The sequence below is a fragment of the Pinus tabuliformis genome, chromosome 8 (genome assembly GCF_031772625.1).
Source record: "Pinus tabuliformis cultivar Carrire ecotype Pingquan chromosome 8, CPIR1, whole genome shotgun sequence".
Lineage (NCBI taxonomy): Eukaryota > Viridiplantae > Streptophyta > Pinopsida > Pinales > Pinaceae > Pinus > Pinus tabuliformis.
In genome coordinates, this window is record NC_142294.1 from 235,568,532 (window position 1) to 235,712,710 (window position 144,179).

At 37.8% G+C, this 144,179-nt stretch overlaps 1 protein-coding gene and 6 pseudogenes across 2 annotated transcripts; 2 read left to right on the forward strand and 5 right to left on the reverse strand.

The window, feature by feature from the left end:
* Positions 1–24,501: 24,501 nt before the first annotated feature.
* Positions 24,502–44,101, reverse strand: LOC149234997 (uncharacterized; annotated as a pseudogene).
* A 1,983-nt stretch (positions 44,102–46,084) lies between these two features.
* LOC149234998 (protein STAY-GREEN, chloroplastic-like) lies at positions 46,085–47,408 on the reverse strand (annotated as a pseudogene).
* Positions 47,407–50,617, forward strand: LOC149234999 (putative metal-nicotianamine transporter YSL12). The gene is made up of 7 exons (XM_089368428.1): positions 47,407–47,510; positions 47,883–48,057; positions 48,162–48,330; positions 48,622–48,794; positions 48,927–49,024; positions 49,178–49,312; positions 49,849–50,617. The coding sequence occupies exons 1-7, from the start codon at positions 47,407–47,409 to the stop codon at positions 50,522–50,524; spliced, it is 1,530 nt and encodes a 509-aa protein (XP_089224554.1). The 3' UTR covers positions 50,525–50,617.
* An 8,694-nt stretch (positions 50,618–59,311) lies between these two features.
* Positions 59,312–63,232, reverse strand: LOC149235000 (uncharacterized; annotated as a pseudogene).
* A 4,061-nt stretch (positions 63,233–67,293) lies between these two features.
* On the reverse strand, positions 67,294–67,836 carry LOC149235001 (alpha-dioxygenase PIOX pseudogene; annotated as a pseudogene).
* Positions 67,837–68,036: 200 nt separating this feature from the next.
* On the reverse strand, positions 68,037–92,314 carry LOC149235002 (uncharacterized; annotated as a pseudogene).
* LOC149235003 (putative metal-nicotianamine transporter YSL7) lies at positions 92,313–95,555 on the forward strand (annotated as a pseudogene). The gene is made up of 6 exons (XR_016245866.1): positions 92,313–92,372; positions 93,015–93,426; positions 93,505–93,675; positions 93,807–93,904; positions 94,058–94,192; positions 94,720–95,555. The product of XR_016245866.1 is annotated as a putative metal-nicotianamine transporter YSL7 (transcript).
* Positions 95,556–144,179: the final 48,624 nt, after the last annotated feature.

Sequence of the window (144,179 nt, forward strand, 5' to 3'; positions counted from 1 at the left end):
TTTGCTCCTTGTGATTTATGCATTCTCCTCCTTTTAACAGCTATTAGAATGAACACTGTACTTAGAATTAGTCTGACATACTATAGAAATATCTTTTAAAAAACCACAGTAATTCCTCTTTTCTCAGATATATGTCAAATTTGTAGGAAAATTCAGCAAACCAAATACAAGAAAACAGCCCTGCAAGATGTTCTTCTCACTCAATAATTATTAGTATTTGAATAAATATATGAAACACCAAGATGAAATGGCTCATTATTGAATTTCCTGTGAAAACCTACAGAATTGCCAGAAATCAGTCTTTTGCTAATCACAAGTATAGCTACTCCTCTTCTTACCGAGGTTGAAGCTACATATTAAAATGCCAAATGCCATGTGACTAGGCCAATTTCACAAGAACAACAAATATACTTGCAGCACTCTTTGCATCGTGGAATAGGCACCAAAACCAATGTCAATCTTCCATCAAGATCAAAGTCTTTATGAAAAGATGATGTGTGAATATAAATATATAGGCATCTGTAAGGTATGAATATAAATATAAAGGCATCTGTAAGGTATGAATATAAATCTCTGGTAACGTTTTTTCTCCAAAAATTCCGAGGAGCTTCCTCATGTCTATCTGTTTAAAAGGCAATTCTCAGCCTTACAAATCTATTTGAAGCAAGAAATTTAGGTTTTAGAGAGCAGAGGCAAAATTTCATTGTTCCAGTTTTGTGCATCGCGCACTCTGCCCAGTGCACCACGCCTGGGGAGTGCGCCATGCCAGTGTTAAAAATTCACTACGTAAAAGCGCCCAGTGCGCCGCACTCCTTCAGTGTGCCACGCCACCTGTTATATGCGCCGCGCTGCCTCCAAGTCACTCAGAGAACTATTTACTTCACTTAAATTGATTTCTAATTTCCTCAATTCATCCTCACGCTTTTTAGCTTTGGTCCCAAGTTGCTTCAAATCATTCTCCCATTTCGTCATCTCACTCATAAAAGTCTCAATGTACAATCTAACTTCATTCACCATAGTTTTATTACTTATTTGTGATTGACTTGCTATGCACTCATCGTAAGCATGAAAGATTGCTCCATCATCGAAAGTTTGATCTAGAACACTAACAATCTCCAGCCATGGATTTGGAAGAATATCAACCTTAATATGCACAAAGAGCTTGGTATGCCAGGGATGGAAAGCTTTAAATTGAAAGAGTATAATGTCTTTTGGAATCATAATTTTGGGCACCGTACCTTTCCCTTACTGAATTTGTATTGAACAGAACTCAGAGTATACAAATCAACTGTCAACGTATGCTGGAAACCATCCATTTTAGGAGTCACTTTCAAATGTACCGTCATACTTTGACCTCCTTTCAGAGTAGAAGCCTCCCCAGATAAAACCAATGAAGAAGCACCACAATCATATATGTTCCCCTCTTCATCGATGCATATTATTAGATAGTGCAATTTTAGATCCAATTTCTTTTTCTCCATGATGACCAACACCAACGTTCTCTAACATCATTTCAAGAATGAAATCACATATGAGGGAAACTACAGATATATTAATAGGGATATGAAGAGGATTCTTAAACTCAAGCCCCACATTTATAGCCTTTCCAGAAATACAAATATTGCTATCTTTTCCTTTCAAAGATTTGGAAGAAGACCTTGTTGTAGAATCTAACCAGTTACTTGATGTCGGGGATGTCAATGGAACTAATCCTTCCTCCAAATATTGCCATGTCCTTTCTGGTAAAAGAATAGCTCCAGCAAAGGCATATGTGTGATGATCCTCAAATGAATTCTCAGTGATGTCATATTAATGGCAGGAAACTTCAGTTTGAACATTTCATATTTTTTACCAACACTCTCAAAAACACGCAGGAAATCTCCCAGAAACATTTCCTAAGTTACATCTGATTGATGACTACATGCAAGTAACCTCATTAAATGTTGAATGGCCAATTCTGACTTCCTGATAACAGCATATGATCTTCCAAGATTAAAGTGTACATGGTCTCTGATATAATTCCATCCATCGCCTTTCAAATACAGGAAGAACACACATATATGCTCTAATGGCATGTTTCCGCTGTCCACGTACAGTGTAGCGATTTTCTGCAAGGACAAGATGGAATCCAAATTTCCTGAGCATGTGTGGATTTACACACAGATACAATAGGTTGCCTGATCCAGCAATATACCTGCACGTAAGCTTGCTTCCTCAATAGAGATATGGAAGTAGACATTGGCAGCCTCCTTGAATTTCCCCCTAGCTTTGTGCAATTCCAATCACCAAAGTGCACATATTGTGGCATATCACTAACCTGAGGCACCTATTTTCTGATAAGTTGTAAAATCCGTTTCCATGGAATACTCTGCTTCCTTTCTTGATTGATCCAGCATGAATAGTGAAATTCCAATCATTTCCTGAACACCAGCATAACGCTTCCAAGCCTTGTCAATATTGTAGTCACTGGATAACGATCGATAATTTGAAAGAGAAAGTTCATAATCACCCAGCATAAAGGCATAGTCTCCCAAAATTATGATCTGAGACTCTATCGAACTAAATGTGTAGATGGACCCATTCGAAACATCAGCAGTATCATCCTTCCTTTTATGCCACCAAAGGTTGTAAACTGATTTTTCAACCCCTTCCTTGTTGCTAAAACCTGTTGATTCAAGGGCGTATTTTCTGCTCCATGCATGGGATAATATTCTTTACAAAAAATTCTTGCATGAATTCATTATCTTTTCCAAGTCATTTCTGTTGAAACAATGGCCTAGAACATGGTCAGATGATGAATTATCAAATATGATGAAACAAAAGGAGTCAAGATATCTTCTAGTAAGATCTCTTCATTTGATTGTGAAGAATTAATACATAGCAGCCTACAGTCATGTGGTCCAAAAGTTCCCTTCATTTCCAATAGTATTTCATTTGCTTTGTCTGCAGGTCCATCTTCAATAAAGGAAAACCGGTAGTGTATTGAGTAAATGAATTTTCTCGTACTTAATTTTGTCTAGGGGCATTCAGTCATACACTTGTTGATATGAGATATAATTAGATTAGCTTTGAAAAATCCCGCTCCAACCCCTGTAGATCTTGCTTTGTCTCTTTGTGCTGATGATGTTTTATCTGTTTGTGCTTTTGCAGGGACAGGGGCTGCTGAACCTAGCCAGATGGGCAGGGCTACTTGAAGTGCTGTAAATACTTATCAACCATGTATTGAACAAACTTAATAATTTATTCTTTAAAACAGAGTTTTGAAGAAGAATTGCCCTTCAGCATTATTAATAATGTGGATCTTGAAGCGAAACCTTATTGAAGCTTTCTTTGGCCTACAGGCGTTAGTGAACACTTCTGGATACAAAACCCTGGACTTAAGGATTAAAGTGACCCTTTTTGCCCAAACTGGTATTTTATGACTGAAAATGACGAGAAATGAACCTTGGTGAATTCGACTCTGACAGAAGAATGACAAGACTGAGTCTAACATTGGCTCCAATTGGGATGGCCGTTGACGCTCCGTGGAGCTGCCAAGAACATCAGATCTCTGGGAGAGCTAGACATTGCCTTCATCCATTGGGCTATGGAGTCCATTATTCTGACAAACCATCGTGACTCAATTTATTGACTGAAACTTGACTCAATGCAAACTGAAATGACTGAAAAACTTGACTCTAACAAACTAAATCAAAATAGCAAAGACCTGGACATAAAACTTAAAGCTTGGTGGCAGTACATGGCCACCTGTGTTTCTTACAGGGCCATATATGATCAAACTATATCAAAATTCCAATGCAACCAATCAAGAAGATGGCTTCTTGACTGATTCTTCCTATCAGATCTGCTGGTCAACAATACAAATTGATCACTGGGCATCCAAAAACATAGTTGACCATGATCCCCCTCATCACCGAATACTGCAATAAACTCTTTCACAGTTGACTGCAACAAATTGGCTATTGGATCCTGAAAAACATGAAGATTTTCCATTGCCACCTTCTGCTGAGAAAATGAGATGTCTTTTTCTCTTGCTTCTGATTTTTATTCATAAATAAGATCACTTTCCAGGTCTTCAAAAAATTCTGAACAAGTAGATGAGCAGATTTCTTCTACAAAGAACATTTCAAAACACGAAACATATGAAGGAGAATCTGAAATGGAATCCATAATGGTCTGGTCGGCTATAGTCTGAATATATTTCTGATCATCTTGGCATGATATGGACACCAGATTCTCATTACATTCATCAATCATGAGTAAAGCAACTTTAGATGATTCTTGAAACTCAAGCATGACATCTCTATCACCTATCATAAATTCATCCAGAGAAACTTCTTCACCTACTTGAACAAAGATATCCTCTTGATATTTGTGAATTGATTGGATTACCATGGTAGGAAGGCTTTGTTGTGATGAGATGAGGGCAGTTAGGCTTGTAACTTTGCATTCTTCATTTGAGGCAGCCTCAACAATGCAATTCTCTTCTAGGAGATCTGGAACAACATGTTTTTCCTCATCACAATCTGTCTCTCGATATGGTTTATCATCATCATTTTCAGAGATTGGAACATCATTTTCCTATGTATCCTCATTTATTTCAACCAGATCTGAAATAGTACTTCCTTTTTCATCATTTTCAGTCATAGGGAAATCTTTAACCTGATGATTTTGATTCTGCTGCAAAGTTTCCTCTAAGAGTTCTATGGACTGCTGAAATGGATTTTCATATAATTCTTCCATGATTTCTTCATCCATAAAATTATCATCCTCATATTATTTTTCAAGGCTCTCAATAAAACCATAAGAATTCTTGCAACAATCCTGAACTAAATTTAATGACAGATAAGATTCTTTATACTTCTCAAAGAATATTGAATGAAAATCCTTTAGACAATAAATGGAAGTAGGTGGCAAGATTTCATACCAAGATTAGGCTTTGTCTTCCAGAGTAGCCATAAACATTTTCATCAAACAGTCCTCAGGAAAATTGATCTTTAATCTATGCACATGATTTTGAAATTTCACCAGATGAAGAGCAGCATCGTTACCTTCCACATTTCTGAACACAGGCAAATTCTTTGACCAATCTACCTTGGGAATTTTATTTGGAAAACCTGGGATGTGATCTCGGCTCATGGGAGCGTATCTTCTTGCAATCTGATCCATCTTGAAAATCTTACCACTACTGATCTTTCTGCAGTGGAGTCACCATGAAGGATTGATTGCTGGATTCTTCAGTGAATGGAGTCGCCAGGTGAATGATTTCAGTCATCTTATGTCTGATCGTTGTTCACCATCAACAATCATCTCTGAACTTGAGATATGTACTAGGGCAGAACAATCTACAAGTAAACCATTTACATCCCCAGTATGGTCGCCACTATGTTAGCGCTCAAATCTGCCTCAAGCTGAATGAAGGCGAGGTTCAAGGCAACATCAAACCAAGCTCATTCTGGTAGCTAGCCCTACCAGAAAAGGGGAGGGCTCTCTCTAGGTCTATCTCGATAAAACGATCAATAGAGTCCGAGATGACTTAAAATGGGAACTAATTTAGGCCAGTAAAATGAATAGGAAAGCAGTGATTTGATAAATGACTAGGTTTTTTGGGCAGTGTGGGATAGAGAATAGCATGAGCAGGGAGACTAAATCCGAGACACATATTATCTCAGGAGGTAAGACAGGCAATAAATTTAGCATTCAATTTTGAAATTATATGGAATGAAAAGAATGTTGAGAGGTTGAAGAGGGCAATAGATGAATCCTTATCAAACAGAAGAAAACACAAAACATGAATACCTTCCCAAGGCAGAGCAACAAACTGGATTCTGTCTTTATCACTTAAAGTATTCATTTAGAAATGACTATGAAATGAAATGGAAACATAACAAGCTACATATGAAACAAAGGAAACGAAAAATGCTAAATTCACCCCACAAGAATCTCAGGAGTCAGAGCTGTATCTTTTCATTAAATCCCTGTCAAAACTGTACAGTGAAGTTTTCCTTCACAGCTCTCCCACTGTTTGCCAGAACTCAGAACCATTTACACATAGTTTTCATACAATAAATAGATTTCATCTGAGGGAAAACAAATCGATGAAAAGTAGGGAGCTGAAAACCAATCGACGAAGATAGGGAAAGAGTTTTCCATTTGTGTTGGGGATAGAGCAGCGCTACATTATTATGTTTGAAAGTTTTTGATGATCAATAAAAAGACAACAACTGTAGCTGCATATCATAACTGAAGTGAAAAATAGGAAATTGAATCCTGTTTCTCTGCCCTGGTAAATGTCTCTGATTTAAATTTTGGCTTTTCGGTTTCTGACTTTTTGCCTTCCCTGTGCCTTTTTCACCGCTTGGTTTTCTACCTTTTCACCTTTTGATTCTATTCCAGGGATATCTTTTCCATTTGTTAAAGTATGTCATTTTCTTTGCATGGGCAGAAGATGCAACCTTTATAAGTGAATGGTGCCTTGCAGCATGCAGGCCAATCCAAGGCAGAGTCTCATATACATGGTCAAAAGATGCCTTTTAAAAACATCCAAGCAAATTAGGTTTGCATCCTTGTGATTTATGCATTCTCCTCGTTTGAACAACTATTAGAATGAACATTGTACTTACAATTAGTATGACATACTATAGAAATATCTTTTAAAAAACCACAATAATTCCTCTTTTCTCAGATATATGTCAAATTTGTGGGAAAATTCAGCAAACCAAATACAAGAAAACAGCCCTGCCAGATGTTCTTCTCACTCAATAATTATTAGTATTTGAATAAATATATGAAGCACCAAGATGAAATTGCTCATTATTGAATTTCCTGTGAAAACCTACAGAACTGCCAAAAATCAGTCTTTTGGTAATCACATGTACAACTGCTCCTCTTCTTACCGAGGTTGAAGCTACATATTAAAATACCAAATGCCATGTGACCAGGCCAATTTCACAAGAACAACAAATATACTTGCAGCACTCTTTGCATCGCGGAATAGACACCAAAGCCAATGTCAATCTTCCATCAAGTTCAAAGTCTTTATGAAAAGATGATGTGTGAATATAAATATATAGGCATCTGTAAGGTATGAATCCTATAGTTTGGAAAGCCACACCAAACACTTCTGATAGGTTGGGTTCAAACTCAAACCACTAGATTTATCCCTGTCAGATTTTAATTGCACATCTATATCTTTGATGGTAGTTGACCTTTGTTTAGTTTCTTTACTCTTACTAGTACCTGAATTGAGCTGAGAAATTATTAGTGATAAAGATTGCAACCATGGAACCAAAATGGGCTTCCTTACAGCATCATCCGAACCTGTATATCGACCCAAAAAATAAGATGCAGAAGAAGCCCTTACAAATTTTTGGCAGGCTCTGTTTCTCCCTCAACTTCAGAATCATGGCCAATATTAGAAGTGGAATTGGCATTATATAGACCGTGACTCTTTTGCACTAAGCTACTTATGCAAAAAACTATAGTTGGACTTCTTGCAAGAAGGTACCGTACCAAGGCCTGCACTCCCAAACTTAGGCCTTCAAAAGGAGTCAGGCGTGGATATGCCTCTAAAGCTTTTTGTATATAATTTACAACAAGTTGCTCTTTCAATGATATTGTATCATCTTTCTTATTATGCGAGGAATCTTGGCTTTCGTTTTTGGCTTGATAATTTGGAAGTGAACCATGTCGTTGGTAATCACACTCCAAAAGATTACTACGAGCAAAAATGCCTTTGTTTGTGGTATGCCATCATGGAATCGATTTTTGAATAACGCATTGTCACCTGTATAGTGAGCCAGTTGTAGTTACCCCATCACCGCCTCCAGCATTTGATAACTACCCAAATTCCTTGGTAAACTGCCCATTAAATTACTCATCGATAGGTCTATATATTTTAGATTATTACCTTTCCAGATGATTGCCAAATAAGAAACAATAAAACGCCTTAAACTTCAAGAAGCGACACATGTAGCGTAGATCCCATAACTGAAGATAAACATAAGCAATTGAATCAATTTTTTTTTGCCACGGTAGTTATCAACGTGTACATTCATGCGTTTAGTGCTTTGACCATTTCACTTTCCTTTAGTCACTTGACCTGTTCTGTTTCCTTGTTAAAATCACTGGTGAAAAATCGATCTGCTTCCAATCGATGTGTTGCCATGAGCACAGAGATAAAGAAAGCTATTTCGCTGATTGCATAACCTTTAATCTTCTTTTCTGCCATCAGGTCCACCAACAGATCCAAGACTTCAATGTTACTACCATAAACCTCTTGCAGGGTTTGGATAGCTTCCTTGTCATCTGTAAGGTCCTCCCATTTAGCAATGGGAATCATAAGCATATTGCGACGATATTGATTGTATCTTGATACACTCATCTCCATGTCATGATAAATCTCAAGTGCAGGCATGTCTACACGATCAGGTCTATCCTGGCCACTGGGGTCATGAGGAATGAGGTTTCTCATCCCCAAAGGGTAATTCCACAGATCGAGGGCACCACAGGCTTGATGGCCGATTGATACAATTTGAGCTTCATTACCAATCTCTGATAACATGTTTTCTCCAGAAATTCCGAGGAGCTTCCTCATGTCTATCTGTTTAAAAAGCAATTCTCAGCCTTACAAATCTATTTGGAGCAAGAAATTCGAGCTTTAGAGAGCAGAGGCGAAATTTCATTGTTCCAGTTCTGTGCGTCGCGCACTCTGCCCAGTGCGCCGTGCCTGGTGAGTGCGTCGTGCCAGTGTTAAAAATGCATTGTGTAAAAGCGCCCAGTGCGCCGTGCTCCTTCAGTGCGCCACGCCACCTGTATATGCGTCGCGCTGCCTCCAAGTCACTCAGAGAACTATTCACTTCACTTAAATTGGTTTCTAATTTCCTCAATTCATCCTCACGCTTTTTAACTTTGGTCTGAAGTTGCTTCAAATCATTCTCCCATTTCGTCATCTCACTCATAAAAGTCTCAATGTACAATCTAACTTCATTCACCATAGTTTGATTACTTATTTGTGATTGATTTGTTGTGCTCTCATCGTAAGCATGACAGATTGCTCCATCATTGTTATAGCTCCAAATCTCACTCTTATGGTTTGTGATGCTGCACTCATGGCCTAGGGCAACCCCTCCTTCCAGACCTGGTCCAAAAATTTAAAAAACAGTGTTTTATTCCCTATACGCGACATTGCCCTGAGTTAAACGCGTGTACACGCGGGTCTGTCATACCCAACACACGTGTATCTATTAAAACACTTAAAAAAATAATAAATTCCTCTTTTTCAGGTGGAGATCACGGGTTTTACCTGCTGGATCACCTGTTAGTGCCCGTGGCCCAACTGTTCCCAACCAACTCCTAACTAAAAAACTACTTTGGAGAGGGTATAAAAAGACTTCAAAGGGAAGGCCAAGGGGAGAGAGAAGAGAGCAAGATTATTATGCTGAGATTTTTCCCTTAGACCAGGTCTGAAGTACTTGGTGCTTTCTGCACTTCCCCCCATTTTGCATAGGAAACCTTTGTTTCCATGTGTATTGGTGATCATTCATCCTTGATTTCATCATTGAGTAGGACTTGGGAGGAGCTCTTGTTGGAGGCTTGAGGCTGGAACGAATCCGGGAGGAAGCTTTGCTTGGAGCCTGCTGAAGGTGTTCAGGTGATATCTTTCCGATATATGTACTTTATTTGCCTTTATATATAAAGAAACACGTCTTTGTTCCCGAAACAATCTTTCTTTATGCTTATGAGATTCTTCTCTTGAATTCTTATGCAAGTGGTTACTTAAAGATTTTTATAACTAACTTTATAGCATAAAGATGGTTTATACATAAGTATCTGTACATGTACTATTGTGTTCTTTGATTTGTTTGTCTTGCAGGTCAAAGAAAGAAGAAGGGAACTCCAAGAAGGGTTTGGACCCTAAAGGCCTTCTCGAACGTAGGACCTTAGGTACGTACCCTAAACATTAGAATTTGCTTAAAAGTAAAATGATGGTTGTGCGTGTGTGTGTCTTTGAATAAGCAATTTTCAGTCTGGTAGAGTCTTAGCCCAAAGGACCCTAGGGGTACTTTCCCTTCAACCAGAATTGGCGACTCCACTGGGGACAACACTCTTGTTGTTCCTAGTTTGGGTAGTCTTCAAGCCAATCAAGGCTCAGCCCCTCTGTTTGTTGGCTCTGACTGTCTGATCTTTTCTTGAACTCCAAGCTTTTCTAGTTTTTCAGTTTGTGTTTTTTTTTATTCTTCTTGAAAGACTTTAGATACGCTCTTTTCCTGGATTACAGAAGCGTATATACGCAAGTTGCACTAAGTGAACCCGCGTATACGCAGGTTTCCTTAGTTACAGTCGCGTATACACGCATTCTGCACTTAATTGCAGGCGCGTATATTACATAAATTTCAAGATTTATAAATTTTCTTTTTGCTGAATATTTGTCTGGTGGTTTGGGTCAGTGTCAAGCAGTCACTTTTCCAGTAACAGTTCTCTGTTTGACAGGGGGCATCTTGTTCTGAACTCTCTCTAGTCATAAGGAGTATTAGTCTTGTTTTCGTTGATTGCAAGCGTCATTGATTTTTGACACACAAGATTTCTGTTTAAGAATCTTGATTGCTCTGTTTCGGCAGAGTAGGAAGATTGGGTTCAATCTTTGTGTCCATTTTTGCTTTCATGACACTTTTTGTTTGCTTAACGAAATCATTTTTATGACCATTTGCTCCTTCGTTTCGGGAAATTTGTTTGTTACCATTTTCTTGAAACTTGTCTTTTGATATTTTGGACTTTCATTGCTGCTTTTGATTGTCAAAAGCGATTTCAAACACATTTTATTTTTGTTGAGTTTTCATCATTTGAAAGGTGTCAATTCACAAAAGTGTTTGGTTGCTTGTTTATCAATCATTGGTGTCAGTTTTGGAGAGCTTTCCTTTGAAAAAGACTTTTTGGTTTGATTGAAAGAAAATCTTTTGAAAGTTTTTGAGTTTCGCTTTCTTAAACTTGCTTCTCATTTGATTTCCTTTTTTGCGAAGTGAAAGTGCTTTGTTTTTATCTTAGAACTTGTTTTTATTGTTTGGACGAAATTATTGGTAACACATCATCTTCTATCTAAGCATTTTAGTGGCAAGAAAAAATTTGGTAAAGCATCAACTTTCCTTCTTTGTTTTTAGAGTAGTCTTTGAATCTTGCATCCACATATAGTTCTTGCATTAGGGTAAGATTTGCATCTCTTTTTAGGCATATTTAGTTTTGTTAGTTTTTGTGAGTGTGGAGTCTGAAAAGAAAAAGAAAATTTGTTTATATTACAAGTACCTCTGAACCTCATAGAAATTGCTCTTCATCGAAAACAAAAGTGCATGTGCATGTAGCTAAGTTTTATTAATTTCTTTTGCGTCCATAAAAACACCACAAGTTTCACCTCCATTACCTTGTGACTTAAAGAACAGCCTAATAAAATCAAGCGCTTAATTAAAATCCACTAGAACTTTTTGTTTTAGTTATTACACCAACAAGTTTAGGATTTTAGGGCCTTGGATTAGGCGAGTGGAGAGTTAACTCTCCAAGGCCACATAAAACGTCAAACATAAGAGTCTGATTAACGAGAGTAAATCCGATAGCGTTAGGAATACCAGGAAAGCTTTGGATCTGGGAGTTAAGCACAAGGGTCTGTGAAGACAGGGAAGAGAGATACCCCCTCTCCTACTTGTCCGAACTTACCTCACGACTGTTCCGCCTGGCTTCTGCGACGAGTTGGTACCCATAGTTGCCTCTCCTAGGGATCTGCATAGGTGGCTGCGGAGGGGAATCCCGTGGCACCTGAGGTCGACATTGTATCACTCTCGACAGTACTGCTGGAGGGCACCCTTGCGAAGCTTGGGGGCTTGCACCGGCGCAGGCTGTTGTTAGGAGGTCAGCGTAACTTCCTCTGATACCTTCGCTGATAGGATTGGGCCCTCATCATCCCAGACTATCTTCGGAAGGCCCTTTGATTCACTTTCTCGTATTTTGGTGTCCGGTCCTAATCACCCGGAGCGGAAATACTTGAAAGTTGTTTGACTGGCTGTGTCTTTAGGAACTTTATATTGTGTGCTCTGTGCTCCTAGTCGGCTTAGCTTTTAATTTTTTGAGTCTCTAGTTAGATCATAACAAAAATTCAAAGTGGCTAACCGGTCTCCAAGACGGTCTCGAAGACTTCGTGGTCTCTCGCCACCTAGTTTTGAGCCTTCTCCTAGAAGGCGCAGAGGGAATACTACCGGTGGGGTCCATCCCATGCCGGTTGACGCATCGGGGATTGATCCTCCTCTCGGGGATATTAGCGGCCAAGCAAGGCCTGGCACTTCTGAACAAGAGAGGGACACTCCAGTCTTTTCTTGAGTTCGCTTTCAAGCGGAGAATAACGTAGAGGTAGAAGAACTTTCAGAATCATTAGTGATTCCAAATTCTCCACTACCATCTAGTTATCCAGACGTATTGCAATACGTTGGGACTCCGTCACATAGACCAGCGAGTCCAGGTTACGCTACGCGCTTACCATTTATGATCACTACTGGAAGCATGGCTTCTACGAGTGCTGTGACTATGCAAACCCCAACATCGGTGCAAGGGGGAGGAACCATTTCCATCCCCTCTGCTTCCTTGTTTGGATCGTTTGCTAGCACATCTTTGGTGGGGTCTACCTCCATTTCGTCCACGAGTGGAAATGCCCAAACCAATGCTTTTAGTACTGGTTCCTTCCTTTTTGGCACCCAATTACAGGGTATTCCATCGGTTCCGTTCAGTGTCGCTACGTCCATGATGGGCGGATCGGCTTCATTCCAAGGTTTTCCTTTTGGGAGTGGTCATATCCCACATTCCAACCCAACGGTAGGATCCATGCCTTTTTCTTCAATAGGACAAAGCAGCAATCCTTTCCAAGGTTGGAATAACCCTGGGGTTAGTAGCGCAGGAACTGCGAATCCATTTATCGGCCAACAAGGAAGTAGGCCGTATTCCACGGTTAGCATGTTTCAAAGTATTCCTCCCCTTGCTTCGGCTTGGAACCCATATCAGGGGTTATCAACTCCTTACCATTCTTTAGGAGGAAACTTTGCAGGCTATGGAGGTTATACGATAGGAGTTGGTCAAACTCCGAATTTTGATGGACCACAAGGCTTGCCTTTTGGTTCAGCCGGTTCTACTAGTCACTTCGGGCAGCCTGGTGCCTCCCAAATCCCAGGACAATCTTTTCAGAACTTTGGGAGTTCTGCCCAGTCTGGGTGGAATCCCCTAGGTCCTCCTAGGCTTCCGTTTCTGGCAACGTTAAACTTGCCAGATCTCACTAAGCTAACGAACGACCCTATCAGATACAATCCGGCCTGGCCTCCGGTCCCAACCAAACTCCCTTCGGACATTCCAAAATTCGAAGGGAAGAGTGGTGAAGATCCGGGCGATCATGTAACCACATTCCATTTGTGGTGCTCATCCAACTCCCTCATCGAAGATTCGGTTAGGTTGAGACTCTTTCAGTGGTAATGCGGCTAAATGGTATATAGAGTTGCCAGGGGGCAGCTTTACATCGTTTGCAGACTTAGCAAATATCTTCTTGAATCACTTCCAGTTGCCTGTCCGCTATGATGCCGGAACTAAACTTCTGGCTACCTTTCGTCAGGATAAGGCAACCCACATTTCTGATCACATTCAGGAATGGAGGCAGAGAAAAAGGCTCATTAAAGCCGAAATCCCTCCGGAGTACCGTCTAGAGTGGTTTTTGAAGTCTTTGCAACCCGAGATCTCCAAGGATGTCTCCATGTCTGGGGTCTATTCTGAGGAGCAAGCCATTTTCAGGGCCCAGCAGTTAGAACTGATTTACTCTCAGTCTGGGATCCTCCAAAAGTACTTGCCAGATGCTCCTGGATCTAAGGTTGATTTAGCTAAGCCAAAGCCAGGTCCGCAAGCGGATGGTATCGTGCGGTTAGTAGACTCGACTACAGTGAACTTGTTGAATCAATTGCAGCATTTGTCATTACAAACTGCTCCTAACAACCAAGTCACAATGTCTAATCCTCAAGCCTCCCAAAATTCTTCCATTAACGCCGTCCAATCCGATAACCCCAAAGGAAATCAAAATTCCAATGGGAAAAAGAAAGGACGTGGTAAAAAGAAGAACTCGGATGGGAAGCCCGATGCAAATAAATACGGCAACAACGCTGGTGGTGGTAAAGGTGAGTCGAGAAAGAAAGTTAAGTTCCCTTGCAAGTTATGCAGTGGGGACCATCTAACTCATCTTTGCCCTAGAATTGAAGACGCTCAGCGCTTGTTAGGACAGCAAGGGACTTCTAGTTCGCAAGCTGTGTTAACTAACCCGTTTCCCCAAGGGCAGCAACTTCTTGCTGGCGCGAATTTGAATCCTGGGACCTCCTTAGGGGGCAACCAGAAAGGGGAAAAGCATCAAATGTTTTTATGATGGGTTCAAACATTAACGTGACTACTCGGTCACGTGATTATGGTGAAGCCGAAACATCTAAGGATAAAACGGTTCCCGGAAGTAATGACCTTCATATTGAGCGACCTCTTGTTGAGACTATACCTAGGATACCGAAAGGTTCCACCAAACGCGCGACGATTAACCCTAATGCTAGGGCTGCCCAAAATTACTCCATTGTGGAGGATTTGGCTCAAAGCCCGTGTGCTATGTCCGCTTTGGAAGTTCTCCAATCGTGTCCGTCTCAGAGAAGTGCTTTACTTTCCGCCATTGGAGCAGTCGATCCAGCTAACTCTTTAGTGCTCTCTTTTGACATGTCAAATGTCAAAAAGAGACTCCCTCATCATATGGCTTTTCAAGTAAAGTCAACATACCAGAAAATCAATATTTTTCGCACCATTATAGATGAAGGAGCTTCCACATGTGTCATGTCCATGTCATGTTGGAAGGCTATTGGTTCACCTTCGGCCGTTCCTTCACCAACAGTCTTAACTGCATTTGATGGCCATTCTCACAAGCCGCATGGGATTATCCCGGCCTTTCCTATATGTGTTGGAGGGAAGGTCGTTAATATCGAAGTTGAAGTCATAGATGCTAACCTAGACTATAATCTCCTATTAGGAAGGAACTGGGTGTACGAGATGGAAGCCATGGTGTCGACTCTGTTTCGTGTCATTTGCTTTCCTCATGAGGGGAAAATTGTTAAGGTTGATCAATTGGACTATTCTCCAATCGATCCTCAAGCAACCTCCGACTCTACTGCTCCTTTGGTGGATAACCCTCGCCCGCCGACTGAGAATTTAGGAGTAGGGATGTATTCCTCATTGATGGGTACGTTTGATCTTCCCTCTCCTTTTGCAAGAATCAATGCTATTTCATCATCCAAGGAGTCTTCTCGAGAAGAGTTCTTTCGAACTCATTATTTTTCCGACCCTTGGACCTTGCCTTCACCTACCACCACATTAGTTGAAGGACAAGTGAATGGAATGGCGTTTCCTATATCTGCAGCTGAGCTTAGATATCAGTCTATCGTAGACTCTGCAGATAACCATTCTACTCCTTTTTCCGAAGAGGAATTAGATGGTCATGTGGCCCCCGCTTGGAGCTTTGATTCTAACTCTACCTTGGACTGATTAGATTCGGTTCTACCTTCTGAAGAAGCAATCCTCGAAGTAATGATGGGTATAGATCGACCTTGGGAAGACTTACACCATCGTTCATATTTTCTTCCTCCATTGCAGGAAGTGGAATCTAAATTCTCCGAGCTCGTATATAGTGATGTTTGTACGGTGTCGAACCCTTTGGCTCCAACACACGTACGTGCCGAAGGTAATATGTCAGTAATCTCAAAAATGATACCTATAAACATCTCTAAGGATCCTAACATCGTTGAGAATATCTTCATCGGAATTGAGTGTTCCCCTGAAGAAATTCAAATTTATACCGACCTATTCAAGGAATATCGGGATGTATTTGCTTGGTCTTATGAGGAAATGCCCGGCATTGATCCTTCTATAGTCCAACATGAGATCAAGACGTACGAAAACGAAAAACCGATTCGTCAAAGGCTTCGGCCGGTTAACCCTAGGAAAGCAGTGGCTATCAAAGATGAGGTTGAGAAGCTGCTAAGAGCGGGTTTTATATACCCTGTTCCTCTTACGGATTGGATTTCGAATCCAGTCCCTGTGGACAAAAAGCAAGGAACAATCCGTGTATGCATCGATTTTAGGGACTTAAACAAGGCTTGTCCAAAAGACAATTACCCCATGCCATTCATTGATCAGATTATCGACGAGTGTGCGGGTAATGAGATTTTCTCCTTTATGGATGGTTTCTCAGGTTATAATCAAATCTCTATTCGTCCTGAGGATCAACATAAGACTGCCTTCATATGTCCCTGGGGTACCTTTGCATATCGAAAGATGCCCTTTGGTCTTAAAAACGCTAGAGCTACGTTTCAGCGGGCCATGTCCTACGCTTTCCACGACATCAAACATGTCATCGAAGCATACCTAGATGATCTCGCTGCTCGCTCTCAAAAGAGAACAGATCACCCTAGTCATCTTCGATTAGTCTTTGAGCGATGTCGTTTCTATAAAATCTGATTGAATCCAAATAAGTGCGTTTTCGCGGTTACATCCGGTCGGTTGTTAGGGTTTATAGTGTCCAATGAAGGGATTCGGGTTGATCCCTTCAAGGTAGAGGCAATAGTTCAGTTGCCTCCCCCGTCCTCAATCCGTCAACTTCAAAGTCTTCAAGGGAAGGCCAATTTCTTGAGACGGTTTATAGAAAACTACGCCGAGATCACTAAAGGGTTCATGCGTTTGCTACGGAAAGGAGTTCCATTTGTGTGGGACGACTTTGCGCAGCAGTCGTTTGATGCTTTGAAAAAGGCATTAGTCTCTGCCCCGCTTTTGAGTCCACCGGATTATGGTAGAGACTTCCTTTTATATCTCGCTACAGCAGAATCTACCATTGGTATGGTTCTAGTTCAGGAAGACGATACTCTCGTCGAGCACGTGATTTATTATTTGAGCCGAGGCTTAATAGGCCCTGAACTCCGCTATTCTTCGGTTGAGAAGTTGGCCTTGGCAGCGGTCCATGCTGTCCAGAGGCTCCGTCATTATATTTTGCTACGCAAAACTTTTGTCTTAGCGGCGGTCAATCCATTCCAATTTATCCTCAGTAGGCGATTGATTGGGGGCAAATATAATAGATGGATAGTCATTTTACAAGAATTCGACCTCGAGTTCTTGTCCGCCAAGTCTAAGAAATCTATGGTCTTCGCGGAGCTAATTTCTGAGCTTCCTTGTGGAGAGGATATTTTTTATGAGGAAAGTTTACCCGACGAATATATATTCCTCATCTCTTCACAAGACCCTTGGTATGGAGATATCGTTGTTTATCTCCATACTTCGAAGTTTCCCTCTACTTTCTCCAAGGATGAACGTTGCAAATTACGTCACCTGGCTAAGAACTATGTTATCATTGGTGACACATTATACCGTCGAGGGGTTGATTCAATTCTTCGACGTTGTTTAACCTTAGAGGAAGCAGAGTCTGTGCTTAATGATTGCCACAGTGGAGCTTGTGGTGGTCATCTATCTGGGCTTGCTACAGCCCAGCGCATCTTACGTGCCAGCTACTTTTGGCCTTCACTCTTTAAGGACTGTGTGGAAGCGGTCAAACGCTGTCACCCGTGTCAAATTTTTACTCGCAAGATGCGTGCGCATCCAGCTCCCCTTTTTCCCGTTGTCACCGTCGGTCCCTTCACTAAGTGGGGTAATGATTTTACAACTTGTAATCCGCCTTCAGCGGCGAATCACAAGTACATTATCGTGGTTGTAGACTACTTCACGAAGTGGGCGGAGGCCATGCCTACTTATAAGAACGATAGTGACACGGCAGCTTTGTTTCTTTTCAATCAGGTTATCTCAAGGTTCGGTATCCCAAGAGAGATTGTCACTGACCATGGCAATCATTTCCAAAATCAGCTAATGTCTGAATTGACTCTTAAATTAGGTTTCCGTCAGGAACATTCGTCTCCTTACTATCCTCAGGCCAATGGACAGGTCGAGGCGGTCAATAAAACTCTTAAGACGATACTCCAACGGACAATCGATAAAAATCGGTCCAATTGGCACATTATGTTGTATCCGGCTCTTTGGGCATACCGAACCTCCATCAAAATGGCTACTGGTTTTACTCCTTTTCAGTTGGTTTACGGGATGGAATCTATCTTTCTGGTCGAATGTGAAATTCCATCTCTGAAATTGGCTGTCGAGCTTCTTCCTGAGACTTTGAGTCTCGAGGAGCACCTAGTTCACCTAGAACATCTCGATGAGCAGTGTCGAGATGCCGCCACGATGAATGAGGCTCATAAGAAAAGGGTCAAAACTCAGTATGATAAGTCTGTCCGTCCTCGTGTCTTTTCTGAAGGTGACCTTGTCTTGGTCTATGACCAAGATAAGGACGCCTTGGGGGCAATCAAATTCAAGCCTATGTGGTACGGTCCTTTCATTATCAAACGAGTCTTAGAAAAAGGATCGTATGAGTTAATTGATTTCGAAGGAAACAAGCTGGCGGAGCCCTAAAATGGGCTCTATTTAAAGAAGTATTTTGCTTAGTTTTACCAGGCAATGGCTTCTTTGTATTTTATGTGTATTTGTACATATATTGTCGAGCGTTTTCTAATATCAGCACTTTTTGGTCTGCCTTGGCAGGTGTTGATGGATGATTTGGTTTATTTTGGGTTCGCCGATGGTGCTAATTGGCACACTCGGAATCTTGCTTCCGCAGCTTGGGTACTTTATTACCCAACTGGTCAGTTGATGATATCGAGAGGCGTGTGTATCGGTCCTGCCTCAAACAATATGGCCGAGTATACAGCTGTTATCAATTTATTATCCGAGGCAGTCTCTTATGGGATCGACTCGTTGGTAGTATATCTTGATTCTCAATTGATAGTGTCTCAGTTAAATAACATTTATTGGGTTAGAGATCCATTATTATATCGCCAATATTTAAGGGTGAGGTTGTTGCAAAGATCATTTATTTACATTAATTATTTTCACATTCCAACATCTCACAATTGGTTAGCTGATTCTATCGCTAATCAAGCATTAGACTGGCATATCAATCATTCATCATCATAAAATCATACATCAAAATGTCAAACTGTATATATATATATATATATATATCGCAAAGCGTCTCGAGTGTACATATGTGTGTCCAAAAATATACAAAATTGGGACTCAAATGCCCATAATCATGTCAGGCATATCTAATGCCTCGGCTCTGGATGAGCAGCTAAATAAGTAACTATAGCAGTGGCTACGCGCCGAAAGACGCGAACCCAGTCACGTGGCATCCCAACCACATGACGCTGCATATCTGGAGGAAGGTCCTCTATCTCGGCCATCGGTACTTGGTAGCTCAGTCTCGCCAAGTGTCGCTGGACGTTGTTGAGGGTCCTTTCCACATTCACAGCCGCCTCTTCGCCTCCTCGGCCATGCCGTCCATGCCACGGGAATCCATATGGTCGCACGGGCCCAATGTCTAGAACATGATCATCATATTAGTCATTTGAATCTCATCAAAAAATATTTTTCAAAATTTATCATTATATTTGAAAAATCCAAAAAATCATAAAATCATAAAAATCAAAAATCTTACCAATCTCGCCCCATGCTGCATCCGGTGGTAACACTAGATCAGGATCTCCTCGGAAATCCAGCCCAGCATAGGGGTAGTCATCCATGGCGATGATCTGTTGCTCCCACCAAGCAAAAAAGTCATTGTCGAATGCATTCCTAGGCACTTCCCCACCCCCCAGACGTTTCATCAAGTCAGCCCACCGGCCCATGCGTGGATCACGTGGACTACTGATGGGAACTGCTACCCTGGGGCGGAGTGCGGGAACCTTCTCAAAGAAGAAAGTGCATAAAATAGTTCCGTACCCAAAGTTCTTGGTCCGTCCCCTCTTGATAGAAGCAAGTTGTTCCTTCATGTTGGCAAGTAGAGGAGTACACCAGTCAAACACCGTGGTGAGACAGTCCACTGCTACGCTCATGTTTACCCGTGATGCCTGATGTAGTGAGGATGATCCGTTCACTCGAGCTATGGTGAACAAGATTATCCGCAGTGACAAACTCGCCACGTCTGGGATCGAGATCTGGCTCCCGACCTTCCGATGACCTGGGCAGTAAATTTGAACATAGTCGTCTACACTGAGACTATTTCGGGTCCTGCCTCGGGAGTGCACTACCTCTCCCCTTCGGGAAAGGCCCGTGATGAAATATATATCTTCCACTTCTACCCTGAGTGGCATCTGATCAATCACAAAAGCTTCTTCCTCGACATCCCAATAATCAATGAGTCTCTCGAGCAGACGCATGTTTTCTTTCATATTTGGCAACTTGAAGAATTTTAACAATCCACATCCCCGTAGGGCGTCTAATGCCTCATCATTGTTCATAACTTCATTATCTACAGCTGAGTGCTCTCTTTCACGCCATGTGATAGTCATCCTGGAAGAAAAAATCACTTTCATCCATTAGTTTTGTATATAAAATTAGTTTGTTGCGCACATGCAGGTTCCCTTGTATACAGTCGCGTGTAGGGCCATCGTATACGCGATTTCTATACAGCCAACCCGCGTGTACGCCGCAAAGCAATTTTTTGCAAAAGTCTAACGGTGAAACATTAATTAAACTTCCTAAAAACTATCGCAATCAATTGCAAGACAAGTTTAGTGCTTACCTGGAAGTTTTCGGCAAGTTTGAACGGTTGAATAAGTCACGGGGAAGTTTGCTCCTTTTGCTCCACAATTTTTGCTCTCCAAGTCAAACGGTGAAAATGGTAAGTCCAAAATTTCTTTTTATAAGTTTTGAAAATGCAAATTTTTTTCAAAATTTTATTTTGTTTGGTTTCATGTCACTTTTAACTTGAGAGCTTGGAATGTCGAGATTGGTTGTTTTTCAGGACATTTTGGACATTTTTCGACTGTTCGAGACAGTTCCATGACTGCGGACCCGTCATGGCAGGTATCGTGTTCTCACTGGCATATAGGTTAGGGACACCATTTTTCCGTTGCATTATGCATACTAGCCTCCATTTGACCGATACATCTGCCGTAGGGTCGACCCCATCATGTTATGGTTCGTAAGCCATTTTCACTCGCCGATTCTTTAAATCATGACATGATGGTAGAGCCATCCTTTTACATGGGCATCCTAGTTAGCACCTCATTGACATTTGTTGCCCATGCGGCTTCGTTTTGAGTAGGCTCGGGAGTCCTCTGTAGTCCCGCCATGACTTATGCGTTGAAGACTCATTCCTCTTTGCTTCTTCGCTTCGTTCTGGCCTTATACCCTAGAGGCTCCTATGTGTGTCGAGTTGTACTTCTGCATTGCATGTTGACCATTTGCACCTTTTGGCCTATAGCCGGCTTCACTTGGACTCGTGTTTAAGCCAACTTTTGACCATGACGTCTGCAAAATCAACCTTGCATACCTTTGACTTCTGCAGCTTGACATATCCAGATCCGTGGAAGGAACTTACCTCTGAGTGTCACTGACCAGTTTTTCACCTCCCTGCATTGAGCATAGGAACGTTCCTTTCCCAGGAACTAGATCATCTGTTTCACCGACACTCGTTCTTTCCACTGTACCATAGCATTATTTTATTCTTTTTCCGGCTTATCAGAAAAAGAAAAAAAAATTAAATATTCCAAAAAAGAGTGGGAACAGGGACATTATTTCCATTTATTGTTGGCAGCTAGAGTCAGTCGTGTCGCCCTTGAAGAAAGCACTCAAAACAAAGTCTCCTCCGCATGGGTGGGATTTAGCTTGACTTAGGTACGCCATAACCTTGTTATCGAGTCAGTTCTCCCCCGATTGGTTATCTCTTCCAATCATATGGAGGGTTTGTTCATGCCTCCTGCATGACGAACTTATACAGATTCATCATATGCTGCCACATAGTCACATTGAGTCGTGCTTTTGTTCAAGGGAAGTTAGCCTGAGTCGGCCTTTCTGCGGTGTCTCTTGACTCATTTTTCAGTCGGCCATCCCTGGTTGTCAATATCATGTCTATCATCACATCAGTTATATTGGTCCTTTACTCGTGCCGGTTTGAGAAGGTCCCCATTGACTTCTTGCTGGCGGTCTTGTCCATATCGACGATGACACCTTGCTCTGAGGACAGGCCTAGAGCCGCACCCTGGCCCTATTTTCATTATTGATAGGTCACCTTGTGCTCAGCATCGATCAGTATCATGGGTCGTTGACTGAGTGGTTTCCCTTGTGTTCGACATCAGCATACATTATCACACATTGGGATTCGTGCAGTACCTTGGTTTCCATTTGACCCTATTGGTGGATACCTCGCCTCTGTGTCAGCTTTCATTATTGGTTGGTTCAGAGGGTTTCTGCCGTGCGCTAGCCACATCTTGTGTACGCTGGAAACGTACTTCGGTTGGGTTACTACATTTTTTTTTTCGTCCGATTCCTTCCACATTATTGGCCTACAGGTTACACTCGTGCTAGATTGATGGAGGATGCCTTAATGCCTTCCTTCTAGCGGATCTTTCCCTATCGACTCTGACTCATTGCTCTGGGGCAAAGATCTAGAGTCCATTTGGCAGTACCTTGGGGTTTGCAGTCATTAGTGGCAGATTCCTCGCTATCGACAGTGGGAAACCATCATTGTCTCCTGATTGATAGATTATTACAGGTGTTCGACTTCAGCTCATTTATTCACACTTGTTAGATTGTACTGGGTACCTTGACGCTCATTATCATTATCGGTGAGTAGTCTCACATTTGTTAACGGTATACATCAATGACCGGTAATCAAACGATTTCTCACATGGTCGACTTCAGATCATTTATTCCCATGGTGTAGAAATGTACCACGGCGGTCAGTGAAGACCTCAGGTTGTATCAGCATTCATTGGTTCACTTGACAGTTGCTCCTGTTGCTGCTAGTTGATACCACTCCACCTTATATGTTGCAGTTAGTCATGGCGACATTTTATATGCTGGCACCTGAGTTTGCAGTGTAGTACCATCCTATTCCATCATGTTCAGTTGGTACCTTTTTGGGATCAGTCTTTGATAATCAGTGATCCGTTGCATCTTTCAGCATCATTGACAGTCTTATATGTGATATTCAGACATGTACTTACTCATTCTGATCAGATGATCCATTATGTATTTTCCAGTCATTTATACTTGTATACCTAGTGGATCCGCTTGTACTTGATATGCGGACATGCTTTACTTTTCCTGAGCATGGGTATGCCCGCCTCAGACAGTGTTTCTTTCTGATCTCCTTTCGGTGGCTTGGCAGGCTGAATTCTGGTGAAGTCCTCCTTGGTTTTTCGACAGAGTTCCTTTCCTTGTACTTACTTAATATATTTCGGCCATCATGTTTCCCTTCTGACCTCATACATTAGGGGGCATCTGTTATAGCTCCAAATATCACTCTTATGGTTTGTGATGCTGCACTCATGGCCTAGGGCAACCCCTCCTTCCAGACCTGGTCCAAAAATTTAAAAAATAGTGTTTTATTCCCTATACGCGACATTGCCCTGAGTTAAACGTGTGTACACGCGGGTCTGTCATACCCAACCCGCGTGTATCTATTAAAACACTTAAAAAAATAATAAATTCCTCTTTTTCGGGCGGAGATCGCGGGTTTTACCTGCTGGATCACCTGTTAGTGCCCGTGGCCCAACTGTTCCCAACCAACTCCTAACTAAAAAACTACTTTGGAGAGGGTATAAAAAGACATCAAAGGGAAGGCCAAGCGGAGTGAGAAGAGAGCAAGATTATTATGCTGAGATTTTTCCCTTAGACCAGGTCTGAAGTCCTTGGTGCTTTCTGCACTTCCCCCCATTTTGCATAGGAAACCTTTGTTTCCATGTGTATTGGTGATCATTCATCCTTGATATCATCATTGAGTAGGACTTGGAAGGAGCTCTTGTTGGAGGCTTGAGGCTGGAACGAATCCGGGAGGAAGCTTTGCTTGGAGCCTGCTGAAGGTGTTCAGGTGATATCTTTCCGATATATGTACTTTATTTGCCTTTATATATAAAGAAACACGTCTTTGTTCCCGAAACAATCTTTCTTTATGCTTATGAGATTCTTGTCTTGAATTCTTATGCAAGTGGTTACTTAAAGATTTTTATAACTAACTTTATAGCATAAATATGGTTTATACATAAGTATCTGTACATGTACTATTGTGTTCTTTGATTTGTTTGTCTTGCAGGTCAAAGAAAGAAGAAGGGAACTCCAAGAAGGGTTTGGACCCTAAAGGCCTTCTCGAACGTAGGACCTTAGGTACGTAGCCTAAACATTAGAATTTGCTTAAAAGTAAAATGATGGCTGTGTGTGTGTGTTTCTTTGAATAAGCAATTTTCAGTCTGGTAGAGTCTTAGCCTAAAGGACCCTAGGGGTACTTTCCCTTCAACCAATCATCGAAAGTTTCATCTGGAACACTAACAATCTCTAGCTGTGGGTTTGGAAGAATGCCAACCTTAATATTCACAAAGAGCTCGGTATGCCAGGGACGGAAAGCTTTAAATTGCAATATTCTAATGTCTTCTGGAAACATAATTTTAGGCATCGTACCTTTCCCTCACTGAATTTGTATTGAACAGAACTCAGAGTATACAAATCAATTGTCAACGTATGCTGGAAACCATCCATTTTAGGAGTCACTTTCAAATGTACCATCATACTTTGACCTCCTTTCAGACTAGAAGCATCCTCAGATAAAACCAATGAAGAAGCACCATGATCATATATGTTCCCCTCTTCATCGATGCATATGATTAGATAGTGCAATTTCAGATCCAATTTCTTTTTCTCCATGATGACCAACACCAACGTTCTCTGACATCATTTCAGGAATGAAATCACATATGAGGGAAACTGCAGATATATTAATAGGGATATGAAGAGGATTCTTAAACTCAAGACCCACATTTATAGCCTTTCTAGCAATACAAATATTGCTATCTTTTCCTTTCAAAGATTTGGAAGAAGACCTTGCTGCAGAATCTAACCAGTTACTTGATGTCGGGGATGTCAATGGAACTAATCCTTCCTCCAAATATTTCCATGTCTTTTCTGGTAAAAGAATAGCTCCAGCACAGGCATATGTGCGGTGATCCTCAAATGAATTCTCAGTGATGTCATATTAATGGTAGGCAACTTCAGTTTGAACATTTCATCTTTTTTAACAACACTCTCAAAAACACGCATGAAATCTCCCAGAAACATTTCCTGAGTTATAGCTGATTGATGACTACATGCAAGTAACCTTATTAAATGTTGAATTTCCAGTTCTGACTTCCCGATAATAGCATACCATCTTCCAAGATTAAAGTGGACATGGTCTCTGATATAATTCCATTCATCGCCTTTCAAATACAGGAAGAACACACATATATGCTCTAATAGCATGTTTCCGTTGTCCACATACAGTGTAGCGATTTCTGCAAGGACAAGATGGAATCCAAATTTCCTGAGCATGCACGGATTTGCACGCAGATACAATAGGCTGCTTGCTCCAACAATATACCTGCACGTAAGCTTGGTTCCTCAATAGAGATACGGAAGTAGACATTGGCAGCCTCCTTGAATTGCCCCCTAGCTTTGCGCAATTCCGATCACCAAAGTGCACATCTTGTGGCATATCTCTGACCTGAGCACCTATTTTCTGATAAGTTGTAAAAACCTTTTCCATGGAATACTCTGCTTCCTTTCTTGATTGATCCAGCATGAATAGTGAAAGTCCAATCATTTCCTGAACACCAGCATAACGCTTCCAAGCCTTGTCAATCTTGTAGTCATTGTATAACAATCGATAATTTGAAAGAGCAAGTTCATAATCATGCAGCATAAAGGCATAGTCTCCCAAAATTCTGATCTGAGACTCTATCGAACTAAACGTGTAGATGGACCCATTCGAAACATCAGCAGTATCATCCTTCCCTTTATGCCACCAAAGGTTTTAAACTGATTTTTCAACCCCTTCCTTGTGTCTGAAACCTGTTGATTCAAGGAGCGTATTTTCTGCTCCATGCATGGGATAATATTCTTTACTTAAAATTCTTGCATGAATTCATTAATATGTTCCAAGTCATTTCTGTTGAAACAGCGGCCTAGAACATGGTCAGATGATGAATTATCAAAGATGATGAAACAAAAGGAGTCAAGATATCTTCTGGTAAGATCTCTTCATTTGATTGTGAAGAATTAATACATAGCAGCCTACAGTCATGTTGTCCAAAAGTTCCCTTCATTTCAAATAGTATTTCATTTGCTTTGTTTGCAGGTCCATCTTCAATAAAGGAAAACCGGTACTATATTGAGTAAATGAATTTTCTCGTACTTAATGTTGTCTAGGGGCTTCCAGTCATACACTTGTTGATATGAGATATAATTAGATTAACTTTGAAAAATCCCGCTCCAACCCCTGCAGATCTTGATTTGTCTCTTTGTGCTGATGATTTTCTGTCTATTTGTGCTTTTGCAGGGATAGGGGCTACTGAACCTAGCAAGATGGGCAAGGTTGCCTGAAGAGCTGTAAAACCTTATCAACCATGTATTGAACAAACTTAATAATTTCTTCTTTAAAACAGAGTTTTGAAGAAGAACTGTCCTTCAACATTATTAATAATGTGGATCTTGAAGCGAAACCTTATTGAAGCTTTCTTTGGCCTAAAGGAATTAGTGAACACTTCTGGAGACAAAACCCTAGACTTAAGGATTAAAGTGACCCTTTTTGACCAAACTGGTATTTGATGACTACAAATGACGAGAAATGAACCTTGGTGAATTTGACTCTGACAAAAGACTGACAAGAGAGAGTCTAACATGCGGATGTATAGACCATAGTCCAAAGCTCTTGAAGTAGTGACGAATTCATGTTATTATACATTGATAGGGCACTATGACTACTTGAAGAATTTGATCTCTCATAGAGGAAAGGTCACAATAGATCTCATTGTTGTTATAAGGAAGGAATGGTTTGTTGGTATATTAGAAGGCAACAGATATGGTCCAATGTCTAAAGTTTAAGGAACCCAGAAAAAGTAATCAAGAAGGAGGAGGGGGACTTTTTCTTGATAAGGGAGTGGCTAATAAGTCAAGGGTCTTGGTATTGGTATTGGTCAATTGGAATATCTATAATAAGAATTTGTGTGGCTTTTCCTCTCAAAGGATAATATTGTGTCTCTTGTTGATTTATGTTCTTTCATTCGTCATTGTTTGATGAAGAAGAAAATTAATAATCTGACATAAAGAATATCCTAATCTAATCAAGTAAACATAATTCACCAGCAGTCACCAAGAAGAGAGATCAACTAATACTAATGCCCTAGATTTCTCAACAAAAAGAAGTAATCATTTTCCTCCCAACCAATGTAGAACCATGTAAAAATGATTTTTAGGCTTCTTATACATATTTCATTTACACAACCCCTTAGTAGCTTTCAATCTATCATTACTTGAATCTTTTGTAGTGTTTTTCAATAAAAAAATTTAAAACAATCCAAATAGCATAAAAATCAACACTATTATTTGATCCATAACTAGCAACATATTTAAGAGTTTAAACATGTAACAACAATTCATATAAAGAAAGGTCCCAACACCAATTTTACCTAGGGTTCATTGGATTATCCGAGCATAAAATTCATAGGTACTATCATGGTTGATGGAGATATCTTTTATTGCCATTAAAGATTTGGAAATATGAGGCTTCTAAACATTCTCATATGAAATCCTAATTTTGTGAGAATTGATTAATGGAAAGACATTATCCTTTGAAAATCATTTTGGATATGGAAATATAATTATGAGAGTGCAAAGAATGATAAGATTGTAAATAATTTTGTAGTAATGATATATGTCCAAAAAATAATTGTTTCCTACGTTACATGACAATTGATTACATAAGTTTTTCTATGTTCAAGTATGGTTATACAATGATTTTTTTTAATGAGATTGTATGATTGATTACATAGATTATTCTATGTTCATATGTGATTATTCAATGATTTTTGTTGATGAGATGGTATATTCAATAATATTGTTTGATAAGATTATTCAATGTTATTCCATGAACTAGAGATCATGTATGATAATTGATGGGAATATTGAATACATTATTGTGAAATTACTTTGATAATTATAGAATGTCTTTGAATATATCAGCTATTGACTTCTTATTTATTTAAAAATATTTAATGAAAATAGGAAAATATTTGTTGCTCACAGATATTAGACTGTATCACACCTTAGTTTAATGGAGGTATGCATACCCCAACTAGTTGATGGTGTAGGATTTTACCACACTATAAACCCATCAGGAGGTGCATTGATATGAACTTAGGAGGCATTGTAGACCGTGGAAGGTGGAATTTTTAAATTTTTGGGGTACTACAAACTTCCACTACTTAGGTGTTGTAGTACCATGGCCGTAATGGGTAGAGTTATTATGCACATTCTAACCCTCTAGAGAAGTGTATTTGTATGAAGGTCTTTATTTATCACTAGAGGTATTCACTAGTTTGAAAGAAACTATGTCCTACATTAGCCCATTGGAAGTGTTTTGATACCATATCCAAGGGAGTGAATTATTCCTTATGACATTTTTTGACACCTAATCATCAATATTGGGTAAATATAATGTAAATAAATAATAAGTAATATGAACAGTCATCGACAGATGAAATGAACAGTCTCTCCCTCATGTATATAATAAAGACCGACCTGAAATAATGGAATATACGAATGAATTTTGCTTTGAGGAGTTACTGCCTGGTCTGACGTGGTATTAGACCAAGTTCCAAAAAATAGTTGTAACTCCCTTTTGCCTACTGTGCTCTCCGTCCACTGCCCTTGTGTGCTCTGTCTGCCATAAGTGATTTTGACCCATTTTGCACCCACTGCACAATTATATTGCTACATAATTTTTCTACGCCCACTGCATAATTGTATTCTGAGTGGACTGAAGGCCATCTCTGTCGTGTGTCAGGATGGAGTGTTGAACTGTTGCTCATTCCACGCTACTGCATTGAGAGCATTACCGTTACTACGTTGAGTGCATGAATCGTCTCCATGACCAATTTTATTGTGTGAAACGCTGCTGGTGCATGAATCAAAGCCTCTCAAGATCTACGAGGACACATCAAGGAAGGCAGTACAATGACTGTCATGGGTGTTGTTCAACAGCATGAGACTGTTTTGATGAACGGGTATCCATTGATTCTCCTCGTGAACGGGTATCCACTGATTGTCAATTGAGCAAATTCCTCTTGCCAGGGAATGTTGAAGGATTGATTATTGCATGTAATGAGACCACAAAGTTTGATGGAATACCGCTTTGATAATGGAGTGCTAGGAAACATTGCAGTGTTGACTAATACATTGTCTTCTTACCTTTGTAATATTAAAATAGGCATCCATTTTTTGTACTGAAGAATATTATGAGGATTCCTTTTCCATTTATTTAGGTAGAATTAGGTTTGTTATTACATACTTTCGAGGATGCGATGAGTGTGTTAAAATTTTTTGTAAGGCTGCATTGGGTGATCAATGTAAAAATAAACCCATATATATTTTGAATAGTGCATATTACCAAAAAAAAGGCCAATATATATTGAGTATTGACATTTGCTGTCAATTTGAGTTTGTTGTCTAGTCATATCAGAACTATATTTTTTTCCGATTAAGAGTAAAAGTTTTTCAGTAGAATTTTTTTTGTTATAGTATGCATTCAATCATATTCATCATGGGAATAGTTCTCACTGGCAAAGAGAACTATCCTGAGTGGTCCCGGATGATAAAACGCGCGCTCATTTTCAATGAGTTGTGGAAAGGAGTGTGTGTTGGAGACGGAGATAAAGAGCCAGAACAACCTCCCTCAGACAAACAGCTCGTCATTTGGGAAAACAACAACAGCAAAGCTTATGCATTAATCATAGCATCTATAAATGAAGAGGTGAATCACCATATTTCGTCATTTTCAACTGCTTTTGAAGCCCTAAAAAAGCTGAAAGAACTCCATGACTCACATTCTGCACTTGAAGTTGTTCAACTCATGATTAAACTCTTCACTCTTGAACTGCAAAATAATGATTCTCTTACTCTTGCATCTGAAGTAAAGTCTATAATCCATGATATCAAATTCACTAAGGTTGAATTGGATATTCCTCTTATAGCTTTTCTCAAGGCACTTTATCCTACCTACTCCAATTATCTTGATTCATTGTAAGCAAATGGAATTCTCAAAGATATCACCTTTGACTCCCTTGTGAAAAAGTTTGTTGAAAGAGAGAAAGCTTTTGGAAAGAAGACAGCGCCTGAATCTTCTGAAGAGGCTATGTGCCTTGCTCATAAAGAAAATAATCATGCTCAAGATTATTCCAAAGGAAGAGGTGGTCTAAGAGGAAGAGGAAGATATTTCAGAGGTAGGGGGGGTAGACACTCTCAAGGAGAAAAGGCAGATTTTCACTGCATACGCTGCAAGAGAAATGGATCACATGATGCCTCTACATGCAAGTTACCATGGGACAAAATTGAGCAGCAAAGAAACCAACAGAAAGGTAAAACTGATGATACAGACAAAGGTAAAGCACCTGAATCCGCTCACTATGTTGTGGCACAATGTAATATTGGAGTAAATGAATATTAATTTAATGCTTCACTTGCTTCTTGGAAAAATGATTGGTGGCTTGATTTAGGAGCAACCTGCCACATGACGCATAGAAAAGATTTTTTTGAAGAATTTACTGACAATGTTGATGGAGCAGTATACTTCGCAAACCAATAAAAAATCAAGCCATCAGGGCTTGGCACAATCAGGCTTAAACTGCCTGATCTTCTAGACTTTCTTCTACATCATGTTCTATATCTCCCACAACTTAAGAGAAACTTGTTGTCCTTGGTCCACTTCCACCAGCAAGGTCACTCCATTCATATGTTTGATGGCAAGCTTGAGGTAAGAAAATCATCTGACCACTCACTTCTCATGAGGGGAATAGAAGAAGAAAGACTTCTCAAGTTGCAACTAACCTCTGCTCGTGCACAACATTTCTCATAAAATTCTCATTATGAAGAAGGTACACTTCCATCATGTTTATTATGGCATGCTATATTTGGACATTTGGACTATGAAAACCTCTGCTTGTTGAAGGAAAATGGTGTTGCTGGTTTGCCTACAATTCCTAGGAAACTCAAGCAATGTGATACTTGCATTCTAAGAAAGCATAGCGAACAGTCCTTTCATGATTCACATTCAAGAGCACATAGAAAACTTGAACTCATTCATTTAGATTTATGTGGTCCAATTCTCGTTCCTTCTACAAATGGAAACAAATATATGATGACATTTATTGATGACTACACTAGAATGTGTTGGGTTTATTTATTGAAGAACAAATATGATGCTTTTCAAACATTCAAGAACTTTAATAAATGGATTGAAAATGATGCACAATCTCATATTGGATCTATTTGCACTGATAATGGAAAATAATACACATCAAATGAATTTGAAAGCTATCTTTGCCAACATGGGATCAAACATCAAATAACTGTTCCTTATAATCCCGACAGAATGGTGTCACTGAAAGAATGAATAGGATAATCTTAAATATGGTACAATCCATACTCTTCTTCAAAAATGTAAAGATAATGTTTTTGGCTGATGTTGTTATATGTGCTGCATATATAAAGAATAGATGTCCATCTAATGCTATTAGAAACAAGACTCCATATGAAATGTGGTATGGACATGTTCCTTCGGTAAAGCATCTCAAGGTCTTTGGTTCCACCTGTTATTCCTTGATACCAAAGGTACATAGAAACAAACTTGGTGCTAGAAGTCGTAAATGTATCTTCCTGGGGCATTCAAACACCTCCAAAGCATATCGTCTCTATGATGAAGTAAATAAAAAGTTTGTTGTATCTAGAGATGTAATTTTTCTTGAATCATCCAAAACTAACAATGTTGTTTAGCGGAAACTTGATCGCTTGGATAGATTCGCAAAAGAAAAATCATTTCAAGAATTTTATAATTAGATTCCACATCTTGAAGGGGGGATTTGTATACTAGATCAACATGTGGAATCTTCTTCTGAAGAACACTCTCCCCTGCATGAAACTCCAACAACGGATGATGCTTTAAGTGATGTGATTGACATAATTGGGAGACTCAACCCTGATTCAGTCCCAACTCAATCAGCGGAGCAGCTAGGACAATCTGAGAAAGGTCCCCCAAAGTGGCTGACAAAGACACATGAAAGTGTTCATCTTGATGAGGTTGGAAAGACATGAACTAGAAATTCAAACCGGCAAAATGGAGGTGATGTAGATGACTCTAATTCACCTATTGATATGGATGTTTCTTAAGATTGTGAATTGAACTTGTCTACAGATTTTGAACCAACTTACTTCAAAGAAGATTCTTCTCATGATGAATGGAAAGAAGGGATGCAAAAGGAGTATGATGCCCTCATAAATAATGGCACTTGGAAGCTAGTTGATCCTCCATTAGGAACCAAACCAATTGGCTGCAAGTGGGTCTACAAGAACAAGTATAAAGTTGATGGCTCACTTGACAAGCACAAAGCTAGGCTTGTGGAAAAAGGTTTTGCACAGAAGGAGGGGTCGATTATGAGGAGACTTTTTCTCACATAGTAAAATGGGCTACCATCAAGATACTCTTTTCCCTAGCCGCTCAAAATGGTTGGAAAGTCCATCAAATGGATGTAAAAGCTGATTTCTTGAATGGACATCTAAAAGAGAATGTTTTTATGTCCTAACCTGAAGGATTTGTTGTGAAAGGACATGAACATAAAGTATGCAAATTTGTGAAGTCCTTGTATGGCCTCAAACAAGCGCCGCGAGCCTGGTATGAAAAACTAATCATCTTTTGAAACTCAATTTCAAACATTATGATCTTGATGATGCAAATTTATTTGTCAAGAAGGCTGGCAAAACAGTTGTATATCTTGTGGTATATGTAGATGATCTTTTGATGACAGGGAACAATGAAAGCTACATTGCATCCATAAAGAAGGAATTGGGAAAAGTTTTGAAATGATTGATTTGGGCTATGTTCATTACTATCTTGGTATTGAAGTAACCCAACATCCGAAGTCTATATTTATTTCTCAAAAGAAATACATTGGAGATCTGTTGAACAGGTTTGGCATGACAGAATGCAATCCTCTTACTACTCCAATGGAACAAAACTTAAAGCTCACATCTATTGAAGGAAAAGAATTTGAGGATGCAACAAAGTATAGATAGCTTGTAGGAAGTCTCAACTACCTAACTACTACCAAACTAGAAATTTTGTTTGTTATTGGAATCCTCTCCAGGTTTATGCAAAAGCCTTGTGAGGGACATTGGTCTACTGCAAAAAGAGTTCTAAGGTACTTGAAGGGAACTCAAGACTTTGGAATCAAGTATACACAGGTGGACGACTTCAGCTTGATTGGATACTCTGATTCAGACTTCGATGGAGACAAAGAAACTGGGGTATCTACTTCAGGATATGGTATGAGTCTTGGATCAGGAGCTGTCTCCTGGAGATCACGCTAAAAATCAGTTCCAGTAGATTCCACAATAGAAGCAAAATATGTGGCAACAACTGAAGCAAGAAAATAAATTTTGTGGCTCAGGAAAATTCTTAAAGATTTGCAGGTAAAACAAGTACAATCAACTCCACTCATGATTGACAATACCTCTGCAATAAAGTTGGCCAAGAACCCAAAGTTCATTGATCGAATGAAGCACATCAATACCAAATATCATCTGATTCGACATCATGTTGAGGCTAAAACAATCCATCTGTGTCATTGTTCCACTAATGAGCAAATTTTCGGCATCTTCACCAAAGAAATTGGAAGAAAAAAGCTTGAATGATTCAGAATGATGCTTGGAATCACCAACATCCCTTCAAATTAAGGGGGGAAATGTTGACACCTAATCATCAAGATTGGGTGAATATAATGTAAATAAATAATAAGTAATATGAATAGTCATCGGGAGATGAAATGAATAGTCTCTCCCTCATGTATATAATAAATACCAACCTGAAAGAATGGAATATACGAACCAATTTTTCTTCGAGGAGTTACTGCCTGGCCTGACAACATTGTATCCTTTTTGGGAGATGTTGATATTCCATTGGATTTTTTGGTCTTGTACTTATTAAGTAATTATACTTTGGGGCTATGTTGTAACCTAATAGAGGTGATGACCACCACAACTAGAAGAGGGTCAAGCCTTTCTCATGTTATGATATTTCATATGATTCTTGATTGATAAGGAACTAGACCATATTGGACACTGTATTTGATAAATATCATTCTTATACATATTCCTTCTTTCGAAATTTAGAATAGTATGTGTTTAATATGAATACAAAATAAATAAAAAAATCTTAGAGAATTATGAGAAATGTTGGGGTTGATGTCACTTATAGTGAGGAAGGACATAACACCCTTCATGAGCACTACTTATAAATATAGTGCATATTACAACATCTCATTTATGATTATATTTATATAAATCTTTGAAAATGATTATATCAACCTCTCATATTATTAATGGAAAAATATCTGAAAGAATTTGATAAAGAATTAATTTATGTCAATACTAACATTAATTGTGCAATTATGGCTTTGAATATCTACACTAACTTAATCCAAAGGTTGGGAGAAACCTGAAAGGTTATTAATCTTGTTCTAGTTTGACACCTAAAAGGGAGGATTTTAGTACAACATAGATGACTTCTCCTCTATGTTATTAGTTATTTTTTAGGTATAAAATGCAATTCAAGCTTTGGGAAATAATATGTTTGTGATATGTTATTAATATATGTAGCCCAAAGGGGGATGGGATTAGAATAATAATCGAATATCATATGACATATGTAAATTTACCCTAACCATATTTCTCCCTAAATCCCATTTATGACTTCTCATCAACATTTTATGGGGTATTAATTGGATTAGCTTTGAGGCAAAAATATATTTTCTTGATGTGATACGGTGGAAAAGAAGGAAACTACTATTTTAGCAAGTCTTATTTTTCTATACAAATTCATAGAAAAAGTGGTGGTATGTTCACTTCATTGTGGAAAAATTATGATAGACTAAAGACCACTAAAAAACTTTGTGGTGGTATAATATTTTTCCCCAAATGAAATCCCCATCCCTAAAAGTCATGGTGATTAGTTAAATGACTCACTATACAAGTTTCTATAAAAATTTCGAGTAGGTTATCATGGTGATTAGTTAAATGACACAAATCAAGGAAATATGTGATGAAGCAAGTAGGTTTTCTTCTGTTTTTTAACCATCTTTGTACTTGGTGGGCTCTGGACATGAAGCTAAATAGTTTTTCTAGCTACTTTTAGTTCTCTTTTCTATGTATCCAATGGCTAACAAATCTGGATTGAGTGAGGCCATGTCTCTCTGTTTGATGAATTCATCTTAATGTATCATTTTCTTGAATTATCAAAACATGTTATATATATATATATAGAGAGAGAGAGAGAGAGAGAGAGAGAGAGAGAGAGAGAGAGAGAGAATTATACATGTGAAATAAAATCATTGACTTTAAACTCTTATAAGAAATTACGAATTATTTCATGATTTTGATTAAAATATACTTAACATTAATTTCTATAATTGACATTTAAAATTTTTTAAACATTAGGATTTACATTTAAAATACAAATTTTAGAATCATGTCTGTCTCAATATTTTTGGAAAAATGCTTTTAGGCTAATAAATTATCTTAATATTTAACATTATTTTTCATATAAATTTTATAATTTAATGTTTTTTATTACAATATACCTTACATTAATAAAATATATAGGTATTTTAATTAATATATATTTAACATTAACTTTCGTCATCAACATTTTAACATTTTAGTTTAGTTTAGTTAATATTGTATAACATTCCCTTTCAACCTACAACACAGATTCAAATTGTCCTTGCTTATAAAAAACAATTAATTATTTTAGTATTTGTGTAAACTAATATTTTATTATCCAAATACTTTTAGGTTGATTCGATGACATCGAACTACACACCTCAAGAATAGTGGGAGTTGCATGGAACTAATTCCAAAGTATGAGGTGCATGCATGGAAGTAATTTGAATGTATCAGTTGGAATTCGAATATGCATGCATGAAATTAATTCATTCAAAATATGCTCCAAATTAATTCAAAGCATGCTCCGAATAGAAGCTTAATTCCATCCACAGCACGTAGTTCCACATCAGCATAAGTTGGAATTTCTCTCGACTGGAGTTCATTTAGTCTTCATAGCGCATTCATGACATTATCTCAAATTAACTAAAATTATACTCCAAATAGCAGGCAGTAGAGGGAGAGTTAACTGGGGTGCTAAATCAACAACTGCAACTATATATGAAATATCGCAATAAGAAGAGGAGCGTTAGCTTGAGTTAACTGTGCGCAGAATCAACTAAAACTATGAAATATTGCAATAAAAAGAGCGTTGCAACTCCACTAAGCAAGAAAGGCAAGACGTGCATGGGATTGGGAAGCAAAAGTGGGATGGGTGGTAACTCTTGCAGAGAATTTTTGTTTTCCCATAATCTGAAGCCTCATGATCGACAACTGCAATCTGCCCTTGATCACATCTGAAATATTCATTCACTCATTATTATTGTTGAAATTGTAATTTCAACTACCGTAATAGTTGGACAGTGTCGTGTCATTTATTTCCGAAAAACTGCCAGTATAGTTCCCCACACTGCCTTTTGCAATTTGTGGTTTTACCTCTGAGGGCTCTGATCACACCGACTAGTTGACGCGTGTCCACTATACGATTTCAAAACCACCAATCCCCTGGAACGTAAAGTTCGATTAAAAGGGGCTCCTGGGGAATTAATGACAGTCGTTCGATTAAAATGAAGGCTTGAAACCGTTGATTGAAGTCAAAGATGCATACAGGCCTGAACATGATGTGACGTGAAAGTTTTTGTGTTTCGATTGCCAGTTCTATCAGCAAAGAAATTAAATGAAATGTAATTGTGATTGGTAGACAGTAGGTAGAAGTTTTAATTATATTGTTTTTTGTTCTCACGTGAGTATAGCATATGTAAAAAAACATGTCATGTTTGTTTTATTATGTATTGTATATGCAATGTAATATGCACAGAAGTGCGAAGAAGAAAATAGGGGTAGCGCGGAATCATTTTTGTGGAGAATGAAAACCCAATTCACATAGTAGCGTGAGGGTAATGTTGTTTTTTCTAATATGTAATGTATGCAGTATAATACACAGAGGGAAAATGGGCATTTTAATGCAAACACGCAGCAACATATGAATTTTTTTTTGGTTGGTTGAAAGGTAATGTAAAGAAAATGAAACAACATATGTAAGGAATTACATTTACAGCAGTAAATGTAAGAAATTTTTACACAGCTGTGTAAAGAATGAAAGAAAACAGATTTGTTCAGTGATTTTGTTTTGGAATTTACTAGAAAATTCCCAACATGGTATCGGAGCTTGTTCAGGCTCTTTGAAGGTGTCAAAGAAGCTGAAGGAAGGTTCTTTTGCTGCAGCAACTTCTCCAGCAGAGTGAAGACTCAGTCAAGAAAGGATCCAGATATTTCTCAAAGTTTTTTGTGTAGCTGTTGAAGACAGTCATAGTTTTTTTAAATACACAGTCAAATATTTGAAGCATAGTTGAGAGTGCAAGGAATGGCTAGCTCCAGCACTAGCATGGGTATTTTTAATACTCAGCTCCCACAGTTTAATGGGAAAAACTATGACTATTGGGCAATAACCATGAGAGCCATGTTTGCCTCACAAGACTTATGGGAACTTGTTGAATATGGGTTTGAAGAACCAGGAGATGAAGATGCGTTTAATAGATTAACTCGGGCAGAGAAAGATCTGTTGAAGAGAAATGAGAAGAAGGATTCAAAACCCCTCGTATTCTTCTATCAATCAGTGCATGAGAGTGTGTTTCCAAGGATAGCAGCAGCCAAAACATCCAAAGAAGCATGGCAAACTGTTAAGACAACCTATCAAGGCATGGAGAAAGTGAAGACAACAAAACTACAGCTGTTGAGGAGAGATTTTGAGAACCTGTGCATGAAGGAGTCAGACAATATTGACTCATTCTTCACACATGTGATTGGTCTGGTCACACAGATAAGGACTCATGGAGAAGTTCTTGAAGAAAGGAGGATTGTGGAGAAACTGTTGAGGGTCCTACCCTCAAAGTTCGATGTGATTGTCACCACCATAGAAGAGACAAAGGATCTCACAAATTTCTCAGTTGATGAACTACATGCATCACTGATAACACATGAGCAGAGATTGAGTAGAAATGAAAACTCATCTCTAGAGCAAGCCTTCAAGACCCAGATGTCCTTTGGAAGAGGAAGAGGTCAAGGCAGAGGAAGCAAGAGAGGAAGAGGTAGAAGCCAAAACAGAGGTGGAAGGAACAGTCCAGCAAATGCTCAAGGAAGAGGCAGCAATCCAAATCAGAACCAAGGCCAAGGCAGCAGTCAACAAAGTGGACAACATCATGCTCAAGGACAAATATGAAAAATTCAATGTCCAATGTTATTATTTTAAAAATATGGGCATTATGCAAATGAATGTAGGAAGAAGCAGCATGATATGAATAATAGATCTAGTGCAAATATCACTAGAGAAAATATCAGCCAAGATAATGTGCTTTTAGCTTGTAACATGGCTGAAACAAACATTGATGATATATGATTTCTAGACTCCAGTTGCAACAACCATATGACAAGAAACATAGCCCTGTTTTCTGCTTTAGATCAAAATGTGAAATCATAAGTCATACTTGGGACTGATAATAAAATTTCTGTTAGGGAAAAAGGAGAAGTAAAAATATTTACAAAGAAAGGTGAAAATAAAACCATAGCAGATGTCTATTATGTTCCTTGAATGAAGTGTAACCTCTTAAGTATTGGACAGCTTCTTCAAAAGGGTTACAATGTTTTATTTGAGAATGATATATGCACCATCATGGATAGAGCACCCAGCAAAAGATGTATTGTTTAATTGAGACTTCTGTGATCCATAATAGTTATAAGAAGAGCTTCAGCGTAAATCACATAGAAAAAGACGTTTGTCGACGTGTTTTGAGCCAGCAAGTGTGGCTCATCGTCAAGACAAGTTGAAGAAACAGATCCAGCTTTGCATGTTAAATAGTCTGAGCAGGGCCTCCAACAGCTATCTAGATTAACGGCTAGCTATGACTTAGGGATAGTCAAAAAGTCAAATTGATTATTTCAAGGAAGATAGTAATGACCATACCTATATATAAATATATAATTATATAAATGAAATAATTTAAGAAGGGGTTTACTTTAATAATTAGTTAAAATGTATAATTTAATAATTAAAATTTTTTATTAAATGGGAATTAGTTAAATTGAAGACCTAACTTATTTATAAACAAGGCAATAATAATAATACAAATCAACAAATAAATAAATAATAATAATATATATTCGCTAGATAAATAAATAAATAGATAAAAGTTTATATAAAAATAAAGAATAATAATAATATATTAGTTATGAAAGAAATAATAAAGTAAATAATAATAAGAAAATAACAATGATAATAATACTAATATATATCCGTTAATAAATAGATAAATTACCAATACTAACAATATATAAAAATTAGTGACGAAAAAATAATAAAATAATAATAATAATATATATTCTTTAATAGATGAATAAAATTAGTATATAATAAAATAATAATAATATATATAAAAATTAGTTACGAAGAACTAATAAATAAATAAATAATAAAAAAAAAAACATAAGTAAATAAATATTTGTTATAACAATAATAATTAGGGAAAAGGGGACGACTTAACAATAAAAATAAGCATAATAATAATAATAATAATAATAATATATATTCATTAATAGATAAATAAATAATTAATCTATATATATATATATATATATATATATATATATATATATATATATATATATATATATATATATATATATATATATATATATATATATATATATATATTATAAGATTAAAATAATAATAATAATAATAATAAGTAAATAAATAGATACCAATATCAATCCGGGAAAAAGGAGTGACACAAAATAAACAGAAGAAGGCCTGGAAAGAGTCCAGAGCTAAAAAGGATAAACCTTAGGAGATAGGAAGGCTCTAGGGGAATGACGAAAGCGAAAAAGATGAAAGAGGGGGGGGGGGGGGGGGGGGGGAGACTAAGAAGAAAGGGCAGGGATCCAACATCTACTGATCTTCCAGCCGTCATCTCTATTGAGATTGTTAGGCCTTCTTTCGATCTCAATAGCTTCCCTGAGTTTCTGATGATGGAACCAGACAACCTTGGCAATAACCTTATCCTCCTCAATACAAACGTGATGCTTGGTCTTATCCACATGCTCTGCCAACGCTGAAGACTTGGTTCTCCCATGTCTTAGGTCAGCTGCATGTTCGCAAATCCTCTGATGGATGGAGCGCCTTGTTTCCTCGATGTAGGGGGTCCCACAAGAACAAGGGATCAAGTAGACACCCTTCATGTCCTTGGGGTTAACGGGATCTTTAACCGATCGGAGGGAATTACGAATAGTTTTGAGGGGTCTAAATGAAGAGGGAATATTATACCTCTTAAGTATCTGAGCAATCCTGTCCGTGGTTCCTTGGACATATGGAAGATGGACACCTAGTTGGCGTTCCTTAGGTTCTTTCCTAATAACTACATTTCTAGATGCTTTAAGGAACGCCTTCTGACCTAGGCGTCTACTATATCCATTTTCCACAAAGACATCAAGGAGATGGGATCTCTCCTTATCAGAGCTCTCATTATCAGAAATCTTGAGGGCACGAGTAGCGAGGGTGTTAAGGACACCCATCTTCTGAGCAGGGAAAAGATGGGAATCAGCATGAAGATACTGCTCAGTATGCGTTTTCTTCCGGAACACAAAGATGTATTGCTGAAGTGAAGATGACAAGGAACAGGCTGTTCCCTCTCAGAATAAAAGTAGATTTGAAAAATAAAGAAGAAATTGCAGTAGTCACACAAGAGGCTTTCCAAATCGTACCAAAGGATGAAAATTGGTTGTGGCACTTGAGATTTGGACATCTCAACCTTGGAGGCCTTGTTGAGTAGAAAAGGAATGGTAAGAGGAATATCATTGATAGAGAAACCGGACAGCCTTTGTGAAGGTTGTATCTTGGGGAAACAACACAGAGAAAGTTTTCCATCAGGGAAAAGCATAAGGGCAAAAGCACCCTTAGAGATTGTTCACTCAAATGTATGTGGACTGATGCAAACTCCATCACTAGCAGGCAGCCAATATTTTCTAACAGTCATTGATGATTTCACCAGAAAGACTTGGGTTTATTCCTTGAAGAACAAAAGTGAAGTGATTGAAAAATTTTGGAATTTCAAGGCACTTGTGGAAAATCAAAGTGGGATATATATCAAAGTTCTAAGAACTGATAGAGGAGGTGAGTATATCTCCAAAGAATTCTTTTGGTTTTGTAGAGAAAACGGAATACACAAACAGTTTACCACAAGGTACACTCCGCAGCAAAATGGAGTAGCTGAAAGAAAGAATAGGACCATCATGGATATGGCGAGGAGCATGTTAAAGGCAAAGCATTTGTTAAATGATTAGTGGGCTGAAGTTGTACACTGTGTAGTATATATTTTGAATAGGTGTCCTACAAAAGTAGTCATGAACAAAGTGTCGATAGAAGCATGGAGTGGGAGAAAGCAAGGAGTCACACACATGAAAGTTTTTGAGTGTGTGGCTTATGAACACATTCCAGATCAGCTGAGGAAGAAGTTGGACAGCAAAGGGGAGAAATGTATTTTCATTGGATACAATGAGGAATCTAAAGCTTATAGGTTGTATACCCTATCCACCAAGAAGTTTTTTGTGAGCAGAGATGTTCAGTTCATTAAGGAGGAAGCTTGGGATGGAAGCATAGATAAAACAATAAATGTTAAAAATTGTTTGTCTCATGATGAAGATGATGAGGAGATGGCTGAAATACATGCCCAAACAGAAGCACCAACACAAGGACAATAAGGGACACCCTTGAAGAGAAATGAAAGTGCTTCTCCAAGTACATCACAAGGAGGAAATTCAAGTGCGTCTTCAAGCACTTGTACACCAAATGAAAGAGGTAAGAAGTTCAGAAATTTAAGTGACATTTATGATGAAGGTATGAATTCTTTGTTTGCTTTATATTGTCATGTTGATGACCCTATTCATTTTGAAAGATGCAATTAAGGATAAGAAATGGATAGAAGCTATGGATGATGGGATCATTGCCCTAGAAAGAAACAATACATGGGATTTAGTTGAACTACCAAAAGGAAAAGAAGTCATTGGAGTCAAATGGGTCTACAAGACCAAGAGTAATGCTGAAGGAAAAATAGAAAGACACAAGGCAAGGCTTGTTGTCAAATGATATAAGCAGCAGTATGGGAGAGACTATGAAGAAACTTTTGCACCGGTTGCTAGAATGGAAACCGTGAGAGCAGTGTTGTCCATAGCAACACAAAACAAGTGGAAAGTTTACCAAATGGACATGAAGTCAACATTTCTAAATGGAGTGTTAATGGAAGAGGTTTACATTGAACAACCTCTAGGCTATGAAAAGAAAGGCCAAGAGCACAAAGTATGCAGATTGAAAAAAGCTGTTTATGGGCTGAAGCAAGCACCAAAAGCATGGTACAGTAGGATAGATTCCTATGTACTGGAAAATGAATTTGCAAAGTGTGAGGGAGAACCCACCCTCTACATCAAAGAAAAGGATGGTAAAATGCTAATTGTTGTGTTATATGTTGATGATGTTATTTTCACAGGTAATGATGATCATCTCATTGAAAATTTCAAACAGTCATGAAAGAAGAATTTGAAATGACTGACATGTGTTTGCTGAGATACTTCTTAGGAATAGAAGTAGATAAAAATGAAAATGGGATTTTTATCTCACAAGAAAATATTTTAATGAAGTGTTGGAAAGATTTAATATGCAAGACAGCAAGGCAGCAATCACTCCCACAGTGACGGGATTAAAACTCAGCAAAGAGGACAGCATCAAGGATTTTGATCTTAGTTTGTACAAGAGCATAGTTGGCAGCCTCATGTATTTAACTGCAACTAAACTAGATATAATGTTTGATGTTAGTTTAATTTCCAGATTCATGGAGAGGCCAAAAGAAGCACATTGACAAGCAGCGAAAAGAATTATGAGGTATGTCAAAGGCACTAAAAGGTTTGGCATTTTATATACTACTTCAGAATATTCAGATTTAATTGGTTACACTGATAGTGATTGGGTTGGAAGTGTAGATGATCGGAAAAGCACATCCGGTTATGTTTTTCACATGGGTTCAAGAGCCATTTCATGGGCTTCTAAGAAACAGTCTATTGTAGTGTTGTCAAAAGCAGAGGCAGAATATGTGGCAGCTACAGCAGCAGCATGTCAAATAGTTTGGATGAGAATGATATTAAGAAGTTTATGCCAAGAGCAAGCAAAAGGAACTGTGATTTTTTGTGACAATAGCTCAGCTATTGCATTATCCAAGAATTCTGTGTTTCATAAGAGAATGAAGCACATTGACACAAAGTTTCACTACATCAGGGAATTGGTAAACAATGGTGAAATTGTTTTACAACATTGCAGGACTCAGGAGCAGGTTGCAGACATTCTGACCAAGCCATTGGGCCAGAAAAGTTTTGAATTTTTGAGGAAATGTCTGGGTATGACTGATAACCCAGCAGTTGAAATTAAAGTGGAGTGTAGAAATTGTAATTTCAACTGCCGTAATAGTTGGACAATGCCACGTCATTTATTTCTGGAAAACCGCCAGTACAGTTCCCTGCACCGCCTTTTGCAATTTATGGTTTTACCTCCGAGGGCTCCAATCACACCGACCAGTTGACGCATGTCCACTATACGGTTTCGAAACCACCAATCCTCGGAATGTAAAGTTCGATTAAAAGGGGCTCCCAGGGAATTAATGACAGCTGTTCGATTAAAATGAAGGCTTGAAACCATTAATTGAAGTCAAAGATGCATACAAGCCTGAACATGACGTGACGTGAAAGTTTTTGTGTTTTGACCGCTGGTTCTGTCAACAAAGAAATTAAATGAAATGTAATTGTGATTGGTAGATAGTAGGTACAAGTTTTAATTATATTGTTTTTAATTCTCACGTGAGTATAGCATAGGTAAAAACCATGTAATGTTTGTTTTATTATGTATTGTATATGCAATGTAATATGCATAGAAGTGCGAAGAAGAAAACAGGGGCAGCGCAGAATCATTTTTGTGGAGAATGAAAACCCAATTCACAGAGCAGCGTGAGGGTAATGTTGTTTTTTTTTTAATATGTAATGTATGTAGTGTAATACGCAGAGGGAAAATGGGCATTGTAATGCAAATACGCAGCAGCATATGAATTTTTTTTTGGTTGGTTGAAATGCAATGTAAAGAAAATGAAGCAACATATGTAAGGAATTACATTTATAGCAGTAAATGTAAGAAATTCTTACACAACAGTGTAAAGAATGAAAGAAAATAGAGCATTGTTCTCTGTTCAATGATTTTGTTTCGGAATTTACCAAAAAATTCCCAACAATTCATTCACTCATTATTATTATTGAAATGAGTAAATAAATGTTTGAGACTATGATATGGGAGAGATATGAGAGTTGAAAAGTATGACGGGTAATGGGAAATTTGCAGATCGTCGACAGCTGCAATTTGCCCCTGATCACATCTAAAACATTCATTCACTCATTATTATTATTTGAATAAATAAATAAATGTTTGAGACTGTGATCGGGGAGAGATATGCGAGTTGAAAAGTATGACCGGTAAGGGGGAATTTGCAGAGAGTTTTACCATGATCGTCGACAACTGCAATCTGACCATGATCACATCTGAAACATTCATTCACTTATTATTATTGGAATGAATAAATAAATGTTTGAGACTGTGATTTGGGAGAGATATACGAGTTGAAAAGTATGACGGGTAATGGGGAATTTGCAGAGAGTTTTCCCATGATCGTCGACAACTGCAATCTGCCCCTGATCACATCTGAAACATTCATTCACTCATTATTATTATTGGAATGAATAAATAAATGTTTGAAACTGTGATCTGGGAGAGATGCGCGAGTTGAAAAGTATGACTGGTAATGGGGAATTTGCAGAGAGTTTTTCGTTGATCGTCGACAACTGCGATCTGCCCCTAATCACATCTGAAACATTCATTCACTCATTTTTAGTCCTTGCCTTTGATCACATCTGAAACATTCATTCACTCATTATTAGTCCCTGCCTCCGGCAATGCAGAGACTCTAGCAATCGATACGCCGTTGACCAACCATTAATCAGTCCTTTGACCAACAAAAAATTGTACGCTATCAAAATTTAACCAAAGTTTATCCCTGGAAATTTTGGTGTAAGAAACTTATAACCAAACTTTTGAATTGAAGGTCTTATTACAAGCTTCACTAACTTATAACCAAACTTTTGAATTCAAGGTCTTATTACAAGCTTCAGTTGCCCCGATGTTATTTTATTTTAGCGGGGACAAGTTATTTTATCGTAAGTTTGCGCATGTTAAGTATTATATGAAGGGCATTTGTTTATATCAAAGCTTTTGTAACTAGCCAATATACTTTGAGGCCCTTTCAGACGGGACAAGTTATTTTATCGTAAGTTTTCACAGGTAAAGTATTTTATGCAGGTAATTTATTTATATCAAAGCTTTTGTAGCCAGCCAATATACTTTGAGGCCTTTTCAGGGCCCTTTCCACATGTCTATCAAGGCCCCTTCCACATGGCTATTAGCATGCAACTCTGGCACAGTAAAAGATAGTCGGCGCAGAAGACTTAAGCAGAAACTAGGGCCACTCCTTCACTATTTCGTTGTCGTTTTTTCACCACCTACCCAGAAGAGTCTGCAAGTTTCCAATTCCAGCCTTTGGACGCGCTCCAGATCCTTAGTATGCCTGTTTCGTTCCTTGGTATATCTGTTTTCAAAATGGTATATATGTTTTCATTTTGAAAGGTTATACAAAAGGCTAATAAAATTTATTGCAAATATACCTTGAAATCTTTTAAAAAAAACAAAGAAATGAAGGAAAATAAGAGGCGTACCACAGGCAGTTCCTTGCGGAAGATGTAAAATCTAAGTCTGGCAATGGCGTCCAGGAGCCAATGCCCTCCGCTTATATGACAGTGAACGTGCAGAGACATTTTTTGCTGACATTTCTTCCACTGCGCAAGAACTTCGTCTCTCTGTAACCTGTTATACCATCCCTGCAACTGTGGTCATATATAAAGAAATAACAGGCTTTAAACTTCTGAGCCATATATAAAGGTAAGGCCTATTGGCTCCTGGCAAAAAGGTAAGGCAAAAGGTAAGTAGCCCTGGGCAGCCAAGTTGGTATGGAAGAATTGCTGAAAGCATCTAAGCGGATGCCGAGAATGGGTGTAATACAATGGGAAACACCATATCAATGGACCCCTAATCTCTCGCATGGTCAGGCATCTTTAGATAAGATAATACGCTCCCGCATTGGTTTTTTTAGAAAGCTTTATAGCCAAGACCGAGCAAGGCGAGTTCTTGGTCGAAGCCAATAAAAGGTTTAAGGCTTTAAACTTCCAAGCCATAAAAATCCTATTTTGTGCACATATATAAAGAACTCATAGGCTTTAAACTTCTGAGCCATAAAATCATATTTTGTGCACATATATAAAGAAATCACAGGCTTTAAACTTCTAAGCTATAAAAATCCTATTTTCAAAATATTCAGCAAAACAAAACATGGGTCGGCCTGATATTTATTGATTGTTTGAGAAATAGCCAACGTTAACTTGGCCATGATGTCGCTGTGTGTGAGCGTATAAATCCTCGGAAAATGCCCCAGCTGATTCTCTTCCTGTGCTCTAAGAAATAGGGCCTTGAGCTTCGATGCCTAGAAGACTGTAGGCCCAAACAATCTCCCGCCCTACCAAACCAATGCCAAGAGTCAGTCCTCATAATCAATGAATTAACAGAGCATAATGGAAAAATATCTGCCGCGGTGAATCACTAAGATTACCATACGAGTACTACTAGGTCGGGGTAAGCTGCTATTAATTCGATGTCTATTATTGGACTGTAATTGATAGTCAACCAGAGCATTCCAAGTGCTCCTGCTATCCAGAAATCTAAAGGAAAACTTTACCTTTGATTTCCTTGTGAACTAATATTGTGGATTCTGTGGTGCAGATGAAATCCGCCCACCGGAATGGGGAAAGGAGTAACATTGTTGTGTTTTTACAACAAATAATGTTGCTACCACCATGGCTAGGGTTTCTGATTATATTTCGGAAGTTGAAGTTGTTGCAGTAGCGAGGTCATCGGTCATAAGCATAGATAACATGAGAGACAACACCTGTAAAGGCGGGTAGAGCTGCAGTGGACGCAGTGTTGAGAGTAGATTCAATAACAAAAGTGCATGGGGTGGATTATTGTAATCAAAGCTAGAGGAATATGGCAATATTCTTGCACTCTAGCGAGGTTGGTTAAGGAATTAGAATTCCAACCAAGATGAAGGCAAGACAAGTTGTCCATCTTGCAGTTTGAGCTATCGCATGCGAGACAAGTTGTAGGGTAGTGGGCCCAAAGAGTTAGACAAATGGTAAATTTGTGGCGCACAGCATAAAACGTGGTGATTTATTATGACTTTGTATGTGACAACTCTGCATGCACTCCAAGTGTCCTTTGCAAAGGTACATCTCTACATCCATTACAGTTTTTGCATTCTCTTTCATTACAGGTTTTGCATTCTCTTTCATTTCTGTCGAGTAAATCAATTCGCACTAGGGACGAAGTACTTGGGTTTCAAGTGCAGGGCCAAGCCAGGTGCAAGTACTGGGGTTTCAAGTGCAAGTGCTCGAGAGCGTTCTGGAGCACTCTCTCAGGACATCTCTGAAGCCTATAATTACTGCACTGTTTGATCAAATGCATCACCAAGCAGAGGAGGAATTGATGGCTACAAGGTCTGGTCAACAACCTTGATCGTTAGAACAAAACAACAAGAGTTTATCATGTGAAGAATGGCAAAGAAATAAGATCTGGCGATGCTAACTGGGAAGACAACAATGTAACGTCGAGTAAGATTGAACAGAAAGAGCTGAGCATAGAGAAAATCTTTGACGAGAATAAGGTGACTCCTTGGTCAGAACAGATCACATTCAGAGCAATGTTTGTGAGCATGGTGCTGGGTATTATGTTTTGTGTAATTGTCATGAAATTGAACCTCACCACCGGAATCATCCCTTCTCTCAATGTTTCTGCCGGATTGTTGGGATTATTTTTCATCAAAATATGGACCAAATTCCTCGACAAGATCGGGTTGTTGAAGACTCCATTCACCAGACAAAATAATACCGTGATTCAAACCTGTGTGGTGGATTGTTATGGGATTGCATTCAACGGTATGTATGGATGAGTCTGAAACTTTTCATCATGAAATATTATTCCATTTTGGTTTTCTGAATTGGGTATAATGGCAGGGGGATTTGGATCATATTTGTTGGGTATGAGCAGAAAGATCTATGAACAGGCAGATATAACTACCCCTGGGAATACTGCAGAGAATGTCAAAGATCCAAGTCTTAGTTGGATTATTGGTTTTCTTTTTGTCGTGAGTTTTGTAGGACTGTTAGCTGTGGTACCGCTTCGGAAGGTAATGAAACTTGGATTCCTAAGAATGAGTGTAGTTTTGATTTGGAAATTTTATGTTTTTTATTATTTTGGTATTTATTGCAGTGAATGTGAATTTCAATTTTTTTTGGCTTTCTTCTTGGCTGCTTATTAGATAATGGTGATAGATTATAAGCTCACCTATCCAAGTGGTACAGCAACAGCTATTCTCATAAATGGATTCCACACTCCTCAGGGAGACAAGCTAGCCAGGTAATGCTAATGTAATGGCAGAATAGTATAACTAACGAAACATTACAAATGTTTGAACTTGATCAAATGGATATATTCACAGCCTAGTTCATCCCCACTTTTAAGTATCAATGAATTTTTCTTCTTACCCTCCATTGCCCTCAAATATCGCAGGAAACAAGTCAGATCTCTTGGAAAATTCTTCACGTTGAGTTTTCTCTGGGGTTTCTTTCAGTGGTTTTTCACAGCTGGCGATGATTGTGGCTTTCAGCAGTTTCCTACTTTTGGATTAAAAGCTCGGGATCAGAGGTATGTATTTGGGTTGGATATGGCTTTCGTTGACTTATATTGAATGGGTTGATGAGAGTTTATTTGTTTGGTTACCCAATTTAATTAGCGAGGAAAGCTATTATAATTTTAGTTTGTTTTTGTGGACATCTTTATTTGGATTGCAGATATGGGAAATATTTTAGAATATATAAACATTAGTGAGGTTTAGGTTACTGAGGTTTAGGTTTTCATTTGAGAAGATTAATGAAAGAGGCCAAGGAGGCTGCAGAACATGGTTTTGTTTGATTTATTTGTTATTTGTATAGATTTTAGTATATTCTCAAAATCTGTTAACTTCAACGGTTTTTTTGATGAAAATTACCAAAACCTTTAAAAACGTGCTTATTTGACTTAACTTTCGAGAAATATCTAGAAATTAATGTCACTTATGTCAGTCTGATTCCCAAAATTGGTAATCAAAATAAGGATGACTGAAATTATCTTTATAGCAAATTTCAAATGAAATCCACTGATTTCTTTTATTACTTACAATTTTGATGTTAGGTGTATTGCAGATTTTTCTTCGACTTCAGCTCGACATATATAGGAGCTGGGATGATCTGTCCTCACTTGGTAAACTTGTCCATATTGTTTGGAGCAGTCATCTCTTGGGGTCTCATGTGGCCTCTTATACATAACCACAAGGGCGACTGGTACACTGCCGCTGACACCAGTATGCAGGGCCTTCAAGGTTACAGGGTCTTTGTGTCCATTGCTCTCATATTGGGCGATGGACTCTACAATTTCTTCAAAATCATGGTCATCAGTGGGACCAATCTCTATAGTCAAAGGAAAGAAAGGAGGAACCGCAATGGTCTTCCAGTGGTTAACAGTGATGGGAATGAGGCACCAGGGGATGCAGCAATACCCTATGATGAGCAGCGGCGGAATGAGATGTTTATGAAAGACAGCATACCCCTATGGGTGGCCGGAGCTGTGTATGTGGCCCTTGCTGCTATATCCATGGGAGTCATCCCACAGATTTTTCATCCTCTGAAATGGTACTTTGTTCTGGTGGCATACACAGTGGCACCTGTGTTTTCATTATCCAATGCATATGGATGTGGGCTCACAGATTGGATCTTGGTCTCAACATATGGGAAACTAGCCATCTTCATCTTCGGAGCATGGGCAGGAAAGGACGATGGCGGCGTACTGGCAGGATACATGGTTAACGTTTCTTTTATATGATGTAAATGCTTGAAACCTTAATTTTATTCTTCGTGGCAACTCAAACAACTGGAGTTTCTCAACCCCAGCAGGGACTACCACTACAACAGTGGCTCCCTTGTTATTATTGGAATGAATAAATAAATGTTTGAGACTGTGATCAGGGAGAGATATGCGAGTTGAAAAGTATGGCGGGTAACGAGGAATTTGCAGTGAGTTTTCCCATGATTGTCGACAACTGCAATCTGCCTAATCACATCTGAAACATTCATTCAACTCATTATTATTATTGGAATCAATAAATAAATGTTTGAGACTGTGATCTGGGAGAGATATGCGACTTGAAAAGTATGACAGGTAACGGGGAATTTGCAGAGAGTTTTCCCATGATCGTCGACAACTGCAATCTGCGCCTGATACATTCATTCACTCATTATTATTATTGGAATGAATAAATAAATGTTTGAGACTGTGATCTGGGAGAGATATGCGAGTTGAAAAGTATGACGGATAATGGGGAATTTTAGAGAGTTTTCCCATGATCGTTGACAACTGCAATCTGCCCTTGATCACATCTGAAACATTCATTCGCTCATTATTATTATTGGAATGAATAAATAAATGTTTGAGACTGTGATCTGGGAGAGATATGCAAGTTGAAAAGTATGACGGGTAACGGAAAATTTGCAGAGAGTTTTCCCATAATCCGAAACCTCATGATCGATATGGCCTCAATGGTAACTGCAATCTTCCCCTGATTAAATAAACTGGAAACTTTCGTTCACTCATTATTCGAGTGAATAAAGAAACGTTTATGATATGTATTATTTCTTCTGAAACACGATCCTATCTTACTAGGTATAGTAAATGAGTACTATATATTTTTGTTATTTTATTTCGAATTCAAAGTTGTTACAATCTGAATATTTTGTAGACTAAATGAATAAAAATATATTTTCTATTATTTTATTTCGAATTAAAAGTTAATTATAAATGTTTTGTGAGAAAGAGATGAATTAAAAGTTAATTATAAATGTTTTGTGAGAAAGAGATGAATTAACCAGACTCAGAAGTTTTTGAGAGAAGTTCAATATTTTGGGAGAGGTTAATATTTTTACACCCTGGCTTATTCTTTTAATAAATCTGAAATATCTGAAATATGATCGCAATAAACAAAATCTTCTTTTAATAAATCCTCTGAAAATAATAAACAAAATCTTCTTTTAATAAATCATCTTAAAATAATAAACAAAATTTTCTTTTAATAAATCTGAAATATAGTAACAATAAACAAAATCTTTTTCTAATAAATCTGAAATTAATAAACAAAATTTTCTTTTAATAAATCTGAAATTAATAAACAGAATCTTCTTTTAATAAATATGAACCTCTGTTTTTCGTATTCGGGAAGGAGTGGCTACCTTTGGTGCTCTATTCCTCTTTTTGTGCCTCTCCTTTTGCATTGGGCGAACAAATCTAGTGCTTTATGTTCTCTTTTTCTATCCTCTGAAGCTTGCCTGCATGGTGCATTGGTGCCATCTCCTGCATTGGGCGAACAGATCTAGTGCTTTATGTTCTCTTTTTCTATCCTCTGAAGCTTGGCTGCATGGTGCATTGGTGCCATCTCCTGCACCTCTGCACTATTATGTTGTTTTTCTTGTAATAGATGGGTTGCCTCTTCATGTGCAATATTGGCCTTTTGGGGTTTATATTGGGCACTGTTATGCAAATTAGGTATTTCTGGATACTTCTTATGGAGTATTGTTGTAAGTGGCTTTGTCCACTTTTCTGCATATGCATCTAGCATTATTTTGAGGTTTATATTGGGCACTGTTATGCAAATTAGGCATTTCTGGATACTTCTTATGGAGTATTGTTGTAAGTGGCTTTGTCCACTTTTCTGCATATGCATCTAGCATTATGTAATCTTCTTATATGAATATAAGACTATCTTGCTTTTTCTTCCTGAAAAAAATTTTTCTGCATATGCATCTAGCATTATGTAATCTTCTTATATGAATATAAGACTATCTTGCTTTTTCTTCCTGAAAAAAATCTGAAATATGGCCGCACTGGTAAGTGCAATCTGCCCTATTCACTCATTGTGCTTTCAGGGAGAGATACCCAAGTTGACACCTATCCCTATCCCCATCACTATGTTTTCGTCCAACATTAAGTTTGGAATACATGTCCCATGACCTTGGTATAATTTTTCTTTTATTAACTTTATTACATGGATTTTCAACAGGGGTTGTTAGATGGTTATTCAATGATTTTTATTGATGAGATGATATATTCAACGAATAACATTATTCAATGCTATTCCATGAACAAGAGATCATGTATGACAATTCATGGAAATATTGAATACATTATTCTCAAATTACTTTGATAATTATAGAATGTCTTTGAGTATATTAGTTATTGTCTTCTTATTTATTTAAAAATATTTAATGAAAATATGAAAGTATTTTAGATATTATTTAGCTTAGACATTAAGATAGTTATTAATATAGATATTAATATAAGTTTACATATTAATATAAATATTATTATAGATTTTAGCCTAGTTTTGATTTTAATATTAATTTTGTTATTAGGCTATATATATTCTATTAAAGCTCTAGTTATTAATATAATTGCAAGCATGGATTTTAATATAATTTAGACATTAATGTAGGTTTTAATATAGTTTAGATTTTAATATAGAATTTAATATAGAATTTAGGTTATATTAATATTAATTTATATAGATATTAGAAAAGAAATTAGGTTTTATAGATATTAATACTATTATATATATTAAGTTTTATAGATATTAATATTAATATAGATTTTAGGTTATATAAATATTAAGTTATATAGAGATTAAGTTTTATAAATATTAAGTTATATAGACATTAAGTTTTATAAATATTAATGTTATATAGATATTAGTATTTATGATATTAATATTAATATATATATTAGGTTTTATAGATATTAATATTAATATAGATTTTAGGTTATATAAAGATTTTGTTTTATAGATATTAAATAAATGATATTAATTTATAAAAATTAAAATTAAATTTAAGTTTCATTATAAATCTTTCTTGCCGACCTGTGCTGTTCCTTTAATATTCATTCCCTCATGAGTATTTATTTCTTCCATCTTGCTCTTCTTTTATCATCTTTCTCTTAACCCTAATGATGGATCCCATTTGGGATTTGAAACGTTGGTGTAAAAATTCTCTTACTTTGGATTCTCTGGTCAAAGATTCAAAAAGCACAAACCACAGATCTCTGAAATCCAATATGAAAGTATTTGTTGCTTGAAGATATTGGACCATATCACACCTTATTTTAATGGAGGTATGCATACCTGAACCAGTGCATGGTGTAGGATTTTACCAGACTACAAACCCATGGGGAGGTGCATTGATTTGAATTTAAGAGACATTGTAGCACATGGAAGGTGACATTTTTAAATTCTGGTGGAACTACAAAATTTCCACTACTAGGGATGTGGTAGTACCATGGCAAAAATGGGTAGAGTTCTTATGAACATTCTAACCTTGTAGGGAGGTGCATTTGTATGAAGTTACTAATTTATCATTAGAGGCATTCACTAGTTAGCAAGCCACAATGTCCTACATTAGCCCATTCGAAGTGTTTTGATACTATAGCCAAGGGAGTGAATTATTCCTTATGACATTATAACCTTTTGGGGAGATGGCGATATTCCATTGGAGGTTGTGTTCTTGTACTTATTAAGGATTTATATTTTGGGGGGGGGGTGGGTATTATAACCTACTAGAGGTGAAGACCACCACAACTAGAAGATGTGGACCATTTATCATGCCATGATATTTCATATGTTTCTCCATTGATAAGGAATTAGAACATATTGAACATTAGATTTGATAAATGTCATTCCTATACATATTCTTTCATCTAAAAATTTGGAATAATAAATATTTAAGATGTATACAAAAACAAAAAACAAAAAAAAAATGAATCTTAGAGAAGTATGAGAAATGATAGGGTTGATGTCAATTGTATTGACAGGGAACACAAGGCCCCTTATGAGCACTATTTACCTTGCATATTACAACATCTCATTTATGATTATATTTATATGAATCCTTGAAAATTATTATATTAGCTTCTTATACTATTAATGGGAAAATATGCTTGATGTATGTAAACTTCTCATTGCTTTGCACTAGGATATGCACTAACCAAAATCAATTTTCAATATTATCTCAAAGAATTTGATAAGGAATTAATTTATGTCAATACTAACATTAACTACTAGAGTATGGTTTTCACTATCCACACTAACTTAAGCCAAAGGATGGGAGAAATATAAAAGGTTATTAATCTTGTTGTGGTTTGAAACCTAAAGGGAAGGACTTTAGTGAAACATAGATGACTTCGCCTCTTTGCTATTAGTTATTTTTTTGGTATAAAGTTCAACTCAAGCTTTGATTTGGAAACAATATTTTTGTGATATGTTATTAGTATTTGTAGCCCGAAGGGAGATGGGATTTGAACAATAAGTGAATATCATGTGACGTATAAAAATTTGCACTAACCCTAGTTCTCCCTAAACCCTATTTATTATTTCTAATTAACATTTTATGGGGGTTAATTGGATTAGCTTATGAGACAAAAACAAATTTTCTTGATTTGCTATGGTGAAAAAAAAAGAAAGTACTATATTTTAGAGTCTATGTTTTCTGTAAAATCATACTTGTATGTTCTTAGAAAGAGTGGTGGTCTATTCGCTTGATTGTGGAATAATTATGATAGACTAAAGACCACTAAATTTTTTTTTGGTGATATAATAATTTTCCCCAAATTAATTACCAACTCTACAAATCATGGTGATTCATTAAATGGCTCATTATACGAGTTTGCCTGAAATTTTCAAGTATATGCAATTAGTAAAAACACCTAATTTCTCTAGATATATGTCCATAATTTTTTTAAATAAAAATATGAGTATGGAAGCAATACAAATCTCTACAAATCTTGTTTTTACTATAAAGCAAAATATTTTAACAACAATTTTTTTTCCAATTCCTTTTCTTGCATATCGTGTTTGTTAATCATTGTGTGGTCAAGTGAACTATGATTATGTTATAATATAGGGTTAATGGATTGGGGTTTCTGAATGTTTTGGTATGTATATAATGGATTGTATATTTGAAAGGAATATAATGAAAATTCAACCTCGTTTTCTCAATTTATTTTGTGGTCAAGGGAACTATGGTTATGCTATAATATAGGGTTAATGGATTGGGGTTTATGAATGTTTTGCTATGTATATAATGGATTGTATCTTTGAAAGGAATATAATGAATTCAATCTGGTTTTCTGAGTTTTGGGTTTGACCATAAATCTTTGTGCATATTTTTATGTTCTTGAAATTGTATATTTAATGTTTTTGTTGTATTTGTTACAAGTAATTTTGTATAGGGTTAAAACCTACAATATTGAACTATTTTTAAAACAGATAAGAATTATACATCTTCCTCAGTAAATAAATGAGGAAAAAAAATCCTAGACTTTAAACTCTTATATGAAATTATGGAATTATTCCATGATTTCAATTAAGATATACTTAACATTAATTTCTATAATGGACATTCACATCTAAAAATCCCTCCAAAAGATAATCACAATATTTCTCTTCCTATGTGGGCCTACAAGGTGATATAATGGCTCATGTAAAATCACTCAAGAACACACATCCATTCGGTGCTCATGACATCGTAATATATATGGGTCAATCGTTATAAATAGGGTGGAAACACTTCACATAAAACACAGTTCACAATTTCGGATCCTTATATAGTTTTGGAGGGAAGTTACAATGAACTATTTCAAATTTCTATTCACAGTGAAAAAGTTGGATAAGGGTAAGGACAATGAGGAGATCTAGGGATAGAACCTCATCGGTATTTGTGATTTTCAGATGTGTAGTAACAGAGGCAATTTCTGGTATATATCTCTAAAATTTTGGTGAATAGATACATCAAAGATTCAGATCATCTATATTCTCGGTGAAAGGGCAAGATTACAATTCCATGGAAGGGAATTAGAATCCATATCTGAAGTAGATCATAGTGGTAGTGAAGTAGTATATTGGTGGTGTTAGCACTCGAATTTGCCTCAGGCTAAATGAAGGCGAGGTTCAAAGCAACATCAAACCAATCTCAGTCTCGTAGCTAGCCCTACCAGAACAGGAGAGGGCTCTCTCCGGGTCTATCTCAATAAAACGATCAATAGAGTCTGAGATGACTTAAAATGGGAACTGATTTAGGCTAGTAAAATGAATAGGAAAGGGGTGATTTGATAAATGACTGGGTTTTTTTGGCATCGTGGGATCAAGAATAGCATGAGCAGGGAGACTAAATCCGAGACACAGATTATCTCAGGAGTCAAGACAGGCAATAAATTTAGCATCCAATTTTGAAATTATATGGAATGAAAAGAATGCTAAGAGGTTGACAAGGGCAATAGATGAATCCTTATCAAACAGAAGAAAACAAAAAACATGAATACCTTCCCAAGGCAGAGCAACAAAATGGATTCTGCCTTTATCACTTAAAAGTATTCATTTAGAAATGATTATGAAATGAAATGGAAACATAACAAGCTACATGTGAAACAAAGGAAAAGAAAAATGCTAAATTCACCCCACAAGAATCTCAGGAGTCAGAGTTGTATCTTTTCATTAAATCCCTGTCAAAACTATACAATGAAGTTTTCCTTCATAGCTCTCCCAATATTTGCCAAAACTCATAACCGTTTACACATAATTTTCATACAATAAATAGATTTCATCTGAGGGAAAAGAAATCGATGAAAAGGAGGGAGCTGAAAACCAATCGACGAAGATAGGGAAAGAGTTTTCCATCTGTGCTGGGGACAGAGCAGCGTTACATTATTCCATTTGAAACTTTTTGATGATCAATAAAAAGACGACAACTGTAGCTACATATCATAACTGAAGTGAAAAATAGGAAATCGAATCGTGTTTCTCTGCCCTGGTAGATGTCTCTGATTTAAATTTTGGCTTTTTGGTTTCTGACTTTTCTCCTTCCATGTCCCTTTTTCAACACTTGGTTTTCGACCTTTTCACCTTTTGATTCTATTCGAGGGAGACCTTTTCTGTTTGTTCAAGTATTTCATTTTCTTTGCATGAGAAAAAGATGCAACCTTTATAAGTGAATGGTGCCTTGCAGCAGGCAGGCCAATCCAAGGCAAAGTCGCATATACATGGTCAAAAGATGCCTTTTAAAAACATCCAAGCAAATTAGGTTTGCTCCTTGTGATTTATGCATTCTCCTCCTTTGAACAGCTATTAGAATGAACACTGTACTTAGAATTAGTCTGACACACTATAGAAATATCTTTTAAAAAACCACAGTAATTCCACTTTTCTCAGATATATGTCAAATTTGTAGGAAAATTCAGCAAACCAAATACAAGAAAACAGCCCTGCGAGATGTTCTTCTCACTCAATAATTATTAGTATTTGAATAAATATATGAAACACCAAGATGAAATGGCTCATTATTGAATTTCCTGTGAAAACCTACAGAATTGCCAGAAATCAGTCTTTTGCTAATCACAAGTATAGCTACTCCTCTTCTTACCGAGGTTGAAGCTACATATTAAAATGCCAAATGCCATGTGACTAGGCCAATTTCACAAGAACAACAAATATACTTGCAGCACTCTTTGCATCGTGGAATAGGCACCGAAACCAATGTCAATCTTCCATCAAGATCAAAGTCTTTATGAAAAGATGATGTGTGAATATAAATATATAGGCATCTGTAAGGTATGAATCCCATAGTTTGGAAAGCCGCACCAAATGCTTCTGACGGGTTGGGTTTAAACTCAAACCACCAGATTTATCCCTGTCAGATTTTAATTGCACATCTATATCTTTGATGGTAGTTGACCTCTGTTTAGTTTATTTACTCTTACTAGTACCTGAATTGAGCTGAGAACATATTAGTGATAAGGATTGCAACCATGGAACCAAAATGGGCTTCCTTATAGCATCATCCGAACCTGTATATCGACCCAAAAAATAAGATGCAAAAGAAGCCCTTGAAAGTTTTTGGCGGGCTCTGTTTCTCCCTCAACTTCAACATCATGGCCAATATTAGATGTGGAATTGGCATTATATAGACCGTGACTCTTTTGCACTAAGATACTTATGCACAAAAATATAGCTGGACTTCCTGCAGGAAGGTACCGTACCAAGGCCTGCACTCTCGAACTTAGGCCTTCAAAAGAGTCAGGCGTGGATATGCCTCTAAAGCTCTTTGTATATAATTTACAACAAGTTGTTTTTTCAATGATATTGTATCATCTTTCTTATTATGCGAGGAATCTTGGCTTTCGTTTTTGGTTTGATAATTTGGAAGTGAACCATGTCGTTGGTAATCACATTCCAAAAGATTACTGCGAGCAAAAATGCCTTTGTTTGTGGTATGCCATTATGGAATCGATTTTTGAATAACACATTGTCACCTATATAGTGAGCCAGTTGTAGTTACCCCATAACTACCTCCAACATTTGATAACTGCCCAAATTCCTTAGTAAACTGCCCATTAAATTACTCATCGATAGGTCTATATATATGAGATTATTACCTTTCCAGATGATTGCCAAATAAGAAAAAATAAAACGCCTGAAACTTCAAGAAGCGACACCTGTAGCGTAGATCCGATAACCGAAGATAAACATAAGCAATCGAATCATTTTTTTTCTGCCATGGTAGTTATCATCGTGTACATTCAAGCGTTTAGTGCTTTGACTGTTTCACTTTCCTTTAGCCGCTTGACATGTTCTGTTTCCTTGTTAAAATCACTGGTGAAAAATCGATCTGCTTCCAATCGACGTGATGCCATGAGCACGAAGATAAAGAAAGTTGTTTCGTTGATTGCATAACCTTTAATCTTCTTTTTTGCCATCAGGCCCACCAACAGATCCAAGGCTTCAATGTTACTACCATAAACCTCTTGCAGGGTTTGGATAGCTTCCTTATCGTCTGTAAGGTCCTCCCATTTAGCAATGGGAATCATAAGCATATTGCGACGGTATTGATTGTACCTTGATACACTCCTCTCCCTGTCACGATAAATCTCAAGTGCAGGCATATCTACATGATCAGGTTTGTCCTGGCCACTGGGGTCTTGAGGAATGAGGTTTCTCATCCACACAGGGTAATTCCACAGATCGAGGGCACTGCAGGCTTGGTGGCCCATCGATACAATTTTAGCTTCATTACCAATCTCTGATAACGTTTTTTCTCCAAAAACTCCGAGGAGCTTCCTCATGTCTATCTGTTTAAAAGGAAATTCTCATCCTTACAAATCTATTTGAAGCAAGAAATTCAAGCTTTAGAGAGCAGAGGCAAAATTTCATTGTTCCAGTTTTGTGCATCGCGCACTCTGCCCAGTGCACCACGCCTAGTGAGTGCGCCATGCCAGTGTTAAAAATTCACTGTGTAAAAGCGCCCAGTGCGCCGCGCTCCTTAAGTGCGCCACGCCACCTGTTATATGCATCGCGCTGCCTTCAAGTCACTTAGAGAACTATTTACTTCACTTAAATTGATTTCTAATTTCCTCAATTCATCCTCACACTTTTTAACTTTGGTCCCAAGTTGCTTCAAATCATTCTCCCATTTCGTCATCTCACTCATAAAAGTCTCAATGTACAATCTAACTTCATTCACCATAGTTTTATTACTTATTTGTGATTGACTTGCTATGCTCTCATCGTAAGCATGAAAGATTGCTCCATCATCGAAAGTTTGATCTGGAACACTAACAATCTCCAGCCGTGGATTTGGAAGAATATCAACCTTAATATGCACAAAGAGCTTGGTATGCCAGGGATGGAAAGCTTTAAATTGAAACAGTATAATGTCTTTTGGAAGCATAATTTTTGGCACCGTACCTTTCCCTTACTAAAATTGTATTGAACAGAACTCAGAGTATACAAATCAACTGTCAACGTATGCTGGAAACCATCCATTTTAGGAGTCACTTTCAAATTTACCATCATACTTTGACCTCCTTTCAGAGTAGAAGCCTCCCCAGATAAAACCAATGAAGAAGCACCACGATCATATATGTTCCCCTGTTCATCGATGCATATTATTAGATAGTGCAATTTCAGATCCAATTTATTTTTCTCCATGATGACCAACACCAACGTTCTCTAACATCATTTCAGGAATGAAATCACATATGAGGGAAACTACAGATATATTAATAGGGATATGAAGAGGATTCTTAAACTCAAGCCCCACATTTATAGCCTTTCCAGAAATACAAATATTGCTATCTTTTCCTTTCAAAGATTTGGAAGAAGACCTTGTTGTAGAATCTAACCAGTTACTTGATGTCGGGGATGTCAATGGAACTAATCCTTCCTCCAAATATTGCCATGTCCTTTCTGGTAAAAGAATAGCTCCAGCAGAGGCATATGTGTGGTGATTCTCAAATGAATTCTCAGTGATGTCATATTAATGGCAGGAAACTTCAGTTTGAACATTTCATATTTTTTACCAACACTCTCAAAAACACGTAGGAAATCGCCCAGAAACATTTCCTGAGTTACAGCTGATTGATGACTACATGCAAGTAACCTCATTAAATCTTGAATGGCCAGTTCTGACTTCCTGATAACAGCATATCATCTTCCAAGATTAAAGTGGACATGGTCTCTGATATAATTCCATCCATCGCCTTTCAAATATAGGAAGAACACACATATATGCTCTAATGGCATGTTTCCGCTATCCACATACAGTGTAGCGATTTTCTGCAAGGATGAGATGGAATCCAAATTTCCTGATCATGCGTGGATTTACACACAGATACAATAGGCTGCCTGCTCCAGCAATATACCTGCACGTAAGCTTGGTTCCTCAATAGAGATACGGAAGTAGACATTGGCAGCCTCCTTGAATTTCCCCTAGCTTTGTGCAATTCCAATCACCAAAGTGCACATCTTGTGGCATATCTCTGACCTGAGGCACCTATTTTCTGATAAGTTGTAAAATCCGTTTCCATGGAATACTCTGCTTCCTTTCTTGATTGATCCAGCATGAATAGTGAAAGTCCAATCATTTCCTGAACACCAGCATAACGCTTCCAAGCCTTGTCAATATTGTAGTCACTGGATAACGATCGATAATTTGAAAGAGCAAGTTCAAAATCATGCAGCATAAAGGCATAGTCTCCCAAAATTCTGATCTGAGACTCTATTGAACTAAACGTGTAGATGGACCCATTCGAAACATCAGCAGTATCATCCTTCCCTTTATGCCACCAAAGGTTGTAAACTGATTTTTCAACCCCTTCCTTGTTGCTGAAACCTGTTGATTCAAGGAGCGTATTTTCTGCTCCATGCATGGGATAATATTCTTTACAAAAAATTCTTGCATGAATTCATTAATCTGTTCCAAGTCATTTCTGTTGAAACAATGGCCTAGAACATGGTCAAATGATGAATTATCAAATATGATGAAACAAAAGGAGTCAAGATATCTTCTGGTAAGATCTCTTCATTTGATTGTGAAGAATTAATACATAGCAGCCTACAATCATGTGGTCCAAAATTTCCCTTCATTTCCAATAGTATTTCATTTGCTTTGTCTGCAGGTCCATCTTCAATAAAGGAAAACCGGTAGTGTATTGAGTAAATGAATTTTCTCGTACTTAATTTTTTCTAGGGGCTTTCAGTCATACACTTGTTGATATGAGATATAATTAGATTAGCTTTGAAAAATCCCGCTCCAACCCCTCTAGATCTTGCTTTGTCTCTTTGTGCTGATGATGTTCTGTCTGTTTGTGCTTTTGCAGGGACAGGGGCTGCTGAACCTAGCAAGATGGGCAGGGCTACTTGAAGAGCTGTAAAAACTTATCAACCATGTATTTAAAAAACTTAATAATTTATTCTTTAAAATAGAGTTTTGAAGAACAACTATCCTTCAGCATTATTAATAATGTGGATCTTGAAGCGAAACCTTATTGAAGCTTTCTTTGGCCTACAGGCGTTAGTGAACACTTCTGGATACAAAACCCTGGACTTAAGGATTAAAGTGACCCTTTTTGCGCAAAATGGTATTTGATGACTGAAAATGACGAGAAATGAACCTTGTTGAATTCGACTCTGACAGAAGACTGACAAGACTGAGTCTAACATTGGCTCCAATTGGGATGGCTGCTGACGCTCCGTGGAGCTGCCAAGAACATCAGATCTCTGGGAGAGCTAGACATTGCCTTCATCCATTGGGCTATGGAGTCCATGATTCTGACAAACCATCATGAATCAATTTATTGACTGAAACTTGACTCAATGCAAACTGAAATGACTGAAAAACTTGACTCTAACAAACTAAATCAAAATAGCAAAGACCTGGACATAAAACATAAAGCTTGGTGGCAGTACATGGCCACCTGTGTTTCTTACAGGGCCATATACGATCAAACTATATCAAAATTCCAATGCAACCAATCAAGAACATGGCTTCTTGACTGATTCTTCCTATCAGATCTGCTGGTCAACAATACAAATTGATCACTCGGCATCCAAAAACATAGTTGACCATGATCCCCCTCATCACCGAATACTACAATAAACACTTTCACAGTTGACTGCAACAAATTGGCTATTGGATCCTGAAAAACATGAAGATTTGCCATTGCCACCTTCTGCTGAGAAAATGAGATGTCTTTTTCTCTTGCTTCTGATTTTTCTTCATAAATAAGAGCACTTTCCTGGTCTTCAAAAAATTCTGAACAAGTAGATGAGCAGATTTCTTCTACAAAGAACATTTCAAAACATGAAACATATGAAGGAGAATCTGAAATGGAATCCATAATGGTTTGGTCGGCTATAGTCTGAATATATTTCTGATCATCTTGGCATGATATGGCCGCCATATTCTCATTACATTCATCAATCATGAGAAAATCAACTTTAGATGATTCTTGAAACTCAAGCATGACATCTCTATCACCTATCATAAATTCATCCAGAGAAACTTCTTCACCTACTTGAACAAATATATCCTCTTGTTGTTTGTGAATTGATTGGATTACCATGGTAGGAAGGCTTTGTTGTGATGAGATGAGGGCAGTTAGGCTTGTAACTTTGCATTCATTCATTTGAGGCAGCCTCAACAATGCAATTCTCTTCTAGGAGATCTGGAACAACATGTTTTTCCTCATCACAATCTGTCTCTCGATATGGTTTATCATCATCATTTTCGGAGATTGGAACATCATTTTCCTGTGTTTCCTCATTTATTTCAACCAGATCTGAAATAGTACTTCTTTTTTCATCATTTTCAGTCATAGGGAAATCTTTAACCTGATGATTTTGATTCTACTGCAAAGTTTCCTCTAAGAGTTCTGTGGACTGCTGAAATGGATTTTCATATAATTCTTCCATGATTTCTTCATCCATAAAATTATCATCCTCATATTATTTTTCAAGGCTCTCAATAAAACCATAAGAATGCTTGCAACAATCCTGAGCTAAATTTAATGACAGATAAGATTATTTATACTTCTCAAAGAATATTGAATGAAAATCCTTTAGACAATAAATGGAAGTAGGTGGCAAGCTTTCATACCAAGATTAGGCTTCGTCTTCCAGAGTAGCCATAAACATTTTCATCAAACAGTCCTCAGGAAAATTGATCTTTAATCTATGCACATGAATTTGAAATTTCACCAGATGAAGAGCAGCATCATTACCTTCCACATTTCTGAACACGGGCAAATTCTTTGTCCAATCTACCTTGGGAATTTTATTTGGAAAACCTGGGATGTGATCTCGGCTCATGGGAGCGTATCTTCTTGCAATCTGATCCATCTTGAAAATCTTACCACTACTTATCTTTCCGCAGTGGAGTCACCATGAAGGATTGATTGTTGGATTCTTCAGTGAATGGAGTCGCCAGGTGAATGATTTCAGTCATCTTATGTCTGATCGTTGTTCACCATCAACAATCATCTCTGAACTTGAGATATGTACTAGGGCAGAACAATCTACAAGTAAACCATTTCCATCCCTAGTATGGTCGCCACTATGTTAGCGCTCGAATCTGCCTCAAGCTGAATGAAGGCGAGGTTCAAGGCAACATCAAACCAAGCTCATTCTGGTAGCTAGCCCTACCAGAACAGGGGAGGGCTCTCTCCAGGTCTATCTCGATAAAACGATCAATAGAGTCTGAGATGACTTAAAATGGGAACTAATTTAGGCTAGTAAAATGAATAGGAAAGGGGTGATTTGATAAATGACTAGGTTTTTTGGGCAGCGTGGGATAGAGAATAGCATGAGCAGGGAGACTAAATTCGAGACACATATTATCTCAGGAGGTAAGACAGGCAATAAATTTAGCATTCAATTTTGAAATTATATGGAATGAAAAGAATGTTGAGAGGTTGAAGAGGGCAATAGATGAATCCTTATCAAACAGAAGAAAACACAAAACATGAATACCTTCCCAAGGCAGAGCAGGAAACTAGATTCTACCTTTACCACTTAAAGTATTCATTTAGAAATGACTATGAAATGAAATGGAAACATAACAAGCTACATATGAAACAAAGGAAAAGAAAAATGCTAAATTCACCCCACAAGAATCTCAGGAGTCAGAGCTGTATCTCTTCATTAAATCCCTGTCAAAACTGTACAGTGAAGTTTTCCTTCACAGCTCTCCCACTGTTTGCCAGAACTCAGAACCATTTACACATAGTTTTCATACAATAAATAGATTTCATCTGAGGGAAAACAAATCGATGAAAAGTAGGGAGCTGAAAACCAATCGACGAAGATAGGGAAAGAGTTGTCCATTTGTGCTGGGGATAGAGCAGCGCTACATTATTCCATTTGAAAGTTTTTGATGATCAATAAAAAGACAACAACTGTAGCTGCATATCATAACTGAAGTGAAAAATAGGAAATTGAATCCTGTTTCTTTGCCCTGGTAAATGTCTCTGATTTAAATTTTGGCTTTTCGGTTTCTGACTTTTTGCCTTCCCTGTGCCTTTTTCACCACTTGGTTTTCGACCTTTTCACCTTTTGATTCTATTCCAAGGATACCTTTTCCATTTGTTAAAGTATGTCATTTTCTTTGCATGGGCAGAAGATGCAACCTTTATAAGTGAATGGTGCCTTGCAGCATGCAGGCCAATCCAAGGCAGAGTCTCATATACACGGTCAGAAGATGCCTTTTAAAAACATCCAAGCAAATTAGGTTTGCATCCTTGTGATTTATGCATTCTCCTCCTTTGAACAACTATTAGAATGAACATTGTACTTACAATTAGTATGACATACTATAGAAATATCTTTTAAAAAACCACAGTAATTCCTCTTTTCTCAGATATATGTCAAATTTGTGGGAAAAATCAGCAAACCAAATACAAGAAAACAGCCCTGCCAGATGTTCTTCTCACTCAATAATTATTAGTATTTGGATAAATATATGAAGCACCAAGATGAAATTGCTCATTATTGAATTTCCTGTGAAAACCTACAGAACTGCCAAAAATCAGTCTTTTGGTAATCACATGTACAACTGCTCCTCTTCTTACCGAGGTTGAAGCTACATATTAAAATGCCAAATGCCATGTGATCAGGCCAATTTCACAAGAACAACAAATATACTTGCAACACTCTTTGCATCGCGGAATAGGCACCAAAGCCAATGTCAATCTTCCATCAAGATCAAAGTCTTTATGAAAAGATGATGTGTGAATATAAATATATAGGCATCTGTAAGGTCTGAATCCTATAGTCTGGAAAGCCACACCAAACGCTTCTGACAGGTTGGGTTCAAACTCAAACCACCAGATTTATCCCTGTCAGATTTTAATTGCACATCTCTATCTTTGATGGTAGTTGACCTTTGTTTAGTTTCTTTACTCTTACTAGTACCTGAATTGAGCTGAGAAATTATTAGTGATAAAGATTGCAACCATGGAACCAAAATGGGCTTCCTTACAGCATCATCCAAACCTGTATATCGACCCAAAAAGTAAGATGCAGGAGAAGCCCTTACAAATTTTTGGCAGGCTCTGTTTCTCCCTCAACTTCAGCATCATGGCCAATATTAGAAGTGGAATTGGCATTATATAGACTGTGACTCTTTTGCACTAAGCTACTTATGCAAAAAACTATAGCTGGACTTCTTGCAGGAAGGTACCGTACCAAGGCCTGCACTCCCAAAATTAGGCCTTCAAAAGGAGTCAGGCATGGATATGCCTCTAAATCTTTTTGTATATAATTTACAACAAGTTGCTCTTTCAATGATATTGTATCATCTTTCTTATTATGCGAGGAATCTTGGCTTTCGTTTTTGGCTTGATAATTTGGAAGTGAACCATGTCGTTGGTAATCACATTCCAAAAGATTACTACAAGCAAAAATGCCTTTGTTTGTGGTATGCCATTATGGAATCGATTTTTGAATAACGCATTGTCACCTGTATAGTGAGCCAGTTGTAGTTACCCCATCACCGCCTCTAGCATTTGATAACTTCCCAAATTCCTTGGTAAACTGCCCATTAAATTACTCATCGATAGGTCTATATATTTGAGATTATTACCTTTCCAGATGATTTCCAAATAAGAAACAATAAAACGCCTTAAACTTCAAGAAGCGACACCTGTAGCGTAGATCCCATAACTGAAGATAAACATAAGCAATTGAATCAATTTTTTTCTGCCACGGTAGTTATCAACGTGTACATTCATGCGTTTAGTGCTTTGACCGTTTCACTTTCCTTTAGTCGCTTGATCTGTTCTGTTTCCTTGTTAAAATCACTGGTGAAAAATCGATCTACTTCCAATGGATGTGATGCCATGAGCATAGAGATAAAGAAAGCTCTTTCGCTGATTGCATAACCTTTAATCTTATTTTCTGCCATCAGGTCCACCAACAGATCCAAGGCTTCAACGTTACTACCATAAACCTCTTGCAAGTTTTGGATAGCTTCCTTATCATCTGTAAGGTCCTCCCATTTAGCAATGGGAATCATAAGCATATTGCGACGATATTGATCGTATCTTGATACACTCATCTCCCTGTCATGATAAATCTCAAGTGCAGGCATGTCTACACGATCAGGTCTGTCCTGGCCACTGGGGTCCTGAGGAATGAGGTTTCTCATCCACACAGGGTAATTCCACAGATCGAGGGCACCACAGGCTTGATGGCCGATTGATACAATTTGAGCTTCATTACCAATCTCTGATAACGTTTTTTCTCCAGAAATTCCGAGGAGCTTCCTCATGTCTATCTGTTTAAAAGGCAATTCTCAGCCTTACAAATCTATTTGGAGCAAGAAATTCGGGTTTTAGAGAGCAGAGGCGAAATTTCATTGTTCCAGTTCTGTGCGTCGCGCACTCTGCCCAGTGCGTCGTGCCTGGTGAGTGCGTCGCGCCAGTGTTAAAAATGCACTGTGTAAAAGCGCCCAGTGCACCACGCCACCTGTTATATGCGCCGTGCTGCCTCCAAGTCACTCAGAGAACTATTCACTTCACTTAAGTTGGTTTCTAATTTCCTCAATTCATCCTCACGCTTTTTAACTTTGGTCTGAAGTTGCTTCAAATCATTCTCCCATTTCGTCATCTCACTCATAAAATTCTCAATGTACAATCTAACTTCATTCACCATAGTTTGATTACTTATTTGTGATTGATTTGTTGTGCTCTCATCGTAAGCATGACAGATTGCTCCATCATCGAAAGTTTGATCTGGAACACTAACAATCTCTAGTTGTGGGTTTGGAAGAATGTCAACCTTAATATGCACAAAGAGATTGGTATGCCAGGGATGGAAAGCTTTAAATTGCAATAGTCTAATGTCTTCTGGAAACATAATTTTGGGCACCGTACCTTTCCCTCACTGAATTTGTATTGAACAGAACTCAGAGTATACAAATCAATTGTCAACATATGCTGGAAACCATCCATTTTAGGAGTCACTTTCAAATGTACCATCATACTTTGACCTCCTTTCAGACCAGAAGCCTCCATAGATAAAACCAATGAAGAAGCACCACGATCATATATGTTCCCCTCTTCATCGATGCATATGATTAGATAGTGCAATTTTAGATCCAATTTCTTTTTCTCCATGATGACCAACACCAACGTTCTCTGACATCATTTCAAGAATGAAATCACATATGAGGGAAACTGTAGATAGATTAATAGGGATATGAAGAGGATTCTTAAACTCAAGCCCCACATTTATAGCCTTTCCAGCAATACAAATATTGCTATCTTTTCCTTTCAAAGATTTGGAAGAAGACCTTGCTGCAGAATCTAACCAGTTACTTGATGTCGGGGATGTCAATGGAACTAATCCTTCCTCCAAATATTGCCATGTCTTTTCTGGTAAAAGAATAGCTCCAGCATAGGCATATGTGCGGTGATCCTCAAATGAATTCTCAGTGATGTCATATTAATGGCAGGCAACTTCAGTTTGAACATTTCATCTTTTTTACCAACACTCTCAAAAACACGCATGAAATCTCCCAGAAACATTTCCTGAGTTACAGCTGATTGATGACTACATGCAAGTAACCTTATTAAATGTTGAATTTCCAATTCTGACTTCCCAATAATAGCATACCATCTTCCAAGATTAAAGTGGACATGGTCTCTGATATAATTCCATCCATCGACTTTCAAATATAGGAAGAACACACATATATGCTCTAATAGCATGTTTCCGCTGTCCACATACAGTGTAGCGATTTTCTACAAGGACAAGATGGAATCCAAATTTCCTGAGCATGCGTGGATTTGCACGCATATACAATAGGCTACTTGCTCCAACAATATACCTGCACGTAAGCTTGGTTCCTCAATAGAGATACGGAAGTAGACATTGGCAGCCTCCTTGAATTGCCCCCTAGCTTTGCGCAATTCCGATCACCAAAGTGCACATCTTGTGGCATATCTCTGACCTGAGCACCTATTTTCTGATAAGTTGTAAAAGCCTTTTCCATGGAATACTCTACTTCCTTTCTTGATTGATCCAGCATGAATAGTGAAAGTCCAATCATTTCCTGAACACCAGCATAACGCTTCCAAACCTTTTCAATCTTGTAGTCACTGTATAACAATCGATAATTTGAAAGAGCAAGTTCATAATCATGCAGAATAAAGGCATAGTCTCCCAAAATTCTGATCTGAGACTCTATCAAACTAAATGTGTAGATGGACCCATTCGAAACATTAGCAGTATCATCCTTCCCTTTATGCCACCAAAGGTTTTAAACTGATTTTTCAACCCCTTCCTTGTGTCTGAAACCTGTTGATTCAAGGAGCGTATTTTCTGCTCCATGCATGGGATAATATTCTTTACTGAAAATTCTTGCATGAATTCATTAATATGCTCCAAGTCATTTCTGTTGAAACGGCGGCCTAGAACATGGTCAGATGATGAATTATCAAAGATGATGAAACAAAAGGAGTCAATATATCTTCTGGTAAGATCTCTTCATTTTATTGTGAAGAATTAATACATAACAGCCTACAGTCATGTGGTCCAAAAGTTCCCTTCATTTCCAATAGTATTTCATTTGCTTTGTTTGCAGGTCCATCTTCAATAAAGGAAAACCGGTACTGTATTGAGTAAATGAATTTTATCGTACTTAATGTTGTCTAGGGGCTTCCAGTCATACACTTGTTGATATGAGATATAATTAGATTAACTTTGAAAAATCCCGCTCCAACCCCTGCAGATCTTGCTTTGTCTCTTTGTGCTGATGATTTTCTGTCTATTTGTGCTTTTGCAGGGATAGGGGCTGCTGAACCTAGCAAGATGGGCAGGGCTGCTTGAAGAGCTGTAAAACCTTATCAACCATGTATTGAACAAACTTAATAATTTCTTCTTTAAAATAGAGTTTTGAAGAAGAACTGTCCTTCAGCATTATTAATAATGTGGATCTTGAAGCGAAACCTTATTGAAGCTTTCTTTGGCCTACAAGCATTAGTGAACACTTCTGGAGACAAAACCCTGGACTTAAGGATTAAAGTGACCCTTTTTGACCAAACTGGTATTTGATGACTGCAAATGACGAGAAATGAACCTTGGTGAATTCGACTCTGACAGAAGACTGACAAGAGTGAGTCTAACATGCGGATGTATAGACCATAGTCCAAAGCTCTTGAAGTAGTGACGAATTCATGTTATGATACATTGATAGGGCACTATCACTACTGGAAGAATTTGATCTCTCATAGAGGAAAGGTCACAATAGATCTCATTGTTGTTATAAGGAAAGAATGGTTTGTTGGTATATTAGAAGGCAACAGATATGGTCCAATGTCTAAAGTTTAAGGAAACCAGAAAAAGTAATAAAGAAGGAGGAGGGGAACTTTTTCTTGATAAGGGAGTGGCTAATAAGTCAAGGGTCTTGGTATTGGTATTGGTCAATTGGAATATCTATAAGAAGAATTTGTGTGGCTTTTCCTCTCAAAGGATAATATTGTGTCTCTTGTTGATTTATGTTCTTTCATTCGTCATTGTTTGATGAAGAAGAAAATTAATAATCTGACGTAAAGAATATCCTAATCTAATCAAGTAAACATAATTCACCAGCATTCACCAAGAAGAGAGATCAACTAATACTAATGCCCTAGATTTCTCAACAAAAAGAAGTAATCATTTTCCTCCTAACTAATGTAGAACCATGTAAAAGTGATTTTTAGGCTTCTTATACATATTTCATTTACGCAACCCCTTAGTAGCTTTCAATCTCCCATTACTTGAATCTTTTGTAGTGTTTTTCAATAAAAAAAATTAAAACAATCCAAATAGCATAAAAATCAACACTATTATTTGATCCATAACTAGCAACATATTTAAGAGTTTAAACATGTAACAACAATTCATATAAAGAAAGGTCCCAACACCAATTTTACCTAGGGTTCATTGGATTATCCTAGCATAAAATTCATAGGTACTATCATGGTTGATGGAGATATCTTTTATTGCCATTAAAGATTTGGAAATATGAGGCTTCTAAACATTCTCATATGAAATCCTAATTTTGTGAGAATTGATTAATGGAAAGACATTATCCTTTGAATATCATTTTGGATATGTAAATATAATTATGAGAGTGAAAAGAATGATAAGATTGTAAATAATTTTGTAGTAATGATATATGTCCAAAAAATAATTGTTTCCTACGTTACATGACAATTGATTACATAAGTTTTTCTATGTTCAAGTATGGTTATGCAATGATTTTTTTAATGAGATTGTATGATTGATTACATAGATTATTCTATGTTCATATGTGGTTATTCAATGATTTTTGTTGATGAGATGGTATATTCAATAATATTGTTTGATAAGATTATTCAATGTTATTCCATGAACTAGAGATCATGTATGCTAATTGATGGGAATATTGAATACATTATTGTGAAATTACTTTGATAATTATAGAATGTCTTTGAATATATCAGCTATTGACTTCTTATTTATTTAGAAATATTTAATGAAAATAGGAAAATATTTGTTGCTCACAGATATTAGACTGTATCACACCTTAGTTTAATGGAGGTATGCATACCCCAACTAGTCGATGGTGTAGGATTTTACCACACTATAAACCCATCAGGAGGTGCATTGATATGAACTTAGGAGGCATTGTAGACCGTGGAAGGTGGCATTTTTAAATTTTTGGGGTACTACAAACTTCCACTACTTAGGTGTTGTAGTACCATGGCCGTAATGGGTAGAGTTATTATGCACATTCTAACCCTCTAGAGAAGTGTATTTGTATGAAGGTCTTTATTTATCACTAGAGGTATTCACTAGTTTGAAAGAAACAATGTCCTACATTAGCCCATTGGAAGTGTTTTGATACCATATCCAAGGGAGTGAATTATTCCTTATGACATTTGTTGACGCCTAATCATCAGTATTGGGTGAATATAATGTAAATAAATAATAAGTAATATGAACAGTCATCGAGAGATGAAATGAACAGTCTCTCCCTGATGTATATAATAAAGATTGACCTGAAATAATGGAATATACGAATGAATTTTGCTTTGAGAAGTTACTGCCTGGTCTGACGTGGTATTAGACCAAGTTCCAAAAAATAGTTGTAACTCCCTTTTGCCTACTGCGCTCTCCGTCCACTGCCCTTGTGTGCTCTGTCTGCCATAAGTGATTCTGACCCATTGTGCACCCACTGCACAATTATATTGCTACATAATTTTTCTGCGCCCACTGCATAATTGTATTCTGAGTGGACTGAAGGCCATCTCTGTCATGTGTCAGGATGGAGTGTTGAACTGTTGCTCATTCCACGCTACTGCATTGAGAGCATTACCATTACTACGTTGAGTGCCTGAATCGTCTCCATGACAAATTTTATTGTGTGAAACGTTGTTGGTGCATGAATCAAAGCCTCTCAAGGTCTACGAGGACACATCAAGGAAGGTAGTACAATGACTGTCATGGGTGTTATTCAACAGCATGAGATTGTTTTGATGAACGGGTATCCATTGATTGTCAATTGAGCAAATTTCTCCTCGTGAACGGGTATCCACTGATTGTCAATTGAGCAAATTCCTCTTGCCAGGGAATGTTGAAGGATTGATTATTGCATGTAATGAGACCACAAAGTTTGATGGAATACCGCTTTGATAATGGAGTGCTAGGAAACATTGCAGTGTTCACTAATACATTGTCTTCTTACCTTTGTAATATTAAAATAGGCATCCATTATTTGTACTGAAGAATATTATTAGGATTCCTTTTCCATTTATTTAGGTAGAATTAGGTTTGTTATTACATACTTTCGAGGATGCGATGGGTGTGTTAAAATTTTTTGTAAGGCTGCATTGGGTGATCAATGTAAAAATAAACCCATATATATTTTGAATAGTGCATATTACCAAAAAAAAGGCCAATATATATTGGGTATTGACATTTGCTGTCAATTTGAGTTTGTTGTTTAGTCATATCAGAACTATATTTTTTTCCGATTAAGAGTAAAAGTTTTGCAGTAGAATTTTTTTTGTTATAGTATGCATTCAATCATATTCATCATGGGAATAGTTCTCACTGGCAAAGAGAACTATCCTGAGTGGTCCCGGATGATAAAACGCGCACTCATTTTCAATGAGTTGTGGAAAGGAGTGTGTGTTGGAGACGGAGATAAAGAGCCAGAACAACCTCCGTCAGACAAAGAGCTCGTCATTTGGGAAACAAGAACAACAAAGCTTATGCATTAATCATAGCATCTATAAATGAAGAGGTGAATCACCATATTTCATCATTTTCAACTGCTTTTGAAGCCCTAAAAAAGCTGAAAGAACTCCATGACTCACATTCTACACTTGACGTTGTTCAACTCATGATTAAACTCTTCACTCTTGAACTGCAAAATAATGATCCTCTTACTCTTGCATCTGAAGTAAAGTCTATAATCCATGATATCAAATTCACTAAGGTTGAATTGGATATTCCTCTTATCGCTTTTCTCAAGGCACTTTATCCTACCTACTCCAATTATCTTGATTCATTGTAAGCAAATGGAATTCTCAAAGATATCACCTTTGACTCTCTTGTGAAAAAGTTTGTTGAAAGAGAGAAAGCTTTTGGAAAGAAGACAACCCCTGAATCTTCTGAAGAGGCTATGTGCCTTTCTCATAAAGAAAAGAATCATGCTCAAGATTATTCCAAAGCAAGAGGTGGTCTAAGAGGAAGAGGAAGATATTTCAGAGGTAGGGGGCGTATACACTCTCAAAGAGAAAAGGCAGATTTTCACTGCATACGCTGCAAGATAAATGGATCACATGATGCCTCTACATGCAAGTTACCATGGGACAAAATTAAGCAGCAAAGAAACCGACAGAAAGGTAAAACTGATGATACAGACAAAGGTAAAGCACCTGAATCCGCTCACTATGTTGTGGCACAATGTAATATTGGAGTAAATGAATATTTATTTAATGCTTCACTTGCTTCTTGGAAAAATGATTGGTGGCTTGATTTAAGAGCAACCTGCCACATGACACATAGAAAAGATTTTTTTGAAGAATTTACTGACAATGTTGATGGAGCAGTATACTTCATAGACCAATAAAAAATCAAGCCATCAGGGCTTGGCACAATCAGGCTTAAACTTCCTGGTCTTCTAGACTTTCTTCTACATCATGTTCTATATCTCCCACAACTTAAGAGAAACTTGTTGTCCTTGGTCCACTTCCACCAGAAAGGTCACTCCATTCATATGTTTTATGGCAAGCTTGAGGTAAGAAAATCATCTGACCACTCACTTCTCATGAGGGGAATAGAAGAAGAAATACTTCTCAAGTTGCAACGAACCTCTGCTCGTGCACAACATTTCTCATAAAATTCTCATTATGAAGAAGGTACACTTCCATCATGTTTATTATGGCATGCTATATTTGGACATTTGGACTATGACAACCTCTGCTTGTTGAAGAAAAATGGTGTTGCTGGTTTGCCTACAATTCCTAGGAAACTCAAGCAATGTGATACTTGCATTCTAAGAAAGCATAGCGAACAGTCTTTTCATGATTCACATTCAAGAGCACATAGAAAACTTGAACTCATTCATTTAGATTTATGTGGTCCAATTCCCGTTCCTTCTACAAATGGAAACAAATATATGATGACATTTATTGATGACTACACTAGAATGTGTTGGGTTTATTTATTGAAGAACAAATATGATGCTTTTCAAACATTCAAGAACTTTAATAAATGGATTGAAAATGATGCACAATCTCATATTGGATATATTTGCACTGATAATGGAAAATAATACACATCAAATGAATTTGAAAGCTATCTTTGCCAACATGGGATCAAACATCAAATAACTGTGCCTTATAATCCCCAACAGAATGGTGTCACTAAAAGAATGAATAGGATAATCTTAAATATGGTACGATCCATACTCTTCTTCAAAAATGCAAAGATAATGTTTTGCGTTGATGTGTTATATGTGCTGCATATATAAAGAATAGATGTCCATCTAATGTTATTAGAAACAAGACTCCATATGAAATGTGGCATGGACATGTTCCTTCGGTAAAGCATCTCAAGGTCTTTGGTTCCACCTGTTATGCCTTCATACCAAAGGTACATAGAAACAAACTTGGTGCTAGAAGTCGTAAATGTATCTTCCTGGGGCATTCAAACACCTCCAAAGCATACCGTCTCTATGATGAAGTAAATAAAAAGTTTGTTGTATCTAGAGATGTAATTTTTCTTGAATCATCCAAAACTAACAATGTTGTTTAGTGGAAACTTGATCGCTTGGATAGATTCGCAAAATCAAAATCATTTCAAGAATTTGATAATTAGATTCCACATCTTGAAGGGGGGATTTGTATACTAGATCAACACGTGGAATCTTCTTCTGAAGAACACTCTCCCCTGCATGAAACTCCAACAACGGATGATGCTTTAAGTGATGTGATTGACATAATTGGGAGACTCAACCTTGATTCAGTCCCAACTCAATCAGCGGAGCAGCTAGGACCATCTGAGAAAGGTCCCCCAAAGTGGATGACAAAGACGCATGAAAGTGTTCATCTTGATGAGGTTGGAAAGACATGAACTAGAAATTCAAACTGGCAAAATGGAGGTGATGTAGATGACTCTAATTCACCTATTGATATGGATGTTTCTTAAGATTGTGAATTGAACTTGTCTACAGATTTTGAACCAACTTCCTTCAAAGAAGATTCTTCTCATGATGAATGGAAAGATGGGATGCAAAAGGAGTATGATGCCCTCATAAATAATGGCACTTGGAAGCTAGTTGATCCTCCATTAGGAACCAAACCAATTGGCTGCAAGTGGGTCTACAAGAACAAGTATAAATTTGATGGTTCACTTGACAAGGACAAAGCTAGGCTTGTGGAAAAAGGTTTTGCACAGAAGGAAGGGGTCGATTATGAGGAGACTTTTTCTCCCATAGTAAAATGGGCTACCATCAAGATACTCTTTTCCCTAGCAGCTCAAAACGGTTGGAAAGTCCATCAAGTGGATGTAAAAGCTGATTTCTTGAATGGACATCTAAAAGAGAATGCTTTTATGTCCCAACCTGAAGGATTTGCTGTGAAAGGACATGAACATAAAGTATGCAAATTTGTGAAGTCCTTGTATGGCCTCAAACAAGCGCCGCGAACCTGGTATGAAAAACTAATCATCTTTTGAAACTCAATTTCAAACATTATGATCTTGATGATGCAACTTTATTTGTCAAGAAGGCTGGCAAAACAGTTGTATATCTTGTGGTATATGTAGATGATCTTTTGATGACAGGGAACAATGAAAGCTACATTGCATCCATAAAGAAGGAATTGGGAAAAGTTTTGAAATGATTGATTTGGGCTATGTTCATTACTATCTTGGTATTGAAGTAACCCAACATCCGAAGTCCATATTTATTTCTCAAAAGAAATACATTGGAGATCTGTTGAACAGGTTTGGCATGACAGAATGCAATCCTCTTACTACTCCAATGGAACAAAACTTAAAGCTCACATCTATTGAAGGAAAATAATTTGAGGATGCAACAAAGTATAGACAGCTTGTAGGAAGTCTCAACTACCTAACTACTACCAAACCAGACATTTTGTTTGTTATTGGAATCCTCTCCAGGTTTATGCAAAAGCCTTGTGAGGGACATTGGTCTACTGCCAAAAGAGTTCTAAGGTACTTGAAGGGAACTCAAGACTTTGGAATCAAGTATACACAGGTGGACGACTTCAGCTTGATTGGATACTCTGATTCAGACTTCAATGGAGACAAAGAAACTGGGGTATCTACTTCAGGATATGGTATGAGTCTTGGATCAGGAGCTATCTCCTGGAGATCACGCTAACAATCAGTTCCAGTAGATTCCACAATAGAAGCAAAATATGTGGCAGCAACTGAAGCAAGAAAATAAATTGTGTGGCTCAGGAAAATTCTTAAAGATTTGCAGGTAAAACAAGTACAATCAACTCCACTCATGATTGACAATACCTCTGCAATAAAGTTGGCCAAGAACCCAAAGTTCCATGATTGAATGAAGCACATCAATACCAAATATCATCTGATTCGACATCATGTTGAGGCTAAGACAATCCATCTGTGTCATTGTTCCATTAATGAGCAAATTTCCGGCATCTTCACCAAAGAACTTGGATGAAAAAAGCTTGAATGATTCAGAATGATGCTTGGAATCACCAACATCCCTTCAAATTAAGGGGGGAAATGTTGACACCTAATCATCAAGATTGGGTGAATATAATGTAAATAAATAATAAGTAATATGAATATTCATCGGGAGATGAAATGAATAGTCTCTCCCTCATGTATATAATAAATACCAACCTGAAAGAATGGAATATACGAACCAATTTTTCTTCGAGGAGTTACTGCCTGGCCTGACAACATTGTATCCTTTTTGGGAGATGTTGATATTCCATTGGATTTTTTGGTCTTGTACTTATTAAGTAATTATACGTTGGGGCTATGTTGTAACCTAATAGAGGTGATGACCACCACAACTAGAAGAGGGTCAAGCATTTCTCATGTTATGATATTTCATATGATTCTTGATTGATAAGGAACTAGACCATATTGGACACTGTATTTGATAAATATCATTCTTATACATATTCCTTCTTTCGAAAATTCAGAATAGTATGTGTTTAATATGAATACAAAAGAAATAAAAAAATCTTAGAGAATTATGAGAAATGTTGGGGTTGATGTCACTTATAGTGAGGGAGGACATAACACCCTTCATGAGCACTACTTATAAATATAGTGCATATTACAACATCTCATTTATGATTATATTTATATAAATCTTTGAAAATGATTATATCAACCTCTCATGTTATTAATGGAAAAATATCTGAAAGAATTTGATAAAGAATTAATTTATGTCAATACTAACATTAATTGTGCAATTATGGCTTTGAATATCTACACTAACGTAATCCAAAGGTTGGGAGAAACCTGAAAGGTTATTAATCTTGTTCTAGTTTGACACCTAAAAGGGAGGATTTTAGTACAACATAGATGACTTCTCCTCTATATTATTAGTTATTTTTTAGGTATAAAATGCAATTCAAGCTTTGGGAAATAATATGTTTGTGATATGTTATTAATATATGTAGCCCAAAGGGGGATGGGATTAGAATAATAATCGAATATCATATGACATATGTAAATTTACCCTAACCATAGTTCTCCCTAAATCCCATTTATGACTTCTCATCAACATTTTATGGGGTATTAATTGGATTATCTTTGAGGCAAAAATATATTTTCTTGATGTGATACGGTGGAAAAGAAGGAAACCACCATTTTAGCAAGTCCTATTTTTCTATACAAATTCATAGAAAAAGTGGTGGTATGTTCACTTGATTGTGGAATAATTATGATAGACTAAAGACCACTAAAAAACTTTGTGGTGGTATAATATTTTTCCCCAAATGAAATCCCCATCCCTAAAAGTCATGGTGATTAGTTAAATGACTCACTATACAAGTTTCTATAAAAATTTCGAGTAGGTTATCATGGTGATTAGTTAAATGACACAAATGAAGGAAATATGTGATGAAGCAAGTAGGTTTTCTTCTGTTTTTTAACCAGCTTCGTACTTGGTGGGCTCTGGACATGAAGCTAAATAGTTTTTCTAGCTACTTTTAGTTCTCTTTTGTATGTATCCAATGGCTAACAAATCTGGATTGAGTGAGGCCATGTCTCTCTGTTTGATGAATTCATCTTAATGTATCATTTTCTTGAATTATCAAAACATGTTATATATATATATATATATATATATAGAGAGAGAGAGAGAGAGAGAGAGAGAGAGAGAGAGAGAGAGTTATAGATGTGAAATAAAATCATTGACTTTAAACTCTTATAAGAAATTATGAATTATTTCATGATTTTGATTAAAATATACTTAACATTAATTTCTATAATTGACATTTAAAATTTTGTAAAACATTAGAATTTCTACATTTAAAATACAAATTTTAGAATCATGTTTGTCTCAATATTTTTGGAAAAATGCTTTTAGGCTAATAAATTATCTTAATATTTAACATTATTTTTCATATAAATTTTATAATTTAATGTTTTTTATTACAATATACTTTACATTAATAAAATATATACATTTTAAATTTAGGTATTTTAATTAATATATATTTAACATTAACTTTCGTCATCAACATTTTAACATTTTAGTTTAGTTTAGTTAATATTGTATAACATTCCCTTTCAACCTACAACACAGATTCAAATTGTCCTTGCTTATAAAAAACGAATTAATTATTTTAGTATTTGTGTAAACTAATATTTTATTATCCAAATACTTTTAGGTTGATTCGACGACATCGAACTACACACCTCAAGAATAGTGGGAGTTGCATGGAACTAATTCCAAAGTATGAGGTGCATGCATGGAAGTAATTCGAAAGTATCAGTTGGAATTCGAATATGCATTCATGAAATTAATTCATTCAAAATATGCTCCAAATTAATTCAAAGCATGCTCTGAATAGAAGCTTAATTCCATCCACAACACGTAGTTCCACATCAGCATAAGTTGGAATTGCTCTCGACTGGAGTTCATTTAGTCTTCATAGCGCATTCATGACATTATCTCAAATTAACTAAAATTATACTCCAAATAGCAGGCAGTAGAGGGAGAGTTAACTGGGGTGCTAAATCAACAACTGCAACTATATATGAAATATCGCAATAAGAAGAGGAGCGTTAGCTTGAGTTAACTGTGCGCGTTGAAACAACTAAAACTATGAAATATTGCAATAAAAAGAGCGTTGCAACTCCACTAAGCAAGAAAGGCAAGACGTGCATGGGATTGGGAAGCAAAAGTGGGATGGGTGGTAACTCTTGCAGAGAATTTTTGTTTTCCCATAATCTGAAGCCTCATGATCGACAACTGCAATCTGCCGTTGATCACATCTGAAATATTCATTCACTCATTATTATTGGTAAAAATTGTAATTTCAACTGCCGTAATAGTTGGACAGTGCCGTGTCATTTATTTCCGAAAAATCACCAGTATAGTTCCCCGCACCGCCTTTTGCAATTTGTGGTTTTACCTCCGAGGGCTCCGATCACACCGACCAGTTGACGCGTGTCCACTGTACGGTTTCAAAACCACCAATCCCCCGGAACGTAAAGTTCGATTAAAAGGGGCTCCGGGGAATTAATGACAGCCGTTCGATTAAAATGAAGGCTTGAAACCGTTGATTGAAGTCAAAGATGCATACAGGCCTGAACATGACGTGACGTGAAAGTTTTTGTGTTTTGACCGCCAGTTCTGTCAGCAAAGAAATTAAATGAAATTTAATTGTGATTGGTAGACAGTAGGTAGAAGTTTTAATTATATTGTTTTTTATTCTCACGTGAGTATAGCATAGGTAAAAAACATGTAATGTTTGTTTTATTATGTATTGTATATGCAATGTAATATGCACATAAGTGCGAAGAAGAAAATAGGGGCAGCGCAGAATCATTTTTGTGGAGAATGAAAACCCAATTCACACAGTAGCGTGAGGGTAATGTTGTTTTTTTTTTAATATGTAATGTATGTAGTATAATACACAGAGGGAAAATGGGCATTGTAATGCAAACACGTAGCAACATATGAATTTTTTTTTGGTTGGTTGAAATGTAATGTAAAGAAAATGAAGCAACATATGTAAGGAATTACATTTATAGCAGTAAATGTAAGAAATTTTTACACAACAGTGTAAAGAATGAAAGAAAACAGATTTGTTCAGTGATTTTGTTTTGGAATTTACTAGAAAATTCCCAACATGGTATCGGAGCTTGTTCAGGCTCTTTGAAGGTGTCAAAGAAGCTGAAGGAAGGTTCTTTTGCTGCAGCAACTTCTCCAGCAGAGTGAAGAGTCAGTCAAGAAAGGATCCAGATATTTCTCAAAGTTTTTTGTGTAGCTGTTGAAGACAGTCAGAGTTTTTTTAAATACACAGTCAAATATTTGAAGCATAGTTGAGAGTGCAAGGAATGGTTGGCTCCAGCACTAGCATGGATATTTTTAATACTCAGCTCCCACAGTTTAATGGGAAAAACTATGACTATTGGGCAATAACCATGAGAGCCATGTTTGCCTCAAGGGACTTATGTGAACTTGTTGAATATGGGTTTGAAGAACCAGGAGATGAAGATGAGTTTAATAGATTAACTCAGGCAGAGAAAGATCTGTTGAAGAGAAATGAGAAGAAGGATTCAAAACCCCTCGTATTCTTGTATCAAGCAGTGCATGAGAGTGTGTTTCCAAGGATAGCAGCAGCCAAAACATCCAAAGAAGCATGGAAAACTCTTAAGACATCCTATCAAGGCATGGAGAAAGTGAAGAAAACAAAACTGCAGTTGTTGAGGAGAGATTTTGAGAACCTGTGCATGAAGGAGTCAGACAATATTGACTCATTCTTCACACATGTGATTGGTCTAGTCACACAGATAAGTACTCATGGAGAAGTTCTTGAAGAAAGGAGGATTGTGGAGAAACTGTTGAGGGTCCTACCCTCAAAGTTCGATGTGATTGTCACCACCATAGAAGAGACAAAGGATCTCACAAATTTCTCATTTGATGACATGCATCACTGATAACACATGAGCAGAGATTGAGTAGAAATGAAAACTCATCTCTAGAGCAAGCCTTCAAGACCCAGATGTCCTTTGGAAGAGGAAGAGGTCAAGGCAGAGGAAGCAAGAGAGGAAGAGGTAGAAGCCAAAACAGAGGTGGAAGGAACAGTCCAGCAAATGCTCAAGGAAGAGGCAGCAATCCAAATCAGAACCAAGGCCAAGGCAGCAGTCAACAAAGTGGACAACATCATGCTCAAGGACAAAGGTATGGAAAATCCAATGTCCAATGTTATTATTTTAAAAATATGGGCATTATGCAAATGAATGTAGGAAGAAGCAGCATGATATGAATAATAGATCTAGTGCAAATATCACTAGAGAAAATATCAGCCAAGATAATGTGCTTTTAGCTTGTAACATGGCTGAAACAAACATTGATGATATATGATTTCTAGACTCCAGTTGCAACAACCATATGACAACAAACATAGCCCTGTTTTCTGCTTTAGATCAAAATGTGAAATCATAAGTCGCACTTGGGACTGATAGTAAAATTTCTGTTAGGGAAAAAGGAGAAGTAAAAATATTTACAAAGAAAGGTGAAAATAAAACCATAGCAGATGTCTATTATGTTCCTAGAATGAAGTGTAACCTCTTAAGTATTGGACAGCTTCTTCAAAAGGGTTACAATGTTTTATTTGAGAATGATATATGCACCATCATGGATAGAGCACCCAGCAAAAGATGTATTGTTGAATTGAGACTTCTGTGATCCATAATAGTTATAAGAAGAGCTTCGGCGTAAATCACATATAAAAAGACCTTTGTCGATGCATTTCGAGCCAGCAAGTGTGGCTCATCGTCAGGACGAGTTGAAGAAACAGATCCAGCTTTGCATGTTAAATAGTCTGAGCAGGGCCTCCAACAGCTATCTAGATTAACGGCTAGCTATGACTTAGGGACAGTCAAAAAGTCAAATAGATTATTTCAAGGAAGATAGTAATGACCATACCTATATATAAATATATAATTATATAAATGAAATAATTTAAGAAGGGGTTTACTTTAATAATTAGTTAAAATGTATAATTTAATAATTAAAATTTTTTATTAAATGGGAATTAGTTAAATTGAAGACCTAACTTATTTATAAACAAGGCAATAATAATAATACAAATCAGCAAATAAATAAATAATAATAATATATATTCGCTAGATAAATAAATAAATAGATAAAAATCTATATAAAAATAAAGAATAATAATAATATATTAGTTATGAAAGAAATAATAAAGTAAATAATAATAAGAAAATAACAATGATAATAATACTAATATATATCCGTTAATAAATAGATAAATTACCAATACTAACAATATATAAAAATTAGTGACAAAAAAATAATAAAATAATAATAATAATATATATTCTTTAATAGATGGATAAAATTAGTATATAATAAAATAATAATAATATATATAAAAATTAGTTACGAAGAACTAATAAATAAATAAATAAATAATAATAATAAAAACATAAGTAAATAAATATTTGTTATAACAATAATAATTAGGGAAAAGGGGATGACTTAACAATAAAAATAAGCAAAATAATAATAATAATAATATATATTCATTAATAGATAAATAAATAATTAATCTATATATATATATATATATATATATATATATATATATAAGATTAAAATAATAATAATAATAATAATAAGTAAATAAATAGATACCAATATCAATCCGGAAAAAGGAGTGACACAAAATAAACAGAAGAAGGCCTGGAAAGAGTCCAGAGCTAAAAAGGATAAACCCTAGGAGATAGTGTTATAGACATTTTTGTGCCTTACAGCATGAAGCATGAAATGTCAATAATCTGAGGGATCCAAAGTCCCTAAACATGTTGTTCCTACCCCTAGAGGAACAAGGTCAGCAAACCACAACACTAAATATCAGTTCTCCACCTGAAAACACTCAAAAACAGGCTAATTCTGGATCATGTCAACTGCTCCACTGAGCATCTGCGCTGAATGTCAAGAGCTCCACTCTCTACCTACGCTGAATGTGAACTGCAAGGAAGGCTACCTGTGCTGGGCGAGTTGGGACAAGTGGCACAGTCATTCTTCAAGGTGTCAATGCCCAGGAAGCTTCCAAAATGACACTTGGATCAGGGAATTCGCCTAGTGCTGAGTAAGAGGGTCTAGATCTCCAAGTGGAAGCAAGAACCTCCAAGTGGACTCAAGAACTGAAGAATAACTGAAGTGGGAGAGGACACTAGTCAGCTTCATGCCAGCCTCAAGCTGACTCATCCTTTCTCCAAAACTCCTATATATAGAGCTCTCTCATGAGGTCTAAGGAGGCTGGAATCTGGTGAATGTAAGGAAGTGTTGTTGGTTTGAGTATAGAACTATTGGGTGATTTGCTTGAAGGAGGTGAAGAGGAGATTTCTTTCTGCTGGGAGGTGATGCTGGATTGGGCCTTTTATGGTTGTATCACTTCCTGAACTTTACTTCTTCCATTAATAAAGCATTTGAAGTTCTTCTATATGCATGTGTCTCAATGGCGTATTGATACTCGTATATTTGATTTATTCTAATCCTTGAATCAATTATGAATGTATGCTTCTTGTAGTTTCCCTCTCTTGCCATTTTGCAGGATCTTGGTGTTGCTGGGCCAGTGAAAGAGCAAGGAGCTGGGAGCAAGCAGCAAAGAGAGAAGATTGGATCAATCATTAGCGGAAGACAATGGTTAGTGGATCTCTTTCTCCCCTCTCTTACATCTCATAAAGAAGTAATCTCGAATAGCCTTGCTTTGATTGTTGCTGAGGTATTATCACCCTTAGAGTGGGATAGGGTCATTCCGTATTGGATACTTTTCCCAACAACAGATAGGAAGGCTCTAGGGGAACGATGAAAGCGAAAAAGATGAAAGAGGGGGGGGGGGGGGGGGGGGGGACTAAGAAGAAAGGGCAGGGATCCAACATCTACTGATCTTCCAGCCGTCATCTCGATTGAGATTGTTAGGCCTTCTTTCGATCTCAATAGCTTCCCTGAGTTTCCGATGATGGAACTGGGCAACCTTGGCAATAACCTTAGCCTCCTCAATACAAACGTGATGCTTGGTCTTATCCACATGCTCTGCCAACGCTGAAGACTTGGTTCTCCCATGTCTTAGGTCAGCTACATGTTCGCAAATCCTCTGATGGATGGAGCGCCTTGTTTCCTCGATGTAGGGGGTCCCACAAGAACAAGGGATCAAGTAGACACCCTTCATGTCCTTGGGGTTAATGGGATCTTTAACCGATTGGAGGGAATTACGAATAGTTTTGAGGGGTCTAAATGAGGAGGGAATATTATACCTCTTAAGGATCCGAGAAATCCTGTCCGTGGTTCCTTGGACATATGGAAGATGGACACTTAGTTGGTGTTCCTTAGGTTCTTTCCTAATAACTACATTTCTAGATGCTTTAAGGAACGCCTTCTGACCTAGGCGTCTACTATATCCATTTTCCACAAAGAAATCAAGGAGATGGGATCTCTCCTTATCAAAGCTCTCATTATCAGAAATCCTGAGGGCACAAGTAGCGAGGGTGTTAAGGACACCCATCTTCTGAGCAGGGAAATGATGGGAATCCGCATGAAGATACTGGTCAATATGCGTTTTCTTCCGGAACACAAAGATGTATTGCTGAAGTGAAGATGACAAGGAACAGGTTGTTCCCTCTCAGAATAAAAGTAGATTTGAAAAATCAAGAAGAAATTGCAGTAGTCACACAAGAGGCTTTCCAAATCGTACCGAAGGATGAAAATTGGTTGTGGCACTTGAGATTTGGACATCTCAACTTTGGAGGCCTTAACTTGTTGAGTAGAAAAGGAATGGTAAGAGGAATATCATTGATAGAGAAACCGGACAGCCTTTGTGAAGGTTGTATCTTGGGGAAACAACACAGAGAAAGTTTTCCATCAGGGAAAAGCATAAGGGCAAAAGCACCCTTAGAGATTGTTCACTCAAATGTATGTGTATTGATGCAAACTCCATCACTAGCAGGCAGCCAATATTTTCTAACATTCATTGATGATTTCACCAGAAAGACTTGGGTTTATTTCTTGAAGAACAAAAGTGAAGTGATTGAAAAATTTTGGAATTTCAAGGCACTTGTGGAAAATCAAAGAGGGATATATATCAAAGTTCTAAGAACTGATAGAGGAGGTGAGTATATCTCCAAAGAATTCTTATGGTTTTGTAGAGAAAACAGAATACACAAACAGTTTACCACAAGGTACACTCCGCAGCAAAATGGAGTAGCTGAAAGAAAGAATAGGACCATGATGGATATGGCGAGGAGCATGTTAAAGGCAAAGCATTTGTTAAATGATTATTGGGTTGAAGTTGTACACTGTGTAGTATATATTTTGAATATGTGTCCTACAAAAGAAGTCATGAACAAAGTGCCGATAGAAGCATGGAGTGGGAGAAAGCAAGGAGTCACACACATGAAAGTTTTTGGATGTGTGGCTTATGAACACATTCCAGATCAGCTAAGGAAGAAGTTGGACAGCAAAGGGGAGAAATGTATTTTCATTGGATACAATGAGGAATCTAAAGCTTATAGGTTGTATACCCTATCCACCAAGAAGTTTTTTGTGAGCAGAGACGTTCAGTTCATTGAGGAGGAAGCTTGGGATGGAAGCATAGATAAAACAATAAATGTTAAAAATTGTTTGTCTCATGATGAAGTTGATGAGGAGATGGCTGAAATACATCCCCAAACAGAAGCACCAACACAAGGATAGTAAGGGACACCCTTGAAGAGAAATGAAAGTGCTTCTCCAAGTACATCACAAGGAGGAAATTCAAGTGCGTCTTCAAGCCCTTGTACACCAAATGAAAGAGGTAAGAAGTTCAGAAATTTAAGTGACATTTATGATGAAGGTATGAATTCTTTGTTTGCTTTATATTGTCATGTTGATGACCCTATTCATTTTGAAAGATGCAATTAAGGATAAGAAATGGATAGAAGCTATGGATGATGGGATCATTGCCATAGAAAGAAACAATACATGGGATTTAGTTGAACTACCAAAAGGAAAAGAAGTCATTGGAGTCAAATGGGTCTACAAGACCAAGAGTAATGCTGAAGGCAAAATAGAAAGACACAAGGCAAGGCTTGTTGTCAAAGGATATAAGCAGCAGTATGGGAGAGACTATGAAGAAACTTTTGCACCGGTTGCTAGAATGGAAACCGTGAGAGCAGTGCTGTCCATAACAACACAAAACAAGTGGAAAGTTTACCAAATGGACATGAGGTCAACATTCCTAAATGGAGTGTTAATGGAAGAGGTTTACATTGAACAACCTCTAGGCTATGAAAAGAAAGGCCAAGAGCACAAAGTATGCAGATTGAAAAAAGCTCTTTATGGGCTGAAGCAAGCACGAAAAGCATGGTACAGTAGGATAGATTCCTATCTACTGGAAAATGAATTTGCAAAGTGTGAGGGAGTACCCACCCTCTACATCAAAGAAAAGGATGGTAAAATGCTAATTGTTGTGTTATATGTTGATGATGTTATTTTCACAGGTAATGATGATCATCTCATTGAAAATTTCAAACAGTGATGAAAGAAGAATTTGAAATGACTGACATGGGTTTGCTGAGATACTTCTTAGGAATAGAAGTAGATCAAAATGAAAATGGGATTTTTATCTCACAAGCAAAATATGTTAATGAAGTGTTGGAAAGATTTAATATGCAAGACAGCAAGGCAGCAATCACTCCCACAGCGACGGGATTAAAACTCAGCAAAGAGGACAGCATCAAGGATTTTGATCCTAGTTTGTACAAGAGCACAGTTGGCAGCCTCATGTATTTAACTGCAACTAGACTAGATATAATGTTTGCTGTTAGTTTAATTTCCAGATTCATGGAGAGGCCAAAAGAAGCACATTGACAGGTAGCAAAAATAATTATGAGGTATGTCAAAGGCACTAAAAGGTTTGGCATTTTATATACTACTTCAGAATGTTCAGATTTAATTGGTTACACCGATATTGATTGGGCTGGATGTGTAGATGATCGGAAAAGCACATCCGGTTATGTTTTTCACATGGGTTCAAGAGCCATTTCATGGGCTTCTCAGAAACAGTCTATTGTAATGTTGTCAAAAGCAGAGGCAGAATATGTGGCAGCTACAGCAGCATCATGTCAAGTAGTTTGGTTCAGAATGATATTAAGAAGTTTATGCCAAGAGCAAGCAAAAGGAACTGTGATTTTTTATGACAATAGCTCAGCTATTGCATTATCCAAGTTCTGTGTTTCATAAGAGAACGAAGCACATTGACACAAAGTTTCACTACATCAGGGAATTGGTAAACAATGGTGAAATTGTTTTACAACATTGCAGGACTCAGGAGCAGGTTGCAGACATTCTGACCAAGCCATTGGTCCAGAAAAGTTTTGAATTTTTGAGGAAATGTCTGGGTATGACTGATAACCCAGCAGTTGAAATTAAAGTGGAGTGTTGAAATTGTAATTTCAACTGCCGTAATAGTTGGACAATGCCAAGTCATTTATTTCTGGAAAACCGCCAGTACAGTTCCTCGCACCGCCTTTTGCAATTTGTGGTTTTACCTCCAAGGGCTCCGATCACACCGACCAGTTGACGCATGTCCACTATACGGTTTCAAAACCACCAATCCTCGGAATGTAAAGTTCGATTAAAAGGGGCTCCCAGGGAATTAATGACAGCCGTTCGATTAAAATGAAGGGTTGAAACCGTTAATTGAAGTCAAAGATGCATACAGGCCTGAACATGACGTGACGTGAAAGTTTTTGTGTTTTGACCGCCGGTTCTGTCAACAAAGAAATTAAATGAAATGTAATTGTGATTGGTTGACAGTAGGTAGATGTTTTAAATATATTGTTTTTAATGCTCACGTGAGTATAGCATAGGTAAAAAACATGTAATGTTTGTTTTATTATGTATTGTATATGCAATGTAATATGCACAGAAGTGCGAAGAAGAAAACAGGGGCAACGCAGAATCATTTTTGTGGAGAATGAAAACCCAATTCACACAGCAGCGTGAGGGTAATGTTGTTTTTTTTTTAATATGTAATGTATGTAGTGTAATACGCAGAGGGAAAATGGGCATTGTAATGCAAATACGCAGCAGCATATGAATTTTTTTTTGGTTGGTTGAAATGCAATGTAAAGAAAATGAAGCAACATATGTAAGGAATTACATTTATAGCAGTAAATGTAAGAAATTTTTACACAACAGTGTAAAGAATGAAAGAAAATAGAGCATTGTTCTTTGTTCAGTGATTTTGTTTCGGAATTTACCAAAAAATTCCCAACAATTCATTCACTCATTATTATTATTGAAATGAGTAAATAAATGTTTGAGACTATGATATGGGAGAGATATGCCAGTTGAAAAGTATGACGGGTAATGGGAAATTTGCAGATCGTCGACAACTACAATTTGCCCCTGATCACATCTAAAACATTCATTCACTCATTATTATTATTTGAATAAATAAATAAATGTTTGAGACTGTGATCGGGGAGAGATATGCGAGTTGAAAAGTATGACCGGTAAGGGGGAATTTGCAGAGAGTTTTACCATGATCGTCGACAACTACAATCTGCCCATGATCACATCTGAAACATTCATTCACTTATTATTATTGGAATGAATAAATAAATGTTTGATACTGTGATTTGGGAGAGATATACGTGTTGAAAAGTATGACGGGTAATGGGGAATTTGCAGAGAGTTTTCCCATGATCGTCGACAACTACAATCTGCCCCTGATCACATTTGAAACATTCATTCACTCATTATTATTATTGGAATGAATAAATAAATGTTTGAAACTGTGATCTCGGAGAGATACGCGAGTTGAAAAGTATGACTGGTAATGGGGAATTTGCAGAGAGTTTTCCCATGATCATCGACAACTGCAATCTGCCCCTAATCACATCTGAAACATTCATTCACTCATTATTAGTCCTTGCCTTTGATCACATCTGAAACATTCATTCACTCATTATTAGTCCCTGCCTCCGGCAATGCAGAGACTCTAGCAATCGATACGTCGTTGACCAACCATTAATCAGTCCTTTGACCAACAAAAAATGTGCGCTATCAAAATTTAACCAAAGTTTATCCCTGGAAATTTTGGTGTAAGAAACTTATAACCAAACTTTTGAATTGAAGGTCTTATTACAAGCTTCACTAACTTATAACCAAACTTTTGAATTCAAGGTCTTATTACAAGCTTCACTTGCCCCGATGTTATTTTAGCGGGGACAAGTTATTTTATCGTAATTTTGCGCATGTTAAGTATTATATGTAGGGCATTTGTTTATATCAAAGCTTTTGTAGCCAGCCAATATACTTTGAGGCCCTTTCAGCCGGGACAAGTTATTTTATCGTAAGTTTGCACAGGTAAAGTATTTTATGCAGGTAATTTATTTATATCAAAACTTTTGTAGCCAGCCAATATACTTTGAGGCCTTTTCAGGGCCCTTTCCACATGTCTATCAAGGCCCCTTCCACATGGCTATTAGCATGCAACTCTCGCATGGTAAAATATAGTCGGCGCAGAAGGCTTAAGCAGAAACTAGGGCCACTCCTTCACTATTTCGTTGTCGTTTTGTCGCCACCTACCTAGAAGAGTCTGCAAGTTTTCAATTCCAGCCTTTGGATGTGCTCTAGATCCTTGGTATGCCTGTTTCATTCCTTGGTATATCTGTTTTCAAAATGGTATATATGTTTTCATTTTGAAAGGTTATACAAAAGGCTAATAAAATTTCTTGCAAATATACCTTGAAATTTTTTTTAAAAAACAAAGAAATGAAGGAAAATAAGAGGCATACCACAGGCAGTTCCTTGCGGAAGATGTAAAATCTAATTCTGGCAATGGCATCTAGGAGCCAATGCCCTCCGCTTATATGACAGTGAACGTGCAGAGACATTTTTTGCTGACATTTCTTCCACTGCGCAAGAACTTTGTCTCTCTGTAACCTGTTATACCATCCCTGCAACTGTGCTCATATATAAAGAAATAACAGGCTTTAAACTTCTGAGCCATATATAAAGGTAAGGCCTATTGGCTCCTGGCAAAAAGGTAAGGCAAAAGGTAAGCAGCCTTGGGCAGCCAAGTTGGTATCGAAGAATTGCTGAAAGCATCTTAGCGGATGCCGGGAATGGGTGCAATACAATGGGAAACACCATATCAATGGACCCCTAATCTCTCGCATGGTCAGGCATCTTTAGATAAGATAATACGCTCCCGCATTGGTTTTTTTAGAAAGCTTTATAGCCAAGACCGAGCAAGGCGAGTTCTTGGTCGAAGCCAATAAAAGGTTTAAGGCTTTAAACTTCCAAGCCATAAAAATCCTATTTTGTGCACATATATAAAGAACTCATAGGCTTTAAACTTCTGAGCCATAAAATCCTATTTTGTGCACATATATAAAGAACTCACAGGCTTTAAACTTCTAAGCTATAAAAATCCTATTTTCAAAAGATTCAGCAAAACAGAACACGGGCCGACCTGATATTTATTGATTGTTTGAGAAATAGCCAACGTTAACTTGGCCGTGATGTCGCTGTGTGTGAGCGTATAAATCCTCGGAAAATGCCCCAGTTGATTCTCTTCCTGTGCTCCAAGAAATAGGATCTTGAGCTTCGATGCCTAGAAGACTGTAGGCCCAAACAATCTCGCGCCCTACCAAACCAATGCCAAGAGTCAGTCCTCATAATCAATGAATTAACAGAGCATAATGGAAAAATATCTACCGCGGTGAATCACTAAGATTACCATACAAGTACTACTAACCATACAAGTACTACTAGGTCGGGGTAAGCTGCTATTAATTCGATGTCTGTTATTGGACTGTAATTGATAGTCAACCAGAGCATTCCAAGGGCTCCTGCTATCCAGAAATCTAAAGGAAAACTTTACCTTCGATTTCCTTGTGAACTAAGATTGTGGATTCTGTGGTGCAGACGAAATCCACCCACCGGAATGGGGAAAGGAGCAACATTGTTGTGTTTTTACAACAAATAATGTTGCTACCACCATGGCTAGGGTTTCTGATTATATTTCAGAAGTTGAAGTTGTTGCAGTAGCCAGGTCATCGGTCATAGGCATAGACAACACGAGAGACAACACCTGTAAAGGCGGGTAGAGCTGCAGTGGACGCAGTGTTGAGAGTAGATTCAATAACAGAAGTGCATGTGGTGGATTATGGTAATGAAAGCTAGAGTAATATGGCAATATTCTTGCACTCTAGCGAGGTTGGTTAAGGAATTAGAATTCTAACCAGGATAAAGCCAAGACAGGCTTTCCATCTTGTAGTTTGAGCTATCGCATGCGAGACAAGTTGTAGTGTAGTGGGCCCAAAGAGTTAGAAGAATGGTAAATTTGTGGGCGCACAGCATAAAACGTGGTGATCTATTATGACTTTATATGTGACAACTCTGCATGCACGCCAAGTGTCCTTTGCAAAGGTACATCTCTACATCCATTACAGGTTTTGCATTCTCTTTCATTTCTGTCGAGTAAATAAATTCGCACTAGGGACGGAGTACTTGGGTTTCAAGTGCAGGGCCAAGCCAGGTGCAAGTACTGGTGTTTAAAGTGCAAGTGCTGGAGAGCATTCTGGAGCACTCTCTGAGGACATCTCTGAAGCCTATAATTACTGCACGGTTTGATCAAATGCATCACCAAGCAGAGGAGGAATTGATGGCTACAAGGTCTGGTCAACAAGCTTGATCGTTAGAACAAAACAACAAGAGTTTATCATGTGAATAATGGAAAAGAAATAAGATCTGGCGATGCTAACTGGGAAGACAACGATGTAACGTCGAGTAAGATTGAACAGAAAGAGCTGAGCATAGAGAAAATCTTTGACGAGAATAAGGTGCCTCCTTGGTCAGAACAGATCACATTCAGAGCAATGTTTGTTAGCATGGTGCTGGGTATTATGTTTTGTGTAATTGTCATGAAATTGAACCTCACCACCGGAATCATCCCTTCTCTCAATGTTTCTGCCGGATTTTTGGGATTATTTTTCATCAAAATATGGACCAAATTCCTCGACAAGATCAGGTTGTTGAAGACTCCATTCACCAGACAAAATAATATCGTGATTCAAACCTGTGTGGTGGATTTTTATGGGATTGCATTCAACGGTATGTATGGATGACTCTGAAACTTTTCATCATGAATTATTATTCCATTTTGGTTTTCTGAGTTGGGTATAATGGCAGGGGAATTTGGATCATATTTGTTGGGTATGAGCAGAAAGATCTATGAACAGGCAGATATAACTACCCCTGGGAATACTGTAGAGAATGTCAAAGACAAGTCTTAGTTGGATTATTGGTTTTCTTTTTGTCGTGAGTTTTGTAGGACTGTTCACTGTGGTACCACTTTGGAAGGTAATGAAACTTGGATTCCTAAGAATGAGTGTAGTTTTGATTTGGAAATTTTATGATTTTTATTATTTTGGTATTTATTGCAGTGAATGTGTATTTCAATTTTTTTGGCTTTCTTCTTGGCTTCATATTAGATAATTGTGATAGATTATAAGCTCACCTATCCAAGTGGTACAACAACAGCTATTCTAATAAATGGATTCCACACTCCTCGGGGAGACAAGCTAGCCAGGTAATGCTAATGTAATGGCAGAATAGTATAACTAACGAAACATTACAAATGTTTGAACTTGATCAAATGGATATATTCACAGCCTAGTTCATCCCCACTTTTAAGTATCAATGAATTTTTCTTCTTACCCTCCGTTGCCCTCAAATATCGCAGGAAACAAGTCAGATCTCTTGGAAAATTCTTCACGTCGAGTTTTCTCTAGGGTTTCTTTCAGTGGTTTTTCACAACTGAAGATGATTGTGGCTTTCAGTAGTTTCCTACTTTTGGATTAAGAGCTCAGGATCAGAGGTATGTATTTGGGTTGGATATGGCTTTTGTTTACTTATATTGAATGGGTTGATGAGAGTTTATTTGTTTGGTTACCCAATTTAATTAGCGAATAAATCTATTATATATTTAGTTTGTTTTTGTGGAAATCTTTATTTGGATTGCAGATATGGGAAATATTTTAGAATATATAAACATTAGTGAGGTTTAGGTTTTCATTTGAGAAGATTAATGAAAGAGGCCAAGGAGGCTGCAGAACATGGTTTTGTTTGATTTATTTGTTATTTGTATAGATTTTAGTATATTCTCAAAATTTGTTAACTTCAACAGTTTTTTGATGAAAATTACCTAAACCTTTAAAAACTTGCTTATTTGACTTAACTCTGCAGAAATATCTAGAAATTGATGTCACTTATGTCTGCCTGATTCCCAAAATTGGTAATCAAAATAAGGATGACTGAAATTATCTTTATAGCAAATTTCAAATATATGCTGAAATCCACTGATTTCTTTTATTACTTACAATTTTGATGTTAGGTGTATTGCAGATTTTTCTTCGACTTCAGCTCGACATATATAGGAGCTGGGATGATCTGTCCTCACTTGGTAAACTTGTCCATATTTTTGGAGCAGTCATCTCTTGGGGTCTCATGTGGCCTCTTATACATAACCACAAGGGCGAATGGTACACTGCTGCTGACACCAGTATGCAGGGCCTTCAAGGTTACAGGGTCTTTGTGTCCATTGCTCTCATATTGGGTGATGGACTCTACAATTTCTTCAAAATCATGGTCATCAGTGGGACCAATCTCTATAGTCAAAGGAAAGAAAGGAGGAACCGCAATGGTCTTCCAGTGGTTAAGAGTGATGGGAATGAGGCACCAGGGGATGCTACGATGAGCAGTGGTGGAATGAGATGTTTATGAAAGACAGCATACCCCTATGGGTGGCTGGAGCTGTGTAGGTGGCCCTTGCTGCTATATCCATGGGAGTAATTCCACAGATTTTTCATCCTATGAAATGGTACTTTGTTCTGGTGGCATACATAGTGGCACCTGTGTTTGCATTCTGCAATGCATATGGATGTGGGCTCACAGATTGGATCTTGGTCTCAACGTATGGGAAACTAGCCATCTTCATCTTCGGAGCATGGGCAGGAAAGGACGATGGCAGCGTACTGGCAGGATACATGGTTAACGTTTCTTTTATATGATGTAAATGCTTGAAACATTAATTTTATTCTTCGTGGCAACTCAAACAACTGGAGTTTCTCAACCCCAGCAGGGACTACCACTACGACAGTGGCTCCCTTGTTATTATTGGAATGAATAAATAAATGTTTGAGATTGTGATCAGGGAGAGATATGCGAGTTGAAAAGTATGACGGGTAACGAGGAATTTGCAGTGAGTTTTCCCATGATTGTCGACAACTGCAATCTGCCTGATCACATCTGAAACATTCATTCACTCATTATTATTATTGGAATCAATAAATAAATGTTTGAGACTGTGATCTGGGAGAGATATGCGAGTTGAAAAGTATGACAGGTAACGGGGAATTTGCAGAGAGTTTTCACATGATCGTCGACAACTGCAATCTGCACCTGATACATTCATTCACTCATTATTATTATTAGAATGAATAAATAAATGTTTGAGACTGTGATCTGGGAGAGATATGCGAGTTGAAAAGTATGACGAATAACGGGGAATTTCAGAGAGTTTTCCCATGATCGTTGACAACTGCAATCTGCCCTTGATCACATCTGAAACATTCATTCACTCATTATTATTATTGGAATGAATAAATAAATGTTTGAGACTGTGATCTGGGAGAGATATGCAATTTGAAAAGTATGACGGGTAACGGAGAATTTGCAGAGAGTTTTCCCATAATCTGAAACCTCATGATCGATATGGCCTCAATGGTAACTGCAATCTTCCCCTGATTAAATAAACTGGAAACATTCGTTCACTCATTATTCGAGTGAATAAAGAAACGTTTATGATATGTATTATTTCTTCTGAAACACGATCCTATCTTACTAGGTATAGTGAAACACGATCCTATCTTACTAGGTATAGTAAATGAGTACTATATATTTTTGTTATTTTATTTCGAATTCAAAGTTGTTACAATCTGAATATTTTGTAGACTAAATGAATAAAAATATATTTTTCTATTATTTTATCTCGAGTCAAAAGTTAATTATAAATGTTTTGTGAGAAAGAGATGAATTAACCAGACGCAGAGGTTTTTGAGAGAATTTCAATATTTTGGGAGAGGTTAATATTTTTACACCATGGTTTATTCTTTTAATAAATCTGAAATATGATCGCAATAAACAAAATCTTCTTTTAATAAATCGTCTGAAAATAATAAACAAAATTTTCTTTTAATAAATCATCTTAAAATAATAAACAAAATCTTCTTTTAATAAATTTGAAATATAGCAGCAATAAACAAAACCTTTTTTTAATAAATCTGAAATTAATAAACAAATCTTCTTTTAATATTTCTTTTAATAAATCTGAAATTAATAAACAGAATCTTCTTTTAATAAATCTGAACCTCTGTTTTTCATCTGATTCTGCTGGAGAGTTTGAGGGGGTGGGGAAGGAGCGGCTACCTTTGCTGCTCTATTCCTCTTTTTGTGCCTCTCCTTTTGCATTGGGCGAACAGATCTAGTGCTTTATGTTCTCTTTTTCTATCCTCTGAAGCTTGGCTGCTTGGTGCATTGGTGCCATCTCCTGCACCTCTGCACTATTATGTTGTTTTTCTTGTAATAGATGGGTTGCCTCTTCAGGTCTGTGCAATATTGGCCTTTTGGGGTTTATTTTGGGCACTGTTATGCAGATTAACTGGGGTTTATACCTTTATTTGATGCCGATCTGAGGGCATTTCTGGATACTTCTTATGGAGTATTGTTGTAAGTGGCTTTGTCCAAGTTTCTGCATATGCATCTAGCATTATGTAATCTTCTTATATGAATATAAGACTATCTTGCTTTTTCTTCCTGAAAAAAATCTGAAATATCGCCGCACTGGTAAGTGCAATCTGCCCTATTCACTCATTGTGCTTCGGGTGTAATCAGGGAGAGATACGCAAGTTGACGCCTATTATTTCCGAAATGGGATTCCTCCACGCAGGAGTGGAGAAGGTGTGTACAGGAGTGTCTAGTATTTTATTATGTTTTTATTACAATGGGATATTGTGTTTGTAATTAATATAAAAAAATATAAAGATCAACACAGGATTGTTATCATTATAAATTATAATAAATTAAAATAAATATAACATAATTAAATTACAATAAACGAAATTTTGTTATTTCTAATTTTAGCATGATAGGAAAGGATGAAATATTTTTATTCAAATTTTATATATATATATACATATTTCAGATGAAAAAAATATTACTTATATTAAGTAGAAATAAAAATACTAGTATATAAGTTTTCATATAATATAATTTATTAGTATTATTTTCTCTATTATAGATATTTCAATTATCAACCTACATACAAAAACAGAATCATTATATATATATATATATATATATATATATATATATATATATATATATATATATTCTAGTGGTCTCGGGACATTTATCTTTTGTGAAGGACTTCAAAATAGATTGCACCTCTTATGGGGTGGTAAAAAGAGCTTCATTGATTATGCATGGAACATGGAAGGGTAATATTTTGCTCCCCAACTATATTCTTCAATGTTTAACCCTACTCTAACTTTCAAAAAGTCTTGACTCCTTTTGGATCTCCTCTTTAGAATATACCCTCTTCCCTCCTACTCCATTTATATGCCAAATTGTATTTATTGGCCAACACTTAGCAAGTTTTCCTGGCCTCCAACATCTTATTTGGTTGCACTGCTTGATGAGGAATTAACCTCGTATTAATTATGGAAATTACTCATTGAGAATTGGTCAATTCCTTTAGGCCTTCCTTTGACTACATGCACCACCCGTACCATTTGGAAAATTCTACAACTGATAGTGCCATGTCCTTAAACACCGATCTCAACTAGCAAACTCCAATTTCATGCATGCATGGGTTCAGTTAACTAGATAAACATCAAAACTACACCCCACTATTAGACCTCCAACTAGTTCCTCTAATAGTTGGAACTAGTTTAACTAACCTTAACTAAATTTAACTCAGTTAAATTGCTACAACTAAAATTAAGTAAACGTAGGCTCCCAAAATTTAGAAATCATTTTACACAACTCAAGTTAAGTCCACAACTCGAAATAATTGAGCTAACTAAGTGATAATAACTCAATTAACGCATTCAAGTTGACTAGTGATGTGAATTTTGATTTTCTCCTAATTTAATTCAAGGGAAAAATAAATTAGGAATTGTTTGTTGCATTTTCAGCACTCCCTTTCAACAAGAAAGGGATTATCATATACCCCATTCTTGCCTCTATGGAACATGAATTTTCGTCTTGACAAAGCCTTTGTTAAAATATCTGCATCCTAGGAGTTCCTTTGTAGGAATGTTTACCAATAACATGATCCACGTCTTCACACAATCTCGTGGATGGTGATACTCGATGTCGATATGCTTGGATCGATCATGACACACTCGATTCCCAAATAGATTGATACAAATCTTATTGTCATAGTAAATCACACTAGGATCCCTCATATCACCAAATCGCCCAAAAATAATCTTTCTCATCTTTACTAGCGACCATGTTCTCTACTTTTGCTGAGCTGAGTGCAATTGATCTCTACCTCCTTTTGTACTAAGAATCTAATGCTAACCCAACACTGAAAATTCCTCCTAAAATGCTCTTATGATCTCATGAAATCCCCACCCAATCTTCATCTATGAAGCCTTGCAGCTTCACTCCTCTGTTCCTTTGTATTAAAGAACAAAGGGAGTAGTTCCTTTGAGGTATCTCAACACATGTTTTTTCGCCTTCCAATACAGTTTGGTTGGCATAACCGTTTCTTGACTAAGCTAGTTAACTTCATAACACATGTATGGTTGTGTGTTCACCAAATACATAAAGGAAGCCACAATATGCCTATAAATAGTAGCCTCCAATTCCTCACCTAAAGTGGTGTATTCCTTCCTCCAACTACCTGTTAGAGGAGTGTCCATGGGTTTTCTACTCTCCATGTGAAAATTCTTCAACATCTTGTTAGCATACTTTCCCTCAGAGACCCATGTCCTTCGTCTCAAATTCTCTTACAAGATCGTCTTTACAAGGTTTGATCAACTTACCATCACCGGTCAAAATCAAATCATCGACATATAATATTATAATCAATAATTTACCTTCAACAACAATATGCTAAAGCTTTTCATCTTCTTTAGTTTTGGTGAAGCCCAACCTGGTAAAATAGCTATCGATCCTCATCTACCAAGCATGGGGCACCTGTCTCAATCCATAGAATGATCTCTTGAGTCTGCACAAATGCGACTCTCTGTCAAAGGTCTCAAATCCTTTCATTTTTTCATTTTACACCTCCTCCTTAATCACTCCATTGAGGAATGTTATCCTGACATCCTCCTTAATCACTCCATTCTCATGGATCTTCCATCCCATCTGCGTTGCAAGTGCTAGAATTGATGTGATAGAATAATACCTTTTTACTAGAGAAAAGGTCTCCTTGTACTCAATTCCCTCCACCTATGAGAAACCCTTGGGCACAAATATGGCCTTGTGTTTCTCAATTCTTCTGTCTGCTACCTGCTTCACCTTGTAGATCCATCTTGAACCCACCACTCACTTATCCAATGGCCTTGGGACCAGTGTCCAAACATCATTTTTTACTATGGAATCAAATTACTCTACCATGGAATCGACGCACACTGGTTGATGCACAACTTCCTCGAATGATAATGGTTATATCTCTACTAGTGATACATATCTCTTCATCTACTGAAATCAACCAAGGTATTTTACTTCTACGATGTTAGAAGAATTGCAGGTGAAAGAGTATAAAACAACCACATATGTATACTTTAAAGAAGATGAAACTTAATGATGACCATAAAATCAAAGAACACACACACATTGATATTGATAACAGATATCACCAAGTGTGGGTTACGTCTCTAGGCCCAGTGGCAAGAGTGGCAAGGTAGCTTCATCAAATGCTACAAAATGATGATGATGTACATAGTATATTATTTTTCATTACAAGGGTAAAATCCCTCAACCATAGTGGTGTTTTTGTCCATGCCAACATTAGAGATCAACTTGAAAGGGAAAATGCATGGCTAAGGGTACAACTGCATGAAAGAGAGAACCATCTAACATGAATGGCCAACCTCTCCTTGGAGGCCACCCAGTGTAAGATTCCAGCTAAATTCTAGGCTCTTTACCTCAGAGAACAATGGTAGAAATTTTAGATTAAAACACTAGCATAAAGGGGCACCATGCCATTTCAGGACTACAAGCAGCTTATTGATCTTTGTGATCAAATTACACTAGAGGATAGGGCCAGAATGGCTGAATTTTACTTGCACAACATGGCCCTCACAAACATGAATGTTTGGGATCCTAATGCCAAGCTAAGAGATCTATAATTAATGGCTTTGGCATCATGGATGAACCATGAGAAGTGAAGGGCTATAGAGATGAAAAGAATATTGGCCAGTGAGAAAAATGACCCTCTTTTCATCGAAGCTGAACAATCAAATCCCATGGCCCTAATCAACACACATAATCTGATTGCAAATGATCCTCAATAGGCACCTAGACATGTTGTTGCCCAAGAGCAAGCAATTTCACATTTTGAGGATATGTTTAGGTTGATAGGAGATGATAGTATACATGCCTACCTAAGGAGATGGAACACACTACCACACGGCTTGAAGATCAGAGAGTATCACTCCCCTCAAAGGTTGAGAGAGGCACTCAACATGAAACCTATGTATAGGAAATCAATGCAAAGGTTGAAGGTCAATTGGATAGGCCTAAAACTTAGTTCACCACTACTCCTAGGGATGCTAGAAGGGAGAAAAGAAGAAGAGGAAAAGAGGCAGTGGGAATAAGTAGAAAATAAAGCAGGCTTCTATGAACAAGAAGAAGAGACCACAATAGAGGCATGGGATGTCAGAGAGGCCACTAGATCCATGAAGGACATGGACATTAACTAAGTTGCTTAGAGAATGAGCAACACTTTCAGTAGGGAGGTGATGATGAGCCTCATCATTGGGTAATTATATGGGCCTTAATTCACCTCCTAACTTAGTCAAATCAACTATTCTCACAACGTATTGCATACTATTGATTATATTTTGTTTATGAGATGAGTTAGAGTTGGATATTTTGCCTTGTGGTCTAATGTGCATCTAATGTAGGATTAAAGGACAAAAGCAAGGAATTTTGGCAAATACCTTGGTCAAAACTCGAATGGGACAAGGGAGAGGAATTATAGGAGGTAAATCCTCCTCATTTACTACTCCTCCATTCAAATATTCCTCCATCAACTCAGAGTGCAAACAGCCAAATCATGAGGACCAGAAGGCATCCGTGCAAGTGAAAGACAAAGAATCAGTTTATCTTTAGTTTGGGAGCCAAGCCTCCCTAACTTTAAGGAATTCATTAGAGACTTCAGATGTATAAGTACAGAGGCAGAGGACCTTAGTAGGATTCATAATTTTATTGTAAAACTCTACTCTATTTTCAAGTTGCAAGACTTGTGATAGTTTTTGACATAATCCATGGTTTTGATTATAAGAATGAGTTTCATTTTGATCCAGCACTAAGTTAACTCAGAGGGATGAAGCTCTTGGGTTAGGTCCCAACTATAGCAGCCAAGGCTCCTCTTTATTTTACATGTATGCTAGCATAGATTCATAGTTTAATTGTTGATTTTCTTAAGTAGTTGCATTTCCATTACAATAGTGTAGAGTGGATTGGTTGTGTTTTACTTTGCTCCCATTTGTAACTTCTTTCAATTAGTAGGTTAGCAAGGAGAAAAAGATAACACATGGTTGTCATCAAGTGTCGTAGCCTCACCTCCTCCCTTTGGGACCATGACTTGAAAAAGAGACCCTTCACCAACCCCAAAAAAGCAGATTTCTAGTTCTTTCATGAGCTTTGGAGTTTGTTGTCTTGATTCCACATTTGGTTCATTTCAATTTCATCCTTTCCTATTACTCTATTGTTGCAATAACATCTCATTCATGCTTTCATTTCCTTCAGCACTTTCTTCATGCATAATATGGGTAATTAAAGCATGCTTTTCTAGCTTATGAAAATGTATCTTGTTGCACAATTCTTGGAAGACACGCATGTTTTGAGAATTGTAGGTACTCCAAGAGGAGGCCTAGACTTCATCACCAACATCCATCTTCCACCTCATCCACCTCAACCATATATTGTTCCACCATCACCCTCACTAGTTTTTTTGTCATTTTTCATTGAAATCCCCCTAGACACATTGATGAATCTAGCCATCTCTTCTCTTTGATATTGACTCTTAAGTGTTCATAGACTTTCTAACACCCTATACCGCTCATGAACTACCTTTCCCAAGCTTCCCAATACCTCCAACACCTCACAATTAACTCTTGGCTGCATCGTGTAGGTTTTCTGTAATTCCTACTACAGGATCATCTTGTAGGTTTCTTGTGCATCCTATAGCTTTTCTTGAAATGGCATGTTTTGAGGCCGATTTGATGGGGAACCTTTAGGAAGTCACAAAAAGCTTCCTAGGACTCTTCCACACCATTCAAACACTCCATATACCTTCTATCCATCCTCAACCACCTTCCATCAACCTGTCACATCCACAAGAACAATTAAATTGCATGCTTGATTTTACCAAAAACCCTAAAAGTGAAAATAGATTTAGTTTAGTTTCCTTACTTACACATTAGTATGGTTTGATGCTCTTTACTTCTATAAATTAGATAGCAACATTAGTTTAGTGTTGATTTAGCAATTCCGCTTAGCATAACTATTTAACTGGTTAATTAGGATATGGTGTGATTTAGCATTACATGTTGTTTTCTTCATTACTAGAGTAGAGTAGCTCTCTTAGAGTAGATTTTCTCTTCTTCCATCAAAGGATCAAGCTTCTTCTAACTCTATATAATTCTGGCTTGGAACCCCTAGGGTCTCTCTCCAGATGAACAATGACAATAGAAAAGACCTTCACTTTTACTTGTGCATATCGCACTGTCACCTCCAAGTTTGTACGAACCCCGAGTTTATAAGTAAAGCTAGTAGCCTAGGAGTTGCAGTGCCCTTGCTACAATACTGGCACTCATAAATACTCTTTGCAACGTAATGATAGACTAGAATTTGATGTGTCATGTGAATGATCGGAAGTAGAAACATGTGGAAATGAGTTTTCATAGGGAGAATCAAAAAGGAAAAATCATAAGGGATTTCAAGATATAGTAGATGATGCGCAGATGGAAGGGCGTCATTCTTCACTGTGGGTTCCTCTTCAGATTCCCGCACACACTCATCATGAATGATAGTGCAGGTTAGATGCACAACACTAACTATGTCGACAACTTGATCCTTGTCCATGACAACTGTGGAGTCTAGAATGGAAGAGCACAAGATAGTACAATTTGGAGAATCAACAAAACATGAGGAAGAGGTTTGAGGTAACAAGTCTAGATGACAACTAGCAGGATTGCAAGCTTAATCTACGTAGATATAGAGAGCATGTGGGTTAGGAGGATATGGCATTTCAACATATGTGCACGCACCTTCTCCCACCTCGCACTGTGGAGCTACAACTATTTGATGAGAAGAAGACGAACAATCACTTGTGACATTGACCTCACCTGTCTTAGATTTGGTATCTCTAACACCGGGGTGTGCTGGAAGGGGTTCAAATGATTCCAAGAATTGCATATTTTCGGATATGTAAAGAAGATAGTTAAATATTCCATTGATTAATTCCCAATAAATTTCATCTTCAGTAAATTGATATGAAATATTACAAAAGAGAATGTATAATTGTTCAACGGATTCATCATGTGCTTTCCATAATCTTAGAATTTATTTGTTGAGTACTTTATAGTCAAAATGATTGAAAGCACGATCTATCTCTGCGATCACATGATGGAAATAATGAATATACTTTTCGGATAGCGTGGTATACCAATGCAGTGGGTTCTCTTGAAGCATGTATGAAAACAATGCACAAGTCATGTAATTTTCAAAGATTTCATGCCTTTCACAGGATCCTACAATGCTAATCATGTGTCTAACCAAGGCTAATTTGCCTCCACCATCGCATGTTTTGCGTGACAAGTTATTCTAGAGCTCTTCTGATATTTCATATTCGTTTCCATAAGACATACACTCTGGAAGAGAAATTATGTGTTTAGTCATGATAAGTATGTGGAGATTCAAAACATATTGTGAGGACTAAGCTTGTCATTTGGCCCTCCCTCTAGCAAAAGAAATGTTGACGCTCCTAGACCTGCCAACATTCATGGGATCTCCCTTGTATGAAGTCCCAACTAGACTTCACACAGTTTGGCATAGGAGTCCCATTCAGTACGATGGCCCAGTTACCGCTATCTTAAATATATGTCTTAGCCCTTATTTGTTAGCACATGAGAGTGGTTTACTTTGTCTTCAAACAGTGAGGTTTCCATGCTTGGGGAGTTCTTACTGTCTCTTGAGTCAAATTTCTTCCACTGTAGAGGGAGAGGTTGGAAGTGAGTCTTGGGTTGAAAGCGAATAGTCCCAACTATGCTAGAGACACACAGCATAATAAGAAATGCACATCTTCCAGCAAAGTAGTCCACATGGATGCTAAAGTCACAAACATAAGGTGAACATATAACATGTACAACACCCAGTGAAATAGTCCACAAGAGTGCGATGAGCGTTATACCAAGTGTACAAGAATGAATCTATCGAGTGTCAAGCATGATAGTTCACATGCACGAGACAATGTTAGAAACTGATACAACAAATTTACCATAGCATATGTACTAAAAGAACCGAAATAGTTCAATTGTCTTAATATAGGTTAAAATAACATGCATTACAAGCGTCCAAAGATTAGTCTTACAAACGAATATAATACATGTGTGAAAACATGTTGACCTATTCACAGGCTTTTGAATTAAGATAAAGTTCAAAGATAGATTCATACACCATTACATCACTAACCTCGATAGAGGGGAGTTGGAGTTATTGCATGCTCCTCAAAGAATAGGTTACAAAATCTCATGGCTATGTGGGAGGAGCCAAGGTGAAAATTCCCTTGCATGTACAAATGAGGGGTATATATAGCCAAGTGTGAAATTGACCCTTCTGACTATTCGACTTCCCTCATGACTGTTGACACCTAATCAGAAGGATTGGGTGAACAACTATAATTAATGTAAATAAATAATAGAGGAGATAGAGAGTCATCAGGAGATGAACCGAACAATCACTCCCTCTTGTATATAATAATGAACAACCTGAATGAATAATAGAGTTCTAATTTGAGGAGATACCTCCTGCTCTGATACCATTTACCATTTTGCATCCTCCCGAAATCCCACTTATCGCTTTAAAACCACCATTTGTCTTGGTTAATGCCCTGACTTGATTCACTTCAGATGACCATTGATCTTCTACCATCAACGGTTCCACGACTCTCTGGATTCCTTTCCACTTGAACGAAAACTCGTCTTCATTGTTCATCTCTCTAACATTCATCTCTTAACGTCAAACTCTAGTATACAGGTGAAAGAACGCGATACCAGGTTGAACGTTGTTGGTATAACGATATGCGTTCAATCATATCTGTTGTGGGAATAGTTCTCACTAGAAAGGAGAACTATCCTGAGTGGTCCAGGATGATAAAACACACTCTCAAAAGAACGTGATACTAGGTTGAACGTTGTTGGTATAACGATATGCGTTCAATCATATCTGTTGTGAGAATAGTTCTCACTAGAAAGGAGAACTATCCTGAGTGGTCCAGGATGATAAAACACACTCTCATTTTTAATGAGTTGTGGAAAGGAGTGTGTGTTGGAGAAGGAGACAAAGCACCAAAACAACCTACCTCAAACAAAGAGCTCGCACTTTGGTAAAATAAGAACAGCAAGGCCTATTCATTGATTGTAGCATCCATAAGTGAAGAGGTGAGTCGACATATTTCACCATTTTCAAATGCTTTTGAAGCCTTACAAAAGCTGAAGGAACTCTATGACTCACACTTTGCACTTGAAGTTGTTCAAATCATGATTAAACCCTTCACCGTTCAATTAAAATTTAATGATCCTCTTGCTCCTGCATCTAAAGTAAAATCTATAATGCATGATATCAAAGTCACTAATGTTGAATTGGATATTCCTCTGATCAGTTTTCTCAAGGCACTTTCTCCTAATTACTCCAATTATCTTGAGTCATTGCAAGCAAATGGAAATCTAAAATATATTACCTTTGACTCCCTTCTGAAAAAGTTTGCTGAAAGAGAGAGATTTTGGGAAGAAGACAACCCGTGAATCTTCTGAAGAGTCTGTGTGCCTTGCTCATAAAGAAAAGAATCTTGCCCAAGATTCTTTCACAAGAAGAGGTGGTCAAGGAGGAAGAGGAAGATATTTCAAAGGCAGGGGGGTAGACACACTGAAGGAGAAAAGTCAGATTTGCACTGCATACACTACAAAAGTGATGGATCATATGATGCATCCACATGCAAGTTACCTTGGGACAAAATTGAGCAGCAAAGAAACCAACCAAAAGGTAAAATTAATGATAAAGACAAAGGTAAAGCACCTGAATCCACTCACTATGTTGTGGCACAATCTAATATTGGAGTAAATGAAGACTTATTTAATGCTTCACTTGCTTCTTCGAAAAATGATTGGTTGCTTGATTCAGGAGAAACTTGCCACATGACTCATAGAAAAGAATTTTTTGAAAAATTTACTGAAAATTTTGATGGAGCAGTATACTTTGCAAACCAATCAAAACTCAAGCCATCAGGGCTTGGCACAATTAGGCTTAAATTGCCTGGTCTTCCAAACATTCTTTTGCATCATGTTCTATATCTCCCACAACTGAAGAGAAACTTGTTGTCCTTGGTCCACATCCACTAGCAAGGTCACTCCATTCATATGTTTGATGGAAATATTGAGGTGAGAAAAGCATCTGACCACTCACCTGTCACGACGGGGATAGAAGAAGAAAGTCTTCTCACGCTGCAGGGTACCTCTACTCGTGCACAAAATTTCTCATACAATTCTCATTATCAAGAAGGGACACTTCCTTCAAGTTTATTATGGCATGCTATATTTGGACATTTGAACTATGACAGCCTCCGCTTGTTGAAGAAAAACGGTGTTACTGGTTTGCCTACAATTCCTAGGAAACTTAAGCAATGTGATGCTTGCATTCTAGTAAAGCATAGAAAATAGTCCTTTCATGACTCACACTCTAGAGCACATAGAAAATTTTAACTCATTCATTCAGATTTATGTGGTACAATGCTTGTCTCTTCTACAAATAGAAATAAATATATGATGACATTTATTGATGACTACACCAGAATGTGTTGGGTTTATTTATTGAAGAACAAATCTGATGCTTTTCAAACATTCAAGAACTTTCATACATGGATTGAAAATGATGCATAATCTCATATTGGCTCTATTCTCACTGATAATGGAAAAGAATACAGTTCAAATGAATTTTAAAACTATCTTCGCCAATATGGGATCAAACATCAAACAATTGTGCCTTATAATCCCCAACAAAACAGAGTAGCTGAAAGAATGAATAGGGAAATCTTCAATATGGTATGCTCCATGTTGTTCTTCAAAAATGTAAAAATGATGTTTTGGGCTAATGCATTTCTATGTGTTGTATATATAAAAAAATAGATGTCCATCTAATGCTATTAGACACAATACTCCTTATGAAATGTGGTATGGGCACATTCCTTCGGTAAAACATCTCAGGGTCTTTGGTTCCACCTGTTATGCCTTGATACCAAAGGTACATAGAAACAAACTTGGTGCAAGAAGTTGTAAGTGTATCTTCCTGGGGTATTCAAACACCTCCAAAGCATACCGTCTTTATGATGAAGTCAACAAAAAGTTTGTTGTATCTAGAGATGTTATCTTCCTTGAATCATCCAAAATTGACAATGTTATTGAGCGGCAACTTGATCTTTTGGATAAATTCACAAATGCAAAATCATTTCAATAATTTGATAATCAGATTCCACATCTTGAATGGGGGATTCCTATACTAGATCAATCGTGGAATCTTCTTCTGAATCACTCTCTCCCTTGCATGAAACTCCAACAATGGATGATACTTTGAGTGATGTGATTGACAAAATTGGGAGACTCAATCTTGATTCAGTCCCAACTCAATCAATAGAACAACCTAGACCATCTGAGAAAGGTCCGCCAAAGTGGTTGACAAAGACACTTGAAAGTGTTCATCCTGATGAGGTTGGAAAGATAGGAACGAGAAATTCAAACCAGAAAAATGGAGGTGATGTAGATAACTACCATTCACCTGTTGATATGGATGTTTCTTATGATTGTGAATTCAATTTGTCTACAGATTTTGAACCAACTTCCTTCAAACAAGTTGCTTCTCATGATGAATGGAAATAAGCAATGCAAAAGGAGTATGATGCCCTGATAAAGAATAGCACTTGGAAGTTGGTTGATTTTCCATTGGGAACCAAACCAATTGGATGCAAGTGGGTCTAGAAGAACAAGCATAAAGCTGATGGCTCACTTGACAAGCACAAAGCCAGGCTTGTGGCAAAAGCTTTTGCATAGAAGGAGTGGGTTGATTATGAAGAAACTCCCCCCCCCCCCATAGAAAAATGGGCTACCATCCGGACACTCTTTGCCCTAGCAGCTCAAAACGGTTGGAAAGTCCACCAAATGGATGTAAAAATTGCTTTCTTGAATGGAGATCTAAAAGAAAATGTTTTTATGTCCCAACTTGAAGGATTTGTTGTGAAAGGACATGAACATAAAGTATGCAAACTTGTGAAATCCTTGTATGGCCTCAAACAAGCATCGCTAGCCTCATATGAAAAACTGCCTGAGCATCTTCTGAAACTCAATTTCAAACATTATGATCTTGATGATGAAACTTTGTTTTTCAAGAAGGTTGGAAAAAGAATTGTATATCTTGTTTTATATGTAGATGATCATTTGATAATAGGGAACAATGAAAACTACATTGCATCCATAAAGAAGGAATTGAAGAAAGGTTTTGAAATGACTGATTTGGGCTATGTTCATTACTATCTTTGGATTGAAGTAAGTCAACATCTGAAGTCCATATTCCTTTCTCAAAATAAGTACATTGGAGATCTGTTGAACATGTTTGGCATGACTGAATGCAATCCTCTGACTACTCCAATGGAACAAAACTTAAAACTCACATCCATTGAAGGAAAAGAATTTGAGGATGCAACAAAGTATAAACAGCTTGTAGGAAGTCTCAACTACCTAACTACTACCAGACCAGACATTTCGTTTGTTGTTGGAATCCTCTCCATATTTATGCAAAATCCTTGTGAGGGACATTGGTCTACTGCAAAAAGATTTCTAAAGTACTTGAAGGGAACTCAAGACTTTGGAATCAAGTATACATAGGTGGGCGACTTTAGCTTGATTGGATACTCTAATTCAGACTTTGATGGAGACAAAGAAACTGGGGTATCTACTTCAGGTTATGCTATGAGTCTTGGATCAAGAGTCATCTCCTGAATATCATGCAAACAATCAGTTCCAGCAGATTCCACAACAAAGGCAGAATATGTGGTAGTAGTTGAGTCAACAAAAGAAATTGTGTGGCTGAGGAAAATTCTTGAAGATTTGAAGGTAAAACAAGTGCAATCAACTCCACTCATGATTGAGAATACCTCTGTAATAAAGTTGGCCAAGAACCCAAAGTTCCATGATCTAAAAAAGAACATCAATACTAAATATCATTTGATTCAACATCATGTTGAGCCCAAAACAATCCATCTCTGCCATTATTCCACTAATGAGAAAATTGCAGACATCTTCACCAAAGCACTTGGAAGAGAAAAGCTTGAATGATTTAGAACGATGCTTGGACTCACCAACATCCCTTCAGATTAAGGGGGGGAATGTTGACACCTAATCAGAAGGATTGGGTGCACAGCTATAATTAATGTAAATAAATAATAGAGAAGATAGAGAGTCATCGGGAGATGAAAAAAACAGTCACTCCCTCTTGTATATAATAATGAACAACTTGAATGAATAATAGAGTTCAAGAGTGACCTCCTAGTCTGACAATGATTCTCTGACTTAAATGACTTTTCAACTTTACATGACTCTTCATGTGGGTCTCTTGGACTTGCTTGCTACATTACATTGATTAAAACAGTATGTCCCATAGTAGTGATGTGGTTGAGATGACACATGAAATGACTCAACGTGACAGTGGTAGTATGTTCATGATGATGGTGATGTCCATGTTGAGTTGTAGTGTTGCTTAGTGATGAGTATGCTTTTGGTGTATCATAAATTCATCTCTACATGACCAAGTGTGCGACGTCTTCGATGGTCATGGTGTTTTCTCATGTTTCACGTGCATGTCTCTCCTTTGCTTGTACTTGGCATGCTCCATTTGTTCATCCATTCACAAACAAGTCTTCTAGCATGCACTCCTTATTCATCTAGTTTGTCGTTGCGCCATGTCTCATCCATATACTTGTCTTTGTAATCACTCATGACGAGATGCCATGAAATCCAAAAATCGCCTAGTCTACCATAATGCATAATCTTTCATTTTTGGGTGCAGGTGACCGAGATAGGAGACAAGGCTATGAAACCACGTAGGTCAGATTTCAAGTCGGGATGAAGGCTACAGGCACTATCAATGAAAATTGTGTAGAGGTCAGTGGGAGGCTAAGATGGGTAGTCTGGATCAACAACGATTGTCTGTGGGATTTTGCTCGACTAGAGAGGAAATTTATGCAATTTTTCTAGTGAGACAGTGCATGCAGCAGGTGAGGAGTTGACGCTTGTAGTCAAAATGCGCAGATTCTTTGGGGAGGCTAGCAGCGGGCTGTGGGAGCTCGCTGGAAAAAACTATGCAAAGTTGGGAGGTTGGCCTGCTGGACACCTCTACGTAGTTTTTGGGATGAGCGAGATGTTGGGCAGCTAGGAGACAACCCATGAAAATTACATAGCTTTTAGGAGGAGCAACAAGTCAGCCCACTAGATGACAAGATGAAAGAACTGCAAATTTTTCGAGGACAGTGTAGTGACATGCATCAGGTGCCTGTCAGGCATGTCTATGCAATTCCTTCAGTAAGTGGAGGTGGGCATGTTGGAAAATTTTGTGCAATTTTTTTGAGGAGGGAATCTCGGGGTCACTTCCCAGTCAAGCTCTCTCATTTACCAACTAGAGGCTTGGTATATTTTCTTGCGGGCAATGCAGATTGAGATGACTTTCTAATAAAATTCTGTGTTGTTCTAGGTGACACTCAATCGACTTGATTCCAGGGTTGCGCAGTGCAGACTTCCCGAGAGGTAGCCTCAATATCTACATAATTTTGGGCAGAGGTACATGATCACTAAGGGAGGATATTGTTCATTGCAGCTCAGTGAAGGTATGACTATTGGGGGTTGGTCCGATTGATAGAGTTTTATTAAAATGACTAAGTGTGTGAGTGAGTGAACTTGTGCATAAACGACCTTGAGAACACACACACAAGACGACTCGATAACAAGACACCTCGAACTAAAAATACAACATGCTCAATGTGACCAATGGTGGGATCGTTAAATGGTGAAAGTGACAAGTGTGACCCTTCATATAGACACTTTAATGAATGTGGTGACACTTGCATGACAGTACTCACAACATTATGTGTGAGTGTGATAAAGGTTTACATAGCAAAAAAAACTCTAAAGTAACCTTCAACATCACCAGAATGAGCCTGTCGTAAGCATGACATAACAATAGACATGTAGAAGATGATAGTTGGTCGAAAAAGTGAAAAGGAAACAAGACATGTAGAAGAAACACATAAAACGAGTTTTTGTGTTTGCGCACATGCATGTTACTCAGGAGAGGATGATATGACAATGTAAAGCAGTCCTTCAAAACCAACTAAGAGGTATACTTTGAAAGGTGTTTTTACTTACCATACTTACCCTCAAGTTGATCATGCATCCAGTGGTGTTTCCATGCGGTCTTGATTTTTTCCATTACTTGGTTCCTTCGTCCTTCTCCTCAATTGCTTGGGAGTGATCTCAACATTTCACCTTTTCCTGTAGTCATTGAGAGGTAGATCTGCACAATTTCAGTGAATAATGACTGTTATAGACATTTTTGTGCCTTACAGCATGAAGCATGAAATGTCAATAATCTATGGGATCCAAAGTCCCTAAACATGTTGTTCCTACCCCTAGAGGAACAAGGTCAGCAAACCACAGCACTGAAAATCAGTTCTCCACCTGAAAACACTAAAAAACAAGCTAATTCTGGATCATGTCAATTGCTCCACTGAGCATCTGCGTTGAATGTCAACTGCTCCACTCTGTACCTGCGCTGAATGTCAAATCTAATGAAGGCTACCTGTGCTGGGCGAGATTGGCCAAGTGGCACAGTCATTCTGCAAGGTGTCAAATGCCCAGGAAGCTTCCAAAATGACACTTGGATCAGGGAATTCGCCTTGTCATGAGTAAGAGGATCTAGATCTCCAAGTGGAAGCAAGAAACTCCAAGTGGACTCAAGAACTGAAGAATAACTGAAGTGGGAGAGGACACTAGTTAGCTTCATGCCAGCCTCAAGCTGACTCATCCTTTCTCCAAAACTCCTATATATAGAGCTCTCTCATGAGGTCTAAGGAGGCTGGAATCTTGTGAATGTAAGGAAGTGTTGTTGGTTTGAGTATAGAATTATTGGGTGATTGATTTGAAGGAGGTGAAGAGGAGATTTCTTTCTGCTTGGAGGTGTTGCTGGATTGGGCCTCTTATGGTTGTAACACTCTCAGAACTTTACTTCTTCCATTAATAAAGCATTTGAGGTTCTTCTATATGCATGTGTCTCTGTGGCGTATTGATGCTTGTATATTTGATTTATTCTAATCCTTGAATCAATTATGGATGTATGCTTCTTGTAGTTTCCTTTTCTTGTGCTTTTGCAGGATCTTTGTGTAGCTGGGCCAGTGAAAGAGCAAGGAGCTGGGAGCAAGCAGCAAAGAGGGAAGATTGGATCAATCATTAGCGGAAGATAACGGTTAGTGGATCTCTTTCTCCTCTCTCTTACATCTCATAAAGAAGTAATCTTGAATAGCTTTGCTTTGATTGTTGCTGAGGTACTATCACCCTTAGAGTGGGATAGGGTCATTCCGTATTGGATACTTTTCCCAACAACAAATTGGCGACTCCGCTGGGGATCGTATCTTGTTGGTTGTTTGTGTTTTTGCTATTCATTTCATAAACACAGGGAGTACCGAATCGAACTGCATTTGAATCTTTCAAATGCAAAGTAGAGGGCAGCTACTCTAGCTCAGTTTCTGGGCAAGTTTATGATTTGAAGAGCTGATCCACAAGGACTCTAATAAGCTCTTAGTGATAGCTTTTCATCCTCCTTGTCATCCCTTAGTGTGTCCTTGACTGATAGCTTCTGATTTGGCCAAAAACTGTGAATTTTTTAGCAATCTGTGACCCGGAAACCAAGAGAAACGAAAGTTTCGTTCTTCACTGCAGGTTGTGTGAAGGTTGTCTGCATTTCAGCGCAGTTCCCGAAGGGGCTACCTGCGCTGAAGGTCAAACTGCCTGTGTACCACCTGTGCTGGACCAGTCTTGCCTTGTGCTACTGGGGTTTCGTGCTGTTTCTTGCCTTGTTTTCACTCTTGTTTTGCTGCCTGTTACCAGTCAATGTACCTATCTGAAACCAACCTTCCTTGCCACTATTCCGCCTCGGTTGTATAAAGAAACTGTATTTGTTCTTTGTGTATTTCTTATGCCATTTACAGTTTCCCATAACGAAAATTGAACTAGTCTTGTTGTGGCCTCTTAGATCTAGACCTGTGATTAAGTGTCGTTTTGATCTTAAGAGTTAGTTTGTTTGTTGTTCATAGCTGATTAAGCTTTTGCTTTCGTCATATGGTTTGAGTTTATATATTTCTAGTGTCGAAACAAGTAAATCTTAAGGTGTCTTTTGATTTTGGACAAGCTTGTTTGCTTTCACTTGAAATTGAATTCAAAGTTATACAACAGCTTTCTTTTTGTGTCGCACAAACATTAAGAAAGAGAAAAGAAATACCTGCATTGTGCATGTGCATTATGACAGTTTGCATGTTGATTTAGGAAAAAGTGCATTAGTGTGTGCTCTATGATCTGTGTGAAAAGATGTTATCTTTCTTTTCCCTCAGTAGTTAAGATTTTCAAAGTTGAAAGATTGAAAAGCTTGCTTATCATCTTAGACTGCATTTAGGAGTGTTATCATACATCTCGTGGTGATCCATAAAGGCAAACTGCTAAACAAGATCAACCTTAAAATAAATTGAATTTACATAACAACGCATTGAAACATAACGCAAACACATAGAGTTCTAAGCTAGAGACGTGTTCTGACATCGTTAAACGTGATATCTTAGCGTTGAGTGGTTGGGTGATTCCTCCACGGTGAAGCGATAAGTATCAATACGGACTTGTGCTCCCACGTACCATCACATATATATTGGGAGACCCCTATAGGAACAAAGCCTTTATCCATAGGAAGCCATGTCGGCCGCCCTACTGATCGCAATGCAGTGAACACAGCATTCACGAAGATCGACCACTCGTACCGTAAAACGTATTCTGTGGTTTTACGAAAAGTTTGGCACACCCTCTGCCTAGAACTCCAGAGCAGTTTCTTTTGGCCTTTTTCAAACTCTATAACTGAAAAAGTCCATCCGAGCATTTTTCACTTCGGGCTCGTTAAAACATCGAAGGAGACTAGAGTCATCTTTAGCTTTTTCTCGACTCTTAAAAAGTGAAAAAGCAAGTTGTGTCTAAAGCGTCGTTATAAAATTTATTTTAAACGGAACATAATCACCTCCTATTCCCGTGTTGATCTTAAGTTGAGAACATGGAACGCCCCAACCAAGGAATTCCACATGATGGAAATCCTAGTCCTTTCTCCTCTTGGGGAGAAGTTGGTGCGCCCCACATGGCCACATTGTCGCTTCCAGGACTGACAATTGGCCTACCTATTTGGCTATTCTCAACCAATGTAGTTCAGACCACCATGGTTCCTGAACAGTCGAGTCAACAGTTAGATGAGTCTAGAGCTGCCCACCAGCCTTCCACTTCCTATAACTCTTCCTCTAATCCTTCATCTTCGCAAGGTAGAGCCGGCAAAAGCCAAGCTCCCATGAAGAAAAAGGAGAAGAAGCAGAGAGAGAAGAAGAAGAAGGAGCCTAAGGCGCCTGGGGGCAAGCAAAAGACATCTAACAAAAATCCACACACAGCACAGGCCGGGCCTAAATCGCCATGTGTCATATGTAGAGGAGACCATTTCCATAAAGATTGTCCCTATATTCCCCGGATACTAAGGGACTGGTCACCTCGTTTGCACAATTCGGGAGCATCAACCTCTGATAGCCATGTTGAATGCTTACCGTCAACCAACGAAAGTGAAGGTTCAAGACAAAGAGGGGGAGCAAGATCCCCCTGCAAACTGTGTAAAGGCGATCACGCCATCCACCGTTGTCCCTTCTTAGACGAAGCGAAGAGAGGTTTAGAAGATCGTCCGGTTTCACCGGTAATGCTTCCTCCTGGATACAAAAAACTCGTTCCAAGTCCTTCATTGGTTGAAAATACAGCTGGCCCGCTCAAGTGGTCAGCTGAAGAGTCAGTCATTGAAAATGATCCCACTGAATCTAGACCAGACGAAAGTCTAAAGGTCGATACGGCAGTTGACCCAGTTCTTCCTTCAGAGGTTTCATCTTCAAATGACACCGTCACTGAAGATTCATCTTCAAATGACACCCTCACTGAAGAGAATAAGGATGACACCATCCAGATTCTTTTCATCAACACAGACTCTGATGAGCATCAGGGCAATGCGCCCAGTCCTTTATCGCAGGAAGGAACATCGTCAGGGTCATATCCGGCCGTATATTCGGTCCCACCACCAAGCAACCTGGTTGTGTCCTTTGATTGGAACCAACTAGGCAGACCCCGGTTACCAGCCAGTATACCATTCAGAATCATCGTCCAAATTTATAGAATGGTAATGGCTGGAACTATCATTGATGAAGGGGCATCTGTGAGTATCCTTTCCTCTATTGCTTGGAAAGCACTGGGTTCCCCGGAGCTTTTGCCTGAGATAAGAAATCTCTCGGGTTTTGATAAAGGAACCAGTCGACCATTAGGGATCCTCCCTAATGTGCCTGTTACATTGAAAGGGAAGACCGTTCAGATGAACGTGATGGTTGTTCAAGGACCCTTAGATTATAACCTACTCCTTGGACGAGACTATATATATTGCATGGGAGCTATAGTCTCCTCACTCTTTAGAGTAATGTGTTTTCCACACGAAGGAAGAATGGTCAAGCTCGTAGACCAACTTTCATTTCCAGGATCACGCATCGCAAATAGTCAAATACCAACCCTCAATGGTCTATTCGCTCAAGAAATGTCTCCACCCCCAGTCCTCCTTCCCGATGAGTGCGAGTGATTCGGAAAGATGGGACTGGAACCCAGGGGGCATGCATCCTAGTCTGCTTCGGGCAGAGAAAACCTTGGGTATAAGATAGAATTTCCGCGGGAGAATATGACTAGTCTGTACCCCGTCCGTGGTTGGAAGAGGGGTTTTTCTAGAATAGGATTCTTTTGTCAAAGTTACGTGTTTGACAACAGTCATTCACCCTTGTCTATTTCGGTAGACATTGCCGAGGAAGTGTTCAGTTTGAAAGATTAACAGAACAATCTTTGGGTAACCTGAAAGAGGTCAGCCTCACCCTTTAAAACAAATGTTTTATCGGATAAGTAGGGGCAGCCTTGAAATTGTACTTTATACCTGGGGGCATGCAAACCTTTTGGAGTGCAAGCTAAGAGCGGTTATTTATCTGTTTTTGGGATTAGCCGTTTCTGAACTTGCATAAAGAAAGGATGAGAGGGAGCAAAGCTTAGTGAAGATGAAGCTCTATAAAAAATAGAGATCTCACAGGAGACATTCTTATCTTATGACTGGTATTATCGAGCAGTTTTACCGCGGAATTTATGCTCGTTAAAAAATAGAAAAGCGAGATCCGAGCAGTTTTAGCACATAGTTCATGCTCGTTAAAAAATAAACATAAGATCGAGCAGTTTTACCGTGGAATTTATGCTCGTTAAAAAATAGAAAAGCGTGAGCACGAGTTTCCGCCAGAGTTTAAGCTCATTAAAAAATGAACCTATTCCGGTAAATAACCATTGTGATCATAAATTTATTAGCCATAAAAAGCCTTGGTCGTGTTTGCATCCGCCACCTCCATTCCATTTGGCCAATCGTTCACCTCCATATGATTGTTTACCTATTTTGAGGAACAGCTGCGAAGAGTGATTTCACTTAGCCATCCTTGTGACACTGCCGTGATTGGAAAATTCCAACCTGTACTTGGAATCTGCTACTATCCCTGTTTATCACTCGTTCCTCAAAAGACGAGTCTTCTTTGAGCTCTTTTCTCCTGACTCGTAAAATATGAAAAGTTTGCCGAGTTTTGGCCTTCCAGCTCGTTAAAATGACCGGAAGAGCTATCCCTCCTCTAGATTTTAATCTTTTTGGACCTGAGGGATTATTACACAAAAAGGTCGAGCGCTTGTTTTATTCGGCTCGTTAAAGTAATCGAAAACTCATCCCTTCTGTATTGTTTTATACTTTTTCGGACTTAAGGGATTAGATGACGAAAAAGGAATTTTGGAGTTAACTTTCTGTACCTTTTCAGACTCTCTAAAAATGAAAAGGACCATGTTTTCCTTGTCGTTAGACTCGTTAAAATGGTTAAATAGCGACAAACTTGTCTTTAGACGAGAACGAGTTTCCCTATCGCTAAGCTCGTTAAAACATAGCGATGGGCTTGCCCGAAGGGCAGGTTATAGAACAAGCATATGTTATCCTCCTCAAGCTTGAAAAAAATAAAGAGGTACTGGTCAGAAATGACTGGGGAAAAATTGGGAGAACCTCAAAGCTTTAATGGTAGCAAGTCGCTCTTGAACATGACACTTTGTCCTCCGTATCACATCGGGTTGGGTTGTTTCATTCACCGGTCTCATCACCATGGTCCTCGCCAAACCATCTACATTTGGGGTAATGCTACTGATCCATCACATCCGTGTCGTTATATGTTCAAGAGATGTTGTTCAGAAAGAGTCAACCGTGTCCCATCCACTGCCATACATTATCCTTCATCCACCCATGATCGCCACCCTGAATCATATTTCACAGATTGTTTTCACCTCCACTAAAATCATTAGCTCCGTTCCATGTCACTGATGTGGGATTCATTAAGGCCCTCTTTTGACGGATCGCTTCTTGTCGACTTCAGCTCATTATCCAAGAAGTTGATCTAGGAACAAACCCCCCAGTACTTTGAAGCTTGCATGCCTCAATGGCAAGTTTCTCACTTCCGGCGACAGGTATACATTAATGACCTTCGACCAGAAGATTTTGCGTGGTGTTCGACGCCAAGTCCTTTATTCACACCACGTGAATTGTACTACAGTACCTTGAGGGTCATTCTCATTATTGGTGATTCCTCTCGCGCTTGTTAACGGTTTACATTATTGACCGGTAATCAAGCGATGTCTTTCCATGTTCGACTTCAGCACAATTCTCACATGGATCGACTTGTACTTAGAGTGAAGATCGAACGAGTTTTGAAGACCCCGGATCTAGTTTCATCCATCCGGGCTGCGATATATATTCAAGAAATATAAAGACATTTGATATGTACATCATTGCAGCAGATGATCATCCTACTCAAAGGATGATAATTTCAGCAGAGAATTATCAGTCTACCATCAGACGATCGTCTGTCATATGTACCAAAATGAATTTATAAAGATGAGCATGGGAATGCCCGCCTCAGCTAGATCATGAAAGCAGAATGAAAAATAATGTATTGTATTGTATTTTATTACAGGGCGCCTCTCAACGATTGAATGAACTTCGGATCCTCCTGATAAAGCATTTCACCCGATAAACGACCTCATACTTTAGGGGGCAACTGTTATAGACATTTTTGTGCCTTACATCATGAAGCATGAAATGTCGATAATCTATGGGATCCAAAGTCCCTAAACATGTTGTTCCTACCCCTAGAGGAACAAGGTTAGCAAACCACAGCACTGAAAATCAGTTCTCCACCTGAAAACAATCAAAAACAAGCTAATTCTGGATCATGTCAACTGCTCCACTGAGCATCTGCGCTGAATGTCAACTGCTCCACTCTGTACCTGTGCTGAATGTCAAATCTAATGAAGGCTACCTGCGCTGGGCGAGATTGGCCAAGTGGCACAGTCATTCTGCAAGGTGTCAAATGCCCAGGAAGCTTCCAAAATGACACTTGGATCAGGGAATTCGCCTTGTCATGAGTAAGAGGATCTAGATCTCCAAGAGGAAGCAAGAAACTCCAAGTGGACTCAAGAACTGAAGTGGGAGAGGACACTAGTCAGCTTCATGCCAGCCTCAAGCTGACTCATCCTTTCTCCAAAACTGCTATATATAGAGCTCTCTCATGAGGTCTAAGGAGGCTGGAATCTTGTGAATGTAAGGAAGTGCTGTTGGTTTGAGTATAGAATTATTGGGTGATTGCTTTGAAGGAGGTGAAGAGGAGATTTCTTTCTGCTGGGAGGTGTTGCTGGATTGGGCCTCTTATGGTTGTAACACTCTCAGAACTTTACTTCTTCCATTAATAAAGCATTTGAGGTTCTTCTATATGCATGTGTCTCTGTGGCGTATTGATGCTTGTATATTTGATTTATTCTAATCCTTGAATCAATTATGGATGTATGCTTCTTGTAGTTTCCTTTTCTTGTGCTTTTGGAGGATCTTTGTGTAGTTGGGCCAGTGAAAGAGCAAGGAGCTGGGAGCAAGCAGCAAAGAGGGAAGATTGGATCAATCATTAGCGGAAGATAATGGTTAGTGGATCTCTTTCTCCTCTCTCTTACATCTCATAAAGAAGTAATCTTGAATAGCTTTGCTTTGATTGTTGCTGAGGTACTATCACCCTTAGAGTGGGATAGGGTCATTCCGTATTGGATACTTTTCCCAACAACAATGACTGCTACCGGAATGAGACCCTAGGAGGCCCTTCTGCACAATTTCTACATGCAAGATAGACAGGATAGCTTGAACAACGTGGCACAGTTTTAAGGCACAGGACACTGCTGCAAGATGGGGATCTTGGGAGGATACCTTTGTGCAATTTTTGAGTGTAGTGCAGCTAGACTACTCTACATGTTTCTAGATAGAAGTGTTGGATGCTTGTCTACTCTGCTTATCTTTTGAGAGTAGTGTTGGCTGGTGTCTTTACTGGCTGCAAAGTTTCACCAGGCAAGAGAGGTTGGTGTATATGCGGGCTACAGAGTTTTGGTAGGCAAGGGAGGTTTGTGTCTCTGTGCACTATGGGGTTTCAGTAGGAAAGGGAGGAATCTTGATGGTTGCAGAAGCAAAGTGCATAGCTTAGGGAAGATGGATGAGACTAGGTTGCTCAAGAAAATGGCTAAGTGTGAGATCAGTGAACCGTATGTAAACATGATAGGACTTGACTGTGATCACACTAGGACACTTAAGGACACAATGTAGACCATCCAAAATGCATAAGACATACCTTTCTTGATGCAACAACCTTCGTGAAAAGATTGCGTGAAGTGAGATTGAAACAAGTTTATGTGATGATGACCACTCATACGCACATGTTATCCCTTGAAGCAAAACAACATTCCCTTTTCATGAAAAACAAGAACCCCTGTGCCCAAAGATGACACAAGATACATAAATATGGGAGCACAGACAACTCTTAAGATAAAGAAGGGGAGCTTGAAATCATCATCTTATCAACAAGTGACCAAGGGTGATCGATCGCAGGATCCAAGGTTGGCATTGAAATTTGTATGCGACCGAAATTTTGGAGGGTGGTTGTAGCCTCTACAACAAGTGTTTAGAGATGTTGTGGTTGTTGCTTGAGAAGATGGAGGTGTTGATCTTGGTGTTGAGATTGAAATAATAGGTCTTTCATGTCATTGACTCGTTTTTAGCCTATTCATTAGTTTCAGACTTATCAAAGTGGCTTGCAGGAGTGTTTAGATGTTGAATAAGGTGTTCCATTAGTTGACAAAGGTTATTGACTAAATATCCATTGGTTTTCTACATCCTTAGCCCCAATCGCATGGGACCAAGCATGTGGGAGAAGTTGAAGAGCTCCAGTCGCTCTCTTGCTATATTGTGTGAGTGACCAGTCAAACCTTCTCATTGTTGTGAGTGCAACTAAGGTTTTTCATGAGAATTTCTCTACATTCCTTGCATTGATAAGCTAATTTTTGTGTTGTGGTGACATTATTCTTCAAAACTTTTCGGTTTATGGTCGGAAAAATTCATGGGACCTCTAGAAGCTTATTAAAGTTGAAAATATCAAAAATGCTAGTGGAGTTAGTGGTTTATTGAGTCAATGAGATGAATCTAGATCAAATCAATCATATGAATAGAGTTATGAAGCCGAGAAGTTGAGTAATTATTGAGTTGAGCACCTCAATTCATCTTTATATTGGAGATAACACAATGATAGTTTGGTTGGATGAGTTGTGCGTGTGATGTGAGTGTGAGCTCAAAGAAGAGATTGCAAGTTGTTTCATTTGTCTATGAATATTTTATCAAACAGTTTGTAGTTGTGTCACTAGATAGCTGAATTTTATTTCATGCATTATATGTAGCGAGTGAGGTGTTGATATGTGAATTTGAGTAGTGAGATTGTGTGGTAGCTAGTTGGATTTTGGACATTGTTTTCTCCATTTTTTTTCTTCCATTTTTGTTGGATATTTTGATTTAGAACTATGGTGTTGTTGTGATGTTCATGTTGAACGAATTGGGAGTCTAGTCTAAAATATTTTGAAATGAGCCTCACATGGAGGAAGTGCAGGTATGGAGGACTCAAAGTAGATAGTGACTTGGTAGATTTGGTAGAAGGAAGAGATCTATCCAAGCAATGGTGGTTGGATAGTTCAACAGAAACTGGGTGAGGATCATTGGTCATGATAGCTACTGGTAGATCAGAGTCTGTAGAGTCGATTGTTAGTTTAGGAGTGACTAGGCGAGGATCATTGATCATGGTGGCCTTAAGCGGATGGTAGTCCATAGATATGTAAGATAAAAGTTTCGTGTATGATAGGTGCCAACATACTGTGAAAGAAGTCAAGTCTTCTGACTTATGGGAGTAAGTTGATCCATGAAAAAAAAATTCAACAATTATTAAAATATATTGAGAAATGCAACAGCAGTAGGGTGATTTTTTCCTAGGAAATGGTTTTCTATGAGACATACTTATGTCCATTGTGTTGATTGATTTTATGGTTACATGTTTAGTTTGATGCTTTGATCTATGATTTTTGTTTCATTTTGTGCATGGTAAAATATGAGTAATTTGGAGAAATTTTTTATATGTGCTCTTGCTACTGATATACACCACCCTCTCAGTAGTGACCTAGTTTCCAACAATTGGTATCAAAGAGGGGCTCTTGGGTGCAACTTGATCATTGGAGAGTTTATCTTGGAGATTTTGGTTGAATTTTTGAAAATTTTATGAAATGGATTAGCAAGGTATTCCATTAGTTCACGAAGGAAAAATTTTCAACTTCAAGAGTGAATTTGGTTTCATATTTGTTATCCATTGATGAAGATATTCTTCTATCGGTCGAGTATGGAGTTTAAGATGAATCTAATGATTTATCTAAAAATATTATTTTAAATAGCATCTAAAAATATATTAACATGTATGTGACGCAATGTGAGACAATCAAAGAAATGTTGGATAGGTTGCTAGATTTGTATCTTGGAGGAAAATTGCATTTTTCAGAAATGGATAAAAATGCAAAGGATTATACTTTTATTCTAGTAACAAATCAATCATCCTCCCAAGAACAAGATGAAACCTCTAGTGATTGAAAATATTATGAGAAATCCAAGATAATGGACCTAGAAGCAGAAATCAATGTTGGCATTATGTTCTCTGGTATGGCTATATGTTACAGATGTTGTACTTGATGGCAACTCCCATGACAAGGCTCTCAATTTATTGAAAAATAAGAAGGACGCAGGAAATCAGTTCAGAAGGTGCGTACCCGCATGTACACATTGCAGGGACCGCGTCCAGAGTCGCAGGCCAGCCATTCAGGAGGTGCGTCCACCCAGTGCATACATTTCAAGGCAAAGAAAAGCTCACGTGGGGGTTTCTTGTGTTTTACTCTTGGTATCTAGCCGACGGTATTGTGTTATTATGGTGTCGGCTCGTGGTATTGTTCCATGATTTGAGGAGGAGCTTGCCTATATAAAGCAAAGGAGATCATTTGGTTTGAAGTATGTCTTTGGTTGAATATCTTATGAGGCTAGATCTGATCTAGATCTAAAAAGGCGAATCTTCTGAAAGACTGAGATCTCTTTGGCGCATGATCAGATCTGTAGATCTGACTGTTTGGGTTACTCTTAAAGTCTTGAAATCATTCATACCCGAAGGTACGCAGGTTCAGTGAAAGGCAAGTGCGTCGGGACACAGTACAGTAAGAAGAGACCTGCGTGGGGACGCAGGGCAGAGTAAGATTCAGGTGCTTCTGGGACGCAGTACAGTAACAGGCGCACTGCGTGGGGACGCGGAGCATAATAAGGATCAGGTGCGTCTCTGAGCAAAAAGACGCGGCGCGATATTATTTCTGGTTGCGCCCCTGCAGCAACAGGACGCAGTGCAGTTGAAGGAACAGTGCGTGGGCACGGAGCACAGTAGAAGGATCTCTGCGTGTGGACGCAGGGGAGCAGAAGGTTAACTGCGTCTGGTCGTAGGCCACAGAAGGGAAAACTGCGTCTCTGTCTTAAGATGTTCTGTTGATTGAATTTCTCTATTGATAAGGTGTTCTGGGTTAGTTCTGTTATTACTGATCTGATAACTGTAGTGGACTGTAACTGTTATGTACTTGATGATCATTTGATGCTTTATGAGAAGAAGTAGGGGGTTGTAGCTCCCTTCCAGGAGAAGACTGGAAAACGAGAGAGAGTTGTAGCTCTCTGCAGGTTGCAGCCAGCGTATTGGTAAAAGGACTGCACCAGTACAAAATCATTGTAAAAGGAGTTTCTAATTTGAAAGAAGATAGAGACATATTGCAGCAGGTGGTTTTCACCCACATTGGGTTTCCACCTTACATCTTGTGTTCTTTGGTGTGACTATCTGTTTTCTTTGTTCATGCTCATTATTTTATGGTACTGACATGCAAAAATAATTCAAAGATCAAACAAGGAAGATTTATTAATTGCTAGATAATACTGATTCACCCCCCCTCTCAGTATTATTTCCAACAATTGGTATCAGAGCAGGTCCTTCAGAGAAGCTTGATCGCTTGAAGGTAGATCATTCATCATGAGCAATTACGAGAGAGAAGCATCAATCAGGCCACTAGTTTTTGATGGGACAAACTTCAATTATTGGAAGGTAAGAGTTACTGCATATCTTCAATCTCTTGGTACAGAAGTTTGGGACATTGTAGAAACAGGCTACACTTTTCCTTCAGCTACTCCTACAGATGCAGTTGAGAAGAAGAAGTATGAAACAAATGTGAAAGCAGTCAGTACTCTATTAGGATGCATATCCCAAACAGAATTCATGAAGGTAATGCACTACAAATCCGCAAAAGAAATATGGGACAAAATTGTCACGAGCTATGAAGGAGATGAACAGGTAAAGCGTGCTAAACTTCAAACTCTCAGGATTCAGTATGAGACTCTCAAGATGTATAATGATGAAAGTGTGGCTAATTATTTTCTTCGGGTAGATGAGATTGTTAATTGTATGAAAAAATTGGGTGAAGAAATAAAAGATGTGGAGGTTTGCCGTTACACGAAAACCCGCAGGTGTTGGTAAACATTACAAGCCAGTGACTAGGATCCCCAGGGTGGAAATTATGAATTCTATAGAGGTGCGGTGATTCTTCCAACACCCCCCCTCAAACGCAACTTGGGGGAATCGAACCTGGGTCCAAGCTCTGATACCATGTGGAGGTTTGCCGTTACACCAAAACCCGCAGGTGTTGGTAAACATTACAAGCCAGTGACTAGGATCCCCAGGGTGGAAATTACGGATTCTATAGAGGTGCGGTGATTCTTCCAACAAAAGAGGCTATAGTGGTTGAAAAGGTTCTAAGATCATTGTCCCCCAAGTTTGAATCTAAAGTATCTGCAATAGAAGAAAAGGAAAATCTACGAATTCTCACTATGTCTCAGCTACATGGAATTCTAACGGCTTATGAAATGAGAAAGGGAGGTCCATCAGACAGAAGAGAAGCTGCTTTCAAGGCATCAGGTAAAGAAGATTATTATGAAGCAAGCCACGTCCCAGAAGAAGAAGAATCAAATTTTGTCAGAAATCTTCGAAGGGGTTCTGGAAGATTCAGAGGTAAGTTACCTTTTAAATGCTTTGCTTGTGGAAGAGTAGGTCATTATGCTACAAAATGTCCTTATAAGGATAAAGGAAAGGAACCTGCTAGATGGAACAAGAAACAAAGTGCAAATAAGAAAAGCCACTACACCCATGAAGATAGTGATGGTCTATCGAACAGTGATGAAGATGAACGAGGTAATGAATATAAGTTGTTAATGGCATTTGAAGATGATGATTATATGGATGCTATAGATGTGGATAACCTTTATGATGAAATTACTAGACTCAAGAGATGTATAGAAGAAAATAATGTGATCATTGATACTTTACAATTTCAAATTGATGAAAAGGAAAAACATCTTGAAAAACTAGAAGGAGAAATTGTTGGTCTTAGAAAAGAGATTGAGAAAACAAAAACTATTAATCTTAAGTTTGTCAAAGGATCTGAAACTTTGGATAAGATTATCAATGTGCAGCGGTCTCCTCTAAACAAGACAGGTCTGGGCTGCAATGGAGAAACCTCTCAAGCATCCACCTCTAAGAGTTATCTTGATGCAGCAAGAAGAAATGAGCAAAAGAACAATGAAGATCATCAGGTAAAGCAGGGACGAATTACAAACAGAAACTATCAGGGGCAATCCATCTTAAGGGTGAACCAGCCACAGGTAAAATCTTCTCAATTTGCTTCAAGAATAGATAAAAATAGAAATTACAATCAGTTGGCTGGTAGATTCGATAACCGCAGAAGTTTCTTCAATGGACAATGCTTTTCTTGTCATAACTTTGGTCACAAAGCAACTCAATGTGTTGCATATAAAACAATCATGACTAGGGAAGCTCAAAAAAAAGAAGTATGACAGGGATTACAAAAAGGACCTATAACAACTTTTCAGTTCTTGAAAATGAAGTTGAATGTTCTATTTGCAATAATTTTGGGCATGAAGACTCTGAATGCAGGAGCAGGTTTCAGCAGAAAAAGGAACAAGCCTCAAGCACCAAAACATGGAGAATAAAGGAACCTCAAACAGAAAGATGCGGGATAGCTTTTTATGCAGAGGGACAGGAAAATCTATGGTACATTAACAGTGGATGTTCGAAGCATATGACAGGTGATAAAGAAAAACTTGAATCTTATTCTGCTCTAGAAAAGGGAAAGAAAGTCTCTTTTGGAAATGATACTCCCGCAACTATAAAAGGAAAAGGCATTGCTCAGTTAAAAGAAAAGGTCAAGGCTGGAAATGTTTTGTATGTAGATGGATTGAAGCATAATCTTCTAAGTGTAAGCCAGATGTGTGATCAAAGAACTGAGGTTATATTCAGATCGAATGGATGTCTTGTTCGTGATCTTGATACAGGTAAAACAGTGCTCAAAGGCAAAAGAACTCCAAATAATCTGTACATATTTGAAGAAGGACAACAACAATGATATCTGAGCAAGGATGAAGAGCACTGGTTATGGCATCGAAGGTTGGGACATCTAAGCTTCTCACAAATAAGGAAAGCGTGCAAATATCAGGCAGTTCGCGATCTTCCAGATATAAAAATTCCTGACAACGCCATATGCAAATCATGTCAGTTTGGAAAACAAACCAGAACTAACTTTCCAGAGAAAGAAGGATCAGCTAGCATGCCTCTTGAGCTAGTACATACAGATACATGCGGTCCCTTCAGGAAAAGAACACCTCGAGGAGAAGAATACTTGATATTATTCATTGACGATTTCTCCAGGTTTGTCTGGTTAGGACTTATGAAGCACAAAGATGAAGCATTCGAAAAATTCAAATCCTTCAAAGCCTTGGTGGAAAATGAATCAGGTCACAAAATTAAGTGCCTCAGATCCGACAGAGGTGGGGAATTTAGGTCAAATGAATTTTTCGATTTCTGTGAAGAACATGGGATAAGAAGAGAATTCTCTACAGCAAGAACTCCCCAGCAAAATGGAGTTGTGGAAAGAATGAACAGAACAATCCAACAAATGGCTCGTGCTATGCTTGATGAATCAGGAACTCCCGCTACTTTCTAGGGTGAAGCTGCACATGCTGCGGTTGTTATTCTCAACAAAACAAATGTCCGGGTGAACAGCACTCAAACTCCTCATGAGCTTTGGAATGGTAGGACTCCTTCGGTAAAGCACTTCAAAATCTTTGGGAGCAAATGCTATATCAAGAATACTGATGAGCAGCTTGGCAAACTTGAACCTAGAGCAGATGAAGGCATTCTTCTTGGTTATTCTCCATATAGCAAAGCATACAAATGCTACAATAAAAGACTTGGCAGAATTGTTGACAGCATTGATGTAGTGGTTGATGAGAAGGGATACATTCCTAGGCAAGTACATCGTGAAGACATCGAAGAAGATGAAGGCTACCCTCAAAGACAGAATGATGAAGAAGAAGAATCTCAAGAAGAACCTCAAGAAGAACCAGAGGAGCAAACAAGAATAGAAGAAAAGACTCCATCCAGATATGTTCAGAAGAACCATCCAGAATCTCAGATTATGGGACAGAAAGAAGCAGGTGTACAAACTCGAAGAACAATTGCAGAAGCTTCAAGCTATTTAGCATTACTCTCCTCAACTGAACCACAAAATGTGAAAGAGGCATGCAAAGATGAATGTTGGGTAAAAGCAATGGATGAAGAACTTGAGCAGATCGAAAAGAACAACACTTGGGAGCTGGTTCCTAGACCAAAAGATAAGAATGTTATCAGGACAAAATGGGTCTTCAAAAACAAATTGAATGAAAATGGAGAAGTAATTAGAAATAAAGCCAGACTTGTTTGTAAAGGGTATGCGCAGCAAGAAGGAATAGACTTTGAAGAAACCTTTGCTCCTGTTGCAAGACTTGAGGCCATCCGAATGTTTCTTGCTCTCTCAAGTTTTCAAAACTTCAAAGTATTTCAAATGGACGTGAAATCAGCCTTTCTGAATGGAGACTTGGAAGAAGAAGTATACATTGAATAGCCAGATGGGTTCATTCTTGGAAATGATCCAAACCTTGTATGCAGATTGAAAAAGGCCCTCTATGGTCTCAAACAAGCTCCAAGGGCTTGGTACTACCGCTTGGACAAATATCTTCATCAACAAGGTTTTTCAAAAGGTTCAGCAGATAGCAATCTTTATATAAAAGTTGAAAATGACAAATTGCTAATACTTGTTGTGTATGTAGATGACATTATTTTTGGCAGCAATGAAGAAGCTATGAGTCAAAGCTTTGCCTCGGTCATGAAAAAAGAATTTGAAATGTCCTTGCTAGGATAACTGACATATTTCCTTGGTTTGCAAATCCAACAAAAGGAAGGAGGAATCTTTTTATCTCAAACCAAGTATCTCAAACAGATTTTGAAGAAATATGGCATGGAAGATGCAAAACCAGTATGTACACCCATGGTCACAGGATGTAGTCTCAGTATAAATGATGAATCTGCAGCAGTACATCAACCAACGTACAGATCTATGATTGGAAGTTTACTTTATTTGACAGGTACCCGACCGGACATCATGCATGCAGTTGGAATAGTTGGAAGATTTCAGGCAAATCCGAAGGAGACTCATCTTCAGGCAGTGAAGAGAATTTTCAAATATCTTCAAGGGACTCAAAATTATGGCTTATGGTATCCTAGAGATACAGATCTTACTCTTCATGCTTATACAGATGCAGATTGGGCCGGAAGTGTGGATGACAGGAAAAGCACAAGTGGTGGTGCATTCTTTATGGGTTCTAGACTGGTATCTTGGTTCAGCAAGAAACAGAATTCAATTGCCTTGTCTACAGCTGAAGCGGAATATGTTGCTGCTGCATCTTGTTGCACCCAACTCCTTTGGATGATGCAGACTTTGCAGGATTTTCAAATCACTTGTACACCACCAATACCCATCTTATGTGATAACACAAGTGCAATCAGCATCTCCAAGAATCCTGTTATGCATTCAAAAACCAAGCACATACCAATCAAGTACCATTTTCTCCGGGAACAAGTACTTGAACAGAAGGTCAAGTTGGAGTATGTTCCTTCTAAAGAACAAGTTGCGGATATTCTCACCAAACCATTGCCCAGGGACACTTTTGAGTACCTCAGGCAAAAGCTGGGGGTTGTTGATGCATCATCTTATTGTTGAATCTTTTCTGATTGATGGTACAGGTTCAGGGGGAGCATATAATGCATTGTTGGCATTATGGAGGATGGTCAGAAGGAGATCTTGGAAATAGCTGCAATATGTCTCGATCTCTTTCATGGTGAATTATGGTTCTTTGTGACAGATCTGGTTCTTTTTCAGGGGGAGCATGATCTTAGGGGGAGCATACCCCTTTGCCCTTGATGTCAAAGGGGGAGAATGAAGCTGAAGATTCTAAGGTTGCCATCAAGTCCAAAGGGGGAGATTGTTGGCATTATGTTCTCTGGTATGGCTATATGTTACAGATGTTGTACTTGATGGCAACTCCCATGACAAGGCTCTCAATTTATTGAAAAATAAGAAGGACGTAGGAAATCAGTTCAGAAGGTGCGTACCCGCAGGTACAACTTGCAGGGACCGCGTCCAGAGTCGCAGGCCAGCCATTCAGGAGGTGCGTCCACCCAGTGCACACATTTCAAGGCAGAGAAAAGCTCACGTGGGGGTTTCTTGTGTTTTACTCTTGGTATCTAGCCGACGGTATTGTGTTATTATGGTGTCGGCTCATGGTATTGTTCCATGATTTGAGGAGGAGCTTGCCTATATAAATCAAAGGAGATCATTTGGTTTGAAGTATGTCTTTGGTTGAATATCTTATGAGGCTAGATCTGGTCTAGATCTAAAAAGGCGAATCTTCTGAAAGACTGAGATCTCTTTGGCGCATGATCAGATCTGTAGATCTGACTGTTTGGGTTACTCTTAAAGTCTTGAAATCATTCATACCCGAAGGTACGCAGGTTCAGTGAAAGGCAAGTGCGTCGGGACGCAGTACAGTAAGAAGAGACCTGCGTGGGGACGCAGGGCAGAGTAAGATTCAGGTGCGTCTGGGATGCAGTACAGTAACAGGCGCACTGCGTGGGGACGCGGAGCATAATAAGGATCAGGTGCGTCTCTGAGCAAAAAGACGCGGCGCGATATTATTTCTGGTTGCGCCCCTGCAGCAACAGGACGCAATGCAGTTGAAGGAACAGTGCGTGGGCACGCAGCACAGCAGAAGGATCTCTGCGTGTGCACGCAGGGGAGCAGAAGGTTAACTGCGTCTGGTCGCAGGCCACAGAAGGGAAAACTGCGTCTCTGTCTTAAGATGTTCTGTTGATTGAATTTCTCTGTTGATAAGGTGTTCTGGGTTAGTTCTGTTATTACTGATCTGATAACTGTAGTGGACTGTAACTGTTATGTACTTGATGATCATTTGATGCTTTATGAGAAGAAGTATGGGGTTGTAGCTCCCTTCCAGGAGAAGACTGGAAAACGAGAGAGAGTTGTAGCTCTCTGCAGGTTGCAGCCTGCGTACTGGTAAAAGGACTGCACCAGTACAAAATCATTGTAAAAGGAGTTTCTAATTTGAAAGAAGATAGAGACATATTGCAGCAGGTGGTTTTCACCCACATTGGGTTTCCACCTTACATCTTGTGTTCTTTGGTGTGACTATCTGTTTTCTTTGTTCATGCTCATTATTTTATGGTACTGACATGCAAAAATAATTCAAAGATCAAACAAGGAAGATTTATTAATTGCTATATAATACTGATTCACCCCCCCCCCCCCCTCTCAGTATTATTTCCAACAATCAAAAGACTCACAACTGAAAGTAAATATCAATGAATGCTGCTACAGATTTTTTATGAAAAAAGTGTGCCTTCAATAAAGAAATTTCAGATATGAAAACGCAGCTAGAAGAAGGAAGGAAAATAGAAAATGGAATGAGGAAGTAGTATAAGGAGTTGGAAATCGAGTTTTAGAAATTTAAGGGTGAAGCAATTTTTTATGCAACCAGCTCACAAATATAAGAAAAGATAGATCAATGACTTCAAAATCAGCCTCTTCGAGGGGGAAACATCCTTTACATTACAAAAATGAACAATTCTTTGATGATACAAATGACAAAACGTCCTTTCTATATATAGGGTTCTAAGGGGTCACAATCTAATCAGGGCCAACATAACAATAATAATATAAGGGATAACAATAACAATAGTGGGCTTCTATGGGGCATAATAATAACAATATGGGGACAATAGGGGCACAAAAATAACAATAAGGGATACAATGGCAATAATAATGGGGGAATCACTAGTATTATAGGGACCCAACATGCCCCTCTCCTTCAAAAAAGTGTTGTCCTCAATGCTTGACTAGTTATGGATGCTTCTGTATAAAATTCTCATCCTCCCATGTGGAAGCTTTAGTGGATAAGTTCTTCCAATTGATGAGATACTCTAAAATTGGTCGATTTCGTAGCTGTCGAGTTCTTGCTTCTATGACTGCTTCAGGTTCCAATATGATTTTTCGTTCCTTGTTAAGTTCTGGAAATATTGTTTGATCTGGGAGCTTGTCACCTATAACCTTCTTTAAGCATGAAGCATGGAAAGCTAGGTGCACCTGGGGAGCTGTAGGAAGCTCCAATTTGTATGCCATAGTACCAATCCTTTGCAACACCTTGTACGAACCATAATAATTTGGTCATAATTTATTATCATTCTTACCTTGCTTCAGGGAAATTTGTTTATATGGTTGTAGCCATAGAAATACCCAGTCACCTACATCAAAACTTCTTTCATTGCGATGTTGATATGCCTGTTGTTTCATTCTATTCTGTGCCAAAGTGAGGTTATGCTTAAAGAGTTGGAGAACTTGTTGTTAATGCTCAATGTGATCTTCCACTCCTTGAACTTTAGAATTTTCTCTTAAATATGATGTGATGGATGGTGGATGATATCCATAAAGTGCCATAAATGGGGTCATTTGTTTTTAGTATGGAAGGAAGTGTAATACCACCATTCAACCAGAGTAAACCATTTGACCCATTTTGTTCGTTTATCATATATAAAGCAACGAAGATATCCTTCCAAACATTTGTTTACTATCTCAATTTTCCCATGAGATTGAGGATGATAATATGAGCTATGAGCTAATTGAGTACCAAGACAAGAAAATAATTTTGTCTAAAAATTTCCAATTAGAATGGGATCTTTGTCACTTACAATAATCATTGGGTGTCCATGTAGCTTTTGAATTGTTTCCATAAATGTAGTAGAAATTTTAATGGATTTAAATGGATGAGATAATGCCCAAAAGTGTGCATACTTGGTATGTTTGTCAACTACCACCATGATCACACTCTTTCCTTTGGACTTGGGTAAACTTTTGATAAAATCCATTGAAGCCTCTTCCCAACATTGGCTTGGAATGGATAAAGGTTGTAATAGACCTAGGGTCTTAATTGTTTCAACTTAATTTTATTGGCAAGCCAAATATTCCGCCACAAATTTTTGAATATCAGATTTAAGGCCATCCCAAAAAAATTCCTTCTTAACCCTATGGTAGGCTTTTAAAAATCCTGAGTGCCCTCCTAAGGGAGAGGTGTGGAATTCCATAAGAATATTTTGTTTGAGTTGTGAATTCTTACATAGGTATTTGTACCATAACGAATCATTTTTCAAGCTAAATGTATTAGATGTAGTAGGATATTATTGTAACTTTTTTAATGAGTGCCCACACTTCTTCATAATTCTTCCATTCATCCTTTGCTTCATTTATCCAATCTAGTTGGATAAATGAAATGGCGCAAAGCAATGCTTCCGCATCCTTATCATTTCTTGAGAGTGCATCTACCACAAGATTTTTCTTCCGTTTTTTGTAGATGATTTCAAAGTCATAACCCAACATATTTGTGACCCATTTTTGTTGCTCTTCTAAAGATAATCTTTGTTCTAAAAATTACTTAAGGCTATCATGATCCATTTTTACCTTGAAGTGTCTTCCCATTAGGTAGGATCGCCATTTCTTAAGTGCATGTCGTAGTTCCAACGTTTCCTTCTCATAAATAGCTTTGTGTAAATACTTTCATTTGATTAAACGTCTTTCGAAATCAATGGGTCTTTCTTCTTGCATTAAAACAACACCAATTCTGTTTCCTGAGGCATCACATTCCCAAATAAAGGTTTTTGTGAAGTTTAGTATAGCTAAGACTAGTGCTTGGCACATTGCGTCTTTAAGATGTTCAAAGGCTTTGTTGCTTATGGAGTCCATGCAAATGAACCTTTCTTCAATAATGTTGTTATAGGTGCTTCTATTCTCCCATAATTCTTAACAAACTTGTGATAATATCCCGTCAATCTGAGAAATCATTACAGATTCTTTATGGATGTGGGGATTTTCCATTCCTTAATCACTTTAATTTTACTAGGGTCTACCTTAAGACCTTCTTGAGATACAATATGACCCAGATATTCCACCTCTTGTACTCTAAAGAAACGTTTGGAGCTTTTTCCATATAATTGTTTCTCCTCCAATAGTTTGAGCACCCTGCCAACATGTTGAACATGATCCTTCAAAGACTTGTTGTATATTAGCATATAATAAAAAGAAAACTAACACAAATTTTCTAAGGAAGGGTTTGAAAATGGAATTCATCAAACCTTGAAATGTAGAAGGTGCATTGGTAAGGGCAAAAGGCATAACCAAAAATTCATAATCACCCTCATGAGTTCTAAATGTTGTTTTCAGTCTTCATTTTGATTTGATGATATCCTGAATGAATCTCCAACTTGGTGAAGTAAATTGGTCCATGCAATTCATCCAATAACTCATCAATGACAACAACGGGAAGTTGATCTTTAATAGCGAGCTTGATGACCTCCCTATAATCTAGACACATGCACCATGATCCATCCTTCTTTTGCAACAATACTACTGGAATAGAGAAAGAACTTTGACTAGGTTGAATTATACTAGGCTCTAGCATTTCTTCAACCATATGTTCAATTTCACTCTTTCGGGCATAGGGATATCTATAAGGCCTCAGGTTTAGAGGAACACCTCCTGGAATCAAATGAATAGAATGATCATGATCGTGATCATGAATAGGTGGGAGGTCTTTGGGAATCTCAAATACCTTGGAATGATTGTCCAAGAATTTTTGGAGATCTAGATAAATAGATGATCTCAATGTGGGAACCTCTAGCAAACATAATTGTGAAATTATGCCTCTTTGTTATTTCTTTAGAAGCTTTGTCATTCCATTAGAGCTAATTATATTTCCCAATTTTTCTGTGATAACCCCTTAATACAACTTCCTTTCCTTCAGAAAAATAAAATAAAATAAAATAAAATAAAAATAAAAATAAATAAAAAATAAAAAATAAATAAAATTTAAAATTTAAAATTTAAAATTAAAAAAAAAAATAATGAAAATTTCTTGAAAATTAAAATCTGTCCTACCCAAACATTGTAGCCATTGGACTCCTAGTACAACATTAGCACCACCCATCTGAATGGAAATCATTGGGCTATTCAATACATATTCTCCAATGGATAGCTAAATATTATGTCACTTTATAAAGAAGTTTATGGTTCCTCCACTTGCAACGATCACTTGATACTCTGGTGCTAGATATATGAAGCAATTCAATTCCTTGGCTATCCTACAATGAATAAAATTATGGGTACTTCTTGAATCAATCAACATTATTACCTTTTTCTTCTTGATATGTCCTTTCATCTTGATAGTTTGAGGAGTGGTAATTTTGACCAATGAATTACAAGGTATGGTCAGATTATTTTCTTCTTTCTCTAGGGTTTCTTCCTAGTGTATATCCTCTTCTTTTGACGTTTCTTGTTCCTTTTCTTCCTCCCATTCACAATCTATGTAAAATAATTTCTTCTCAGCACACTTATGACCTTTAGTGTATTTTCTATCACAACTGTAACAAATCCATTTTGCTATTTTTTCTTCCAATTGTTGTGGTGTCAACCTTGTAGGTTATGGAAGGATAGGGGCAACAACATGTCCATATTTATAGTTGTGTGGTAGGCTCCCTTGTTTCCATTTTGTTCTTTCCATTTTTATTTCTAACCTAAATTCCTTCTCCAATGAATCGAGTTCCCAAAGGTGAACCTCATGTTGGATGTTATCCTTTAAAGTCCCTATGAACACATCAATCCTATGCTCCTCTAGAATATCTTTTACCCTTATATTCAATTTTTGGAAGTCCTCAATGTGCTTCGTCATTGAACCCTTTGGTTTGATATTTATCAATTGGCTAACAAAATGTTGTTTTTTTTATCCTCATAATGTGCTATCATTTCTTTTGTAAAAATTTCCCAAGTGACAATTTGTTTACAAGAGAAAATCCATCGACACCATACAAACAGATTTGGTTCCAAATATAAAGTTGCAATGCATACCTTTTGTGTGTTTTTCACATTATGGAGATCGAAATATTACTCCATTTGTAGTATCCATGTTACGATATCCTTGGCATCAAACTTCCTCATATAGATATTTGGAACACGGTGGGTATTCAATCCAACGTTAGAGTCTATGAAATAATTATTAGCATTTCTTTTGCTCTCATCATGAGTTTTCTTTATTACCCTTTCACCATTAGTAAGCATTTCCTGTAGCAACATTATCAAATCTATCTTCAAATCTTCTCTGTTTCCTTTAAGTTTTTCTTCTATACCATCGATATTAGCTTCCACGCCATTCATCATAGCTTCCACGCCATTCATCATAGCTTCCACACCATCCATCTTAGCTTCCATGCCTTTCTTTAAACCATCCATCTTAGCTTCCACGCCTTTCTTTAAACCATCCATATTATCTTCCATGCCTTTCTTTGAACCATCTATCTTAGCTTCCACGCCTTTCTTTAAACCATCCATCTTAGCTTCTGTTACTTTTTCATATATCATGTTGCATTTCTTCCTCTTCTCCATGAGTCATGCTAGAGATTTTAGGTTGCTTACTAGATGTTTCTGTTTTATTTCCTCGGTTCATCAATTAATGATAATTTTGCTTCACTATTCCCTTTGAATTCCTTCAATTAAGTTTTTAAACCAAACTTATTCAAAATTTAACCCAAAAAAAAAAAAACTACACACTTTTTTTCTCTTTGTAGGAGCTTAATATTGAATTTGTTTTATCTCTGTAATTTCAAATCTCAAATGTTTGAAATTATGTCCTACGGTAGCCCTCTGGGCCCTCTTCCCAACCCCACAAGTTTGATCAATATTGGATTCTCTATGAAATAAATTGTAGGAAGTGCCACGTAGAGATAAATTGTAGGAAGTGCCACGTGTCACTTTTTTGACCTTCATACCTAAAACTGATACACAAAAATCTAAAGTCTCTCCTCTTTATGTAACATTTTATGAAATTTCAATCTAATTCTGGAGACAAAGTTATGATGATTTTCTATAGGTCACCTATTTGAGATATAATTCAGGAACCTGCAGAAACCCCACCTTCCTTGGCTCATATCTCCGAAAATATAGAGAGACAAGATCTTTAATTTTTACCCAAGGTTCATCAAAATTTTGGCACAAATGGCTTTTAATTTTAGCTTATGAAACATTGTAGAAAAAACATCATAAAAAAATTCCACGATGACCTATTTAAAGCATAGAAACCCTAGAATCCAAAGCTTTGATACCAATTGTTATGCAACCAGCTCACAAAATAGAAGAAAAGATAGATCAATGACTTCAAAATCAACCTCTTCAAGGGGGAAACCTCCTTTACATTAAATAAATGAAAAATTATTGGATGATACAAATGACAAAACCTCCTTTCTATATATATGAGTCTAAGGGATGACACTAACCAACATAATAATAATAATAATAATATAAGGGCACAACAATAACAATAAGGGATACAATGATAATAGTAATGCGAGAATCACTAGTATGATAGGGATATAACACAATTTCTCCAAGAGAAGAATTGGAGTGGCTCAAAAGTAGCGGTCAAGCATCTACAAGAAAATAAAAATTTGTTGGAGCACCTAGTTGCAGAAAAAATAATGTGATCCATGAGCCATGCAAGAATCAACTTAACAATGAAATAAGGCCCAAGAAGAAGAATAAAATTGAAAAGTGTAATAATTGTAGAATTTGTGGACACATAACAAATATTTGTGGTAATGGAGAGATAAAATCATATCAACAAAAGGAGGATCTAGAGGAGAAGCCACATTAAGCATGCATGCAAAATAAATATCCATCTTTCAATTATAGTCCACATTATTGTTATTGTTTCTCATGTAATGATTTTGGTGATAGGGCTATTGATTGCGGGGAACATGAAGGGAATGGGAATTATATTGATAGAAGAAATCAGCATATTCCTATATTCCTTGGTCACATTAGATGTTTTGTATGTGAGAATATTAGCCATAAGGCCAAGGATTGCAAGATGCTCATGTGTTTCAAGAGATCCAACCAAAGAGAGGAGAACATGCAAGGCCAACTGCATAAGAAGAAGAAGGATCAAGAGATGAAAGTTTGGAGGAGAAAAGAGCAGCAAGAATCTCACACCAAAATTTGAGGCCTGCATGGACTTGGAGGGAGAATATGGTTGCATTATGAGTTGCATGAAAATCCTTGACTATGTAGCCATATAATAAAGTGTTATTGTATGATATGCATGTGTTTAGGGGGAAACCATGAGGTTTGAAGTTCCCTTTCATTTTCAGCTCTATTTCTATTTTCAACTCTATTTCTATTTTAGTACATTTGTTGATATCTTTGGAGAAGCTATATGTTTTCATTTGGTTGATGTTAATGATGGTATGTAAACAACATGGTTGACTTATGCATATGCTCACGTTGTGATGAAGGATCACACATTCAGGGGGAGCATATGTGCTTGCTAATGGATTTGCGGAATGTTGACATTATTTTATGCATGATGATTTTTGTTGTGGTTGTCATTTATTATGTTTCACTTCTAGATGAATCATGTCTGTTGCCGATATATTTTAGATGGTTGGATTATATGTTACAATTGAATGGAGAGATAGAAAGCATGATGATGCTTATGATGTGTTGGATTATTGTTGTTCATGATGTGGATATGTATTTGATGACCCTATGTTGATGCTACGCATTGAGAGATTATGCATTACTCATGGACATATTATATTTTGATGCACATGCCATGTGTTGCATTTTATTTTTGCTTCCATATGGAGAATATTTATTTTCTCATTGGTTTCATGTTCTCAAGATATTTCACGTTTGGGATTGTATTGATGAGAGAACCATTATGTGCAGTTGTAAAATCCATGTACTATGATTGCATCATATTTTGGGTGTATTACTCATGGAGAGACCCATGGTGTCTAGTGTGTCTTGTCATTAGCTATGTATGGGTGAATGGATGTCCAAGTCATGTATTACCTTGTATATCATTGATGTAGGAACAATTCATTGGTTGAATGTTGTAAAATTGGGTCCATAGAATCATGGTTAGTAATAGTTGTAGAGGGTTTCCTTGATGGTGCTGGACCCACTAACATTTAAGGGATATCCCTGATATTAAGTTCCAACTAGACCTCACACCATTTGATGTGGTAGTCGCATCCAATATGATGGCCCGATTGACATTATCTCAAATATTTGCCTTATCTCTTGCTTGTCAACACACAAGAGTGGTTTTCTTTGTCTTCGAATAGTGAGGTTCTCATGAGTGGTCAGTGCTTAGTGTCACTTTTGTCAAGGTTCTTTCACTCAAGAGGAAGGGAGAGGTGAGAGTGAGTCTTAATTCGAAAGGGACTACTCCCAACTCTGTTAGAGACACACCACACAGAGGGACATGTGCAACTTTTGACAGAGTAGTACACACATATGCAACAGTCACAAAAACAAGGTGAGAAGATAGTATGTACAACACCCAACAGAATAGTCCACATGAGTGCAAATATTGTTATAACGCGTTTACTAAAATGAGTCTGTCGAGTATCCAGTGGATAGTCCACACGGGTGAGATAGTGTTAACAACTGATACAACACATTTCCAATAGCATATGTAGTAAAACAACTTAAATAGTTCAACTTTCTTAATATAGATTAAAGAAAAATGCATTATAAGCATCCAAAGAATAGCCTTACAAATGAATACAATACATGTGTGAAATCATGATGGGCTTTTAAAAGGATTCTGAATTATGAAACAATTCTAAGACACATTGATACACCATTACATAACTAACCATAATAGCGAGCAGATGGAGCCATTGCGCACTCCTCAAAGAAAATACTACAAACACTCAAGGGTATCTAGGAGGAGCTAAGCTGAACAATCCATTTGCATGCACAAATGAGGGGTATATATAGACAAGCGTGAAACTGACCCTTGCGACTGTTCCACTTCCCTCATGACTATTTGACTTACATGAATCTTCATATTTACATGACTTTTCAACTTTACATGTGGGTCTCTTAGACTTCCACGTTACATTGCATTTATTACACCAGTATGGCTCACAATAGTGATGTGGTCGAGATGACTCATGACATGACTCGACACGACACTACTACTATGTCCATGCTTATGGTGGTGTCCATGTCTTGGTCTAGTGCTGCTAAGTGATGAGTGTGCTCTTGTTGTATCATAGTTTCACCTCCACATGGCAAGGTGTGCAAAGTTTTCGATGGTCTTGGTGTTCACTTGATGTTGCACACATGCACATGTGTCTCCTTTAGTTGCTACTTGGTATGCTTCGTGTATTCTTCAAACCACAAGAAATTATTCTAGCATGTGCTCTTTGTTCAAACTATTTGTCGTTGCACCATGTCTCATCCATTTACATGTATCTACAATCACTCATGATGAGATGACATCAAATGAAAAAATATCTTAGTCTACCATGATGCATCATCCCTCATTTTCGGGTTCATGTGACCAGGGGAGAGGAAAAGGCTTTGAAATTGGGCAGAGGACATTTTAGGTCGGGATGCGAGCACCAGGGCACTATCAAAGGAAAATTGCGTAGAGACCACTAGGATCCTGAGATAAGCAGTACGGAACAAGAGTGGCCATCTGCGAGATCTAGTTCGGCTAGAGAGCATAACTGTGCAAATTTTCCTAGGAGACAGTGTAGGCAATAGGGAGGATGTTGGTAATGAAAATTTTGTAGATTCTCTTGGGAGGCTAGCAACGGGTTACGACAGCTTTCCAGCCAAAACTACACAGAATTAGTAAGATGGCTTGCAAGACATGTCTGTGTAGTTTCCTAATTGAGCGGGGTGTGAGGCAACGGGAGGATAGTCCAAGAAAACTGTGCATTTTTCAGGAGAAGGAGTCTAACTGATAGGGGGCTTACTCACAAAACTAAACAACTGTCATAGACACTACAGTGACAGGGAGCGGGTGATTGTCCATCATGTATACAAAATTTCTTCAGTCAGCAGAGGCAAGCATGCTGACATCTTTTACGCAATTGTTTGGAGGAGTGATGCCTGGGGTCACTTCTCGTGTCAAACTCTCTGGTTGAAGAGTAGGAAGCTTAATATATTTGCTTGTTGATGACACAGATTGAGATGCCTTGCTGAGAAATTTTTGCATTGTTCTAGGTGAGAGTCAACCAGATCAATTCCATGATTATGGAGTGCAGACTACATGGGAGGCAGCCTCAAGCTTTGCACAATTCTAGGCGGCAGTACATGGTCACTAGGGGCTAAGACTATGCAGTGCAATTCAGTAAAGATTCTGCTGATGGAGGGTGGTCTAGTCGAAAGATCATCGAAAAAATGACTAAGTGTGTAAATGAGTGAATGAGTGCATGCATGACCTTGTGAACACACATTCAACATGACTTGAGGATAGGACACGTATAACCAACAAGACAACATATGCTCAATGTGACTGACTATGGGGTTGTCTAATGATGAAGCGACAAGTACGAAACTTTGGATATACCTTCAGATGACCGTGATGACACTTGCGTGACAGTGCTTACAACATCGTCCGTGAGTGTGATAGATGTCTACATAGCGAACACGACTCACACACAACCTTCAACATAAACCGAACGAGGTTGCAAGCATGACATAATCATCAACATGCCGAAGATGACAATTGGTCAAAGAAGTGAAACTGAAGCAGGACATGTAGAGGAAACACATGAAATAACTTTTTTTTGTGCACATGCATGTTACTGAGGAGATGATGATATGAGAATAATAAGAAATCTTGCAAACTCAACTAAGAGGTGTACTTCAAAAGTTTCTCTTTACTTACCATACTTACCCTCAACTTGATCATGCATCCAACAGAGTTTGCATGCGGTTTTCATATTTTCCATTACTTGGTCTCTTTCTTCTTTTCCCTGACTCCTTGGGAGTGATCTTAGCATGTTACCTTTTCCTATGGTCACTGGGTGATGGATAAGCATGGTTTCAGCAAGAAGTGACTATTGTCAGAACAGGGCCCTGGGAGGCCCATCTGTGTAGTTTTTGCATGCAAGATCAATGGATAACTTGGATAACACTACAACTTTTTGAGGCTCAGGACACTTCCGTAGGATGGGGGTCGTCGGAGGACACCTTTGCACATTTTATAAATGTAGGGTAGCTGGACTACTCTACGCATATTTGGAGAGTAGTGGTGGTTGCCTGACTGCTCTGCATATTTGTAGAGAGCAATGTTGGCTTCCTGACTGCCCTACGTATTTCTGAAGAGGAGTCTTTGTTGGGTATCTATGGCTGTGATGTTTGTATAAGAAAGGGAGGGAGTTTTATGGTTGTAGAAGCAAAGTGCAAAGTTCCAGGAAGCTGAATAAGGTTAGGTTGCTTAGGAAATGGCTAAGTGTGATATTAGTGACATAGATGTAAACAGTGATAGGGCTCAACTGTGAGCACACATAGATACTTAGTGACATAACATAGACCGTCTATAATGCATAATACATACTTTTCTTCATCCAACAACCTTCCTGACAAGAGTGCGTGAAGTGAGTGTGAAACATGTCTTTGTGAGAACAACCACTCATATGCACACAATTCCCTTAAAGCAGAACCACATTCCCTTTGCAAGACAAATAACGACCCCTATGCCGAAAGTTAACACATGTTGCATAAAGATGAGAACATGAAAAACTCTTAAGATCGAGGAGAAGAAGCTTGAGGTAGTCAACTTACAAACAAAGTGACAAAGGACGAATGATCGTAGGATCCAAGGTAGGCACCAAAATGTGCATGTGAGCCAAAATTTTAGAGGGTGGTTGTAGTCTCTACAACACTTGGTGGCACACTGGTAGAATTCCAACTCTCTGTATGGACCTTGTTTCGTGAAAAGGGAGTCTAACCCTTCCGGAACTATTGTTCAGTTCTTTGATCTTGATGTCTTCCCCACTAGTTTGTGTGAAAGATGTAGTCCATACCATTCTCTTCATCAATCCACACACGTTCCAAGCTAGCTCAACCTAGTTGTTTTGATTGGGGATGAGGGGTGTATTGATGCACATGTAATATAACTGTCAGAGTTTAAGTTCATCTCTAGTGTTTCTCTATTGCTAGTAGGTTTGGACAGTACCCCAATGGAGTCACGCATGAACACAAGCATCACTCCACTGCGAGTGAGCTTGATTAGTACTCGACGGAGTTACTTGTATCATCTCTCTGCACAGGAATCCTTTCTCTTCATTTTCCGTATTCATCTTTCATTTTTTTTAAAGAACTTTGCATAAGAACTTATTTATTTTAGAGGCGGAAGAGGGATCCAAACTTATTGAGAGTAGGAGCGATTGTTCCTTCAGATACATATGCTATTTATACCACTAACATACTTGTTAATGTTTTCCCCCTTACCTTACTCTATTTGACTAATCTGAGACGGGTTAACGGAAAAGAACTGATTAGAGTAGGCATAACTAGTTAGCAATGCAAGTGGTGTGTTTTCACCAAGACTCACTCTTAACAAAACACATTTTCCAATAAGGCATCATCGTCTGATGACAACAAGTTCTTCATAAAGAGAGAGGACAACAAATAACCAGATGTAGGTAGTTGTACAAGTCCTCATAGATTTTTCTAGCTTGTCTCAAGAACCAAACATAGTTTCACGAGAGGCTAACATACAGGTACAAGAAAGAAAAGAAAGCAAAAAAAAAAACAGAAGTAAAGCAAAGCAAAAATTAGGCAAAGCAAACAATCAAGAAAACCAAACCAAGTAAGCAAGAAAATAAACATGCAATCCAAAAGAAAAAGCAAGGGAAAAACACAAACACTACCCCTACTCCTCTGCTAAAAAGTGCATGGGCCTACTCACGTGAAGTGATATTTCTAATGTAGTCATCAGTGCATTGGCTGGCCCATGTTGGTAAATGCATGAAACATATGCATGTGAACAAGTGAATAAGAAATATTCAACAATGAAGGCCGACACACTTCGAGTTCTAAAACATCCACAGAAAATTAAAGAGTGTATTCTCCAGATAAACATTCTGCAGA

Bases quoted from the DNA above. Each gene is read 5' to 3' on its own strand.
- LOC149234999 (XM_089368428.1), top strand. From the start codon at position 47,407: ATGGCTAGGGTTTCTGATTATATTTCGGAAGTTGAAGTTGTTGCAGTA. The intron at 48,795-48,926 runs GTAATGAAACTT...GCTGCTTATTAG, and splicing joins CTGTGGTACCGCTTCGGAAG to ATAATGGTGATAGATTATAA. The intron at 49,025-49,177 runs GTAATGCTAATG...CAAATATCGCAG, and splicing joins CAGGGAGACAAGCTAGCCAG to GAAACAAGTCAGATCTCTTG.